At 43.0% G+C, this 140,404-nt stretch overlaps 2 protein-coding genes across 3 annotated transcripts; one reads left to right on the top strand and one right to left on the bottom strand.

The window, feature by feature from the left end:
• Positions 1 to 34,228: 34,228 nt before the first annotated feature.
• Positions 34,229 to 85,068, bottom strand: CTH (cystathionine gamma-lyase). The gene is made up of 13 exons (XM_045026868.1): positions 84,959 to 85,068; positions 74,228 to 74,443; positions 69,991 to 70,072; positions 69,422 to 69,517; positions 59,935 to 60,044; positions 59,082 to 59,213; positions 56,799 to 56,856; positions 54,474 to 54,551; positions 51,770 to 51,922; positions 51,385 to 51,506; positions 49,473 to 49,525; positions 40,537 to 40,675; positions 34,229 to 35,248 (listed from the first exon to the last, which is right to left on the bottom strand). Exons 2-13 carry the CDS (start codon positions 74,393 to 74,395, stop codon positions 35,222 to 35,224), a joined length of 1,218 nt encoding a protein of 405 aa, XP_044882803.1. The 5' UTR covers positions 74,396 to 74,443; positions 84,959 to 85,068; the 3' UTR covers positions 34,229 to 35,221.
• Positions 85,069 to 85,090: 22 nt separating this feature from the next.
• On the top strand, positions 85,091 to 140,032 carry ANKRD13C (ankyrin repeat domain 13C). 2 transcript variants are annotated; one of them, XM_045026866.1, is made up of 13 exons: positions 85,091 to 85,640; positions 103,870 to 103,911; positions 107,353 to 107,457; positions 112,331 to 112,416; positions 115,550 to 115,595; positions 116,903 to 116,969; positions 119,176 to 119,320; positions 122,685 to 122,816; positions 125,213 to 125,374; positions 131,578 to 131,657; positions 133,289 to 133,387; positions 134,309 to 134,409; positions 135,914 to 140,032. In XM_045026866.1, exons 1-13 carry the CDS (start codon positions 85,277 to 85,279, stop codon positions 136,042 to 136,044), a joined length of 1,560 nt encoding a protein of 519 aa, XP_044882801.1. In that variant the 5' UTR covers positions 85,091 to 85,276; the 3' UTR covers positions 136,045 to 140,032. The 2 variants fall into 2 exon arrangements, with proteins under 2 accessions (XP_044882801.1, XP_044882802.1); XM_045026867.1 differs by lacking the exons at positions 85,091 to 85,640; positions 103,870 to 103,911 and adding an exon at positions 106,798 to 107,056.
• The last annotated feature ends 372 nt before the right edge of the window (positions 140,033 to 140,404 follow it).

Here is a 140,404-nt window from a genome sequence, read left to right as displayed (position 1 = left end):
TGGAAGATGTTAGCTAATACATGCTAACGGTCTCATGTAGACAAAACATTGTGCCTTTAACACATGATGTAGGATTGAGATATGGGGAGTTAAAGCTTGAATCTGACCAGTTTAATATGCGCTACAGGCAAACTGCTAACATCTTCCAAAATCTAGTCTAGACAAGGCCATGAAGATTCAATACATAGAAGACTGGCTTAATTAGATAGGTACATACACCACATTACCGCAGGAAAAACAATCCAGTTGTTACTAACCAGCTTTTAATTCACAGAACCAGTTATTCAGTGTACAGTGATAAATGAGTATTTGGGCACTACCTGGAAACAATGGATTAAAAGTAAAGATGAGTTTGGAGCTAGGTCCAAATCTGAACATCCACAAACTCTCAAGTTCTTTGGATTCAGATATTAGAGTCCAAACAACTTGGAATGATACACACAGGGCTGGATTAACTCTCCTGTGAGCCCAGGGCTATTAGGTTTTGTGGGGCCCCTGTATACAAGTCTTTCCTGGGAGGGAGTTTGGTGCAGGAGGGGGCTGGGGCAGGGGATTGGAGTGCAGGCTCTGGGAGGGAGTTTGGGTGCAGGAGGGGATTCTGACCTGGGGCAGGGGTGCAAGGTGCAGGCTCTGGCCTGGAGGCGCTTATCACAGCAGCAGGGCTCAGGCAGGCTGCCTGCCTGCCTGCCAGCCATAGCCCCATGTTGCTCCCGGAAGTGGCTGGCTGCTAGCACATCAATGCAGCCCCTGAGGGGAGGGGAACAGCATGTCTCCATGTGCTGCTCACGCACGCTGCTGGGGAAGCGTGTGGAGCCACCTCCCTCCCCCCCTCCCGCCGGGGCCGCAGAGTCATGCCAGCCACGTCCAGGAGTGGGGTGTGGCCATGGCATGCCAGCCAGCCTGAGACCTGCTGTGCCATGGGACTTTTAGTGGCCTGGAGTTGAAGATAGCTGCCTGTGATTTATTTTTGTGGGGGCAGGGCCTTGAGCTGGGGCCCTGGGCTGCAGCCCCTCAAGCCCTGCCTTAATCCAGCCCTGGATACACACACATTCTTGGTCCATTTTTTCTAGTTATTGTGGGAAAGTCAATCATTTGTTCCAAATGTATTTAAAAAACAACCCTAACAATACACTTTGGAAACTGTCCAAATTTGCTTACGCTAGCAGTAAGCACAGCATTAAGTCTGGCTGCTAGTCTGCATTTTTATACATACCGAGGCTCAGCCATAATGATCCATCAGAAGACATGACAACTTCTGGTTAGTTTAACAGGGAGTTCTGTACAGATGAAAGAGAGGGGCCAATGGCACTGCCTTAAACCAGACATGATACTGTAGATATGAGTCATGCAAATGTACCAGCAGAGCTCAGCACCAATATTTTATCCTGACCTGTGGTTTCAGCACCTCTGCTGTTCTAATCCTGGGCAGAAGCTCAAGACACCATTTGTACTGAATTGAATGGTGGGTTTATAATGTACATAAATGAAAGACTGGTACCCAATATTGCAAGGTCCCAAGCATCCTCAACACCCACTGAATTCAGTCCAGCTCAACATAGAACTGAAGTGAGATCAATGGAAGTTTTACCTGAGTGAAGACTAAAGGCCTGAATCCTGCAAAATGAGGAGTGCCTGCAACTCCTGCTGAAATCACTGAGAGCCGGTAGGGGTAAGTACCTCCACGGTTATGTCTATACTGAAGCTGGGAGCATGCCTCTCAATACCCATAGACTCGCACTAGTTTAGCTCAAGCTAGAATGCCAAGAACAGCAATGTAAATGTTGCCACACCGGCAGCTCGGGGTAGCCACCCAAGGTCAGACCTGGGGGTTGGGTGGGATCTGAGCGCAGGTAGCTAGACTGAGCCACTGGTGGTGCCACAACATCCACGTTGCTATTTTTAGCACACTTGCTCAAGCTGACCTAGCAGGAGTTTGTCTCCCCGGGCCGGGAGGTTCACTCCCTGCTGCAGTGCAGATATACCTAGCAGGGCTCTGAGCCTTGGCTGCACCCAGACAGAGCCAGATGGCCTTAGAATATCAGCAGTCCACTGCCAAGCCTCTATTGGCGCTTTGTAAAGCGCTGCATGTGTTCAGAGATGTTTATAAACTATCAGTAAATGTAGTTGGTGGAGACAAAATTACAATTTGAGGGGAAAGGACCCATTGTGCTCTACAGAGCAACCTGAAAATCCTCCCCAAGCATGAACTACGAAAGTGAGAAATAACCTTTTTCATGATAATTAGCATTGCTGAACTTCTGATCTCGCTGATGACAACCCTCCATACTGGTCATGTCACATGAGTTTGTAAAAACAGTTTCCTTTCTGCTGGATGAGTGATTTAACAGCAGAGAACAGCTGCCAGTGTGAATGTTCAGACACACAGTTTAGAAGGTGTGTGTTGTATTTATTTGCTCTTCAAGGGCACATTTTTCAAAGTGACCTGTCTTTATATGCAGGCCAGCCGATGGGGAAGCAAAGAAGAGGGCAATTGCCAGGGGTCCAGGTGATTTAAAAGGGCCCAGGGCTCTCAGCTGGGGACCCCCCGGCCCTTTAAAATCACCTGGGCAGGCCACAGGGCTCCTAGGCACGTGCAGGGTGGTACTAGTGGTGGCGAAGACAGATGGGCAGGTATGTGGAAGCCCTGGCCATGCCAGAAGAGTGGGCACCTCTCATTAGCTTTCAAGGGTGGGGGTACTGCTCAGGAGGGGGGTAGCTCTTTTTCATTAGTGCTATGCCATTTCTTTAGCCATTATACTTTGCTGCTGGTTCCCTGTGTATAATGATTGTGCTATTAAATCAGTTGTCAGGAGCACCTGCAGGGTGAATCAGACTGCTCTTGTGGTCTTATAAATTTAAACAAACAAGTCAGTCACCAGCTAGCCCATCAGATTATGTCAGCAGCTTTCAAGAGCTCTCACACCCTGGCTGAAGCCCTGGGTCTGGGGGTCACCCCACGCTCTTGTAGACTTTCTTCAGACATAGCAACTTGGCAGCCTCCATTCCTCCTACAGCTAAGGTTGATGGTTGCTGTTATTGGGTCTTAAATACTTCTAGACCCATTGAGTCTCCAGTCTTCTGGGTGTTTCTGCACCTCAGGAGAGGTCAAGATAGTCCAGCCCTCCCCACGTGACCCCAAGGGATAGAGAACCAGTGTGGGAAGATCTCCTAGGAGGACATATTCAGCAACACTTTGCAAATGCAGACTTTGAACTATCAAGTCGTGCTAGCTAAAATACGGCTTCAGGGCTCTGGTATTAGACCAACTGCCTGGACAGGATATGAATGTGGTTAAAGCTGTGATCTCTGAAGATCAAGAGGGAACATGCCTGCAAAGGTGCCCTGTCAACCCATCTCTACCATCTGCTGTGCTGGCGACAATACTTCAGGATTAGACTAGATCACCAAGGTCAGGTCACAATCCAATGCCTCTGGACCCAGATGACCAAACTTCACCTAATAGCCTGGAACTGAGAACAGTCTATCGAGGCTGACAGTCATCCCTGCCTTGCCTGAAGGGCATCTGTTTCCAGCAGCTAGTGGACAATATAATACTACTGCCTTGTGCTATAGCAGCCAGCACTGTGGGGCCTATCTGTGACCTCAGAGAGCTACCACATTTTGGTGCTGGTGTGTTGATCACATTGCACCCACAGCTCTCCCTCCTCCAGAGAGGGAGAGCAGCCCTAGCAGGAAGCTGCCCATCATGAGTGGTCCCTGGAGGAGTCAGCAGCCAGCATTGTTCCCGAGGCAGAGAGCCAGCCACAAAATACCATACCAAACACCAGGCCCATTCTGCTCCAAGAGCCCAGGGTCTGCAATTCATTCATTGCTTCAGGACTGGAGCCTGTCGCTTCTCTAAGGCTTTCCTCTAATTCCTTTCATTCCCAGGGTCCTGGCAAGGGCCAGGCAGGACAGAGCCAAAGTGCTGCTCTTTGCCCCAGCTTTATAATCCCCACTGCCTAATCTGCTGGATTTCCTGTCCCAGAGGTGAAGCTGGACTCTGCACCCAATCCCAGATCCCTGAGTCTGAGCCTTGCTCCTGGCCAGTTGACCAGCCTGGGCTGAGGTTGCCCACCAGAAGTCTCTGCGCTATGAGTTGAGAGGTTTTCCATCAGATCCTGTATTCCCTTCATTCAGGACTATCTGGCCTCTTGCTCAAGGTAGGATTTCAGCCTTCTGCCATGTCCTCTCAATTACAGAGACTGTTCCGATTTCATGTGTTTCCTCCTGCTCTGAAACCACCTCCATCCCAGGACATAAATGTGACTCTTCCCAAATTAATGGAGCCTCCCTCTACCTCCGAGCCATTGTCAGGAAATTCAAAGCTGTTATTCTTATTACTATTTGCTCGGTCCCCATTGTGCTGGGTCCTGCACAAACGCATAGGAGAACACCAACCCTTCTCCAAAGAGCTTCCAATCCAGATGGGAGGCTCACTCCCTGCGGCAGATGAGTGATAGCTACAGACAGAGGCAGGAGAACAGGGCCAGGAAGATGTTGGTGCATACAACTTTGTACGATTGTTTATGTGCATGTCTTTGGAACCCCCCTTCAGGAAGTTGAAGGCTGCTATCAAATCCCCCTTCATTCTTCCCTTCTGAAGACTAAATAAGCCCAGTTCCCTCAGCCTCTCCTCATAAGTCATGTGCCCCAGTCTCCTAATCATTTTCATTGCCCTCCACTGGACTCTCTCCAATTTAATTCCATAATGTATTTAATTTATATATATTTAAATATAGAATTCAAAATAAATTCTACATCTTCTATTTAGGCTCACAATTTGTTTAATACTGGTGCTGTAACTGGTAGAAAAACATTAACTACATCAAGCAATGTCACAATTTATATACAGTGGGTTCTAATGTGTTATCAATAGGATAAAAAGCAGGATCATAAACCTCAGCCATCCCTTTCTAGGGGCTCCATTGACTGTTCTGCCCTAGGGCCTGGAATTGCTGTCGCTGGGCTGGTTTATATGCCTTGAGCTTGATTATCAGAGGCTGAGTACCCTTAGCTCCAACAGAAGTCAATATGAGAGAGAGAGAGAGAGAGAGAGAGAGAGAGAGAGACAGAGCACTGCAAATGCTCAACATCTCTGAAAACTCAGGCCCAAGGGGTCATAAGCTGGGCACCAAGGACTGAGGCACCTACCCAAACTCAGAGGCCACTTGAAATCTGGGCCCTAGCATTCAGAGTGAATGCTTATGCTTAGTTAGCTTAGAAAGATAAAGAGTATCCTCCTTGGGAAATACAGTGTTATCACAAATTGAACTGCTTTGTATTGGCATATCAGCTTTATATTTTGTGCTGTATTTGTTGGTGTATTACATGCACAGCTTGTTAACACTTCATTTTATTCCCCAAAAGCTTCTATCTCACAACAAAAGCATTTATACATACTGTGGTGTTAGGATACTAACAAAAGTCTACTTATAGTATTTTTCTCTATATTAGAAAGAGGACGGTAGATTTCTCTCTCCTATCATTCCTATCTCTCCTACCTCCCTTTCCCTTTGGGAGGGGAATATTCTATGGTATTTACATACATTTTCAGTGTATTCTGTAAGTGCCAAAAATAATCCCGGTCCCCCTTGCAGCACAGAAATGGCACTTGGCAAGACAATGTTGCCCCAGACAGGATATACCAGTCCCACCCATGTTATGGAAATTCACACAGATGTACCAGTGCGAACTCCTATGCAGACAATTATACCAAGCAGATCTTACTTCAGAATGTTACATTACAGCAGGGTTCGCATATCCGTGTCAGTTCCAGGGATCCCATTTCTGGAGTAGCAATAGACCGACAACAGAATAGGAACCTTTTAAAATCCACAAGTTTAGAACAGGATGCAACTCTCTTTACAGGCTTTTTTTTCCAGACCTCCAAAAGATCCAGGTCAAGTTCATAAGAACATAAGAACATAAGAAAGGCCGTACCGGGTCAGACCAAAGGTCCATCTAGCCCAGTATCTGTCTACCGACAGTGGCCGATGCCAGGTGCCCCTGAGGGAGTGAACCTAACAGGCAATGATCAAGTGATCTCTCTCCTGCCATCCATCTCCATCCTCTGACGAACAGAGGCTAGGGACACCATTCTTACCCATCCTGGCTAATAGCCATTTATGGACTTAGCCACCATGAATTTATCCAGTCCCCTTTTAAACATTGTTATAGTCCTAGCCTTCACAACCTCCTCAGGTAAGGAGTTCCACAAGTTGACTGTGCGCTGCGTGAAGAAGAACTTCCTTTTATTTGTTTTAAACCTGCTGCCTATTAATTTCATTTGGTGACCCCTAGTTCTTGTATTATGGGAATAAGTAAATAACTTTTCCTTATCCACTTTCTCAACATCACTCATGATTTTATATACCTCTATCATGTCCCCCCTTAGTCTTCTCTTTTCCAAACTGAAGAGTCCTAGCCTCTTTAATCTTTCCTCATATGGGACCCTCTCTAAACCCCTAATCATTTTAGTTGCTCTTTTCTGAACCTTTTCTAGTGCTAGAATATCTTTTTTGAGGTGAGGAGACCACATCTGTACACAGTATTCGAGATGTGGGCGTACCATAGATTTATATAAGGGCAATAATATATTCTCAGTCTTATTCTCTACCCCCTTTTTAATGATTCCTAACATCCTGTTTGCTTTTTTGACCGCCTCTGCACACTGCGTGGACATCTTCAGAGAACTATCCACGATAACTCCAAGATCTTTTTCCTGACTCGTTGTAGCTAAATTAGCCCCCATCATGTTGTATGTATAGTTGGGGTTATTTTTTCCAATGTGCATTACTTTACATTTATCCACATTAAATTTCATTTGCCATTTTGTTGCCCAATCACTTAGTTTTGTGAGATCTTTTTTAAGTTCTTCACAATCTGCTCTGGTCTTAACTATCTTGAGTAGTTTAGTATCATCTGCAAACTTGGCCACCTCACTGTTTACCCCTTTCTCCAGATCATTTATGAATAAATTGAATAGGATTGGTCCTAGGACTGACCCTTGGGGAACACCACTAGTTACCCCTCTCCATTCTGAGAATTTACCATTAATTCCTACCCTTTGTTCCCTGTCCTTTAACCAGTTCTCAGTCCATGAAAGGACCTTCCCTTTTATCCCATGACAGCTTAATTTACGTAAGAGCCTTTGGTGAGGGACCTTGTCAAAGGCTTTCTGGAAATCTAAGTACACTATGTCCACCGGATCCCCCTTGTCCACATGTTTGTTGATCCCTTCAAAGAACTCTAATAGATTAGTAAGACACGATTTCCCTTTACAGAAACCATGTTGACTATTGCTCAAGAGTTTATGTTTTTCTATGTGTCTGACAATTTTATTCTTTACTATTGTTTCAACTAATTTGCCCGGTACCAACGTTAGACTTACCGGTCTGTAATTGCCGGGATCACCCCTAGAGCCCTTTTTAAATATTGGCGTTACATTAGCTAACTTCCAGTCATTGGGTACCGAAGCCGATTTAAAGGACAGGTTACAAACCTTAGTTAATAGTTCCGCAACTTCACATTTGAGTTATTTCAGAACTCTTGGGTGAATGCCATCTGGTCCCGGTGACTTGTTAATGTTGAGTTTATCAATTAATTCCAAAACCTCCTCTAGTGATACTTCAATCTGTGACAGTTCCTCAGATTTGTCACCTACAAAAGCCAGCTCAGGTTTGGGAATCTCCCTAACATCCTCAGCCGTGAAGACTGAAGCAAAGAATCCATTTAGTTTCTCCGCAATGACTTTATCATCTTTAAGCGCTCCTTTTGTATTTTCATCGTCAAGGGGCCCCACTGGTTGTTTAGCAGGCTTCCTGCTTCTGATGTACTTAAAAAACATTTTGTTATTACCTTTGGAGTTTTTGGCTAGCCGTTCTTCAAACTCCTCTTTGGCTTTTCTTATTACACTCTTGCACTTAAGTTGGCAGTGTTTGTGCTCCTTTCTATTTGCCTCACTAGGATTTGACTTCCACTTTTTAAAGGAAGTCTTTTTATCTCTCACTGCTTCTTTTACATGGTTGTTAAGCCACGGTGGCTCTTTTTTAGTTCTTTTACTGTTTTTCTTAATTTGGGGTATACATTGAAGTTGGGCCTCTATTATGGTGTCTTTAAAAAGGGCCCATGCGACTTGCAGGGATTTCACTTTAGTCACTGTACCTTTTAACTTTTGTCTAACTAACCCCCTCATTTTTGTATAGTTCCCCCTTTTGAAATTAAAGGCCACAGTGTTGGGCAGTTGAGATGTTCTTCCCACCACAGGGATGTTGAATGCTATTGTATTATGGTCACTATTTCCAAGCGGTCCTGCTATAGTTACCTCATGGACCAGCTCCTGCGCTCCACTCAGGATTAAATCTAGAGTCGCCTCTCCCCTTGTGGGTTCCCGTACCAGCTGCTCCATGAAGCAGTCATTTAAAGTATCGAGAAATTTTATCTCTGCATTTCTTCCTGAAGTGAAATGTTCCCAGTCAATATGGGGATAATTGAAATCCCCCACTATTATTGGGTTCTTAATTTTGATAGCCTCTCTAATTTCCCTTAGCATTTCATCATCACTATTACTGTCCTGGTCAGGTGGTCGATAATAGATCCCTACTGTTATATTTTTACTAGAGCATGAAATTTCTATCCATAGAGACTCTATGGAACCTGTGGATTCGCTTAAGATTTTAACTTCATTTGAATCTACACTTTCTTTAACATATAGTGCCACTCCTCCCCCTGCACGGCCTGTTCTGTCCTTCCGATATATTTTGTACCCCGGAATGATTGTGTCCCATTGATTGCTCTCAGTCCACCAGGTTTCTGTGATGCCTATTATATCTATATCCTCCTTAATCACAAGGCACTCTAGTTCACCCATCTTATTATTTAGACTTCTGGCATTTGTATACAAGCACTTTAAAAACTTGTCCCCGTTTATTAGCCTGCCTTTTTCTGATGTGCCAGATTCTTTTTTATGTGACTGATCCGGCCCTTACATTATACTTCTCATTCCTCTGCTCCTGACTATAACCTGGAGATTCTCTATCATCAGACTCTCCCCTAAGAGAAGTCTGTGTCCGATCCACACGCTCCTCTGCAGCAGTCGGCTTTCCCCCATCTCCTAGTTTAAAAACTGCTCTACAACCTTTTTAATGTTTAGTGCCAGCAGTCTGGTTCCACTTTGGTTTAGGTGGAGCCCATCTCTCCTGTATAGGCTCCTCCCATCCCAGAAGTTTCCCCAGTTCCTAATGAACGTGAACCCCTCCTCTCTACACCATCGTCTCATCCACGCATTGAGACTCTGAAGCTCTGCCTGCCTACCTGGCCCTGCGCGTGGAACTGGGAGCATTTCTGAAAATGCCACCATAAAGGTCCTGGATTTCAGTCTCTTCCCTAGCAGCCTAAATTTGGCTTCCAGGACATTTCTCCTACCCTTCCCTATGTCATTGGTACCTACATGTACCACGACCACCGGCTCCTCCCCAGCACTACACATAAGTCTATCTAGATGCCTCGACAGATCCGCAACCTTCGCACCAGGCAGGCAAGTCACCATACAGTTCTCCCGGTCATCACAGACCCAGCTATCTATATTTCTAATAATCGAATCTCCCATTACTAACACCTGCCTTTTCCTAGAAACTGGAGTTCCCTCCCCCGGAGAGGTAACCTCAGTGCGAGAGGCAACCCCAGCACCATCTGGAAGGAGGGTCCCAACTACGGGAAGGTTTCCCTCTGCTCCCATTGACTGCTCTAATTCCCTGGGCCCTTCTTCCTTCTCAACAGCAGAGGAGCTGTCTAAGCGGAGGTGGGACAATTCTACAGTGTCCCGGAAAGCCTCATCAACATACCTCTCTGCCTCTCTCAGCTCTTCCAGTTCCGCCACCCTGGCCTCCAAAGTCCGTACATGGTCTCTGAGGGCCAGGAGCTCCTTGCACCGACCGCACACATACGCCACCCGCCCACAGGGCAGGTAATCATACATGCGACAGTCAGCGCAATAAACTGGATAGCCCCCACTCTGCTGCTGGGCTTCTGCCTGCATTGTCTCCTAGTTAGTGAAAGGGTGGTTTACGGAAAGTAGTTTTGGAATGTGGTTCGGTTTATAGGTTTTAGGGGGGGGCCACGGGGAAGGGGTTAGGGCCGGCAAGGGGCTCCCACTCCCTTCCCACTCCCCTGCGAAACTCCCTGTCCGCAAAGCTCCCTGGTCGCTTGTGCGCGGCTTTATAAAGCCCTGGCCTGAGTGAATGCCCCGCCCACTGATTAAGGCTCAGCCAATTACCAGAGGCTTCGAGCTTTCAAACCTGCCTCCAACTGCCAGCCAGAGCACACGGTCCCTCAAACAACCAAACAGACTGACAGACACAAGCTCAGCACACAGCAAGTAACCCCCAAACACAAACAAACACACACTACAGACAGTCACTTACCCCACAGATGCTGTATTAGCTCCTCCTTCACCTGGAGAACTCCCTTGCGAAACTCCCTGTTAGCAGCCCCTGTTCAGTACAGATCTTATGGCATATGACAGTTCTAATTCAGTCCAGCGTTATCCCAGTCACTGTAGAAGCCACAGGAGTGCTCTCCTGCAGCTACAAAATCAGCATTTCTAGTGGTCAAAGCAGGGCACAGGGAGTCTGAGTCCTGCTGCCAACCTAGCCACTGACTGAGACCTTGAACCACGTAGTTCTGTGCCTCAGTTTCTCCATCTCATACATCTCCATTGAGACCTTTGCAGGAAAGGTGCTATGCCAATGCCAATATTACTTTACTTATTCCCTTGTTGGACAGAAGCCAAGAAAGGAAACCCTCACTGTACATTTTACTTTCGTCTTGTCATTAATTGTGGACACTAATGGAGATTTATGTTCTACATTAGACTTCTAAAAGGAGCTTGTTCAGCATGCCATGTACAAGAAATTTACTGTAAATTCCTGTTGACCACTCCAATTAAATAATGGCAGGAAATGGTCTTGGATCATGTGTAATTGCTGGAAGATACAGACATCTATATTCATTAAATCAGCTTCTCTCTCTGAAGTGCCTACTCTTCTAGCAGAAAATTAAGTTTTGATTGATCTGTAGATCAGTTTCTCTTGATTTAAAAACAAACAATTAGCAGCTTTTATTACAATAATAAATTGGATTTATACAGCACCTTTAATTCTGCAGGATCCAAATGCTGTTTGCAAATGAGATCAGATTTTGCTACTCATGTATGAATGAAGAAGTTTGTCATCCACGAACATCTCAGCAGAGAGAATATAATCCTACCAAAAAGAGGCCAAGACACACTTGCTAATAATACTGAGGTTTATTAAACTGTCTCCTACAGAACCCTTGAGAAGAAAACAATTATTTCACACAAAGGAGCCTGGTTCTTGGGTTTAAAAAGCCTGTAATGCACCACCAGTCTTCCTGTACAGGACTATCACAGTGCACACATAGACAGGGAGCAGCCAGAAACTTGGGGGACTCCCAAGTTTAAGAAAGATGAATTTAAACTGAAACAGGTGCAGAGAAGGACTACTAGGATGATATGAGCAACGGAAAACCTACCTTGTGAGAGGAGGAGACTCAAAGCTTGGCTGGTTTAGCCTAGCCAAAAGAAGGCTGAGGGGAGACATGATTATCCCTTTGATGTATTTAGAGAGCAAGTATCATGGAGGGAGAGTAGTTAAGCTAAACATCAACGTGCGCACAAGGAAAAATGGATATAAACTGGTCATCAACAAGTTTAGGCTCAAAATTAGGGGAAGATTTCTGACCATCCGAGGAGTGAAGTCCTACCTTTCAAGGGGAACAGTGAGGGCAAAAAACCTAACTGGCTCCAAGACTGAGCTAGGTACGTTTATGGAGGGGATGGTATGATGGGACTGCCTACAATGGCGACTGCCAGGAGAAAAAAATTCCCCAACAGCCAGAGAGGGACACTCAATGAGAACAGCCCTGAGTTACTACAGAGAATTCTTTCCCAAGTATCTGCCTGGCAAGTCTTGCCCACATGCTCAAGGTCTAACTGATGGCCGTACTTGGGGTCAAGAAGGAATTTCCCCCAGGTCAGATTGGCAGAGACACTGGGTTTTTTGTTGTTTTTTTTTTTTTTGCTTTCCTCTGCAGCATGGAATACAGGTCACTTGAGGTTTAAACTAGCATAAATGTCAGATTCTCTGTAATGATGTCTTTAAACCAGAAGTAGGCAAACTAAGGCCCGCGGGCCAGATATGGCCCCCGGGACCCTCCTGCCCGACCCCTGAGCTCCTGGCCTGGGAGGCTAGCCCCCGGACCCTACAATAAATCTAAGCATGCAGATACAAGGTGGACTATAAATGGGATGGAACTGGAAAGCAGGCAACAAAAGAGTAAATGTGGCTGTCTTCCACCATGCCCTTCACAGTAGTAGCATGGCCCTGCTCTATTTGGAAAAGGGAAGTGTGGCTTGACTGAGGAGGGCTGGGCGGGGGGGCGGGGCGGGGAAACGAGCGGCCACCATTGTCTCTCTCAGACCCCAGTGCCAAATCTCGTCCATACACACCTCTGAACTCCCACCAGAACTACATTATAGCACCACCAGTGTTATTGCAAAGGTGGTCTGGGCAGGGTGAAGGCATGGTCATTGCTTAGCCCTGCTCCACTCTGGCTAGGGTTCTGCAGAAGGTGCTATGAAAGTTCAGCATGCATTGCTTCTCCTGCAGGTCCTCCCCATCGGCTCTGGTAGGGTTCTGCTGGTCTCCCTCCTCCAGTGGCAAAATGTCTCTTACCATGGCTACTGGTACTGTCCCCCCCTTCATCCTGCAGTGAGACAATGGCTGGGAAAGCCACAGTCTACCCTACATGGTATATTAATTCATTCATGTTTGTAAGGTTCTCTACAAGTACCTAGACAGACAAATAGACACTCCCCTCTGGAATACAGACAGGCTCCTCATCCCATGTTAATAAAACACTTGTACAGCTGAACTGTGTTTTACATTTTAAAGAGAAATTAAAGTGTGTTGCTTAATAGAGCAAGAGACTAAAATTCAGGACTGTGGGACTGAGATCCTCAGGCCAAGTAAAATGTACAGAGTAGCATAAAGGTGCTCTACAAGCCCCCTTTCCATCTGGGGAAGAAGTCGTCTGGAGCTGGCACTGCCAAAAGACTGTCACAAAGCTGCCTTCCGAGGACCACTCGAGTCCTGGAGTAGGAAGTGGACTGCAGGCTTGGCTGGAGCCACACCGCACACAGCACTTCGGAGACTCCACTAGGTACATGGGGCTGTGGAGAGGCCACCATAGGCATAACCCTAGGGGCCGGTCGAAATTAAGCCAGGAGCCTATCCGCTCCTGGAGCAGCCCAGGATCAGGAGGATACAATGGTGGCTTAAAGCTACCTTAGCCTCTCCTCTCCCTGGGCTGCAAATTCTGTGCTGTGTCTGAGAGGTCTCACTCCTGGACTCTTTTCTAATTGACTTATGGTTCTGTCACTTAACTGCTCGATGCCTCAGTTTACCTATCTGTACACTCATACTTACCTCATGATTGTGGTGAGACACACTATTGCACTGAGATTCTTGAATGAAAACAGTGGTGGCCCTTAAAAGCTTGACAACTGCCTTAAATAGATTTTGCAGCTGAATAATTTCACTATTTGCAGTGTTCAGTACATTTCCTATAGTACTCTATGGATAGAAGGGAACATTGGTGATACTGAGCTAAGCTTAAAGTGACAAATTAGGAGGCATAGCTGAATTATTAGTATTGTATTATGTAGGCTTGTGCTTTCAAGAGTCATGATGGTGATGATTTTTCTAATAGAAGAGGATACAAGGAAGGAATGAAAATTGCATGTTAAACAGGATATTGCAGACAATGAGAAAGTTAGAGCACAGATTAATTCAAGTTTGTGAAACAGATTTCACAAAGTCGTAACTTTGCACGGCAATGAACTAGCATCTGCTCAACCAGAGCTAAATATCTTTATGTTAAGACATTTAAATCATAAATATTCTAGATACTTGAATGGCCATTTCCAAAACTGTGCCCTGGTGAAGACTTAGATTAGTAGAGAAAAGAAAGTATCTTCATATTTCTACTTTAACAGCCTAATGGTGACAGTCAGTCAATGGCCAGCCTGCAAATCCTAGGAGGCATTGAAATGGAAAATCTGTACTGTAGCATTTGACAGCAACTATATAAATAAGTTCTGCTTAATTATGACAAATAGTCTTTGTATTTCTATTATAGAAACTTTCCTATGAGTAAAGCTGGAAGCTTCTAAGAACCGTATCTGACTAATGTGGTAGAACACTTGGCTGCTTTAAGGCTTAAAAACAAAACCCACTTTTAAAAAAGGTTACTATTGTGACACCAGCTGATAAAAGCCAAAAATCCTCAGGCTATCTGAGGATGAGGTGGGAAGGGGATGAGGGAGGGTGCTCACTTGCTGCCAGTAGCATAGTCGACAATAAACTAGTTTACCCACTTCTCATTTGGGGAACCTGGAGCTTTTTTTAAAAAAAAAAAAGTGGGTAACCTAAACTAAGCCAATACATCCCTGCTTTCTGCCATACAACACTGCAGGCTGAGAGACAGGTTGTGACTAGTCCTTGCGTAGCCTCACCCTCCTCTGCCATGCACCCTGCAAAAGGGACAGTCTCTGCCTTTAGGCAAGGAGAGGAACTGGAGGACACACATCACCCCAAAGGGCTATGGACCTACACTTTCCACAGAGGGAAAGTCTAAAAGACACCTCCCTTCTCAAGATCCCCGCTGGGATGCTGCTGTCCTGAACTATCCCTTGCTCAGGGATGTGTCTTAAAAGCACACTGTGTTGTCACATTATAGGGTATTTCCAATGAAGAGCCTTGAGATATCTTGGGATATTAATGGCACCAATAAGCTGTCATCCATCCTCCAGGCAAGCTTGTAAAAGGGCCAGCAGAACTATCTAAGTGAAACCAGCATTTTTGGGTGGGGAGGTTCTTCCCTCCTTCAAAGACCAAGAAGGACTAGTAGATGCTTCTTTCTGAAGTCCGTCAGACCTTCGGCCTAAAGCAGTCAGCTTGAGAGCAACAGGGGGTGCTGCTTCTTCTACATGGTGAACAAGGGGAAGCAGTTTGAAAGTGACTTGCTTAGGTATTACTCGGCTATGATTTTAAGTGTCTATAATATTACTTGACTACAAGTCACACAGATGGCAGTCCATTTACTGTGCAGTCTACTCACTTTTATAGTTCAATTATGTCTCTGCATTTTCTGTTCTGCGCTGTACCCTGCTACCACTGCTGTTAGCTCTGTTTGTCTGTCCCAAGAAGCAAGAAACCAACCCTTTATAGGCCATCAACCTTAACTTGAACTTTCAGGAGCCTGATGCTTTCTACTTTGGGCATTACAGTTCTGGCTCAAGCTTTTTGCAAAGGGATACCAAATGTTTGCCAAAATTTAGGCAACAGCTTTTTCCCCCCCACCAGCATACCCCATCTCACAGCCAGCATGGAGGTCAATCACGGAGAAGGGAGGCAAGGGCATCAGGACACTCCACATTTTGTAGGGTTTGAGGCAGAATGCACCAATGTTGTCCGAATAACTAATAAACATTAACACCAACATGTTCAAGAGTATTTACTGATTTTGGTTGTTTGATTAGAGACACCTTGGGTCTGATTGCTAGAAGAGTTAGGCACCCATAGCTCCCTCCTTGATCTCAGCTGGAGAAGGCTCAGCACTTCTGAAAAATCAAGACCGATTTGTCTTAAGTTTAGTACCAAAGAACTGTGAAACCCCAAATTAGGAGCTAATCCACATTTTGAGAAGTGTTTACACAGGCAAGCAGACAGGTGGATGGAAGGGCATTGTAGGTCACTTACCAACCACCAGGCCTTTACGCCCACCCACATAGCATATTTAGATGTTTGTTTCTCATACACTTTACTTCGCTGGACAACACTGTGTGCTTGGAAACTGAGCTGAATGCATTTATGAAACAAAATGCAACTTTTTGAGGAACAAAGCTGGAAAACCAAGTCCTATCAGCTGCACCAGGGCAGGCTCATTAATACCAGTGGAGACCTACAGGTATAATTAAGAGTATGTGCCCCCCTCCTTTAAAAAAAAAAAAACAACCACCACCACCTCAGTGCATTTCTCAGAAAGACTTCAGAATGCATCAGCTAATACATATTTCAGCCATACATATTCAGATGCTGAATAACTAGCTAAGCCCTTCTGCAGGAATTGTCAAACCTTGTAAATTTCACTTCTTCTCCAGTGTCATTAGGATAGCTATTAATGTCTGTTTCCTTAAAGCAGAGTCATTTTATTTGCATTTACTTCTAAGTTCAGCCATATGCGACTATTTTCATGGGAACAAATGTAATCTTTATTTAATTCAGTCATGATCTGGGACTCCAGGTACAAGAGAACTGCTCCATTGAGTATTGTACAATCTGTGATTCCAGATGTGCAAGATGCTACTAGAGAAATAAAGTTCTAAAGTTGAAGCAAATGTGAAATAAGTTAATTCACAGTTTATCTACTGAACTCCCTCTAGAAAGACTTCAGCACAGAATATCTTTAATTAGCCTTTATTTTTTAAAATATTTTGTCCCTCCTTTGAAGTCTTCCTTATGCTTCCTGGTTCACTGTAGATATCTCAGAATACATCAGTAACATCACACATATAACACAAAACTCATTGCAAGCAATGTAATTTGCGATGTTACACATATTTTGGGATATGTTCAGCAAACCAGGAAGTACCAAAAGGGTTTTCTAGAGATGGGGGAGAGGGAGGAAGGGTGGTTTGTTTTTTAAATGTAGAATTCAAACTAAGTTCTGTGCTTAATGTCCCCAGCAGGCTGAGTGTCATTTTAGTGTTAGAGTTCACATTTAAGGGAAAGTTTCCATTTCACGTACCTTAGGCCATTGAAGACTGACAGATTGTCAGGGGATAATGATTATTTCTTACGGATTCAGTTGAAATATTGCACTTTAAAGATTCTGCTGCCAAGTGGGAGATCATGGCATTTGCAACAGCTAGATCTGGACATGGTACTGATGATATTTATGGACTGTAACAAATGGAAAAATATCAGTGAGCTGTCCCAGAGCAGATTTCTTTTTAAACTATACAGAGTTTAAAGAAAATGTGATGAGAGAAGTTTTGTTACCATTTATCCTATGTTAGTTGGCTGGAAAATTATTAGGACATTAAGAATCTGTTTAAATTCTACTATAAAAATCAACTCTTTCAATGGCTCTGTACCTTAGATGGCATCTGAAAACATCTCCATGTTTATTAAAGTTGACAATTCCCCATCTTTTTCCATAGAGACCAGTCCTGGTCCCACTGAAGCCAATGGGAGTATTATCTTTGACTGCAATGGGAACAGGCTTGGGCCCAACAGTAGACCAGTATTTCATGTGTTAAAAATAACTATTGACCAATTCATTGGGAACGTAGATGCTGGAAGCTACCTTTTCCAAATAGAAGCAGTGTTTAAAGAAAGCCACATTTAGAAAAGATAGCTGCCAAAGTCTTAAGAAACATCCATTTCACAATAGAGATCTTGTTGGTAAAAATGGAAATCCATACCAAATGGAGCCAGTTTTCCTGTCTCATTATCTGTGGGTGCAGAGGAGGAAGTTGCAATAATCTTTGCTGTTTCATAATAAAAGAACATCACCTACTTGTAGAGCAACAGAATGTTGATTCCAGATTAGAGCTATAACTCCCACAAAACTCAGTTAAGAGTTTCCACAGGTCCTTGTTTTGCTGGCAGGGAGCTAGGAAACTGTTCGTGGTTTCTAAGTGAATGATAGTGACCACTAATGAAGTTTAGAACTTCGCTGCTGTACAAGTATTGGATTATCTGCAAGAATGACTTTCTAGAGATCAGTCTTATTAGCAGCAGGGCTTGTGTAGCCAAGATATCGAGAGAACAGAAAAAATAGGACAGTGTAGTAAAATAGTATGTGTATACTAGCATGCATGATGCACGGGAATTATGATGGAAAGGCAGGGCAGAGCTGCAACGTACTGAGGAAGTGTGTCCTACCAGTACTCTGGGTATAGTTGCTATGAGCTGAAAGACCAGAGTGGAAAGATTTGTTTCTGGAATTCACCACTCACTTCTACAAGAACACTGTTCCAGAGCTCTTTTGATATTATGTTTTTGACTGCTAGTCTAGAGACAAAACTGCAGTGGTTAAGAACCCTAAATTCTGCAAGTACATTTTTTCCCCAAAAAGAAAAACTTTGATTTCCCTCATCTTCACCTCAACAAAACAAGCATTCTCTGCTTGGTACAGAATGAGTTTTAAATGGCCAGATTAAAATCCTGCTGCCATGAAATTAACAGGACATCTGGTGCTAAACAATTACTATAAAAAAATCAAAACAAAAAGACCAAGAAGAATTTCTCTTTATAAGTTATTTAGGTTACATCTGGCAGTCAGATATCAAGGCAGAGCACTAGCTGTAATGAGCCTGTGATGCCACAGCCATTATGGAATAATTCTGTAGAGCAGACATAGGTTTAAATAAATGTCCAATTAAACAGGGATCTTTTGAGCTTTAAACAGTGCCACATAATTATGAATAGCAGTTCTAGTAAAGATACAACAATAATGATTTAATGACAGGAGCAGGAAAGAAGTTTACCACTTAAATGGTTTCCACTTTTGCCTAGGGAAATTCCATGGTTCATTTCTCAGGTGCTAGCAAGTTTTATCATGATTTCCTGTCACATTGGCTAATGATTGAGAGTCAGATGATTTTTGGCCATTGCCTAGATGTGCAACAGTGGTAGCAGGATGGGTTGGAGAAGCCACACCCCTTCAGAGAAGACAGGCCCAGTCACAGGCTAAGGGAGCTTCCTGCCCTGAAAAGTTTATGATCAGATCCCCCAATCCTGTAAGTTACTCTGCTCCTAGATCACCTTGCAGGATCAGAGCCTAGATAGATGAGAGCTGAGAAAGTCCCAGGCTTGCTTTACCTTTCAATAGCAATCTTCAAAGCAAAGTACTTTGTGTATTCCTTTTGCCACCTTTACAGACTTGATTTATAGTTCAATTTCATTACCTAACTTTACCAGCCTCCTTCCAGTTATTACATGCAACTAATCTATAATACACAACTTCTGAACTTGGTATTGTAATGAAATTTTATTTCAACACTTGTGTGTTGAATTCGGAAATGTTGACCAAGGATATTTCTAGGAATAAAGGATAATGGGGGGGGGGGCTGTGTGTGAAATCAGTATAGTTACTGGTACCTGATCTCCGGGGGGTGGGGGAGGCAGGGAAAACAAGTTTTATTGTCTTAACTGGGAGCTTAGGGTTTTCCAGCTCTTCTGCACCACCTAGAGGTACACATTTTTCTTAGGCTATCCCAGGGGTTTTCAAGCTTTTTTTCATTTGCAGACCCCTAAAAGATTTCCAATGGAGGTGCAGAGTCAGACCCCTTTGGAAATCTTAGTCTGCAGACTCCCAAGGGTCCACAGACCACAAGTTGAAAACCACTGGGCTATCCTGATCTGTGTGCGTCATTTTCATATATAGATGTGTATACAGGTAGTTTTATGGTTTCTTAAAATGCCCATAGCCATGACAACTTACTGTTACATTAAGCCAGGGGTGGCCAACCTGAGCCTGAGAAGGAGCCAGAATTTACCAATGTACATTGCCAAAGAGCCAAAGTAATACATCAGCAGCCCACCCCCACCACCCCATCAGCTCCCAGCACCTCCCCCTCCCTCCCCACACCTCCCAGTCAGCTGGATCATGGTGTGCAGGAGGCTCTGAGGGGGAGGAGGAGGAGCAAGGTCATGGCAGGCTCAGGGGAGGGGGCAGAGCCTGTGGCAGAGCCAGGGGTTGAGCAGTGAGCACCCCCAGCACATTGGAAAGTTGGCACCTGTAGCTCCAGCCCCGGAATTGGTGCCCATATAAGGAGCCGCATATTAACTTCTGAAGCGCCACATGTGGCTCCAGAGCCACAGGTTGGCCACCCCTGCATTAAGCTGCGCTGTCCATATTAGCTATGGCACTGTAGAGACTTAAAAAGACTTTATTTTCTATCTCATTCCATATTTCCAAAACAAATTCAGAAGGACAGCATTACAAATGTATTTGGGACTCCGAAACAGAGTCATGAAGATTAAACGTAAACCAAAAAAAGAGTCACTGATCAGTATAAACGTAGAAAGTTGTTTTCATTAGCGTGGGACCATTTAACAGCTCATATCATGGAATCATGACAGACTGTTCACCACCATATATATATTTTTGCCTTTTAAAAGAAAAAGAAACACTTCGGTCCTGATTCCGGTCTCACCTGGTAGATGGCCTCACCAGGTAGTGAGCAAGCTCAGCTATAGTACATGCATTTTTTCCAAGTTACCATTAATGCATGTACACACAAGTAGCCAAGATGATTATTAGACTCAGTTTAGTTTTTCCAGGACAGTTCCTCCCTAATAATCGTAGATAATCAGAATTCTAGATAGAAGTGTAGTAGAGTGCTCAGGAACAGAGTTATGTGGAGATAAGAACCATAGTGCCTAGATATGGGTATCTTTTGTATTCTGTTTTCACCTTTATAACACAGCATGGAACCAGTGCAACAAAACACATGTTTAATTGCAATCTATAAAACTACTCATTTGCCCATATGCACATCTATTTGACAATCTTCAAGTACAAATAAAATGAAGACATCTTTGTGATCTGTATATGGTTTGTGCTCCTTGACTTTGTATTCTACAGATTTTTTTTCTGCTGCCACCACACCAGGTTTCTTCCACCACCTCACTGACTTGCCATCTCTTTATAAAAGATGGCTTGAAATCTAAATCTTAGCTCCCATATACAACTAATGCAAGCACTCACTCATTGCCAGACCAGTGAGCCTGCTACCCACCCCTCTAACATCCCTCCATGGCTACAGGCCTTGTCTGCTCTGACTTCTCATAATATTTTGCAGCATTATCAGTCACTGTAACTGCTGTGTGTTGTGGGACATTTGTATGAATACAATATTTTTTTTACAATACAAGTTAAAAGAGATTGATGAGCTTCACCTGTGATCACATCAGAGTTCAGTAGGCGAGCCAAGGGCTGCTCACTGATGGAAGTGAGGGATGACAGCAATAGAGGAACATCTGAGTTTCCTTTACAGCAATGATAGTCAAGGCTTCAGATCAATGCAGAGAAATCAAATTGGCAAGATTCATTTTCATCAAAAAGTGAATATTAACTAGCTTTAATAGTTACAAAGAGAAAATAAGTAAATAAGTAAAAACACCCCAAAATAAAAGGAACACTAAAGCATAGAGCTGTACAGACGGAATCTATAATCTGCATTCACTGGGTTCATTATACACTTAGGTTGGGCTGTCACAGGCACCTAAGGTGCCCAAAACCCTTTGACACTCCCTGGCTCCTTAGGAAATCCCAGGCTTACAGACCCTCCAAAAAGAGCATCCCTAGAGATAGACCATAGTGCCATATAAGTGGTATTTAGGATTAACTCCTACAATGTCCCATGATGCTAGTGCTCCAGCTAGTATCATGGTTTGTCTTGTGCACCAGGCTTGCCTCACCCCTGTGATAATAGCAATGAGCACTGGCATCACATGTTGAGTCTGCATCACTGGAGAGATGGTTCTAGCTTGGGGCAGCAACCATTCCAACCCTGAGCTAGAGATTCCAACCCACAGTCTGGAGTAGCTGCACAGGTTTTTAACCCCCTGATACAATTAGTTTGCCCCAATGCTAGTGCATGGGAAGATTTTTTCCAGAAGTCAGCAGAATAGGCAAGGCATTGAGGGCTAGACAGCAGGGTGTACAGCAAGTGAACAGACACACATGATACAATGCAGTAGTTATTGAGAATGGGTTGTAGTTCTGTAGTGTGCCCTGCTAGGCTGAGATCACTTTGCTGGCACCCTGCCTCAGTTTTCCTTCTTCCTGAGCTCCCCAATAAACTCCATACACAGGCATCTTGCTGTACAAACACCCCTGATTAGGGCCTGGGTTTAGTCAAAACTGCAAACAAAATTCCAAATCCCAAAACAGATTCCACAAAGGTCCAACCCAATTCTCTGCTTTTAGCAGGTCATTTCTAGCCCTACCTGGCTCAAGTCTTGTTCCCCTGGTGTCTCAAAGTCTTCTACAGCCATCAAAACTCTGCAGCTTTACTCTGTCCCTTTATAGGCTCAGGTGCCTTCCCTTAAGTCCAATTAGGCAGCAGGTAATTAGTCACAGGTACACTGCTTCTTAAAGGAGCCACTCACCCTTCTGATAGCTAAACAGCAGTTTATAGTTACCAACTCAGGAGCACACTTCAGCTTGTGCTTAAATGGCCCCTTGAGCGAAGTTAAACACATGCTTAAGTACTTTCCTGAATAGGGATAACTTACTGAACTAGGTCAAGAGTTTCCTGTAGCCCCTTTGAGTATGTCAACACTGCAATTAAATCCCTATGGCTGGCCTGTATCAGCTGACTGGGACTCACAGGGCTCCGGCTGTGGGGCTATAAAACTTCAGTATAAATGTCTAGGCTTGGGCTGGAACCCAGACTCTGGGATCCCACAACAGGGGATGGTCCCAAAGCCCAGGCCTGGACATATACACTGAAGTTTACAGCCCCACATCCCAAGTCAGCTGACACAGGCCAGCAACAGGTGTTTAATTGCAGTGTAGACACTTCTGAGAATGTGTTTGGACTTCCAGTCTCTCATCCTGCCTTGATGCTCCATCCTCATCCCTGTGAGAAGCCTCAACAAGGAGCTAACAACTAGAAAGCAAAGCAGGAGCCGCTTGATATTGTCACTGTGACACTGCCCCTTCTTTTCTGCACCCTTTTCTCTTCGCCACTTCTGCCTCCACTGCTGTGGTGGAGGCTGTGCACCTTGACAGTGCACACCACCAGCACTGACATTTCTCTCTTCTATCCTCCTTTGGCCCATTTCACCACCACAGCAGTGTGTTTATAGTAGTTTTGTTTGCTTTGGCTCTGTCCCTATAACACAGAGATTAAACTGGGTCTTTCTTCACATCCAGGAAGATATATAGCCAACAAGACTGGTGATTATGAAATAACCCTGAGCAGTTCCTGATAGGTAAATGCTTTACAGTATATATTTTAATCCAGTAAATATTATTTCATTGTAGCATATCACTCCAGATATGTCTACTCACTCCAGACACACCATTATGGCTGGACATGGTATAGTGACTCTCCTCTGCCTTTGGTACCTCCTGCCAACAGCCAATTTGGTTCTGCAGCAGTCTGCCTCTTCCTGTGATTTGGCCCTCTGGCCAGTCCACTTTTAGTCCAACCCCTTTCAGAGAAAGCTCAGTCCACCACATCAGATGTTCAGGCCAACTTCAAGCTTTTGGGGAGTGCCAGGGTCCTTTGGCTCCAGGGTCTTCACAACTTGCACCTTAGGTAGGAGAACAGAGGCCTGACCTCCATTCTGGGAGCCAAACCAGGGGACCATGTATGAAGCAGAAGAGGTCTGTTTATTGAGACCCTCTGATGTATCCCTAGGCTGCTCCTTACCATGGCCTACAACTAGGCCTTCCTCATAGTCTCTTCCCCAGCTGACATATTTGCAAGTCCCAAAACAAAAGGGAAAGAAACTAACTATGAAGACCAAAAAATAAAAAGTCCTACACCAGATACTTCAGAGGCTCTAGCACTAACTGGTCTACCCAGGCAACTTCAAGGCAGTGTCTGGCACTAGCCAACTAGCTCAAGAGGGCAAATTTAATACCTATCTATAAAAAGGGGAATGAGGACAACCCAAGGAATTCTACACATCAACTTAACTTCGGTACCCAGGAAAATAATAGAGCAAATAATCAATCTATCGATTTGCAGATCCCTAGAAGAAAATAAAGGTGATAAGTAACAGTCAACATGGATTTGTCAAGAACAAATAATGTCATACCAATCTAATATCCTTCTTTGGCAGGGTAAAAAGTCTTTTGGATGGGGGGAAGCAATAAATGTGATATATCTCAAGTTTAGTAAGGCTCTCTCACATGACCTTCTCTGATACTCTCACATGACCATCTCATAAACAAACTAGAGAAATATAGCCTAGATGAACTTACTATAAGGTGGTTGCACAAGTGGTTGGAAAACTGTCATCAGAGAGTATTCTCACAATCGAGCTGGAAGGACATATCAAGTGGTGTCCTACAGGGATCTGTCCTTGTCTGGATCTATTCAATATCTTCATAAATGATTTAGATAATGGCATAGAGAGTATACTTATAAAGTTTTCAGAAGATACCAAGCTGGGAGGGGTGGCAAGTGCTTTGGAGGACAGGATTAGAATTCAAAATGATCTTGACAAACTGGAGAAATGGTCTGAAACAAATATGATGAAATTCAATAAGGACAAATACAAAGTACTACACTTAAGAAGGAATAATCAGGTACACAATTACACAATGGGAAATGACTGCCTAGGATGGAATACTGCAGAAAGGGATCTGGAAGTTACAATGGATCACAAATTAAATATGAGTCAACAACATAATACTGTTGCAAAAGAAGCAAACATTATTCTGGGGAGTATTAGCAGGAGTGTTGTGCAAGACACAAGAAGTAATTCTTCCACTCTACTCAGAACTGATAAGATCACATCTGGAGTATTATGTCCAGTTTTGGGCACCACACCTTGGGAAAGTTGTGGACAAATTGGAGAAAGTCCAGAGGACAGCAACAAAAATTATTAAAGGTCTACAAAACATGACCTACAAAGAAAGATTGAAAAAATTAGGTTTGTTTAGTCTGGAGAAGAGAAGACTGAGGCAGGATATGATAACAGTCTTCAAGTACACATTAGGTTGTTATATAAAGAAGGGTGATAAATTGTTCTCCATCACCAAGGACAAGACAATAAGTAATGGACTTAAATTGCAGCAAGGGAGATTTAGGTTAGATATTAGGAAAAACTTCTTAACTGTAAGGGTAGTTAAACACTGAAACAAATTATCTAGGAAGGTTGTGGAATCTCTGTCACTGGAGGTTTTTAAGAACAAGTTATCAAAACCTGTCAGGGATGGATTAGATAATACTTAGTCCTGCACTGAGGCAGGACTAAGATGACATATTGAGGTCCCTTCCAGTCCTACATTTCTATGATTCTATGCTATATGCATGTCTAGATAGATTTTGATATACACAGAATGGGGTGCCATTCAAAAACCAAATCAGCATTTACTGCACCAATTGACATGACTGCAATATTTATATTCCATATTCTTACAGCAGCATGGTAAAATACTGTTAATACTTCCATAAATGTAAGCTATGGGGGCAGTCAATGGTGTCTTTTAATAATGCCCACTCAATTACTCCATTGAATATATTCGTGTGTTTACCACACATGTGAGCATGCACGCAGACACACCAACATTATAGAAAGATAAATAGTGGAGAAAATGTGCGCCAAATGTTTCAGGAATGTTTGCTGCTGCTATGGAAACCTTTTCCCTCCTTGCTGCTCTGCTGTATGGGATCTATCAGAGTTAACAGCAAGTCCCATTTCCTCTCCATTGAGAAACAAGAGCAATTATAAAATCAGGACATTTATCTAGCATTCTTTCCATGTATTGGTAAACACGATGTTATGGTACTAGATAGGAAACACAAATATAACAGTTGCTTTGATAAGCTGCTAAATGCCTTGGAAAGTGTGAAATCAATTGAACCATTTATGCATACACGTGGGCAGAGTTTAGGGGAAAAAGCTGCCTTTTCTGTTAAAGCTTCATTACCCCTTATATGCCTCACCAAACAATTAAAAAATAAAGCTATTTGTGTTGCTCAGGACCAGCAAATATAACACATCACTAAGAAAAGACAGAAAATGGCTTAAGTGCCGGTTAATCCCCTCCCCTCCTTACTCTGCACCAGCTAGTTATGTGAATTGCATATTATAATCAACTTACTCCTACAGTGATGAGATGCTTATTGATATCCTCCAGCATCCCAAATTCCATTGGCTCTGCTGATAGCCAGTTCATTTTCTGGATGTCACTGGAGCACTCTATGTAGCAGCTGACCTGCTGAAAAACCCAGGCTATGTACTTGCTGAGAAATATGTTTCATTAGAATGAAAGAGAGATGGGTAGTCCACCTCAATCAGGCCAGAAGCACAATGATTAACACTTATGGTTTCCATTATTAAAGAAGCTGAACACACCAGCCCCAAGCCAGTAAATCACATTTGGGCTAAACTTAAGCATATGAACAGTCCCACTGAAGTCAAAGCTAAGCATGTGATTAAGTGCTTTTCTGGACCAAAGCTGGAGTTCTCAGCACCTTGCAGGACTGAACTCTGTCCTCACAAACTCACTATCCAGAACCATTACTCAAACTCCAGGTGATTTCTTTTGAATTATCACAGAAATTAGAGATTAGAAGCACCCTGCCAGTGCCAGCTTCTTCCCTCTGCACATTTGCTAGTGTTTTGTCCTGTCTACTTTTAAATATGGGGCTTCCACTAGTTCTTAGAAGTAACTATTTCACAACCTCATACAGCTCAGCAAGTGGATGATTTTCCCTACTTAGCCTTAATGACCCCACGTCATCCCTTGCTCCTGTAATTACATGTCCATCTTCTAATTTGAAGATTACACCTTCTAAATAACTAGATTCCTCCATTCTCTCCTGAGTTATTTTACTCTTCTAGGGCCTGCTCCTGCTTCTAATGAAGTTAATAAGAATTTCCCCATCTGCTTCTAAGTGGGGGTTGGAGGAACTGAATTCTTAATCTTTCCTTATGAACCATTTCCTCTAGCCATCTTGTTTCTCTTCTCTGATCTGCATGTAGTCTGTGTATCTTGCAAGTAAACAAGGCAAGCAAGGTTCAGCACATTACCGCACTGCCCCAGGAATAGAGCAGGGCCCAGGCTGTAATTCTGAGAGTATGCTTCCCAGAACAATGAAGGGGCAGAAGGGAGTGTTTTGTAGGTGGCTGGCTGAGTGCCTATTTGAATTATTATTTTTGCTGCTGAGGTTTTTATTGTTATTAATTATGTGTCTAGAGCCTTGTATAGTCATCTTTATTCATTATTATTTAAATTTACATGCATAAATTAATTAAATAGCTCTATTCGGAGTCACAATTCAGTCCCAACAAGAGGGAAGTAATCTGTGCCAATCCCTTTTCCTGGCACAGTTTATTTCCCTTGCCATGCCATGCCATGCCTGGCACAGTTTATTTCCCTTATTGTGTATTGAAGGGTTGAGCTATGGCTCTGCCAACTCCCCACCCACCTACCTAGGAGGCAGAGTAGCAGCCTAGCAGCAGCTGATTACCCCCATCCAGAGTCTGGTGATGTGGGTAGCCAATGGAGAGGAGCCAAGAGGCTTCTTATGCCCCTGCATAGGCACATTGCAAGGCTCACCAGCAAGCCCTAGGGTTTAGCAGTACAGTTGTGTGCTTTGAATCATGAAGCACCTCACCTTAATGCTCCTTTGGCAAGGGAAATGTTTGTTACTATACCACTTCTCTCTTCTAAAAAGTACTTCAACTTGCAGTGGGATATTTCTATTAGCTGCTTTGACCAGCACTAACTTCATCTAATTACTTTAAGAGTACATAATATATATATGTAATAAGCTCTTTTAGGAAAGGCCATTCTATCTCAACACATATATCAACCATTCTTTATACCTGCTTAGAAAATAGAAATTAGGACCAACACAACTTTAGTTGCATCTGAATTAACAGAAGTCCATTTTTGGTACCATATGTTAGCAGCAGCCATTTCCTAAGCTTAGGAACAAGCAGCCCTTTGTTCTGTCAGTTGTTAAACTCCACTTGCTGAGACAGTAGCTTTTGAGAAGTTAATTTACTGCTTGGATGATAACTTGGCAAAGTTTAACAGCATGGAATGACTTCCTGAAAAGAAATAAAACAACAGCAGCTCAAATGAAGGAGAAAATTAAATGAGCACTCCTTGTAACACGAGTAGTAAATTCAATTGTTCTGTCCTTTTATTCTTTTCCCTTTCTTATTACTTTCCCTACTTCTTCATCTGTTCTTTCACTCTACTGTTCTCATTTTGAAAGGGTATACAAAAACATAAGATATGTAAATTTTCAGACTAGATGTTCATGATGGTCCATTTTTGCCTTGGAATCTATGGTATGCTGATCTTAAAATGTTATTTGAAAATGTGGAAGCCCGGAGGCTTTTTATGCATATTTACCGTATATTTGTTTTGTATGGTTTAGATGATAACATTCCTTTAAAGCCTATTAATAGCCTCCAATGCTAAATGCCCTTTTTAATTTTTCAGTATATTTTGTGCTATATTCGAGCAACTTGTGTGTGTGTTGTATATATAGCATATCCATGTTTGGAGGAAAAACTAAATAACTATTAATATAAAAGTAATCAAATCTACTAGTAGATTACAGGAAGCAGTAAAGCGTGGTTTAACTTGGAAAAGTAACTAAAAATTAATTGAAACAAAATTTCTGAGGACTTTATTGACAAATGGACTTTTTACTCGTATTAGCCTTCAAAAGTTATCATGGGCATGAAAGTGAGCTGGACTCTATTCCTTGGGGTTCATCATCAACAGAATTGTTTATTATGTTCCAGTCCATTACCCTTGTTGAAGGAAATGAGACCGTACAGGTGTTGTTGCAGGCACAATTTGAAGACAATAGGGTTGCACGGCTGTAACTAGAATCAAATTTGCCCTGCAGAGCTTTGTTACTAGTGATGAGTGTTTTCTTCTCACACCACTTGACTTTCCAATCCCAGAGGGATTTTGCTGGACTGGCTGTTATAAAAATGTGTCTTTACTTCTAAGCATTTCATCTGCTAATAATTGAGACACAATAAAATGGTGCCATGTTTTGAAACACCTTTCAAAGTTGAACCATACTTTAAATTGTTTCATAAAAGACTACAGTAAATACCAAAAACAATTTACAGCACTCAAAAGCAAAGTGTAGATATGCAGCACTCAAGAGACTGGTATTCCCAATACAGGTCTGTAGCGAGGAGGCATCGCCTCCCCCAGAGAGTGACAGCGAGGGACCACAACATGCCCCCTGGTGGGCCGAACCAGAAGAGCCATGTCTGCACAAAGGGCGGGACAGGAAGGGGAAGTATAAAAGGTGGGCCCTACTGCTCACTTGTGGTGGAGTTACCATAGGAAATAGATGTATTCTATTTGTAGAGGAGCTACTGCCTGAGGACTGACTAGAGCTCCCAGGACTGCTGGCTGACCAAGATGCTGAGGAGTTGCTGCCTGAGGACTGGCTGGGTCTCCCCAGGTTGCTGCCTGTGGACTGGCCAGGGCTCCCTGAGATGACAGATGCTGATATACCTGAAGGAGGGTGTAGGAAGCAGCTTAGGGAAACCAGGAACAGTCCGGCTAGGAGCTGACCTGACATAAGGCCAGCATGTTGTGGGTGGATCCCTGCTGACCCAGTGGCAGACCACTCTGTCACTGTTTGCTCCCTGTGCTGGGGCATAGTGGAGTTGGTATTTACTGGGCCCATATCTCCCCCCTCCCTGTCACTCCACCCCTAGGATGGTAATATCCCCCTCCTTAGGCCAGGAGGCCTGTGCTTCTTTGTGACTCTACCTGAGCCCCATAGATTGCTTAGCTACTCTGCCTTGATTGTGGGCCAGAGCCCATTCATTGTTTTGCTGCCCTGCCTGGACCTCATAGACTGCCATACTGTTCTGCCTGGCTGGAGGATTGGAGCACTAGGTGAAGCTAATTCTCCCTTTTGAGCTCACCTTTACAGGTATGTGATAGTGAGGCTGCATGGCTTCTCTCAGAGAGTGACTGGCAGAGACAGCCATGCAGCATACAAGGTCAATTTGTTTTAATATACCCTGAAGTAATTTAATAATGTCCATGGTGTTGTATAAAATGCAGATCAGATTGAGTACAATTTCCATACAGTGGACTAGTTTGACCCACAGTTGTTGGATGGTATTTTAGGTTTCTAATGTTGTGGTTGTTTTGTTTTGTTTTTTCTTTTAATACACTTCTAGGGTCAAGAGTGAGGATGTTGGCCCTAGTTGTGCCTTCTTCAAGTTGCCATTTAAATGGTGAATCCTTTTCTAAACAGATTCTTTTTGGAGACACCATACTGAGGCTGAAAATTAAATCCATAAATGATCTATTGTCCGGACAAATCAACCGTTTACTGTTGTGATAAAAGATTAATGAGTTGTATTTGTATGCTAGCAGCAGAAAAGCACTCAGTCTCAGCCATATGGTTTGGAGGATCTTTAGAGAATTTACTAGATACTTTGCTACAAAACACCTGGCATAAATTCTCACTGTTTGTACACATTCCCCATACTTCAATTCTGTATGTTCTAGAAACAAGTATTTTATTATATTATGAAGACTTGTTAAACACAGAACTGCTTTACTGCAGCACTAGAAGTTTATAAATCAAGTCATTAATTTTAAAGGTTCCCACACTAATTGCTAAACAAACAAACAGCAAGATGTTTAAGCCTTTGCATCCCAGTGTGCTGCAAACCATTTCACACACACACTTTGCTACAGCCCTTATTTCAAAGTTGACCATCTTTGTGCACCCCCTCCCTCCATGCATCTTAGAATGGGGCTCAGGTGTGCTCTAGGTACACTGATAACTTAACACCACCTCAGGCACCTCCTTATACAAGCTGGATTTCAACAACCACTTCTCTGAAGAATAGAGGTCTCCAGAATTTCTAGGCACACTTCAGCTGAAAACATGTTAAGTGTTTTCTTCCAGACTCTGTTTTAAATGTAGTAATTTAGTGGAGGAAAATGAGATGCTTTGTAGTCTTATATAGACATACTTAGGCTCCAATCCTACAAACATTTGTGCACATACTTAACTACTGTGAGTAGTTGCATTGATTTCAATGCAACAACTCAGGGTAAAACTAAGCATGTGTGTAAGAGTTTGTAGTACTGTGGTACTAGATTGCAAGCTCCTTGGAGCAAGAGGTGCTTTTTTTTTTTTGTTCTATTTGTATATTGCCTAGCACAATGGGGGCATGCTCCATGATTGGATAGACACTTAGATAATGCAATAATTTGTGTTACAGGTGCTCATGGAGTCATTACCTAAACCCAGTCACTTAACAGAAAGCAGGAAACCACTGTGCTATATGCTTATTAAGAATGTAAATGCATTCTCTAGAGATTCATAGAACTTAAGGTCAGGAGGAACCATTAAATCACCTAGACTGACCTCCTGTATGCAGCCCAATAATTTGATTGATTAAAACATTTCTTCTGGAAAGGCATCCAGTCTTGATCTGAAGAAATCAAAAAATGGAGAATCCATCACTTCCCTTGGTAGTTTCTTCCATTGGTTCATCATCTTCACTGGTGGACACTCTTGCCTCATTTCCAATTTGAATTTCTCTGGCTTCAGCTTCCAGCCATTAGTTCTTATGCCTTTCTCCACTAGATTAAAGAGCCTGTTCATACCCAGCAAGTTCTTCCTATGAAGGTATAATCAAGACACCTTTCAATATTTTTTCATAAAGTAAACTGATTGAACTCTAAGTATCTCACTGTAAGGCATCTTCTCTGGCCCTTGAATCATTTTTGTGGCTCAACGTGGAGCAGGTGAAGACCAAATCAGGCTTTATGCTGTAATGGCTTCACTCTTGTACTCTACCAGTGCAAGGGAATAAATGGCATGTGAGGAGGTTTAGAAGCATATTACCCAGCCCTTGCAAATTCGTTCTGTATGGATGGACCCTGCACAGAACCCGACTGAATTTCAAGGTGCCATGTGTAGGGCCTATGATAGCAATTGTATTCATTTATGTATCCTGTGCTTAGATGCCATACTGCTGATATGAAAACCTATGAAATTATGGACATGTACAGGAAGTAAAACTTCTGGCTAGAGAGAGGGGCAGCTGTGGATTGTTTTAAAACACAAAAAATTGAGTAAGGGGTGTTGAGGCGTTGCTTGTATGTTAAATCCCTTCTCCCTAATTTTTGTATCTGTCTTTAAAGATTGTGAGCTCTTGTGGAAAGGACTGATTTCTCTTGGTGTGACTTACTCCTGGGGGAATTCTGCACCTCTGTGCATGCTCAAAATTTATGTTCCCTGCAGAAAAATGATTGACAAGGCAGCCACAAAACTGGTCATGCAACTCTCCCAGCAGTATGTTTTGGGTGCCCCGGGCAGCCGACAGAGAGGTAAATCACTGTGGGGTGCAGGCAGAACTGGGGAAGACATAGCTGGTGGCTCCTACCCTGTGCCAGGCTCAGGTGCTAGTCCCAGTGGGGCTGGGGAGGATGGGACTTCCTCTTCCCCTGCATGGCATCTGGGCTGGGTCCGACCCACCCAGATTTCTCCCTGAGTTGTAGGAAACTCTGCAAACCTCTTCCCCTTCTCTCCCCTCCCCCCCCCCACGCTTCCTGCACCCATTGCTCCTCAGCTGCAGGGGGGGGAGATTCCCTGTACAAGGAACTGCTCCTGCATCCAGACCCTCTCATACCCAGACCCTCCTGCACCCTGATTCTTCCCCCCTGCCCCAAGATGAGCCCCACTCCTCCTGGACCACCCCCACAAGCTACCTGCACCTGGATCCCAACCCCATTAAGCCCCATTCCCCCAGTATCTGGGCCCCCCACACTTAGACTCCCCCCATCAACCACTTTCCTGGACCCCCCTGCTGAGTCCATTACATTTGCACCCAGAACCTGCCAAGCCCCTGTCCCCTGAGCTGCCTGCACCCAGACTGCACCACACAGAACCCTCTCAGCTCACACGTGGATTCTCCTACCTCACTAAGACCCTCCAAACTTGGCTCCTGCTTGGCAGACAGGCACCTAGTGCAGAGGGGCAGGCCCAGTCATTGTGCTGTGTCAGGCTTGCATACAGCCTCACCACTAAGTCTATTCCCTGGGATAGGGGAGCTACACAGTGATCTCGCACATCTGTGCAGCCAGTGGCCTGGGCTTCTCCAGTGCCATGCTGGAGCCTCCTTTTGTTTTGTTTTTTTTAATAAAATTTGCAGAATTAAACTTTTTGGCGCGGAATGCCCTCCAGAGTAAAATTAGCAGAACAATAATTTTACTGGCAAGGACCTACTAGGTTCCTTATGCAAGTCCAGAGGAGAATTATACAGGAAGGACATAATTTGTCACCTAAATGCTACAGTAATAGGCACCCTCAAAATACTTCAGTAGTGAAAGGTGAGTAAACAGAAAGGAGATGGCTTGTACTATTTCTAGCATATCTGCTGAACGGCATGATGGCCAAAGGATGAGTGTGCTCTCTGAGGAAAAGACCGCAACAATGAGAACTCTTAGTAAGACCAAAGCTTCCTGCCTTTCTATATGAAATGTAGAAAGCCTGGTGTGTCAGGGGCTGTGGTATCTCTGAAAGTAATGGTTTTTACTTGTGATGTGCCCGTTTCCTTAATGAATGTGTGATCCAGCTTGCAATGTATTTGAGATTCAGAGATGGTTTAAAACAGATTCCCTGCATTTGCTATACCTTTTAGAGTGCCAGTACCTGAAGGGAAACTGGCTTTTTCCTTGGCAATGGCAGCTATGCTGCCAAAGTGTGCAATTATCATCTGTTGATGTTGATGTCAACCAAAAACAAATACAAGTATTACTTAACCATCTTCATCTCTACACTCCACAACCGTTACCTTATGGAAGTGAAGCAACTTTTTTGTACAAACTGGCTACAGTTCTTCTCATTAGGCGTGTGTGTGAAGTATTCCCCCTCACCCACCCACCCTTTCATCACTCCCCAAGCACCAGAGAACACTTTCTTCCCCACCCCACCTGCAAAAGCACTTCCAAGGGAATTCTGTAATAACCCACCCATGTTTGTATTTTCTTGACCTTTTGAGATACTATAGGCCACTTCAGTGGATTATTTAGCAGGATACTGCATAAGAAAGGATGCCAGTAAACAGACTTGACAATTTCAAAACCTTTTTCTTAAACTAGTTTTGCTGCTTTCTGCTAACTGTAAGCATTTATCTGAAAAGTTTCTAGCTACCTTCTAAAAGGTTAATGTCAATGAAATCTACCCACAATGTGGGAATGCATCAGAATAAACCCTTCTCCATCTTAACTTCCAACATCTTGTCACACCATAGTGAGGACTCAGGTGTGAGATTTCAATAATATTAAAAATGACACCATAGTAAAATATTAAGACCTTGCCTCTATAAAGAGGCTGCACCGAGCAAAGAATGCCAGCTTTGTCCCATTCATTTTATTCACTAATGTTCCACTTACAATTCATACAGAACATTCTAAACAATTTAATGTTAGATTAAAAAATAGTGGGTTTTAAAAGGCCAGAGAACTAGTATGTGGTGTAATATTAGACTTAGTTTTTTAAAGAAAAACCAACTCTAGATTTTATTTGCTTTGTGAAAACTTTAATGTTTTCAAAACTATCATTGTAGTCTGTCTGACAAATGCCCCATTTAATTTCCCCTTTCATTAAATTATCCACTTTAGAAATTCAAACATACAGAAACAAATTCTATCTTGGTAAGACAGAAGTTAAGACTGAAATTGTTCTCATGTATAACACATTACATTTAAAAAATTCAGACTAAATCCTGCTTATTTTACTGTCAAATCTTCAGAAAATTACAGTACAGTATCAGTTGACTTAAATTTTCAGTGTTGCACAAAATCAAACCAGATTTGATATTCTCATTCAAAAAGTCTGAATTTGATCCTACACCATTCAAAATATATCTTCAGTTAGAAATAAAATGTGACTTAAAAAAAAAATTCTGCAGTATGATGAAAGAAACAGCCTGTACCAACATAACTGCGGTATGCACTCACCACTGGACAGCATAAAACCCCCCAATTTTTAATATTTGAGATCCGGATATAATACTGTTGCATGTACATCACAGCTGATCTCAGATCAACAAGCTTTTCTCAGAAAGGAGAGTGACATTTCAAGTCATAAGAGCAGGAGGAACAAGAGGATGACACATCTGAAAGCACAAGTTTTGTGCATAAGTTTGACCCACGTTGAGTCACTGGAGAGCAAAGCTTTAAAAAAAAAAAAAGACTGCTTGGGTAGCTAAACTTTGAATATAAGTTTAGGTTCCCCCCTTTCACTTTTAAAGGAAAATCTGAAGAAACTTATCATTGGTTTGGCTTTTAATTTAATCTTCTCTGGGTGCCTTCACTGTGTAGGCTTCCGATTTCAGGTCTTGGATTCCTAGTTGCGAACCATATGCTCTGGGACCTGCAGTAACAGAAGACAAGCATGATATAATTATATTGTGGTGTTCTCTAGTATTGTATGGCCAGTTTCTTGCTAAAATAAACAGCTCTACATTAGCAATAGATATAGTCTTGCTCCTAGAAGGCCTCTGTAGATAAGTTTGACTACTTGACTGTTGCAAAAGTGCTCAGAACTTCAATTTTTGGCTAATTTCTCAAATCCCCAAACATTTTATAGAGAATAGTTTCAGTTGCATAGTGCAGTAATTCAAGCTATGTTATATCTGTCTTACTAGCAAACCTTATGTTGCACACATGGAAAAGTGATCCTCTCTCTACCCCAAGTTTCTTGTATTTTTTTATGCTCCTTTTTACTACGCCAATAGCCTGGTGCTGTGGCGCAGGGATGTACGACAGTACATGGGTCTAGTCCTTGTTTTGCCAGTGACTTGTATTAGGTGAGGCAAGTAACTTAAACTTCTCCATTGGCCTGCTCCAAAGACCAGGCTCAAGGTCTTCCACAAGTACCTCCCTGTGGCTCTACATCCTAGATTGACTACACTCAGCCTTTTTACAAGTCCCAGTTGTCCATTAAACTATCACCTGATTCCCCACAGTTACTCCCTCAGGCTGAGAAGCAGCTAATTAATTATGGTGCAGTGGGACTGGCCCATCTCCCCTTAAAGGGGCCAGCCACCCTGTGACAGGTTTCAATGATTTGCTGAATGTGGGTCTGAGTTAATTAAGAGCACTTCTGTCACCCTCCATTCCTTTGCCCACAACAGACAGGAGGAGACAGGCATCCTCCAGAATATATCTCTACCTCAATATAACGCTGTCCTTGGGAGCCAAAAAATCTTAGCACGTTATAGGTGAAACCACGTTATATTGAACTTGCTTTGATCCACTGGAGCCCCTCGGAGCACTGTTTTACCACGTTGTATCTGAATTTGTGTTATATTGGGTCATGTTATATCTGGGTAGAGGTGTATATGAATGTTCTGAGGTTCAGAAGGAGGTAAGAGGCAGACCAGTTGAAAGCCTCTGCGTAAAGATAAAGGGAGGGGTAGGCGTGGAAGGACAATATCATGGTAGGGGGTCTACTATGGACCACCAAATCAGGAAGAGGAGGTGAAGGAGGCATTTCTACATTTAAAAAAACAAAACACAAGAACTGGTTCTAACACAGGACCAGACATCTTTTGGAAAAGTAGTACAGTAAAATGCAAAATTCCAATATGTTCTTGGAGTGTGTTGGGGACAACTTCTTATTTCAGACAGTGGAGGAAGTAATGAGTGGTAGTCAGATAAGACTGGCTTCTGACTAACAGAGCAATTGGTTGTGAAACTGAAGATGGAATGGAATTTGGGTGAAAGTGATCATGAAATCATAGATTTCATGATTCCTAAGGAAAGGAAGGGGTGAGAGCAGCAGAATCAAGTAAAATTGCTTTTTGAAAAGCAGACAAACTGAGAATTCGTAGGGAAGTTCCGGGGGCGGGGGGGTCTAAGGGAAAAAGGAGTTCAGGAGAACTGGCAGTTTCTCAAGGAGACCAACTTAAATTCACCGCAAACTATCCCAAGACAAAGGAAAGATCGGAAGAATAGCAAGAGACCAATGTGGCTGCATCAGGAGCACTTCAATTATCTGAAAATCAAAAACTATGTTGCTAAAGATGAATACAAAGAATAGCAGAAGCATGTAGGGACAAAATCCAGAAGTATAAAGCACAAAATGAACTGCACCTAATGAGACATAAAAGCCAATAAGAGGTTCCTAATGTATTATTAAAACAAGAGACAAAAGGAAAAGTCTATGGGGAAGGGGAGATAATAATGGATGACACAAAGAAGGCAAAGGTGTATAATGCCTATTTGCTTCAGTCTTCACTAAAAAGATGCTTAACAAAAATTAGCAATGCAGGGGAAGGAACACAAACCAAAATAAGGCAAGAACTGGTTATCTAAATATTCTATATGTATTCAGATAGTCAGAGCCTGATGAAATTCACTCTAGGATACTGAAGCAATCTCAGAATCATTAGCAATTATCTTTGAGAACTCATGGATGATGGGTGAGGTCCCAGAGGAGGGCTGTGATGGAGTGTACTAGCCCCACACTGGAGAGGAAGGGGTTAAAACAGTGTTCTTAGCAGCAAAAGCCACACCTCCCTGACCCTACTGGGCATTCTCCAACTGCTGCTGCTACAGTATAAAAGGGGCAGCCTAGCTCAGTCTTGGCTGGCTACCAAGGAGGAAGGATGCATCTTGCTGGCATCAGCCAAGGAGCAGCCAGAATTCCAGATCGCAGGAGATGCTGAGTTCCAGGCAGGGACCCAGGTACTTGCTGATGCCCCAGGGAGATTGCAGTTGCCACTTGAGGAGCCCAGAGACTCCCGAGACACCGTGACCTCAACTTCAAAAGTCATGGTAGGAAGCAGCCCAGGGAGGGACTAGCCAGTGTCCCAGCAGCAGTCAGCATGTTGCGGGAGGATTCCCTGCTGACTTAGTGGTGAACCCATTGACCACTACCAGGGCCCTGAGCTGGGACCAGGTGGAGCAGGGAGGGCTTGGGTCCCCCTATCTAGCTGCCCCCTTTGGGGGGTGGCCCATCAAAGCACCTCCCACTGACTGGCCATTAGGCTGCGCTTCCCCACAGCCAAGGAGAACCCTACTGACTTTGGCCATTAGGCCATGCATCCCTGCAGCCTAAGGGAGTCTTACTGACTCTGGCCATTGGGCCAAGCTTCCCAGCAATCCAGGGAGTCCTATTAGCTCTAACCCTGGGCCTACCCTGCCCCTGCCCCACCTCCAGGGGAATGGGGTGTACTGGCCCTGTGAAAAGGGCAAATATTGTACTTATCTTTTTAAAAAGAACAAAGATGATCAATGCAATTAGAGAACACTCACCATAATTTTGAAATCTGGAAAGATGTTTGAACAAATTAATCAATCAATTTGTAAGCATCTAGAGGATAACAGGGTTTAAGTAATAGCCAGCATAACCTGTCAAAAACAAAACATGCCAAACCAACCTCATTGACAGGGTTGCTGGCCTAATGGATAGGAGGGAAGCAGTAGGTGTGACATCTTGATATTTAGTAAGGTTTTTGACAGAGTCCCACATAAAGAAACTAGGGAATGTGGTTTAGATTAAATTACTATTAACTGGTTGGAAGACCATACTCAAAGAGTAGCTACCAATGGTTCTCTGGGGTACTGCAGGGGTCAGTTCTGGGTCCGGTACTAGTCAACATTTTCATTTAATGACTTGGATAATAGAGTGGAGAGCATTCTTACAATTTCCCAGGTGACACCAAGCTGGGAAGGATTGCAACCACTTTGGTGGACAGGATTAGAATTCAAGACCAGCTTGACAAATTGTTCATTTCATACTAGTTGTCCAAGAAGAAATTCAATAAAGGCAAGTGCAAATCACTATGCTTAGGAAGGAAAAATCAAATGCATAACTACAAAATAGGGAATAACTGTCTAGGCAGTAGTAGTAGTGCAGAAAAAGATCTGGGAGCTATGTGATTCAGCAATGTGATTCAGTTGCAAAAACAAAAAAACTAATGTCATTCTGAGGTGTATTAACAGGAAGTACTGTATGTAAGACACAAGATGGAACTGTCCCCCTCTATTCTACACCGGAGAGGTCTCAGCCAGAGTAGCATGTAGTTTTGGATGCTATACATTAAGAAAGAGATGTGGACAAACTAAGAGTCCAGAGGACAGCAACAAAAAACCATTACAAGGTTTAGAAAACCTGACCTATGAGGAAAGGTTAAGCTGGAGCTGTTTAGTCTTGAGAAGATTGAGGGAGACCTGATAAGACATTAAATATAAGGGATCTTAAAGAGGATGGTGGTAAATTGTTTTCCATGTTTACTGAAAGTAGGACAAATAGTAATTTGTTTAATCTGCATCAAGGGAGATTTAAGTTACCTATTAGGGGAAAAACTAAGTACAGGATAATCAAGCACTGGAACAGGCTTCCAAGGGAGGTTGTGGTACCCTGATCAGTGGAGGTTTTTATGAATAGATTACCACAGAGGTTCTCAAACTGTGGTTCGTGACTGTTTTGATGGGGTCACCAGGGCTGAAGCCTAGAGCCCCAAGCAGGGCTGAAGGTAGGGGGTCACAATTTTTTCTAGTAAGGGGGGGGTCATGATTTTTCTAGTCTAAATGGGGTCACCAGCACAAAGTTTGATAAACACTGGACTAGACAAACATACTTCATCTCACCTCAGCACAGGGAGCTGGACTAGGAGACCTTCTGAGGTCCCTTCCAGCCCCTCATTTCTATGATTTGCTACTTCATAAGATAGGATGGCATGCCCTGACACCTTTACTCTCCTAACATAGCTGTGCATTTCTTGTGTTGTAGCAATGTGTAACAAAACAGACCAGCTGAGTTCCACCTCAGTACCATGATGAGAACACTAAAATGTAATATTAGGACTTCATGCTGCAATTTTTTTAATTATGCACGTCCAGATTGGTGCTCCAACTAAAGATAAGTATCTCTGCTTTAGATTAGGCAGTTATGCCTGGTCCATTCTATTGGGAGAGCTTGCAGAGAACACTATATTTGTTGAGAGCAGGTGTCATTCACCATGCCAACCATGCAATGGAGAGTACAATGTCATGCAAATTCATAGAAGAAGCAAATAATTATCAATTGCTGTTGCCTTTTTTTCCTTCTATGTGTTTTAGGGGACCTATGCTGAAGGAATGCAAATAGCATGATATCACAAAACAATTTTAATTTCTTTAAGAGACCTCTGGGGGAATGTAAGGTTTGAACTTTTCATAGATTTTAATTTTCAAAAGTTAAGAATAAATTCACTAGCTTAAACAAAAAGTTACCAGCCAATTCTTTCCTGCATTTGAATACTTTGCAGGGAGCAGCCATTGTCCTTATTAGAAGTGCATAAACTTGTTAATCACTTCTATGCCTAAGCATTACCAATCAAGTCATTACTATTACTGCCAGCTTCTAAGAATCATGCACATTAGAAATCTATATCTATCCCTTTTTTTGAACAGAATGTTGTAATATGTAAACAGGATACTAATCATGGAAATTCAAAAACCCAAAATGCAGTCAGATTAAAAATATTAAATAAGAAAGATGATAGGTTTGTAATAATGAACTTTTGTATTAGTTATCTGATAAAGTAAATCTATTCCACTGATTTAAGATAAATGGTGAACAATGCCATACACCGTTAGTTTGAAAAAAGTAAAATGCAAAAGGAAAATCATTTTTATAAACAAGAGGCACTAAAGTATTAGATGACTTACTGCTGCTTTCAAAGCTTGCTCCAGATCTTCCAGTATATCTTGTGCATCCTCCAAACCAATTGACAGGCGAATCAAAGTATCATTGATCCCAAGAACCTCTCTCTCCTCTTCAGGAACTGAGGCGTGAGTCATAATAGCCCTGAACAAAAAGAAAAATGGTCTCTGTGCAGACCCATTAGGAGTTTTATTAAATAACTAATTTAGCTGGCCTTTACAATTATCTGCCAGCTCTGTAGGAGTGGTGACAGTCTACTTAATCTACACATCAAAAGCCCAGATCCAAAAAAAACTAGCATAGCTCCAATTAAGTCAATGGGGTATCAACTAGAATAAATCTATATAGCTCTACTGACTTCACTCGTTTGTACTAGCTGAGAATCTGGTACAATATTGCCTCACTATAACTGCTAAAGGAAAAACAGTGGGTACTTTGGACACTCTAGCTCCAAGTTTTCATCTGGAAAAGGAAGCAATATCTATCCTACTTTCCTTCAATCTTTTTATTGTGTTTGTCTAAACATGGGATATCTAAAAGTCTTCCTGCTGGAACTGGATATCTGTGTTTTAAAGACCATGGTTTGAAGGTAAATTCAAAGAAACTGAGGTTATGCAAGTAAGGAAGGTAAAAGAAGAACTGAGTCAAGTTTCAAGTGAGAAGCTGAATCAGAGAGAGAATTTGTGTACTTGGAAACATAGGTGGTGAGTTATATGGGACCATGTGCCCATGCGCCACCAAGGTTTGGGCTTGTATCTTCAGAGCCATCCTGTCCATAGGGTCCAGGGTGGCCTGGGTGGCTTGCAGGGGGCCTGGTGCTGGCAGCAGTGAGAGTCCTTCCCCCAAGTCCCCACCCTTGCCCCACCTCTTCCTATCCCTGCTCTGCCCGGCCTCTTCCTACCCCTTTTCCCCAAGCCTCCACCCCACCTCTTTCTGGCTTCCGCCCCCTCCCCGCGAGTGACACCAGGAGCCAGAGGGGCAGGGCAGGCTGGGGCCGGGGTCACTTGCTGCTGCTGGCACCAGGCCCCCTGCTAACCTCCCCGGTCACCCTGAAGCCCACATTCCCCTGAAGCATGGGGCACCCCAAAGGGTGGGGCCCAGGGCGACTGCCTTGGTCCATCCTATGGATGGGATGGCTCTGCTTGGACTCGTTCTGGGCACCACCAAAAATAAGACAAACCTGAAGCCCGTGCTTGGAAAGTATACTTAGTGCCACTGGAGAGAGATTTGGAGAACTGAAAATAAGAAACCAGTGTTCATGGGTGGCAGTGAAAAACATGGTAGGAGTATTGAGACCAGCAATTAAGTTACAAACTGAAAGAAAGTATATGCTGCATGTGTCAGTCCCTGCCCGATCTATGATTTGGAAATTGTGGGCCTTACAGAGAAGAAAAGGTACAAGTAGTAGAAAATGAGATACTGGGGAGACTGGAATGCTAGAGGAGGGTAGAGAGAGTGAGCATGGAAGAAATTGGGAGGAAGATGAACTTGTACTCTCCAGCCTGTCATTGAGAGGCCCATGTTTGAGGTGGGCTGGACATATGGATAAGAATGGGAGAAGAATGACCAGCAAAGAAAGAATGGCAGGAACAAGACAACAAGTAAGGAGGTGGAAAATCAAGGATGGAAAGACTGTTGTGACACGTTGCTATATAGGATTCTTAATCCTGCAGGATAATGACCCAAATTCAACCTTTAGGGCCATATTGGTAGATAATGTTTGTATTTTTGTGGGTTTTTTTATTTATTTTGTTAGAGGTTAATGTACCCAAATAGTTCCTGTCTATGCTGGAATCTATTTATTCAGAGATCAAAAGGAGAGCCTAACAGTTACATGAACTGTAAATATAGTGAGATCACTTTATTGATCTTTGAAATATATAGCAAATCACCACCCAAATGGTGGAAAATGGGCAATTGTCTTATGTTAATCCATGTAGCTAATTACTGGTGATGCTTAGGAAATAGGTCTACTTCAGAGTCTCAATTACCTATTGTTCGCCTAAGGATTCTGAACTGTCAAGAGAAGGCCTGGAACTGTAGTTAAAAACAAACCCTTGGGTCCTGATCCTTTTTATCTCCGATCCACTTGATGCATTATGCAGGGGAAGCTTGAGTTGTAAGGCTGAGATCTCCAGTCCCTCCTGGATATGAATATTGGACTATAACCTATGAACTAATTCTAATAGAACTCTTTGCAACTACAGTGCTCCCTATCTCTACTAATGTCTGTATGTCTACTGATCTTTTAACCAATTCAGGTCTGTCGCATCTTACGCTGGGGTTGTGTTCTGCAGTCAGCACGTAAAGCGAAAATCGAATATAGTCAGTTACATTGAGTGTAATGGCGGGCAGAATCACCCGCACTACAGGTACAGTATTAAAATTGTTCCTTTTTTGTTTTTGCTGACTGTGTAAAGCTGAAATCGTGCATGTTAAATGCACGTAAGATGCAACAGACCTGTACACTTTTTTTAAAAAAAAACCCACTAAAAATTGGCTGTAAGCATGTATGTGGGTAAGAACTGAAATATTCATTAACCTGGGAGGTAATGCTTCTGATCCTTGAGATTGGTAGAACTTTCTTATGATTAAGATTTTCAATAATCCTCATCATATTTGACTTGGGTGTCTGGGTAGAAGCCCAAGGCTGGGTTGCTATAAGGGAACTGTGTTTTAGCTTCCAGGTAACCAGTACGGTATTACAGAAGTTGTTTTGTGCAGGCTTGGTAAATCTAGGTAGTGGAATATCCACCAGTTTTGAGGATTATCTGCTCTAATTGAATAACCTCAATGGGCTCCCTGGGGATCCTGGTCACAACTGTCAAGAGGTTTAAAGAGGAAACAGGATTGGAACTCCAAGGCCTACAAACTTGTGCCATGGACCAAGAGGAGTGATAAAGAATTGTGAGCAACTCTGATCCCATGTAAACCAGAAAAGGACTTGAGAAGGGAAGTGAATTAAACAAACATTCCTAGACATTTAAAAGTGGGCCACATAGGAAAGGTAAGAGCTGATAAGAGCTTTACAGGTATTAGACTCAATACCACCCTTATTTACAGACTTATCTCCCATTCATTTCAGTGGGAACTCAGCCCATATGCAAGGGCAGAAGCTGACAATGGTATACACATCATGCAGAGAATGGCCAATTTTTCCTTTGTATTCTCCTCACCCCAAGCTGACAGACAATATTAAATTCATTTTCACTACTAGCTGCAGTGGCTACAGCATTAGCAGAGAAGCACAGGTCTTGAAAGATTCAACCATTTTATCTTCAAAGTCTTCAGATAAGCCCAGAATGATCTAGTGTCATATAATGAAATAATGTTACAAACCCTGTGTTTGAAACCAGTAAACTTTATTTTAGAGTGGTAGCCGAGTGAGTCTGTGTGGCATAACACATTTATTTGGGCATAAGCGCTGTGTGGGGGGAGGAGAGGGGGAAGATATACAGTGCTTACTATATTTTTCACTCCATGTATCTGATGAAGTGGGTTTTAGCCCACGGAAGCTTATGCCCAAATAAATGTTAGTCTCTAAGATGCCACAATGACTCCTCTTTGTATGGAAAAACATGTGCATGTAGTTTTGTGTGCCAAGTATGCCCTCTTGTGTACAGAGTTAAAATAGACTTTTTTACACTAGCAAAACTGAATAAGTACAGTAGAACCTTAAAGATAAGAACACCAGAGTTGTGCACTGACCAGTCAACTGGACACCATGTGAAACTGGAAGTAGCCAATCAGGCAGCAGCAGAGGCCTGTCCCCAAAAAACCCAACCAAGTACTGTGCTTGTATTGCATCTTAAAGGTAGGCACATCTAGGCTGTCTGTCCCCACACATGGGGCAGCCACTTACAGTTAGGAAGTGAAGATACTGGCGCTGCCAGCCCAAGACCACAGAGCAGGAGCAGTGTGAGGGTCTGTGCTTTCACCCCCTCTCCTCTCCCCAGAAGGTGGGGGATGTGCTGTTTTTAAACCACCCCCCTCTCCACCGCCTCCCCCCGACAGAATAGGGACAAGCTTGCCAATTCAGTCTGACCCAGAGATAGAATCTGCTTGCAAGGAAGCTGCTAGCACAGAGGAGGGAGCTCAGATCCTACTGGAGCCCAGCCTGGAGTGTCAGCTGCTAGAGCCCAAACTACACTTTGTAATTCTGAACAAACATTTCAGAGTTACGGACAACTTCCATTCCCAATGTCTGTAACCCTGAGGCTTTACTGTACATCATGTGGATTTAGTGAATCCATTGTCCATACTTTCATTCGTGGCTGAGACTCCCACTTTGAAGAAGGTAGGCCAAAGAACAATACTGTGCTGCAAAAAAGCCAATGATATACTGTGGAAAAAACTGAAGGATATTCCTTGATTTACAGTGACTGAGGGGGTAGTTTTTCAGTTGATCTAAATGCTACTAACATAACCTCACCTTAAGCCAATGACACAATAAAATATAATATTTTTGAGGGAGGAATTTTCTGCTTTTGCTTCACTCACATTTTACTAATCCTGCTAGTTTGTATAGTTAAGGATAAGAGAGGCAAAGATTAAATAGGCCCTGAGTGAGATTCTAAGAGGCACAGCACAGAACTTGCAGCCCAGTTCCCCTAGAAGAGACACCGGGGATTCTTTGTGCCCTCCGAAGCCCTTGAGGCCTGTGTAAGTTACACCAGCTTTCCAGGGCTGCTTTGGGGGGGGTCACAGCGCCACCCAGAATCTCCTCGCTGCTGTGCACTGCAGCTCATTAAGCCTTGTGGTGGATTTAGAGCTGCCTGTAATAGTTCATGAATGTGGTATTTTGAACTAATTGTGTTATCTGCTGTATGCAGATATTGTGAATCATGGTTTTGTCAGGAAATGTATCCAGAAAGGGGAGGTGTGGTTATCTGCAGAAAGATGTAACTATCAAGACAATGCAGAGCAATTTGCTTTAAAGTCCTGGCTCAGCCCCTGCTTGCTGGGCCTGCCAGACCAGCTCCACCCAGGAGGGACTCAGCCCCTTGGAGAGGGAAGGGATCAAGCAATCTCAAAAGGGTTTACACGCATAGATACTCCTTTGAGGGGATCTGACACTGTTGGTGAGCTAACTGACCCCTGGCCTCCAGAGGCCAGGGTAAGACAGGGCTATCTAAACCTTTAGGTAAGACAGATATGAACATAGACAATTTTTCAAACAAACAGTCTCTCATATCCTATGCTGCATTCCTACTGTTAAGATTAAATAATACTTTGTTTTAGGAAGGCTGTGTGGGGTCATTATATTCACCACTGATCCCATCTCATGAAGGGAAGAACAGCAGGTAGCCAAAACCCAGTTGGATATACTGATCAGTCATGTTTGGTATCCAGGGCACTGTAGCCTAGCACACAGGCTGAATGTGGAAGAATCAGGGAATTCTACCATAAGGAGGCTAAAGACTTGAGACCTAAGATACGGAGGGGGTGCGCTAAAGAGTCCGGAAAAGGGGACAGACATAAAGCTTGCTCTGAACTGTGCCACTCCCCTGCTGCTCCGTGCCGCACCCCACCACCTACACCAGGACTTAGGAGGAGATGCTTAGAAGCAGGAGTGCAAGTAGGGCGGTACCCTGTACCTGCAAGAGATTTCTAGTAGGTTGCGGTGGCAGGGTGCACGGCTGCACTCTGCTCCTTTTCAGGCTAGGGAGGGTATTCATTCCTAGGGCTTTAACAGCACAATCCATGTGCTAACAAACTTAAACAAAGCCTTTGTAGCATAAGTCGTGCTGTTTTATGTTGGTCAGGAGTCCTCAGGAGGGGGGATGGAAGGTATTTAAATAAGTGGTTTTGGTTCTTTTTCTCTCCATTAGTCTGAATTATCTATGACATTCATACTGTATCATATTAAGTCCAAATCATTAGAGGAATGCCTCTGCATGCACTGACCAGAGGATGTTTGGATTCTGATGTCAGCCCAGTTCTGCAGCCTGACAGGAATCAGTGGTGGTGTCCCAGTATAATTGAACATACAATTCTTTTTTGCAGACAAATTAGTCTAACATGCATTTTGTTAACTGGAACAACAAAATTTAAAAAAACCCACAAGGGCCTCATGTTCAGGCTTTGTGGGTGAGAGAACTATAAGTGAAGATTATAATACTGGACATTGACAGCTTTAAACCAGCTACCTCAGGAATCTACTAAGAACTTTGCTGAAACTATGTTCTTCATCTTAGCAATAGTGCTAAGACTTATCACACATCTGCCCACCTTTATTTGAAGGAAGCACCTTCTGATCTGACAGCTCTGGCACTGTCACTTTCATTCGGAACAATTTACAAAACTTGGAACCTAATCCTGTAAACCCTTAATCATTTGATCAGTCCCATTGAAGACAATGGGATTACTTGCATAACTATGGACCATTTTTGTGGCAAGAGTTTCAGGAGTCCGTTCCTATGAATGAAGTTGAATCACCCCAATTTGAAATACATTTGGGTACAAGAGCCTAATGCAGTTTAGGATACATTCTATTTAAAATTTGTTTTTTATTAAATCATACATATGGTGAAATGGTTCCTCACCCAAATCCCCTATAAACAGACCGAATACTACATATCTGGGGGGAAGTGAAGAGTTAAGCATGTTGATGTTCGTACATACAAAACACCCATTTCAGCACTGCACTGGAAAATATAGTTGAACTTAAACTTTCTTCAAATTCCATAGAAAATTAACAGCCCCAATTGTTTTGTTAATCAGCATGTACCTAACAAAAAGTTACATGCCTTCTAAGAAAAAAGAATCAGTCCACACTTACTGGGAAAAAAAAATCCTTCCAACTGGTGTTCAGAAGAGTGCTATAAGACACATACATAACCTCATGAGCAAAGGGTGGCAAGGATAATGTGGGAGGATATGACCAGCAATAAATAAATAAAGTCCCAAAGAGGCAGAGGTTCACAGATTTGCAAACCTAAAAACCTGTGTTATGCTTTAAACCACCTCATCACATAACTTTTTAATGTCCATAAATCTGGTAACTGCAAAGGAACACTGAAGCCCATTAACCTGAATGTGTGGCAGTATGCTGTCACTGACTAGGCTCAAAGGCTCATTCACAGCTGAACAGCTGAAAATTAACCTTGCCTTTTTAGGCTAAACGGTCATATTACTGGCTCCATCTCTGTTGTTACATAACAGAACAAAACTCCAGTGGGGCATGGTGCTGGCACAGAGGGTCTTCAGAATTTCTTGTAGTCATGTACATGAAATAGCTGGTACTTACGATTAGGCTATTTCTATGCATGTATATTCATCTTGGTATCTGAAGTTATGAAGATTAGCTCTGGTTACTACATGTTTGCTCTTGTGGTAATGCCCACAAGTTATTTAGCCAGCACATGAAGGGACAAGTCAAGTTGAACGGCTCATTAAGGAAGACTTAGCTCACAATAGACCCTGGAAAATGCCCGTCTACACTTAGAATGTTCACAGGAAACGTCCATTAACTACAATATGGGTGGGGGTGATGGACATGTAACTTGCCCATGTGACTCCAAATACCATCTTTCACCGTGAGAATAGATTTCCCTTCACTTGGCAGAAGCTAAAAGGCCCTGGAAACATCTCCATTTTGCTGCTTTCCTGCTCCAGCCTCTGGACAATGAACATATACTAATGGGAGCGTTCTAACCAAGGGACTGAGGACTTCAAGGTAATCTGGAGCCTTCATATTCCTTGATCCTTTGCAGATGGACTTATGAGTTGGATATGGTACAGAGACTGTTCTAGCCTCTGATTGCTGATTTCTCTCTTGCCTTGCAATGGACAAAGATCAGCTGTCTGCTGACTTTCTCACATGAGTCAGCAGCCTTTGATACCTGTGGTATAAGCAACATAGCTCTTGCTTGAGTGGTTTTGTTCCTTCCTCTCCAGATGTCAAAGCTTGTTCCCCTTGAAGTCAATAGCAAAACTCCTTTTGATTTCAGTGGAACAGGATTTGGCCCCAAGAGATCAGAGAATGTGATTTTGATCAACTGCTTATCTGTCCAGAGAGATTTCTCATGCATATTCTGCCAGGCTGATTTTGATTGCCCCTCCTGTATGTCATGCTGAGGAAAATAATAAAACAAACAATGTGGGCTGTAGGTCTATCAAGATGCACATAGCATAGACTATTCTATGCCTCTTTTCCATCAAACCCAGATGGTGGAGCATCTTTGCTTTCTTAGTGCCTGGCGGAGAGCAATACTTAGATAAAGGCAAGCTGGCAGAAGCTTAGTTTGGACATAAGGGAGGCACTTATGTGTTAAAGGAAAATGGGGTGATTATCCTTCCTATCCTCCTTTCATTTAAAAAGTTTTCAATTCGGGGTGCTGCTGGATCCTCAATGACACCTGGAAGTACCTGGGGGCCTAAAGTATCATTTTACAACTGTATTTGTGTAACACATGGAGGGCCATGTGGGGAGGTCACGTTCCCCCCGCTTGCATCCCTCTTATGAGTGCAGTACCGGCAAGAAATGATTTCTACTTGCACCACTGCTTAGAAAGCAGCCTTATGGCCATCTTCCACAATGCCTAAAATAAGGGAATTCTCCATCAGCCAGAACCATGGCTTTTAGGGCTACTTTCTGCTATTGTGATCCTTTTACCTGGCATTTTATGGGACTGGAGAGGAGGTAAAGAAGTCATGGGAAGGTCTTGGTGACACCATACTGTACCATTGAAAGCAAGAGTCTTCCATTGTTTAAATTTCTAAAATATGATCACATCACTGCTCATTTCTTGACCAGCCATAAAATGCTCACATGATATAAAAATTAGCTCTACGGTGGTTGGCCCCAAAGTGAAACATTCAAATTTTAAACACTACACAGTTTCAAGATGACCACAAAATCCAACGGAAGCTTTTCTTCCACAGAAAGTGCAATTTAAGGATTGTTTCATCTTAAATCTCTACTGGAAGACTGACTTACGGATGTTCTGCTAGGCTTTCATATCCTCCCAGACTCTCAGCCAGTGCGAAAAGCTATAGCAGGAAATACAAAAGTTCACTTTGGAAAAACTGCTTGTTTGTTTATTTGAAACAAGGCAAGAGGATTTAAAACAGCTACGTTGTAGAGGAAAAAGCAATTACGTTTTATAATTTACTTAATTTGAAGTGGAATTTGCTGAACTAGAAAACCACAAAAAACTTTCATACCATGGAAAAAATATTGGATGCAGTAAGAAAAAACAATTGGTATGTAGGTTACTAGCAAAATGTTACTGGGTCTGAAAACATCAGGCTTAACTTGCCTAAAGAGGAGAAGAAAGAGAAAGTAAGCAAATCAAGGGAGAAATTTTTGTCAGGGCTAACAAGGCTGCACCTCTGAGCTTTGAGTATAGTCAGAGTGGGGATGGGGTGAATCTCTTTGAAAAATAAATAAAGAAAGAACAGAACTTAAAAAAAAAACTTTAAATTGAAATTCCTCCCTCCTCTCTCTTTACCACATCCCTCTCCTGTCCTAACTATTAATTCTTCAGGTTTCACGCCCCACTACACTTTCTGGGTCCAATCCAGGGCAGAACTGATGGAACACTGTTTCAGAGGTATTTTACTTGTGTTTGCAGCCTTACTAGAAGCAGAAAGGTCATGAGATTCTTTTCTCTCAAGATGACTCATGATTTTGCAAACCCAGAAATTTGGAAGAGAAGCCAAACTGCTGGATACTTAACAGAATTCAATTGCTGATCCTTTGAGGAATGCCCACCACCCATTAAAGGTCTTCGCTAATCACTGATCTTTAATCATAGATATGTTCTTGCACTAGATGACAAAATGCTCTCTACACACTCTGTTGCATTCAGAAATATACACTAGATGTGTGTCTGCTGAGGATGCAGCAGCTGCTGTCAGGATCAGTATGCCTGCTATTGTTCCTCTTGCCTCTTCTGCATTCAGGAGTAATCCACTCCTTGTATACCCAGACAATCTATTTTAGAAAACACTTCTTTGCTTAAGCATCAGCCCAACAACTGATTAGCCAGGACACTGAGGGGCTGGAGGTGAAAACACTTAGAGGGAGGTGAATCCTGGATTCTGGAATTTGCTTCTCCCTATTAAACAAACAGAAGCAGAGATGGCTGACCTTCCAGAACAGGATGAAAGACTCATTTTTGTACTCAAACTTTTGTTTGTGGGATGTTATTTGATTATGTGAAATTTCAGTTGTGATTTTATTTGGGGAGTGAGGGCTAGTGGTGGTGGGACGGTATGGGAGGAAGAGAAATCCTTAATTTGACTGTCAATATAGATACTAATTGGTTCTGTTTTAAAAAATTTACCAAAATGTGTCCAGAGAACAATAGCCATGAACAAGTTAAATGATGATGTTTAAGAAAAAGGGAGCTAAACAATGCTTTAAAGCTCATGTTACGAGAACACCTGTCAGGTGATCTGCCAGAAAGAGGCAGCACTTCCTTTTGGAACATGGATCATGAAGAAGTCTCAAAAGGCATTTTCTATTGTCAAGTATTTTAAAATGTTCTAGCAGTGTTACATCAGAAACAGTTCTGCTTTCAAATTGCATTAACAGTTGTCGGAAGATATGCAAATACTTTTAGTAGGAACACATGGTTTAAACTAGCTATATAAGCCCCAGCTATGATTGTAAACACTTCACATGGGCTGATACTTCCTTTTCTTCCTTCTCATTACTGTCCCATCTCATAATTATCCATTATTTAGATTGTGGTACTACTCAAATAGATTAGAAGCTTCCCAAACACATAGAAAGACAGTCCTTGCTTTGAAGATAATCACTTCCTCTTTCACTCAGAACCTAACTGAGTCACAATCAGGTTCTCTTACAGAATTAGTTTTACATTCATTTGAAGGGAAATTACCTTTAAATTCTTGAGAAAGATTTCAGCATGTTCAAGATTTCCTTTAATATAAAAGGTGACCATCCCAGGACAGCCAGTGGACTGACGCTTCATTAGCTCATGCTGCGGATGCGAGGTCAGTCCTGAAATTAGTCACATTTTGAATAAAACAGCTTATACAGTCTGTTAAAAATGCGTCAGAGAAGAGCAAGCCACACTAAGGCACATAAAAAGCAATCTTCAAGTGTTAAGCAGCATAGAATCAACTGCAAGATAAATGCCTATGCCGGAGTAAAATTTACAAATCAAATTCAATGGATGTATCAGCAACACCTAGGAATGCAGCATCCTATACCAAACAGAGCCAGAACCAAAATATCTTCTCTTCAGAAATCCTGCAACTTACCAGGATAAATGACTTTTTCTACCCGGGGATTTGATTCAAGGTACTGAGCAGCAGCCAGTGCATTGTAGAAATGCTGCTTCATCCGGATCTGCAGCGTCTTTAAACCCCGATTGCAAAGGTAACAGTCAAAAGGAGATGGAACTGCTCCAAGGGCTATAAAATAGCACAAATATTACAAATATATAAAAAACCTCTTCTGCCTTATTGAATAAAGGTCTTAACATCAGGTGTCAGTTTGTAAAGTAACAGATGCAATTCCCATTGATTTCTATGGGAACTTTGCCTGTTTATACCAGGGTGTAATTTGGCCCTATATCTGGAAACTCAAACATAGTACTTTGATACCACACTAAAAATATTCTAACTTTAAAACAAGATAAAGGAGAGAGAAAAATATACACGTTTGTATTTCCTCCTCCCCTCCCCCCAAAGTATAAGAGAGTCAGGCAGGAGCTAAAACACTGAAGACTCAGGGATGAATCTTATCAGACATAAGGCACTCCCTCAGATGACTTTGTTTAGACTTACTTTGTATTTGCCCTGCCTCATGTGTTCTTTATTCAATGGATAAAAATGAATTCGTAAAAATACAGACAGAAAAAATGCAGCTGCCAAAACACAAAAGATTCCCAATTTATCATACAAAAATCACGTGTGCGCGCTGAGTGCTATGGTCATGGGTCTAAAGGAAAACAAATAAAAAAATGGACACCAGCTACATAAAATAGTTTATTAATTATATGCCTCCTTATACACATGTAAGGAGATATTTTGTAGGGTATCAGGGGGGAGAAAATGAATATTTAAATAAGTTTAGAAAGGTACTGTCCTGACAGCCCTGCTGCCAAAAGTCCTCTGTTTATCCCCAGAACAGATACTGCTTCAATCCTGATCTGAAAGGACTACCTCCAACAGATGAGGGCAGTTATTAATGGCTTGTAGCACAGTGGGGTTAGAGGCTCAATTCTGTTGGCACTGTACAAACATACAGTAAGAGAGAGTTCCTGCCAGGCAAAGCTTGCTATCTAGGACTCTGATCCTGCAAAGGACATACAATGTCTATTTTTCTATGCGGAGGACTCCCACTGACGTCCATACGACTACTCACAGAGCCTAAAAACTAAGCATGTATGCAAGTCTTTCCAGGATCTGAGTCTCATTTAAGGCGTTTCTATATTCCATTGTATTAAATATGTAATTTTGTGTGCGTTGTTATAGACCTGTATGTACCTTTTCTAGTCAGAGGGGGTTGGCTAATGTAATTCCTCCACTATCAGCCCTTTGAGGCCACTCCCCTGGCAAGGTGCACATATACTAGTTCAAACTGATTCTCCAGAGACCAACAGATAAAGAAAGGATTTTTGGATAAATAGCCTACTTTCAAATTGGCTCAAGGCCTTCTTTCTGATCCAACAAATGGACAGGGCCCTAATCCTTAGGGAAGAACTGGAAGGACTTGGCCTACTAAGGCACCATTAAACTGGGTGTCTGTTCTGAGCTGAAGCTGTGATTAACTTGAAACCACAAGAAACCCCTTGGGTGGAGTACTGAAGATCATGTATTAGGGTTGGGATGATCACTGATAAGCTTAGTAGCATGCGTTTTTATTGGTTTTAATATGTTTTGTCTGTAGTGCTTTTATCTTAAGAATAAAATAGGCTACGCAGAAAGAGCTACGTGATAACTTATGACTCTTATCAGTCTCTGTAGAAAAAGCAAGCAAGTGGGCAAGGCCAGCCTCTGCTAGGGAGAACACAGTCAAGGCAGGAAACAGTGCAGCCTGGAAATACCCCAGTAAGAAGTGGGTGAGACATGGGTGTCTACACAAGAAAGGCAATGGCTAGGGAGCTGGAAGCCTCAGAGTAGGTGCCCTTGCTGAATCACAGAGGGAGAATACAGGTACAATTGCCCTGAGCTATGACACCTGGCAATAAACTGACGCTATCAACTCATTTCACATAGGCCAATAGATGACTTGGGATGAATTTAAACACATGAGGTGAAGTCTTGGCCCCATTGAACTCAATGGAAATTTTGTCATTGGATTTCAGTGGAGGATCTCACCCATGGTCTAAGGAACAGAGGCTTGTATAGAAGCCTTTACTTATCCCCTGGGCAATTAATTAATTTAATTATGAATTAAAAGGACAATTAACCACTTTGTTTCCCGTTTTTCTGTTCTGACACTTGAAAATAATAATAAGAATCTTCCCATGTATAAGCAGTGCAAATAGTGATAAACATATTAAACAGTGCTTTTCATCAGCAGATCTGAAAGCACTTTTCAAAAGGTCAGTATTATTTATCCCCATTTTACTGCTTGGGAAACTGAGGCACAGAGAAGCAACATGACTTGTTCAAGTCTACCTAGGAGGCTGATGGCAGTAGGGTGACCAGATGTCCCGATTTTGGGGTTTTTTCCTTATATAGGCTCCTATACCCCCACCCCCGTCCCAATTTTTCACACTTGCTCTCTGGTCACCCTTGGTGGCAGAGACAGGAATAGAACCCAGATCTCCCGACTACCAATACAGTGCTATGGGCACTAGGCCACAGTCCATCCCACTTAAACTCTTGGGTCACATTTGTAGCCTAGATACATGGATTTCATATATGTAAATACACCACATGCAAAAATTTCTGTTGTGTACAAGCATACCTGGATCCAGTAAGTTTTAAAGAATTTCCTGTGTTGGCTACTTACCATTTTGTAAGAATTTGAGCCTTTCATAGAGATCATCACAATTTACTGAAACCAATCCCATTACAACGTCACTGTGCCCTGAAGATAAAAGAAGAGCATTACATTGTTAACTTGTTTGTAGTCAGGAAGCTTTCAATATATAAAGGGCTGGGGGTTGTTTTCTTGGTCCTGCTACTACATATTTCCTTTTCTGTTTTTGCAGTTCAAGACATCAGATATTTCTCCTCACTGCTGCCATCATCTATGCACTGACATTCAGGCCAAGATCCAGATTAGCCTGTTAGTGCTATGCTCTGTAGCCGCTGGCAGAGCCTGCTTGTACAGTGAACAGTTGGCATCTGCCCTCTTCTCAGAATACCTGACATTTGAGACACCCCGGCTCTCTACTTGCCAGAAAACAGGTAAAATACCAGCACCTAACACTTCCATCTAGCAGCTCATTTGTTGCTATGTAGCAGACACAACTGTAGATACTGCTCTTAGCCAGTTTTAGTGATAGTGGCCACTATACATTAGTGGCTTCTGTTCACTTTAACAAAGTTTGATTTTTTTCATAACCAGTGTTTATAACAGAGGTGGGCAAACTACAGCCCGCGGGCCACATCCAGCCCACAGGACCGTCCTGCCTGGCCAGGGAGGCTAGCCCCCAGCCCCAACTCTGCTGTCCCCTCGCCACTGCAGCCTCAGCTCGCTGTGCCACCAGCGCTCTGGGGGGCAGGGCTGGCTCCGGCCGGGCGACGCGGCTGCCAGTTCTGCTGCTCTGAGCGGCATGGTAAGAGGGCAGGGAGTGGGGGGTTGGATAAGAGGCAGGGAGTCCTGGGGGGCAGCCAGGGGACAGGGAGTGGTTGGATGGGGCAGAAGTTTGGGGGGGAAGTGCACTCAGGGGACAGGGTTGGATAAGCGTGGGAGTCCGGGGGGCATGTCAGGGGACAGGGATGTGGATGGGGGTTGGGTCAGTCCAGGGACAGGGAGGGTCAGCTAGAGGGTGGAGTCACAGGGGGGCAGTTAGGGGCAGGGGGTCCCGGGAGGGGGTGGTCAGAGGACAAGGAGCAGGGGGGTTGGATGGGTTGAGGGTTTCAAGGGGGGCAGTCAGGGGGTGGGAAGTGGGAGGGGGCGGATAGGGGGCCAGGCTGTTTGGGGAGGGAGGCACAACCTTCCCTACCTGGTCCTCCATACAGTTTTGGAACCCCAATGTGGCCCTCAGGCCAAAAAGTTTGCCCACCCTTGGTTTATAGAGTGTTGTAACCCTGTATGTACTTGAGTGACAGGCTGTCCGGTCTTGTAAGGAAGTACAGAGCTATTCTTCTGACTCATCCTGGAAATCAGATCATTAGCTCCATTCAGGAATATAAAGGACTCTTTGCTGTGCTACTGATTGATCTCTCTATCTCAGAGAAGCCCTTGAAATTGTCAGAGTACACTCTCCTCATTGAAACAAACAAACAATCCCCCACCTCCAGTAATGGCCCCTGCTGGGTGAGGGGTTGTCTACCAGCTTTGTACCAGCTACTGCAGCCCCAGCCAACAATCCATCTCACTGACTGATGCACTCGCTTTACTGAGCTGCCTGCAGTTGCTGGCTGGGGCGTGGCCAGCCAGACTGGGGGTAGCGGGACTCTGTTGGGGGACATAGTGGGTTTGTGGATCAGTGATGCATAGCTGGAGATCCAGATGAGGACCTGGGTTTGTAAATGAGGGGTGGGGATTTAGAAGGGGATATCCATGATCTAAAGGGATACACTGGCTGAGGGAGCTGTCAGAGCTAAGAGCTATCAAGAAAGACAGCAGTCAGAGTCTGAAACCTGTTATTGTGAAAGTGTTTTCCACCCAAAGTAGCACCCAGTTTATTAAGCTTCCACTGACTATTTACCCCAACACATTTCAGGAGGTAACGCCAGTCACTTGTGGCCTTCCACTCAGCATTTTTGCACATGGTGCTTTTCAAACAGTTGAGGGTCATTACAACCAATGTCTGTGTTGCCAAGAGAGAAAGGCAAAGAAGGTCCTTGGAGGGAGAAATCCTAGTCAACTGGCTCAGGAAAGAGCTTAGGTTTGAAAGTACAGTCCTGTTTCAGGGTTGTGTTATTTTAATTAAATGAAGGCAAAATCAGTCGGGCAATATCTGTTGTGTATGCGCTGTGGTCAGGAACTGGGTAGAAATACCACCCATTTATAGGTTTCCTCATACCAAGGATTCCTGAGGGTTCTTTAGACAGATATGGAGAACAAAGAGCATGAAGCAGCAATAGAAATTTTATGACACTTATTATTGGTTTTAGACAAAACCAAGAGAATATTTGAGCTATGTAATATTCAGACGCTTACCATTCATGTATTTGGTTGCAGAATACATACAAATATCTGCCCCAAGAGACAAAGGACGCTAAAATGGAACAAACACAGAAGATCTGATTTAACATTCTTTCACCATTTTCAAATCACAAACTACTCTCACCTCATCCCACAGAAAGCAGAAATTTGGTGATCAAAAAACAGAAGACTCAAGTAACAGACACACAGGCTGGGAGTTTCAAAAGCGCTGTCTATCTCCTATTGACTTCAGTGGGAGAAGAGTTAAGGCAATGCAAAAGCACTTCTCAAAATCCTACACTCAAGTTTTTAAAATTATTTTGTTTCCATTTACAGACTGCACCTCCCAGACGGCTTATAGGCACATAAAGAATAGTAACCACTTCAACATGCTTACAACCTAATCAATGTTAACTGCACATACAAAATAACTTGCCCTACCAATCAAAACCCTGAGCCTCTTCAAAGAAAGGCCCAGGTAACCAGGCCAATTTGTTCATTGCATTTTTTTGTACATTTGTGTCTGGATTGGTCTTTCACCTTAATGACACTGCCTCAGGAAAATTGAAAAGTTTAGAGCAGGAGCAACTGACAAACAGAATTCTTCACATTTGCTGAAGTTTTCAAATTGCTCTTCCAAGGAAAGAGTAATTGGAAATGACAAGACAAACAGCTGCTTTCTCTAAAAATGATCTGATTTTACATCAGTCACTAAATTACAGACTGCAAATTACTACTCTTTAAACACTTATACTATGTTTGTTCAGTGTGTTCAAAGGCTAATGTAGTTAATAGATTCAGAACAAAAAGGTAGAAAAATCTTGCTGTCAGACTATGTACAGAAGTTTGTATGGTCTTGCTGTCATCTCTCAATAGTGGAACAGTAATTAAAGCACTAGTGCTTTCTTCTATATGCAACATATTGAAGTAGTAATAAATTCCTGAGGATAATTATCCTGTTAGCAGTGTGTCCCAATAGCAACCTTCAAGTGTTTAATACATTACCTTTTAATACTTGTCAGACAATCCTACAGAGTTAATCACTGAAATAGATTTTCTCTCTTGTGATCAAGTTAACAGACATACTAACTAGACAAGTTATTGCATATATTGCTCCTTCAACACATTTCCATATTGAGTCTTGCAGAAGCAACTCAGAGCCAAATTAGAAAAAAAGATCACTGAACTTTTTTCAAACTAGGGCCCCGATTCAGCAAAGCAAAGCACACACAAACTTTAAGTTCTTGCTTATATGAACCAATGCCTTAAAAAGGAAGAATATAAGGTACTACCTGGACAATGCCAAATCTTACAACTTTGTATTTGTGCAGATCTACTTTAATCACATACAAACCCTTTATTTTGTAGCACCTCCTAAATTTATGAAGAAATTAAAAAGCAAATCAAACACGACAATTCCTGTTCCCAAAATGTAGTAAATTAAATCTAATTTTCATTAAATCAGATAAGTGTATGTGTGTGTCTTGGCATGAACTGGAAACTCTATTTTGTCTGAATCTTATTCACTATACTTCAGGATTTTTTAACTTGAAAAGTATTACCTACTGCACAAATGGAAAAAAATAGGGGAGCTTTCTGTGGCCAAAATAATAAACTCCAAATTACCAGAACTAAAGACTGTGTAGCTGAGAGGTTAAAGGGTTTTTTCTATATTTCAAAGATGCTGCATTCAAATACATTGAGGTTGTAGTGTTAAAATATTTTGTTCCCTTGTTCTCCAAATCAAATGAGATTACAGATTTATATTTTTAAAAGAAAACAATTAAAAACACAGTATAAGGCCCAGAAAGGTGTCCTAGAGTAAAACAAACAAGACAGGAGAAGAATTCAGCCATTTAAAGAGGAGTTAACTATAAAAGAAACCAAATCAGAAAATCCATTTAAAAGGTCACGTTAAGACACAGTTAGAGAAGGCAGAAAATTAGCTTCACCAATTATCTAAGGCACTAGCACAGTGTTTTGATTTAGTGCAACCATTAACTAATTGGCCTCTTTGTTTTAATAGATCTCACATCTTTATATGGTTAGCTGGTTCTTTTTCCAATTCATTCTTTAAATGGTGTAAAGTGTTTTGGATCAGATCTGTATTAGTTAACAAGCCAATTGTGCATCACACTTTCAGTATGAAAGTTTTAAATCAAACCAGAGGCCAAAAGCACACAGTTCTTCATTGATCGTCCTTTGTGCCATTAGAAATCATTTAAAAAAAAAAAAAAGAAGATAAATAAATCCCTGTGTATCAACCTTCACATTATTTCAGACACCCAGTCAGCTTACCTGGAAATATGCTGACATAAAGGTGTTGTCTACTACTAAAATAATGTCTTTATGTTTATGGATGACATCTGCACAGCCTTGAATATCAATGACCTTCAGGGTGGGATTTGTGGGAGTTTCAAGCCAAACAAGCTGTAATTTTTTAAACAGAAATCATTAGTTTTAGATATCTGTAAATTACACAATGTACCATCACCTATAACTTTTTAAAAGGACACTTTTTCCTTTCCTTCTTTTGCATATATTCTGAAGAGAGCACCAGACTGACAGCCTCACATACTTACATCTGGGCCTGATGCTATGGATCTCACTCACACATGCACCCTCCTTTCTTAGAATTCCTTTAGCAACAGCTTTACCAATACAATAATTGTGAATTTTTCTTCATGATTTTTAAGAGCTTTTCTTAGAAATCATTAGCTGTATTTAATATTAGTTTGCCAAATGCCATGTTCCCATCCAGCTGTGAAAAGTGTAATTACTTAAAAAGAACACCATGAAAAAGCAGCCTTTAACCATTAACAGAGTCAACAGCAAAACCTTTCCTCCTCAACCCAGAAACCCCTTTACAACGTTCACCTCTGAACAAATCTTTATTACTAGCCCAATAAAAAAAAAAATGTCCCTCTCTCTGCATGGCCCCTGAAGTGTTCTGAATTTGCCACCCAAAAGCAGAGCGTTCCCAAGAAGAGACTTCAGAACTTTTAAGATCTGTGTTTGTGCTTTCCGCCATAAATAAAAACCTGTCCTAAGAACTACTACACTACTATAGTAAAAACAGCATTTGTAAAGGAACAAAACAAAATCATTCAAAACATACCACAAATGGAATTCAGGAATATTCTTCCATTACCTTTGTATCTGGTGTGATTGCAGCCTCCAGGCATTCCAATTTGCTACAGTCAACAAAAGTAATCTTCAAACCCATTCTGGAGGCTACCTTCCTGAAATATCTGTTTGTACCTAAGACAGGAGAAACACTGTATTATGAAAGATATGCTTCTGCTTTACACTTATTTTACAAGAGGGAAGAAATTTTCCATGAACACTAGAACACACTGATTTTCATTTTATGGGTAAGAAAGGCTCAGAAGGGCGGGTGGAAGACAAAGGCAGGATGCTTTATGCAAAAATTAGACTAGTAATTCTGTATTTTTTAAAATACGTTTTAATGACTGGATGGGCTATTCCCTTCCTGTATGCAATTCAAGCTGCCACTTTATCCTTTTCTCTGGACTTGCCACCAGATGATTTGTGACAAAGCAGTGTAATTAACTTGTAGAAAACACATTTAACAACAATAATTCCAATGCCAGCCAAGTAACTATGTACAGAAGACCTTGATTATATGGTAACTTATCCAAAGCGTGTGTTGACCCTCAACTGACAAGCCATCCAGGGTGGGCAGAATTGTGGGAGATGGTGCTAGCAGAAAGGAAATTATTGGGCAAGAAATTTTCTGTTCTGCAGCCCACTGTCTCCCACATTTCTGCTACACATGCAAAGCAGCGAACAGGACGAGAGAGGGATAATAGAACAAACACAAAGGAAACAAAAAGGACCTCTTCCTTTTACAAGATTGCTCAAACAACATGGTTATTACTGGACCACCACCTTTAAGGCCTTCCTGCCAAAGAAGCGCTCCGCAAAAGACAGAAAGTCCACTCTATGGCATCTGATAAAGATTTTAGTTTATGACCATATTACTGCTTTGCAGATTTCTGTGGTGCAAGCACATGCTCTTTTGGCCCATGAGGTCACCATAGATATTGTGGAGAGCTCCTTGATTCCTTCTGGTACAGGAACACTGACTGCATTGTATGCCTCAACAATACATAACCTGATCCATCTAGCAAGGGGGAGCATCAAGATTCTGAGTCCTAGAGTTCAGTTGGAAGGAGACAAACAGGGTGCCTGCCCTCCTCACTGACTCCATATGCTTGATGTAAATCTTGTGTGTTCTTCTAACATCCAAAGTGTGCCACAGCTTCACAGCTGGGTGCTGTGGCTTTGGACAGAATGAAGGGAAGGCAATCTCCTGTGAGGCATGGAAAGGAAAGTTCACCTTTGGCAAGAAAATTTCTGGCATTCTTAGCACCACCTTGTCCTCATGGAATATGCAGTAAGGTTTCTGCACAGATAAGGCTGTCAGTTCTGAAAGTCACAGGGCAGATGTGACGGCCACCAGAAAACAGGTTTTGATGGAGAGGTAGTATGACGACGCAGAAGTCAGGGGTTCAAAAGGATGAGTGGTTAGGGCTTTCAACACCAGTGGTGGATCTCATTTAGCGAAGGTTAGTCCGACCGCCAGTCTGACTGCTCTGAGAAGCCTGGAAACCTGAAGGTTCTTGGTCAGGGAGCGTAAAGATTATATGAACAGTATGCTACAGAGGGCTGATACCTGAAGTCCCTTATCCACCCCTTGAAGGAAGTCTACAATAACTGCAATCCCAGGATCTTTTGGGTTTGCTCTGTGCTCGATTGACACCAAAGGCTGAATTTAGTCCAAACGGATGAGTAGGCTTTTAGAGTGCAAGCTCTCCTAGAGGAGAGCTAAGTCCTCTATCTCTTCTGAAGATAGGCCTAGCACAGCTAACACTTCCCTTTCAATAGCCAGGCTGCTAGATGAAGGCGTCTACCAAATCCACTGAGGTTTGGAAGTCCCCTTGAGACAGACATCATTATCAAAGTGAGGATCTCCATCTGAAACTTTGTTTTCTTCATCCATTTGTTGAGCCTTTTGAAGTCAAGGATGGCTCTGATTCGAATAGTGAAGAACACAGAGTAAAACCCTGAAAAGCATTCGTTTGGGGAAAATCCTATCACACACGTTTCAGAATGAGATCTTCCACCTCTGGACAACTTGTACTTGGCAGGATCCAAGGTGACTGGAAACTGGAGGCAGGGGTGTGGTGGTGCCTTCATCTCAAGAGAGTAACTCTGGCATGCTCTCTCTCAAATCCATTTGTTTGTGGTTGAACTAAACCATTTGTCTTAAATAGTACATCCTGTCTCCAAAGCTCTGGTCTGGGAGAAGGTACGTTTGCTCACTGTGATACCGAAGATGGAGGTTTTCCCCTCACTCCTCAGTTCCAAGGTTTGTCTTTTCTCTTGAACCTCCATAAAGAAAAATGGATGAAAGAAGCGTCTCTGTCTGCATGTGGGTTTGTAGTCCCTTCTTAGAGCACTAAGTGGAGACAGGAGGATTGATTGGTTTAAACTGCATTTTCAACCACTCTCTTATCCAACTTTTCTCCAATGAGGAGAGATCCTGTGAATTTAGAGAAGCAAAGGGCTTGTTTGAAGAGAGTAATCACTTTACAGGGAAGAAGCCATGCCTCGTGGCCGCAGAGCTCGATGCCATGGCCCCGGCACAAAACTGCATAGCATCAATTGACACATTGCCACAAATGCTGTATCCTCGTGATTTTGACTTACCCCCTGGGCTGGCAGAATGAAGTCCTCCTGGTCCTTAGTGCCTCTCCCAGTTCTGTTTTAGGTCTCCTCATAAGGATTTTCTGTGGTAGAGTCATGACTTCCTGGGGAGATCAGGTCCCAACATGTGTGTCTGGCTAAATGCTCCATGCCCTAAGCTGGATGACCCTTGCACTGCTAGATTAGATAGGGTGTAATTCACCCTCCATGGAGCCCGTTAAAGTTGCCTCCCAGATGGAGCAACATCTGGGCTTAGTTCTGTATTTGCATGGCTACTCTGCCATCCCTGAAAGGGGGGCAGAAGATCTCAGCAGGGAGGCACTGAAGCTGAGACTCCGTGCAGTCTCACCGCTGAATACCTGGTCCAAGAGAAGGAGAAGAAAAACAAAGAAGGCTGTTCACTGCTACCTGAAAATGAAGAAAGTCAAAAGGCAAAGGAAAGGTCAAGAAAAAAAGAGAACCACAACTGACTACTGTCAAGGAAGCAGAAAATCTGGTGACAACCAGAGAAAGGGGGTTGGGGAAGTGCTGCAGCTTTGAACTGCCTCCGGAACTGCACACAGGAGGCAACTTGCTCATACATAGCAGAATTATGGGAGATGCTGGGCTGCAGAGTGTTGTATTTTCAAACAGTGCTGTGGATGTTAAGTAATGGGAGACCATTAAGGCTATTGTTTCAGATAGATTTCTTAAGTACTTTTTATTTTGTAATATTATATTGGTCTCTCCTGTAGGAAGATGAAAGTCAGGATTGAAAAAAATAATCTTTTTACTGGTCCCAAGTGCACACCCATAGTGGTTTTCAACTTGAGAGCTGAAAAGAAGAAGAAAAACAAACACACACACGAACGAATACCAATGTATCCGTTGTACTACATGCTCTCCTTACTCTGATTTGGGGCATTCACCACAAAATACTAATGGGTTTCGAATATCACTTGGAAAGTATTATGCTTAGGACTATTTGAATGTTTCTCCTTCATTCATGAAACTAGCTATTATTAATAAAATAAAAGAATGGACTTACTTTTGTTACATGGCTGAATTACAACACGTTAATTACATTAACTTTCCTTTTTTCAGACAGTCCATCTGAGTTTGCCTTCTTCCTCCCCTCCCTCCAGCCCCTTGCACTCTCCACATCATCTTTCCACACCCCCACCTCCCTTAATTTTCCTCACGGTCATATGTTTCCACCATGCAGACTCAGAGTGGCCACCTGTTTCAGAGTCTATTTAGTAGGCTTTAAGAATTTATGAGGGAAGGGAAGAAGCAGGAAGAGAAATTACAATTATTTTGTTTCTTGTCACTACCGACTGTAATGGAATGACAACAGCAAGGAGACTGATATTCCCTTAAACCAAGGTGGATAAAAATCATACTTTTTTTAATAAAATGTTTTTTGAGGAAAAACCTATCTAAAGAGAGTATTAATTAAGATCTCTTTGAGCTATAACGTATCATCATGGAATAGACATTATAAATTCTAATTCTATAGTATGAGACAATATATTCATGTAGTGTTTAAGAAAAGTTTTGTAAATGAGTTCCAACCGTTCATGGATTAGGACTCAATTTTATGGAGTTCCAGAGGCTTCTGTATAGATTATTTAGGTTAATCTTTCTATCTACCCAATGGGACTCAGTGCTCAGTCTAGAAGATACCATCAGAGATGTTTAGTTTTGCAGTTCTGAAACTGTGGATTTGTGTCTCCAGAGAGAACATGCTTGTTAACAGCAAAAATGTTTTTTTAAATAAATAAATAAATAGAGGTGAGAAATAACAGACCTCAACTCTATTGTCCCTCTGCAAATTTGTGTACACAGAGTCAATCACTTACCTCTCTCTAAAAGTGCAAAGTTTCAAAAAGTTCAATGAATAGAAGATTGTTGGGGCGGAATAGATCTGGACAAGGAGAAATCTGGAGATAAATGTGAGAAAAGAGGGACAGGCAGTAGAAACAAAAGTGAAACTGTTTTACCAGCATATTCCAAAAGTCTTGAAATCTTTGTGAGTGTAGCTTTCATTGATTTGAGATCTACCATACCATTCTCTCACTAGGATGGAAAACCTATAATGGCAGCAGGCCGTAAAAGAGACCCAGTTTGGGAATATGTTAATGAAGTTCCTCTACCTGTGGGTAAGACAGGCATGCGTGCAAAATGCAAACAGTGCAACAAAGAAATGCAAGGCCTGGTTGCCCAAATGAAACATCATGAGAAGTGGTCCTTCTTGAGAGGAAGCTGTGTTGAAGATGATGAAAGGAACATGTCTGAACATGCAGGACCTTCAAGTCTGTAAATTTTTTTATTTCATTCTTCTTTCTTAAAGACTGCCTGTCTTCCTTCTGGACTACTCTTGAATTCTCATGTTTGAGCAAAAAAAAAATATATAAGTCTTACTTTATGGTACTATCATTTTAGATGCAGTTGTGATAAAAAATAAATAGTTCAAATAGGAAGATCTTCCTTTTACAATTTCACCTTTAAAGTAGTACTGAGTGTCAGTGAATGCAATGAGTAATACTAAATGAGCAGTATGGTAATAATTAAATAACTGCATTGACTTATTTTGTTTAGGACAATCCATCCTCAATATACAGGATTCTGAAGATTATCCACCTTCAAGATCACCATCATTTTGTATAGTGGCACATAACTCTGAAAATGATAGCGTTTCAGTCACATCATGTATGTCACATAGCCACAGTATATCACCTGTAGCAAAAAGAAAAACAAATCATCATCCAGAAACAACCATAGATAATTTTGTGATAAGAACCAGCAGATTACAAGAGGTAATTGATGAAAAAATTGCCTGGTTTGTTTATGCAACAAACTCTCCTTTCCATATGATTGAGAACCCACACTTCATTAACATGGTTCAGTCATTAAGACCAGGATACAGGTCCACCCAACAGAGCAGATGTCGCAAGCAAATTGCTGGATAAAGTGTATGAAAGACATTGAGCAGGGTGCAAAAGTTCTAGAGGGTAAAATTGTTAACTTGATTCTTGATGGATGGAACAATGTCCACAATGATCCTGTTGTATGTGCTTCTGTGACAACAGAAGGAAATGTCTTCCTTACAGAAACAATCAATACATCAGGAAATGTACACATAGCAGAATACTTACAGTAGCAGCAGTAAAAGCTATAACAAACTGTGAAAAAAATGTCAAATGTCTAGTACACAGCTTGGTCACAGACAATGCTGCAAATGTATCCAAGATGAGAAGAAATTATTTAGAAGAGAGTCCCAAGCTAATAACATATGGTTGCATTGCTCATTTGATGCACCTCCTAGCCAAAGACTTCAGTGTTCCAGAAATAAAGGCCAATGTTGTTGAAACTGCAAAATACTTCTGTAACAACCACTTTGCAGCAGCAGCTGCTCTGAAAAAAGTGGGAGGAACCAAGCTAACTCTCCCACAAGACATGCGATGGAACTCAGTAGTGGACTATTTTGAGCACTATATCAAAATCTGGCCTAATCTGATGATGGGTTGTGAACAAAATCGTGAAAAACTAGATGGCACTGTCACAGCCAAAGTTCTCGACATTGAGCTTAAGAGAAATGTTGAACACATGCTGAGTACCCTGAAGCCTATTTCTGTAGCCTTGAACAAAATGCAGGGAAATAGCTATTTTATTGCCGAGGCTGTTGAAATCTGGAAGGAACTGAGTGAGATCTTAAAGAGAAATATGCAATGACAGAGTTAAATTACAAAACAAACAATAGTAGCTTCTTCTGCCAGTGTAGAAAGAATATTTTCTTCCTTTGGACTAATTCATTCCAAATTTAGAAATCGTTTGGGACCTGAAAAAAAGTAGGAAAGTACTTTTCCAGATAATGAACAAACAGGAAAATGAAGGTGAAGACGACAGAGTTAGTTGCAGAAGCCAATATTTTAAATTTCTCGTGTTGACCTGGCTGACATAGTCGATTTAATTTTTTTTTAAATATTTCATTTAACTATTTTAGTTAAAAACATTTAACAAAAACAAACCTGATTTTAAAAAACTTGAATGTTTAACTAAATTCAAAAATTCATAGTCTTGTTTTGTTAAAGTATTATATGTTTGCTGTTGAAGAAAAAATCCAGAATACATAATGTTGTTGTTTTAGTTAAATAAAACAATTTAAATGTCTGTCTGGTAATGTTCTCCTCCTAATACAGCATGGCAAGAAAATTCTCCAAATATTAATGATTAACCTGCTGAATTGGAGATATTTATGAAGTCATTGAGAGGTGAACTATCTGCTTCAATTACCTTTGGTAAAATAACCAAACAATCATTTATTTTCTGATATAGCTGTAAAACTAACCTGAAAAGTTTTCAGAATAAATCACTTTAAAAAATGTATAGTGTGTACCGTCTAAAAAAATGAAACCTACATCTCTGATTTGTGAAGAATATGTATTAAGGTTATAACCACCAACAAGAAGGCATGCTTATGTAGAAATCCATAATTAAATTGAGGCTTCCTGACTAATGATTTAAATCAAATCCACCCTGATAAGCTCTAACTCAGAAGTTTAGCCACAAAGCCTACAGCGATGAACAAGGGCTGTAGGCATATCCAATGTAATTTTTTATTTAATTTTTTTAAACACTGGAAATAACCTATTTAAAGGAATGTCAGTCTCACCAAGACAATTCTGTCTGGGCAACTTCAATGCCCATGCAGAGAATGGGTTTTCTGAGTCAACTTGGGTTTGTATAAGCGTATGACATTTAACTTTGGATTCCTTTTGGCTCCATACACATAAATAGACTCTTTAGACCATATTGCTGGGTTGGAAATATGAAGAGCACACCCTTGTCACGCTAATGTTATCTTTTTCAGGTGGAGTTAAAGGCTCATTTTTGCTCTCATCTGTAAAGGATTCTTTTCCCCCATTTATTCTGTCTGGGAAAGTAATGGACCAGGTTGGACTGCATACTTCTGCAGAGAAATACTTTACAGCCAGCAGCCTACTTTACTTAATGCCTTGTAGGACATTTTAGGGCCACCCAGGGGATTCAGGGGGTCTGGGGTCTTCGGCGGCAGGGGGCCCTCGCTTCAGCGGTAATTCAGCGGCGGGGGGTCCTTCCGCTCTGGGACCCGCTGCCAAAGTGCCCCAAAGCCTGCCGTCTAATTGCTGCCAAAGACCTGGCACTTTGGCAGCGGGTCCCGCTTCGGCGGTAATTCGGCTGCGGGGGGTCCTTCCGCCCTGGAGTGGAAGGACCCCCCCACCGCCAAATTGCCGCCGAAGACCCGGAGCGGAAGAAGCTCCAGGGGCCTGGGCCCCGTGAGAATTTTCCGGGCCCTCCGGAGTGAGTAAAGGACCTCGCTCCACGGCCCCCAAAAAACTCTCATGGGGGCCCCTGCAGGGCCTGGGGCAAATTGCCCCACTTGCCCCCCCCCCCGGGCCGCCCTGGGACATTTTGATGATTTATCATCTTCTGACACAATGGTTCCTTAGTAACCCCCCTTTTTAAAGCTATCCCCACAAGTTATCCTGGTATATGGATGACCTGCAAGTGAAGAAGTATGAGGGGAGGTGGTTTGTAACAGCAGCCAATAGAGGCTAGATGGCAGGGGTCAGTATCCCATCTCCAGTGGTCACTATTGAAAGGCTGAAGCCTGAAAGATTGTAGTGTGGAGCATTTAAGTCTCAGGCTATGCTGGTTTTGACAGTGGAGAAGTAAATTCCACCATTTCCTCTGTAAATTTAAGTCAACAGCACTGCTTCATGTACTGGACAGCCAGGTAAATCTAAGTGGCTTGGAAAATATATTAAAAAAATATTAACTTGAGAAACTGCTTTGTGGCTAATGGAGGGCAAGGTGCTGAATTCCTTCAAACATAGGGTCCAGCTGTTGCTCAAGAAATCATCCTTCAACAAATATTGCCAATGGTTGGCCTTTCCCTAACCTTTCCTTTATGAAGAGGCAGCTAATCAACTTGTAGCATCTGGACTCTGTCTTTTTCAATTTGGTTCAAGACCTGGGTATGATATGGAAGCTATACTAGCTATATTGGTTGATTATCTCCATGTAGTGATGAACAAAGGTCAGCTTTTGACCATGCTGATTATTCTAGCTCTCTCTGCAGACCATGAAACAGGAACCTTGAGGTGGTATTTACTTTCTCAAAGACTCTGGCAGAAGTGGACAAGGTCACATTTCCATTAATATATTCTTTCCTCTGAAAGTTCCCAGAGTAATATGAACAATTCCTTCTCTACCATATGGAGGCTCCATAAATATATGTCACCCCTCCTGTTCACATTTGTGAGGCCACTAAAGAAGATCACAAGATAACATGGGCTGCAATATTATCAATATATGGAAAACTCACACCTCAAAACAGACTCAGACAAGGCTTTCACCGTGCCTGGTAAAGATAATAGTTTGGAATGAGTTGTCTGAAACTCAATCCAGAAGGATTGAGGTGATGCTAGTGAGTAGAACAGGTAATCTAGAGGAAGCGACAGATTATATGGTTTTTGTTTTGTTTTGTTTTCTGGAACACTGGCAATCTGGGGCCATTTTGGATCTTTACCAGCTACTGGATTCCTAAGTAGAATCAACATTTATCTGTGCACAGCTAGGAGGTTAGGACTTTTCCTCTCACCAGTTAGCCATACCTTTTGAGTTCTCCAGCTAAAACAAGTGCAACCATTCTACAAACATTCATGTCTCCACCTTTGGCCAATGAAGTCATGAAGGAATGGTCTGTTATTAAAGACTTTTCATTGCATGAATTATTCTTTCCAATTAAAAATATTCCCATCATAAATATGCAATTCAAACAATAACTGGTTGAACATCTTAAGTGCTTAGTTATCTATGATCAATTTAATATATTAACAGCTAACACAGTTAAGACCCAACATATATTTGTGCTTACTTACCTCCATAAACATCATCCATACAGATAACAGTGTCTCCCATCTTTAACAAATGTGCAATATTCATAGTAGCTGCTAAGCCTGAAGCATAAGCTAAACCTAGAACAGAAAAAAGAATCACCGTGGCAGAGAATAGACACATTTATATTTTAATAGAGAGATGTCTTTACATCATGTTATGAACATAAAATTTCTGTTTCCCCTCCCTCCCCCGTTTTCCTATTTAGTGTCAATGTTTTAAAAAGGACCAGGTTCTGCCACTCTTACTTATACTGAATAGTATGTAACTGCATGAGTAGTTCCACTGAACTGCAGAGTGGAGTTGATATTTATATACTAACCATTGTTAGCATTTTTGGTTAAAGAATATTAATTCAGGTATATTTTAAGAAAAAGAGATCAGACCAGTGAAGAAGCTGATGAAGTAAATGCTGACAGCAAAAGCTGAGTTAAATGATTTACTGTTAGTGGTCAAACTCTGGTGCTCCAACCCTCTTAGGATACTTTTACTGTGTATCTTCAGAATGGACTACATGCTGACATATTTCTTAATGAAAATGCTGAGAGCTTACAGTACTTGGCTCCATCCAGTGCGGCTACAGCCTTTTCCAGGCAATTCCGAGTAGGATTTCCACTACGGCTATATTCAAAACCCTGTGGTGAAAAGAAGATACAAAAACAACAGTAAGTGTTGGGGATTTTGGAGGAGGTGCTGTACAATAATATAGTTAAACTTGTACTGACAATTACCTGTCTTAAAATTTGGTAAAATCCTAGCCCATTCAAGAAATCCATATTCCTAACACTAAAGTTAGGCATCCAAAAAATACCCATCTGCTATCACAAGCTGTTGTACACCACCCCACAGAGATCCAACACCCGTTGCTTGTCAGAACAGAAAACAACCTATTTGCAGTCAATCTAAGCACTCTCAGAAGCTCTAGTAAGTCATTTCTCTGAGACATAAGCTAATTTGGCTGTCAAGGTTTTAATATGTCCTGTTATATTTTGTTGATAATTAGTCTCACACTGAAAGACTACTTTTACTAAAAAGGGCTTCTATAGTTCAATTCCAAGCATTAACATTTATCCCCCCATTTTGGGAACTGAGGCTAGAGCTTCAGCTGCGTAAATCTGCACAGCTCCACAGATTTCATGTAGCTATGCTAATTTACATCAACTAAGAATCTAGCCTGTATATCTAAATCACATGCATCTTTTAAAATTTAGGGGTTAGTATGGGAAATCTGGATGCAGTGTGTGGTCATTAAAGTACAGGCTGTATTATAATGAAGATAAAACTACAATAAATTAATTTTTAAAATGGTAGCAAATTAACTCAGTTTTTGGCACCAGCTGATTTTAATCATCTTATTTTAGCAATAATCTTATGAGACTCCCTCGTGGACGTTCAAATAGGACATCATAATCTCTCCGGTACTTTGCAAAGGGTCCAAGCACCTTTAACTCCAGTTGACCTCAATGGGAGGCAATGAGTATTTCAGGATCAGGCTCAAATATAGTGTAATTAGGGCTTGAGCCTGCATCCATTGAAGTTTATGGTAAAGCTCCTACTGGCTTCAAATGGTAAAAGACCAGGTCCTGTTCCACAATTCTGGAATGCAGTGCTGTCTCAAGTCTTCAGCAATGCATGACTGAAACACAGTGATGTCAAAATATATAATTGTTAGTCACATGAGCTGCCTCAGAACAAATGTTTACGTATCTGCAATAATAAACTGAACTGAATCCAAAACCTCCATGGCCCTGATCAAAGAGAAAGATGAGCGTCCCTTTTAACACACACAACACTCCTGCCAGTTGCAAGGCAGGTGCTGCAGAAGGCCTGTCAGTAGATTTTGAAAGCCACCAAGTTAGTCTGAAAAATTATGATCCTCAAAAGGACAAGTATTTTCTTGGCACAAGTCGTCCTAAATTCCAACTGGCATGCTGGGAAGACCTTCACTGGTGCAATGAGCCCAAAGGCCCTCAGAGGGACACTGGAGCTTGTCTAAAGAAACTCAACAGGGAAAACAAAAAAAGAAGGGGAGGAGGGATGTATTCTGATGTCTTTCTAGTTTCAGAATCCCAGCGTAAAGAGATTCTTCATCCTGTTCTGGATTCTGATACAAGTTCACACAAGGTAAGGAAGTTGTCTTTGAACTTGCAGTAAGAACGTGGCTGAGAAAGTTGGATAAAAAGTATATTCCATTAACTCTCCTGTATTTCTGTTCTCCAATTGACTGTAAACAGCTTGTGATTATTTGCTATTTTAACTCAAATTTGGCAAATAATTATTGGTCTGTTGCTCACTCACAAGTATTTGATATTTAAATTCAAATTCTGTCAGGAGGACAGTGAGAGGACATACTGATCACATGGTATGTTTCCATTCCTTAGTTAAATAAGGGTAATGCTTAGAATGGGGGGAAGGGGAGGGGGAAATCACATTTATTAATTCAAAAGTTTATTTTTCACAATTATTGCCCAAAGTCTGCTTAAAAATCTTAGTTTCCACAAAAATTTCCTTCAGTATTCTCTATTATATTTATGGAAAGCGAGCAGCAAATGTTTGCTAACATTGTCAGAAGACAAGTTACTGGGCTAGACGGACCCTTGGTCTGACCCAGTAGGGCCATGCTTATATTCTAATTGAAGCAAATTCATTTAACAATACGGAGGAGGTTTTTTTGTGGTTGTTGTTTATTACAGTATGGGTCCAGATTACATTCTGCTATCAAATTTCAGATGAAGTAGTATTCTGCTTGCCCCTATACCATGTGATAAAGGACAGAACAGAACATTCATCTAGCTATCAGTTTCCTGATGTCGAAAGCACTGCCAGGAATCTACATCAACACATCTACAGAGAGACAAAGGCACAAAGAGGAGTAAGGTACTCAACTCCAACTGACTTTTAGTTTGTGACTTTGAAAATTTCCCTCAGAGACTGTATGTTTTTTCAGATCACAGGGAAACCTATATGTCTACCTGGGGGGAAAAGATTGATGTTGCTGGCTTCATTTGTTTACTTAAGTTAATATGAGGGAGGGATAGTAACATTTGGACCTGCATACATGGGTCTTTTTTTTTTTTAAATGACTACTGATTTAGGGTGTTTAATTTGAGACAGCTTAGAGGGCTCTGATTTTGGGGGGGCAGATACTCAGCACTTCTTAAAAATCAGGCCCCTTTAATATATCTCAAGCTTGGCACCCAAAACATCACTAATCAGGTGAAGATCTTGGCTCTGAATCAATGGCATTTCAGTCTCTTTGATCTTTGCCAGCAGGTATTGTTTCCTTCAGCCTACAATACAACCGCTTCTGTGCTACTCAACCCCTTCTCTAGCAGAATTTGTAGTTTATGGAGTATTGCATTGCTTTTTGCTCTGGTCTGCAATATGACCACTTTTTAGTAGTATTACAGTTAAGAGAAACTGTGAGGACCATATATCCATGCCTACAAACTATCAAGGAACTTTTTCTATTACTCTTCCTCCATACTAATACTACCGGGAAATCAAGACTGAAAGAAGAAATACAGTCTAATGACCTGATTTTGAGCCACATTCAGCTAATTGTGGGAGATATTAAGTTCCAAGCTGATTAGTCTCAGAGGAAAACAAGTTTGCCTTCTCCAGACTCCTGCTACAATTCTGCAGTAAAGGGGCAGAAACAAGGGAGGGAATTATGTTTTTCTTCCAGCCTATTTTGCATGTTTACTTAGGGTTTCTCTACACAGGGGGAAAAGTCCAAAATAGCTGCTGTGCACTAGCTATTCTGCATTAACCACCACAACCACCCCCCTATGGATACCCTTACTGAGCACTAAAAGTGCTGGTGCCCTTTAACATACTTCCAATCTGAATTAAGTTAAGCTAACTACCTAAGGGTACAGTTAATGCACAGTAAAGGTGTCCACACAGAGACAGGGTAAGAATTTAAAGTGCACTATCTACTCTACACGGCAGGAGGGCAGCCAAGCCCCTTCTTTCATCATTCTGACATTGCTAGGTTGTCAAGCATTACATGGTTAAAGAGTCAAAAACTTTATTAAGCATTATAAATGTTGATTTTTAAATGCATAATGTGTCTCTGCACTGAGTATTTAACGATAGATATGCTGCTTTGGACATGTACCTATTTGGGCAGCTGCCACCTGGTTTATGAAACTTCCAAGCTGTGATGTAACATTTAAAGTGCAGTGGCAAAGGATTTCTGTTCTATAGTATGCACTGGAATCTCTAGAGTTAAAAATGAGTCTGCATTTCCACTCTGGACCTTTTTGTGATACAGAGGAGGATTATTTACAATGATACAGAATTTTTGCTTTTGGCTGAAACTTGGCATACTCGAAAGAGCCTGCTCCAGGGAAAATAAGTTTGTTTTGCAATTTTGAAAAACAAAATTGCTGAGACTTCTTTTTAAACTCTTCAGCTGTAAATAGTTTGCTGCTTTACATCCATTTTTGTGCCCCCAAACTGGATTTTAAAAAACAAACCACTATGTCCAGCCTGAATGGACAGGAAACAAATTAGTTTCTCTTACAAATTTGCGCCTGTTTACATGTGGATAATTTGTGTAAGGGTCAGAGCTGCACCTACAGGGAGGCACGTTTCTGCTTTAGAGGGGAGTAAACCTTTTACCCCACCTCATTTCCTGACAGGTTGAGAGAGCCTTTGAAACCGACATCTGTTCCATTCCTGTGATCTAAAACAGAGCATCCGTGACCCTCTCGCTTTCTCTCGCTCACTCCCCACGTTTCCCTTCGCCCCGCATCACCCCCGCCACTAGAGTCCCCACTCACGCAGTGCTGGCCGGGCGCCTGCTGCTTGAAGGTGGTGGAGAGAGAGATGGGCGGCACGACGGCCATGGAGGTCCATTGCTCCGGCTCCTGCCCGACGTGGATGGCCTGAGTGGCGAAGTGCTCGAAGGGCGGCAGGAAGCCCTGGGGCCCGTCCTCAGCCTTCTCCATGGGGCGCTGCGGCGGTAGGGGGCCGAGGAAGGCGGCTGGTGCTGGCGGCTGCCGGGACAGGAAGCGAGGCAGGCTCAGGCTATAAGTGCAGCCGGCTGCTGTAATACACCGTGTTCCAGGCGCCGGCGAGTGCCTGCAAACCAGCAGCTCCGCCTTGTATTGCACAAAGCGGCTGGGGGAGGCGACCAGGCCAGGCCAGGCGTCGCCGCCTGGGCCTGCCCCTGATTGGCGCAGGGTGCTGGGCGTTGCGGCGTGCCCCCCGCCCCGGGTGCTGACCCTGGGAGACCCAGGCGGGAGCCGCCGAGTGTGCCCAGCTGCCCGGGGAAGCACTGCTGCGCCACTGGCATGCGCGGCCCATGAACAGGCGTTTGGATGCATAAACTGAGAATCTGCCAGGGAGACAACGGTGCTGGGTCCGTGCCAGCCCAGGCCGCAGATATTCCCCTGGGCTAACACAGTAATAGTTGCTCTCGGGTCCACTGCACCGTCTTACTGTTCCGTACCACCTGAACGATCCCAAAGCACCTCACCCAGTGATGAGCTGCCAAAATCTTAACAACGGGTTCCCTATAAAAAGTTCTGATTTAAGGGATGTGCGACAGCATGTATTTTTTGTACCAATAGGGTTACCATACGTCCATATTTTCCCAGGAGGTGATTAAGAACCGAAAAGCCTGACATGTCCAGGAAAATACAGATGTATTTTAATCCTACCTAAAGTTCTTTTTTAAAAAGATGGGGCTGAACTAGAAATGAGCTCCGTTTCACATGTGTGGGTAGTGATCAGGGACAGTCTCAATTTTTGGGTCTTTTTCTTATATAGGCTCCTATTACCCCTCACCCCCGTCCCGATTTTTCACACTTGCTGTCTGGTCACTCTAGGGTGTGCACATGTGTGGGTCCCAGCTGCTCCCTGCCCCCCCCTCATTAAAGCAGGTGTGCAGGGTTACTGCCCTGGGAACTGCAGGGCACCAGTGGATGTGGGGCTGGCTGCAATAGGGGCGTGGGGCAGGGCTAGCTGGAGGCAGGGAGTGACACGGGCTGGCTATGGGCAGGTGATGCAGACGGGTGGGCTGCGGGTGGCTGTGGGCAGGGGGTGGCTGCGGGCAGAGGCTGGCTGCAGGCAGGGGGTGGCTGTGGCAGGGGCTGCAGGCAGAGGCTGGCTGCGGGCAGAGGGTGGCTGTGGCAAGGGCTGGCTGGGGGCAGAGGGCAGCTGGGGGCAGGGGCTGGCTGCGGGTGGCTGTGGGCAGGGGGTGGGGCAGAGGGCGGCTGTGGGCAGGGGCTGGCTGCGGGTGGCTGTGGGCAGGGGGTGGGGCAGAGGGCGGCTGTGGGCAGGGGCTGGCTGCGGGTGGCTGTGGGCAGGGGCTGGCTGGGGGCAGGGGCTGGCTGCGGACAGGGGCTGGCTGGGGGCAGGGGCGGGCTGCGGGTGGCTGTGGGTGGCTGTGGGCAGGGGCTGGCTGGGGGCAGGGGCTGGCTGCGGGCGGCTGCGGGCAGGGGGTGGGGCAGGGGGTGGCTGGGGGAAGGGGCTGGCTGCGGGTGGCTGTGGGCAGGGGCTGGCTGTGGGCAGGGGGTGGAGCAGGGGGCGGCAGGGGCTGGCTGGGGGTGGCTGGGGGCAGGGGGCGGCAGGGGCTGGCTGGGGGCAGGGGGTGGCAGGGGCTGGCTGGGGGCAGGGGGTGGCTGCGGGCAGGGAAGGCGGGGGAGGGGCACAGATACTCACACGGGGGGGGGGGGGCTGGGAGCAGCAGGACGCAGCCGGGGACTCATGGGGCAGCAGCAGGAGCCCCAGAGCCAGAGGTCCAAAGAGCAGGAGCAGCAACAGGGCCAGGAGGCAGCTCACATGGCTCTCGCAGCACAGCGCAGCGCCCCCCGGCGGCCGGGAGGAGGAATTACAGGCTTCCCAGGCAGAGCCCATCAAAGCTTCCCTCCCAGGGAAGCTAGTTAACAAGCGGTTCTAAAACCGCTTCTAAATTTAACAACGGGTTCGCGCGAACCGGTGCGAACCGGCTCCAGCTCACCCCTGACCTCACCCACACTATAACCGGGTAGAAAGGGGAGTGGAGCGCAGAGCTCCCCTGGCTCTGCTAAAGCCCAAGGTCTGGTTGGTGAAGCAGAGCGCTCCCTCCTCTTTCCGTTTATTTTAACTGCTCTTGAAGTGCAGCTGGCTGTGGGGAGAACTGGTGGCCATCCAGCTGACCATAGCAATCTACAACGCACTTCTTTCTGCATAACATCTCTAATATACAGTCTTTCCTATCCATAGCTAAAATTCTTAGCCAGGTTCTCATCATCTTATGTGGTGATTGCTACATCAACCTTTTCTCTAGCCTTGACAAATGCAATGTTGCCCCACTTGTATGCAGTCAGCATGCTGCTGAAAAGGTCATTCTGCAGGCTTGTTGCTTCACATGTATCACCCCTCTCTTTGCATCTGTCCACTAGCTCCCCCTCCTCTGTGTATCAAACATAACCTACTATTCTTCTCTTTCAGTGCCCTTCACAGCCTATCGCCTCACTACCCATCATCTCTCCTTCGCTACTGAGATACCAACTTCTTGCTTCCAATTGGCCAATGATGCCAGCCTTTGTCACCCACCTGTTACATTTTCACACAAGCACCTTTGTGCTTATTCCCATGCTACCACACTTAAGAGAACTTCCCCATGAATACCCATAAAGCTACCTCATTGTCCTCCTTTAAATTCCTCCTTAAAATGCTCCTTTTCCATGATGCCTACAAAAAAACTTGACAGCAGTTAGGCTGTTGGCATGCTCACCCAATTGCCAGTCATGCTGACTAACACTGTTTTATTGTTTTCTTGTACTTTCCCATCTGTTTTTATCCAGCAGTTATCTCATCTTATATTTAGATTGTAAGCTTTTTGGGGTAGGGACTCTGCTTCTGTTCCATGTTTGTATAGTGCCTAGCACATTGGGATCTTGGTCCCTGAGTAGGGGTCATGGGCACAATGGTAATATAAATAATAATAATTTGGGGGGATTGTGGACAAAGACACCAGGGTAAAATACTGTGCTTAGGAAAAAGCATGTGATCTTTTTGGTGACTATGCAGAACAGACCCTATTTATTCATACAGTCATCTTAAAAAAAAATCCCTGATCTCTTGTAAGAAATCTAACCCCACCCTTTGCAGTCACACAGCATGCAACTCAATGTAATTATTGCAGGAGGAGGAAGGGATGAATCAGTCCTACTGGAATTTGAACCTATGGTAGTTGTTTCACATTGAGCATTGACAATATACTTTGTACAGTTCCAGTGTTTCTCCTGGGATCTGAAAATCTTCCTTTCTCCTCATTTAGCCTCCCCTTTGTTTTTTCCTGCTTTTTAGGTTTCCTTTCTTTAGCAAGTAGACAGCTTTTAATTTCTATTTATTACTTCCACAGCATCAAAGATATATGCAGTGTTTTATATAACATGTAATTTACATAGGTCATTGACTTAAGGAGTTTACAGTTTAAACTGGGTGCCTGCAATATAAACAATAAAAGAAAGAGACATGGCAATGATGACATAGAATCATAGTCAGGAAAAAGGCAAAAGTTGAGAATGGGGGATGGGACAAATGGAATATTAATATCCCTTTGTATCATTTAATTCACACACATACACACACAGAGTGCAAAAGGTAATTTTACCACTAAGAATATGTTACTGCTTGTTTTCATTGTATCCATTTCCCTAAATATCTTTTTTATCCTTGATGGGGTTTGTCACCAAACCTTTAACCTAATTACAAAACATGGCTATGGGCCAATCTACAATGCAAATGAAGACCATTGTCTTGATTCTCCTCTCACTTACACTGGAGTAAATCCATGGTGTAGAACAAATGTGAAAGAAACTGGCTTGTGTTTTTAACAAGGTCGGGGGAAATGAGTGGACTTTTCTCTAACATTAATAGTCATGACCTTATTTCTGTGAATAGGGCTTCTTATAGAAAAAAATAACTCACCTAGTTTGTACAGTAATGTGCAGGATGGTTTTGCTGCAGAACTGTAAAAAAAGATGCAGTAGAGCTCTTTATTGGTAGAGTTACTGTTTATTGTGTCATGGTTGACAATTCTGAGTAGCATTACCCTTTTAAATATTGGGCCCTATCCAGCTAAAATGAGGTTGCATGACTACTGGCTCTAGGAAGAATGTGTACCTTTCTAGCCCCACTCACATCCCCAGGTTCACCTATTACACCCTTTAATCCTACCATTGTATATGGCAATCTGGCCCCTAGGATGACACTGATGTCTTCACCAAACATGTTCAGTGAGCCCCCTAATGTCCTACTATGAGACTATGCTTTCTTTCACTGACTGACTATCAGTTATTTGAGGAAGAAATTTAAAGAAGCCATGACCAAACTTATTGGACTCTTCCTGTTTGAAAGCTGGCAGATCAGTTTCACAGGTTAGCAAGGGAGAGGAAGAAAGATGCTTAGGTGGTCCAAAGTGTCTCTCTCTGCTCCACTCCAAAGGTAAGCAGGGTGCCCAATGTATTGTCTGTTGGGGATGGGAAGTCATCTTCCACATAGCATGGTACAATATAGAAGATAAACTATACAAGTGGACTGGGAGTATGCCTCATTAATGGGGGGAGAATATGAGATCCTACCAAACACACAGTTCCTAGGAAGTGGTTTCATATTATTTTAATATTCTAGGTCCATAAACCAACATAGGCCAGTACATACACATATGCTCTACAACTACAGAAGAATGAGCTTATGAGCCAAGTAAAATATTGGTTTGCATGAGCTCTCTCTCCCAGGCTGCTGTGCAACTCACTTCCAGAGCTTAGAAGGAGGCTGTTTTTGTTTTAGGGCATTAGCAGCTGGCTCACCTTTCTAATGAATGCCTCGGCTTGCTACAGAGTTAGTCTTCTTCTCTTTGTGTGACTCAGAAGATTGAGGCTATTTTATGGTGCTCCTGATCTATTATTATGGGTGGATCACATCACAACATTTATATTCAAGGTTAAACAAGGGTTTCTATTCCAAGACCCTTTTCAAGTGCAGTAACTCCTCACTTAAAGTCATCCCGGTTAACCTTGTTTCCTTGCTGATCAATTAGAGAACATGCTCATTTAAAGTTGTGCAATGCTCCCTTATAACATTGTTTGGCAGCCACCTGCTTTGTCCACTGCTTGCAGAAAGAGCAGCCCTTTGGAGCTAGCTGGTGGGGGCTTGGAACCAGGCAGCCCTCCATCAGCTCCCCGCTCCCCTAAGTTCCCTGTGCGGCAGCCGTCCAGCAGGCTATCAATTGTCTGGCAGTTCAGCTGTCCCTCCCCCAACTGCTGTGTGCTGCCCCTGCCCTCTGCCTTGGAGCTGCTCCTGGGAGTCTCCTGCTTGCTTTGCAGGGGAGCTAATGTCAGGGTGTCCCCTGCTCCTGCATCTTATCTACACAGAGCAAGAGAGGGACATGACAGGGCTCAGGACTGAGGGAGCTTGCTGGCAGCAGCTGCTGTTGTCTCAACTTGCTGATCTACTTTAAAAGGTACAGTGGGGCCAGCATACTTAAAGGGGCAACACTTGTCTCTCTCTCACACACACTGTTTGTATCTCTGTCTCCCTCTGCCATGCTGTCTCCCCTTCCTCCATTCATGCTGCCTTGTAGAGCATGAGGCTGCATTAACAACGTTTTAACCCTTGAGGGCTCAGCTGAGTGCTAGTTCATCATTTAGCAGTAAGACATTCCCTGGGAAATATTCCACCCTCTGATTTCATCACCTCAACCAAGCTTCACAATTAGGGTGACCAGAGAGCAAATGTGAAAAATCGGGATGGGGGTGAGGGGTAATAGGAGCCTATATAAGAAAAAGACCCAAAAATCGGGACCGTCCCTATAAAATCAGGACATCTGGTCACCCTATTCAAAATCATCATTGCTATGTATAGTATTAAATTGTTTAAAACTTATTTTGTGCATGTGTGTGTGTGTGTGTGTATATATATATATATATATATATATATATATATATATATATATATATATATAATCTTTTGTCTGGTGAAAAACATTTCCTTGGAACCTAACCCCCACATTTACATTAATTCTTATGAGGAAAGTGGATTCACTTAACATTGTTTCACTTAAAGTAGCATTTTTCAGGAACATAACTACAATGTTAAGCAAGGAGTTACTGTGCTTACAACTTTCTCCAGTTTTTATTTTTCAAGATGAATTTTCAATCTTTGGTCTCAGTATTTCTTAGCGAAGTTTGAACAAAAATGGTTGACCATTTTTGAGTTTGAAAAGAGTGGGAGACACCCCCCACCCTACGTTTGTCATTATAACCACTTTTTTTTCCAACCTCAACAGCAGGTGGTAGGAACTTGAAATGTAGGAAAGACTTAGGTAGTACCTAGGTCACAAATATGCTTTGCAGTGGTCGGGGAAAAATCTTTTTACATTTTGTCAAAATATAAGAGTTAAAAAAACATGCTTTGCCTATGCAGCACTGGTTACTCTTATGAATAGGAAACCAGAAGAAGGGATCAATCCTACATTCCTTGAACATGCAAAACTCCTACTAATTTAATTAGATCATAGGCAGACCTTTGATTTGTTCCTTTACAGTCATTCTTATATTGTGAGAGGCCTGGGTGGGTAGACTGAGGTCAAGGAGAAAATAAAATTATATTGCTTCCATGTAGAATCTTCCTACCTCCAGTCTGACACATCACTATATCACATTATTTTGTTTCTGTTCTTAGAGGAATTCCGTAGGGCCTTCTCAAAATATACAGGATCACCCAGGATAACTCCTTTCACAGACTCCCAATAACCTAATATTTGGTTCTCAAAAATTTTCATTCTATGGTAAACCAGAAAAAGCTCTGTCCTGGTTCCATGGACTACAGTTTGAGAAACCTCCGAACAAGAACAATTCTTAGCAAATACAAGTATATTTATAAACAGCTTCAGAAACAGTGACAGCCCCAAAGGAAAGGAGAGAGTTATGTAACACTTATAATTAAGAAGGATCCTGGAGTTTTGTCAGTTCTAATTTCTTTATTACCTGATTTTGCTCAAGCTTAATTTTCTCCTGCTGTTACTCTTTCTCCCCTTGGGAAATAAGTCTCATCTGTATCAGGTCAACCATTGTGAACATTAAGGCAAAATATAATTTAATTTTTTAGATTTGGCTGGTCTAGCTAGTTCCATTTACTATCCTCAGGGGTTTAGTTTTGTGTTTTTCTGTGCTGGCGAAGAAGCAGGTGGGAGGGTAGCATATCTCTTTACATACTTTCATACTTACATACAGGTAAGGAGGCTTCCAATATTTCAGTAGGAAGGATTTATTTTTGAGCTTAAATATTATTAATAATTGGATTGGTAATAAAAAGAAATCCAGATACACTAAAGAAATAATTCAGTTGGTCTTCTTTAATTGCGTTGGGTTTTGTGCAATTTTTCTTTTACCTCTTTATTCTTGCCTGCCTTTTGCTCCCTACCTTGTTTTGGATTATTTCCCCAGATCTCTTCTCCAATTATTTTCACATTTCCCTACTGGCTCTTTGTTTCAATCTCTTCCACCATCTCCCCCACCCAGCATCCAGCTCTTTGGTCAGAGAGACGGGATGGGGGAGAGGTTATCTTCCAAAATTCCATATCCTCTTACTTTCTTCCTCCATCTCATGGGCCTTGCATCATAGCTACATCCTACCAGTCAAAAAGAGCTGGATGCTGCTCCTTGAGTCAGCTACAGGAGCTGCTTAAGAAATCTATGAGGTACTCTCTCCCTTAGGGCTTGGTATACTGTCCCTTCAGAACTTGGTCCCAAATGAATATGCAAAAATGCTGATGACCAATGCAGCTCCCTGTCCTTTTGTCAGTCTTCTCTCTAGTAAATAAATAAATAATAGGAGAGATACCAATCTCCTAGAACTGGAAGGGACCTTAAAAGGTTATTGAGTCCAGCCCCCTGCCTTTACTAGTAGGACCATTTTTTGCCCCAGATCCCTAAGTGGCCCCCTCAAGGATTGAACTCACAACCTTAGGTTTAGCAGGCCAATGCTCAAGCCACACAGCTGTTTGTGATGTTGCACTCCCTAATGTTTTACGGAAATATGTTTATGAGTGTGAATATGATGTAACTGGAATATGCTTCATGCAAAAAGTCTCTTGTAAGGTATCATTACAAAGCTTATGATCTACTCAGTGTGTTCATCCTATTTGTTTGCATGTATTATTTCTATGTATGGAGTTAGGAGAAGCCATTAAGGGTGCTTCAGAATCAATGACCTGTAAATGGCTCTGTTTACTTGCAAACCTTCCTGGGTATGTGCGGGCCAGCCCTGGAAAAATGGAGGCTGGGGTCTCACAGGACAAGTGAACATGTCACCTGATACTGGATCCATCTTAAACCTGGTGCTTTTCCATTTAGAAGGAGGTGTAGGGACCCAGAGGGACAAAAGATTCCCGCCTTGTGCCAAACTATAACAGGGGGTGGAACAGGACAAAGGGGGCTGCCAGTCATGAGAAAACCCCTAGTTTCCACCTAAGATGTCTGCTGAAACTAACAAGGACTCTACCGGGGAAAGGATTGGGTCCAGACTAGGCAGGAGTCTAGTCTGTGAAAGAAGCTTACTGGAGCATCTCTGAGAGTGAGCTATTATCTGTAATCAGTTTCTTAATGTATTAGATTTAGACTTGCATGTTTTTGCTTTATTTTACTTGGTAACTAACTTTGTTCTCTCTGTTATTACTTGACACCACTTAAAATCCTACTTTTTATACTTAATAAAATCACTTTGATTAGTATACCCAGAGTAAGTGATTAATACCTGTGGGAGAAAACAGCTGTGCATCTCTCTCCATCAGTGCTATACAGGGCAGACAATTTATGAGTTTACCCTGTATAAGTTTTATATAGAATAAAATGGATTTATTTGGGGCTTGGATCCCATGGGGAACTGGGTGTTGGAAATAGGTGACCTGATCTGCAGCTCTGGGGGCATGGACCAGACCTGGGTCTGTATTGCAGCAGGCTAGTGTGTCTGGCTCAACAAGACAGGGTTCTGGAGTCCCAAGCTGGCAGGGAAAACGGGCTCAGAGGTAATGCCAACACGTCAGGTGACAGTCCCAAAGGGGTCACAATGCTATTTTGCTTACAAGTTAACTTTAATTGATTAAGCAGCAAAGAGTCCTGTGGCACCTTATAGACTAACAGACTAACACTAATTTAATTGATTAGTGTAACTTTACTGTTGTACAGTTCAGTTACACCTGTACCATGAAACAATATTTGGCACTTATGTAAAGCTATCTATCCTAACGTCTTGAATAACTGAACCTCAGAATATCAAAGGCAGTAATGTATATTATCTTAATTTTATAGATGGAGGAACTTGGTCACCATTCGTGTCAGAGGCAGGATTAGAACATGGGAATTCCCAGCTCTTACAGACATGTTCTGTTTACTGACTCATGCTGCTTCTCTACAAATGAGTGAAAAAGGCTTCCGGTAGCTTCTGGCACAGCACATTCTACCGTGAACTGAAAACAATGCTGTGTCCTTACTTATCCACACGTGACAGGTTTGATGGTTCTCTCAATCACCCCCCAAACTGGTGGTGTGGTTGCTGTAGCAGGAAGTGGAACACACTGTGCCCCTCTCTCTGTGCTGAGGGGAATGTGGACAGTTATGTTCTGCAAATGTAGCAAGAAAAAGGGAGCCAAACCGAGGTTTTTCAGAACAGGTTAGACAAACACCTGTCAGGAGGGACTATGTATAAGTAGACCATGCCTTGAGTGCAGGGGACTGGACTGGATGACCTAATGAGGTCCTTTCCAGTCCTACACTTCTGTTTCTCTGCTAGGGTGATCAGATGTCCTGATAAAATTGGGACCGTCCTGATATTTGGGTGGTTGTCCCGCATCCCGACCAAAAAGACGCAATTTGTCCTGATATTTTGCTCTGCCGGCAGCACTGTTTGTTTGTGTTTTTTCTCCACCGGTGGACCCCCCATCATATTTTCTTCACCTCATCTGGTCACCCTATTCTCTCCCCAGAAGTCATGCTTACAGGAAGGGGAAGGTATATTTAACACGTTAGATAAGCCGTACTAAGACGTGTGTTAAACTCCTACTGTGGACAAAGCAGGTTACCAGGCCAAGCTAGGCGGTAGGACCTTTTTCTCATAGTGTAAGTGTGACCCGTTAGCAGGCTGGTTACTACAGCACGGACTGAACTGGGAGCACCCTGGACTAAGAGCATCAGCTGCTTTATCTAAGGAGCCGGTGGCCGCGTGGAGCTGTCTCGTGTCTGAGCCCCGCAGCGACCCCCGAGGCCGACGGAGTCCCACGCGCAACGCAACGCAGGGCAGAGCTGCCGGTGGGGCCTTGAAGCCGGGACAAGGCTGGAGCTGTAACAACGCCCCCGGGTTACAGGGCAACGGCCGCTCGGCTGAGCTGTGACGAGCGTAGCCCTGACGAGGGCCACCGCCGGCAGCCGGTCTCCGCTGGAAGGGGGCGCGGCACCTCGCAGCCCATAGCCCGCCGGGCCCTCGTACCGCCCCTCGCCCCTCCCCGCGCGGCGCCGACTCACCCGCCCCCCGGCCGGCTCCGCGCCCAGCCGGCCCGCTGTGCTCTCGCGATGTGCCCGGCGCGCTCGCGCCTCCTCCTGCCGCGTCCCTCTCGCGAGATCGCTTCGACAAGATGGCGGCGGGGCCGAGCCGCTGAGCGGAGCGGCCGGAGGGAGGGAGGCTGGCTGTCGGCTCCGGGCTGTTTCCAGTGGGGATGCTGACGGGACGGGACTCGCCGCCGCGGCTCTGAGTGCCTCGTCCCCCCGCAGCGGCTCCGGCTCCCCCCGGCTGCGGCGAGTCCCCCCGGCGGGGCCCCCCCGTCCCCGGGGCCGCCGCTGGCGATGACCGGAGAGAAGCTGCGCTCGCTGCGCAGGGACCACAAGCCCAGCAAGGAGGACGGGGACCTGCTGGAGCCTGGCGAGGAGGAGGCGGCGCCCGCGCCCGGAGGCGTCTTCACGGGGGGCCGTGGGGGCAGCGGCAAGGGCGGCCGCGCCGGGGGCCACCGCATCTTCAGCAACCACCACCACCGGCTGCAGCTGAAGGGGGCCCCGGCGGCCCCCGCCACCCCGGGGGGAGTCAGCCCCGCCGCGGAGGCCGACAAGTGCCCAGGGCACTTCCCGGTGCACGAGTGTGTCTTCAAGGGGGACGTGAGGCGGCTCTCGGCACTGATCCGCACGCAGGGCATCGGCCAGAAGGACAGTCACGGTGAGTGTTGCCCCGACCCGCGCCTGCGGACAGCAGCCAGAGCCTCGGAGAGACCCTCCTCGCCCCCGCTCCCAGGAGAGAGCTGCCCCATCCCGTTCAGAGAGCGCCCACCGCCGTCCCTGTGCTCCGCCCTCGAGCTGCCAGAAGGACAGAATTCCCCCATATTCCAGTGGGTGCACCCTCCCTAACCCACGCACCCATCTCTCTGTCATCTACAGCCAGGGCATCTCCCAGAAAGATGGGCATGATCAGTGTGTCATAGGTACCTTCCCAAGTTACTTTCAGGAACCCCCTCATCCAGACCCAGCACACTTGGCCAGTAGGACAGCCACGTCTCCCATTTCTTGGGATTGCACCTCAGAAAAGCAGTCGTAGTGGGTTCTTCTTATTTGATGCACCCCCAAACAGTGGTCCACAACTGGGACATAGTGCAGATGGATTAGTGGGGAGATATTTCTACCCTACTCTGCTTGTAGAGAGGATCCCCAATTCCTTCCCATTTACCTATGTGATACATTATCCTGGATTCCATTCCCCTCCCTTGTGGAAAAACCTTTCCATATGTGGAACTACAGGATCAGTCAGAAAGATGACAGTGACTTTAATTCCCCCCCCCCCCCCCATATACTCTAGGAGGGAGATTCTTTATTCAGACACCTTGTGACATTACATAGGGTACAATCTGGACTGATAAACAGTTGTCCCCTCTCAGTTCTCAAACTTGGGGTGCCTTTTACATTGCTTTGCTGTAAGAGCTACCGCTCCTGGTCTGGTCACACTAAGGCTTTGTCTACACTGCGCACCTTTTAGCGACAGGGCTGTGTCACTATACCTGTGCTGCTAAAAGGCATGCAGTGTAGCCACTATTTGTTGGCAGGAGAACTCTCCCGCCGACAAAAAACTTCCACTCCCAACAAGCGACAGTAGCTTTGTTAGCAGGAGCACTCTCCTGCCAGCAAACCGCTGTTCACACTACTGTTCACAGCTTTTCATCAGCAAAACTTTTGTCGTTTGGGGGGGGGGTATTTTTATTTCACACCCCCTGAACAATACAAGTCTTTGTTGTTCAGTTTCCAGTGTTGACAAAGCCACAGCCTCCCTCATGTAAATTATACTGCAAGACTGCTACAGCCAGTAACCCTTGAATCACACTGCAGAGCAACACCAGCAAATTTCTAGGCCCAGATTTTCCCCCAGAAATGTACCCCTTGTACTGGCCAGCACTGTCCTGGATAATATAAGCTCATATATCAGAGGGGAAGCTGTGTTATTCTGGATCTGTAAAAGCAGCAAAGAGTCCTGTGGCACCTTATAGACTAACAGACATATTGGAGCATGAGCTTTTCGTGGGTGAATTTCGTGTTGCATCTGACGAAGTGGGTATTCACGCACGAAAGCTCATGCTCCCATACGTCTGTTAGTCTATAAGGTGCCACAGGACACTCTGCTGCTTTCATAAGCTCATACAGTCCACAATTTTATTAATAGAAAATGATATGCACAAATCCTGTTATCCCAAATTGAGCTTCCCAAACACACTTGTCTAGATAAAACAATAAAACAAGTTAATTAATTAGAGAGAGAGAGATTTTAAGTGATTATAAGTAATGAAGCATAACAGTCAGAATTGGTTAAAAGAAGATAAAAAGTAAATCTCAACTAATGCCAGACTTAACAAGATAGAGTGAATTCAAAACAAAGGCCTCTCTCACCACATGTTTTAGCATTCATACTGGCTGAATCTTTCAGTCAGGATCCTTCCCCAAGTCCAAAGCTGTTTCCTTTGTTCTTCAGGTATTGTGAATGCCATGGGTAGAGAGAAAGGAGGAATAATTTGAGGCATCTCCTCTCTCTAGCTCTTTCTCTTCTTTGAGAATCATCTCCTGCTGTGGTTCAGGAGACAAAAAGCCTATGTGGATGGGAAACCCCAGCTGTTCCTTTGTCAGGATGTAGATTTTCACCCACATCCTCTTTCCTGCCGAAGAATGGCCACTTAACCAGGTGGTGGTCCATTTGGTTTTGCTGACACCTGTCTGAGGAATTGGATAGCCTTTTGTCTCTGGAGAACTGGTTTGTGGTTGCCCCCACCAGACTTGGAACAGGTCGAGTAATAGCATACAGATGAATCCTGTAACTTTACATGCAATGTTGCCACACATGCTTTACCTGGACAATAATGATCAGCAGGTTATGAGTTTTCAAATGATACCTCACAAGGCATACTTTGCACCAAATTTATTGTAATCCTGTAAAAGAAGGGAACATGGGAGTACAGCTATCACATGCCCACTTTAAGGATCAGTGGGATTGGGACAGTTCAGAATTTGGAGGAGAATCCTGGGGATATTGCTTCCCTAGGAGGCCTTTTTCTCACCCAAAACCACTGGATTCGCCACAAGCCATGGAATTGAGTAGAAGAATAATCACTCCCAGTTCTTCTTACTGGACCACTCTCTCTTCCCCTGTGGTGACGCCCTCATCATCTTGCCTACCCCATTTATAGTGAATTCCTTTCAAGATTTCCTATTCCAGTTTGGCAGGGTAGATCCTTTGGAGCAGATTCTTTCTTACTTATAATCCAAGTGGATTCCCTGACACTATTCTTCTTCTATCTCTGTTTGTGGTAGTCTTGTGTGGGACCTGGCAGTTAGCGATAGACTCACTTACTATGATTTTTCTATCTCTTTGCAAAAGTAGGATTCATTGTCACCCTCCCCCTCCCTCTGCCCCACAACAGAAGAGAGTGAAGCCTTTCATCCTGAAACTATTGATGTAAGCGCAGTTTAGCAAGCTGCATTGTAGTGTAAGGCTGAAAAAGCTTCCAATATGTAACATCTTTGCACATGCTCATAACTTACTGATGTTCTGTGTTTGTGCAAATTCACCTCTGGACATAGGTCAGTTTGGGCTGGGGAAAAACTTTAAAATAGTCATAAGTGATTGAAAAATCACTTCCACACATGCTCTAAGACTTGAGTGGAAGGATTTGGGCAGAGTTTTTCCCCAGCTGAAGGACACTCTGGATGAGTGATCGTAACGTAAACTCTTGCACACAACAGTCCTTAAAAATATTCTTTAAAGTTATGGGTAGGAAAAAAGAGGATATGTGGGGGAAAATACAGTATGAGGATTTCTCTTTTAATGCAAGTGTAGGGCCTGTAACTTGTGTTGTATGCTTTGCAAATTCTAAATTTTGTTTTTAAATAAAAAAATCTTTCCTTTGCTGTGATACAGCTATCATAATGAAACAAATGTGCTACTTCCCTACTGATATAGCCTAATAGAATATGGTTTTTAGCTGTATAATAGCAATGGCAAAGGTGAAGACTTGCCTCCTTCCCTAATTCATAAGGTTTGAACGTTCAAAGCCTGAGCACGCTCCTTTAAATACCAGTATTATCTTAAACCTGAAGGGTTCCGATTAAACAGAGGATAAAACTGGAAAAATGTGAGGGGCAGGGGAGAAGGGGAAGGGATCTGCCTGCACTTCCAAGATCTGCAGGTATCTACAGGGAGGGTGACTCTACATATACACATTTTAAGATACCACTATATTCAGCCTTACAGACTCTAGGTAACTTTCTTTCTGGTTCCTTGGACGGTTGTGTAAGATAGGTTTTACTATTCCAAAAGAGCTTCGCTTGTTGTCCACACTTGCTTTATGGCTGTTTTTATATGCATTGTGGCATCATGTTAAGGGAAAAGATGGATTTTTATGCTGAACTGCTCCATGAAAACCATTAATTTGGTTTTTAGACTCCAGCATCTTCATCAAAAGTGTACAAACACTTGCAGCTAAAGCCTTTGACTCTCTACTTGTACAGGTGCTGGATTTTGCATATGAGCTTATAAAAATGTTTTGTGCATGCAAACTCTGGAACCTAAAACATATTAAAACATGCATGTGCACTAGTGTTAGCTTGGATGAGCCCCCAATGAAAGTCTGATCCTACATGTGCAAAGAACCAATATCTAGTGAACTTCAGTCTCTTAATTTGGTCTGTCATCTGTTGTTTTATGATGACAGGTCGCAAACTAATTTGATTTTTCTCTTTCCAAACTCTTATACTAATACACACAACAGCCACTTGAAGTTTACAGAATCATTTAAGTAGCTGTTAGTACAAATTAACTTTTAATATAAGTTTATGCATGTCAGACCTGTAATAGTTGCAAAACTATAAATGATCCAGTAGTTTATTCTCCAAAGCTGGCAGTGTTAATTAGAATTTGTGGCATTAGATGCATGATATACATGACAATTTTTAGGACACAGTAAGGTGGTGGCTGGAAAAATAAAGTGTGGAATGAGAATGAACCTGATTGATAATCTGTATTTTCCATATGTATCTGAGCCTGAAGAGGAGCTCTGTAAACTCAAAAGCTCACCCACCTTGTCTCTCTAATATCCTGGTATCAATACAGTTACAACAATACTTTGTCACATGTTTGGTATTTCATTCTCTTCCAAACATACCTCCTACCTCTTCTAAATTGCATCAAGTCCCAGGATGTTGCATGAGGTGCCTCGTTCCTTATTTATATATACTACATCAGGGATGAGCAAAGTATGGCCCACAGGCTGGATCCGGCCCCTCAGGGCTTTGGATCCGGCCTGGGGGATTGCCCCCGTGGTGCTGTGGGCCCCGCACCGCTCTCAGAAGTGTCTGGCACTGTGTCCTTGCAGTCCCCAGGTGGGCGAGCAGAGGGCTCTGTGTGTTCCTCTTGCCTCCAGGCACTGCCCCCCGTAACTCCCATTGGCTGGGAATGGGGAACCGTGGCCAATGGGAGCGTCGGGGGAGGTACCTGGAGGTGCGGCAAGGGCAGCGTACGTGGAGCCCTCTGTGTCCCCACCTCCCCCCAGGGGCCGCAGTGCTTTCTGGAACGGCGGGGGGCCGGGGACAGGGCAGGCATGCAGGGAGCTTACCTTGGCCCCAATGCACGCCGCTACCACCGCGGAGCTGCTTTACGTAAGCAGTGCTGGAGCCCAAATCCCGCCCTCCCAAATCCCTGCCCTAAGCCCCCTGCCTGCACCTCACACCTCTCTTGCACCCCAACCCCCTGCCCTGAGCCCCCTTTGCAGTCTGCCCCCCTCCTGCACCCCAACTCTTCCCTGAGCCCCCTCATACATCCCACACCCCTCTTCTGCCCCAATCCCTTGCCCTGAGCCCCTTCCTGCACACCGCACCCCCCTCCTGACCCCCAGCTCCCTGCCCTGCATACAATTTCCCCACCCAGATGTGGCCCTCGGCCCAAAAAGTTTGCCCAACCCTGTACTACATTGTACTACTTTCATTTCCTCTTTTTGTATTACTCCAGTAATAGTCTGCTTAGTCTCTGTCCCTTTTGTGTATGTAGTCTCAATCACTGTAAAAAGCAAGGTCTTACAGCCTTTTACAGTAACTTCCTATTTCGTAAGTGACTTGCTTGGTGTTTCTATTATAGAATGGATTCTGTTATAAACTGGGTTCTCTTACAATATAGATTTTACAATAGTGATGCATATGTTAGTGCTCTAATAGTATTAAATCAAAATTCCTTACAGTAAAGTATCAAAAAGCTGATTATAGTTTTGTCATAATTTACAGTGTACATAATATAGTCTCTGTCTGAGTAAGAAAAGTTAATCTTACTACATGGCTCTTACAGATGGTTTCCGATTGCTACTAATTTTGCATTAGAATTTCTAAAAACAGGTAAAATTTTAGACTTTTAGTTATCGACTGTAGTTGTAATTTAATTTAGTTGTAATTAGATTGTAGCAATCCTAACACTATTTTTAAAAAACCTATATTATAGCTTCCCTAAACATAGTACACACTGATACTTGATAATACTCTTGAAGCCTTATTTTCAATGCCATAATTAATAAGCCTAAGGTGACTGGCACATTTAATATGGAGTTCAATAAGACTTCAAGACTGTTGTATGTTAGGATTGCCTGCTTCCATTTATCTGGAATTCTGTTGATTTTTTTTTTAATCCAAATTCCATAGATACTAATTAAATTGTAAGGCCAAGACTTTGTGCAATTTACTGGTACAGTTGAACCCATTTATCTCGACCTCGGTTAACTTGCCAACCCTATTAAGTCGACATTTTACAAGTGGAACCGCCAAACTCCCTCTTTGTCTTATGGGTTTCTCATCCCTTATGTCGATTCCCCGAACCCTAATATCTCGAGCCCGGCTCCCCGCGTCCCTGACCCACCGTGTCCCCAGCCGCCCGCTCCCCGGCTCTCCAGCTGCGCGGTTCCCCAGCCGCCCGCTCCCCGCGTCCCCAGCCGCCCGCTCCCCGCGTCCCCAGCCGCCCGCTCCCCGCGTCCCCAGCCGCCCGCTCCCCGCGTCCCCAGCCGCCCGCTCCCCGCGTCCCCAGCCGCCCGCTCCCCGCGTCCCCGACCCACCGTGTCCCCAGCCGCCCGGCCCCGCATACCCGGTCCCCGCCCGGCCCCGCATACCTGGTCCCCGCTTCGCCTGCCGCCCGCCCACCCGGCTCCGCTTCGCCGCCGCCCGCCCCGGCATACCCGGTCCCTGCCCGTCCCCGCCCGCCTGGCCCCGCATACCTGGTCCCCGCTTCGCCTGCCGCCCGCCCGCCCGGCTCCGCTTCGCCGGTCCCCGCTTCGCCGCCCGCCCGCCCGGCCCCGCATACCCGGTCCCTGCCCGTCCCCGCCTGCCCGGCCCCGCATACCCGGTCCCTGCCCGTCCCCGCCGCCCGCCCGGCCCCGCATACCCGGTCCCTGCCCGTCCCCGCCGCCCGCCCGGCCCCGCATACCCGGTCCCTGCCCGTCCCCGCCGCCCGCCGGCCCCGCATACCCGGTCCCTGCCCGGCCCCGCCGCCCGCCCGGCCCCGCATACCCGGTCCCTGCCCGGCCCCGCCGCCCGCCCGGCCCCGCATACCCGGTCCCTGCCCGTCCCCGCCGCCCGCCCGGCCCCGCATACCCGGTCCCTGCCCGTCCCCGCCGCCCGCCCGGCCCCGCATACCCGGTCCCTGCCCGTCCCCGCCGCCCGCCCGGCCCCGCATACCCGGTCCCTGCCCGGCCCCTCCGCCCGCCCGGCCCCGCATACCCGGTCCCTGCCCGGCCCCGCCGCCCGCCCGGCCCCGCATACCCGGTCCCTGCCCGGCCCCGCGCCCCGCCGGCCCCGCATACCCGGTCCCTGCCCGGCCCCGCCGCCCGCCCGGCCCCGCATACCCGGTCCCAGCCCGGCCCCGCCGCCCGCCGGCCCCGCATACCCGGTCCCTGCCCGGCCCCGCCGCCCGCCCGGCCCCGCATACCCGGTCCCTGCCCGGCCCCGCCGCCCGCCCGGCCCCGCATACCCGGTCCCTGCCCGTCCCCGCCAGCCCGTCCCCGCATACCCGGTCCCCGCCCGGCCCCGCATACTTGGTCCCCGCTTCGCCTGCCGCCCGCCTGCCCGGCTCCGCTTCGCCGGTCCCCGCTTCGCCGCCCGCCCCATCCGCCCGGCTCCGCTTCGCCCGCCCGGCCCCGCATACCCGGTCCCTGCCCGTCCCCTCCCGCCCGCACGGCCCCGCCCGCCCGGCCCCGCATACCCGGTCCCTGCCCGCCCGGCCCCGCATACCCGGTCCCTGCCCGCCCGCCCGGCCCCGCATACCCGGTCCCTGCCCGTCCCCGCCCGCCCGGCCCCGCATACCCGGTCCCTGCCCGTCCCCGCCCGCCCGGCCCCGCATACCCGGTCCCTGCCCGTCCCCGCCCGCCTGGCCCCGCTTACCCGGTCCCCGCTTCGCCTGCCGCCCGCCCGCCCCGCTTACCCGGTCCCCGCTTCGCCTGCCGCCCGGCCCGCTTACCAGGTCCCGCTTCTTTGGCTGCCCGGCTCCGGGTCCCCGTCCCGCTTTGCCGGATCCAGCCACGTGCAGGCACCGCGGTAAGGGGGCAGGGAGGGGGTGTTGGAGAGAGGGCAGGGGAGTTCAGGGGTGGGGGGGTGGATAGGGGTTTATCTCGATCATCGGTTATCTGGACTATTTTTGGCAAACCCCTAGGCCGGCGACATAACAGGGTTCAACTGTACTAGGAGACTCGTAGGAGAATTTTGTGTGCTGTAAAACAATTTTGGCATTTTATCAGCTTGAGACTTAAATTTGCCCCTTAAATTCCATCCCAACAAACCAAAGTCAGGCCCTGGAGGTTTCTTAGATTAGGCTAATGAACTGGCTAGTGGAGGTGCTCTGCAAAAAGTTGCGCCTGGTTGGTTTTCAGTGATAATCTGTTACAAACTAGTCACTCATAGTTCGTACTGAAATAGTTATTCTCTCACCCCTAAAAAAGAAGAATATTTGTTAGACACCTTTCCATTAAAACATTGTTGTAAGTGTGACTGGGTGCAATTTCCATCTTAACCTTTACTTTCTTTAGTTCTTCTATGGGCTGTAGATACAAAAGTCCTTATAAAATATTCTTGCTATCTTTTCAAGCTGTCTCAGCCTCTGTGCCCCTACTGGTATAGTCTGGCCCAGGGCCAGCCATGTCTTTTGACATCACATTCTTGAAATACTACTCTACTCCACTGCCTCTTCCCTTGTGCCCTCTTCAAACCAATTCATCACCACATGCCCATTTTAGAGTATCTTATCCTGTGATAATTAAGTAGAAGATGCTTTAGTATTTGTAACATGAAAAAAAAGGACTTTTGTCTGATTTTGTTCATTTACTAGTGCTGTGTGCACAATATAGTATGATGAATGCTTAATTCCAAACTAAAACATTTTTCAAGTAAATATTCCTCACACTTTTAAGCAGTATGTTCACATTCTTAAATAAGTTTAGGAAACTAGCAATCTAACCTAATGGGCTTGATTTAAAAAAAAAAAAGGGAGGGTGAGTTAAGGCCCTCAAAATTTGGCCATATATCAGCATACTTTTGAATGATAAGATGTTAATACCATGGTTTTTTAAAAACAAATTCTCAACTGTTGTTCAGTGTGGAAGATTCCTATGCCAGCAGGCTCCTATCATCTTCAAGCAACCCCTTTTCAATTTATAGTAGTAAAATAATGTCCTGTTTGTGCACTTCATCTAATGTTCTACATTGTGAAAAAAATTATATAGATACTCACCTTACAATGTAACTTGCATTTCTTGCTTTTATACTACCTTTCCATTTGCTTTCACTCTTCTCATAATAGACCATAATGTTTCTTCATTACCTTCTATGTCTTCTTCCTATGTTGTGCTTTGTACTGTTTCCTCATTTTCCCCTTCATGACTCTCCCCCTCTACCAGACTTTTTCTAACTTATCCCATCAGTGTTCCCTCTCCCTCCATGCTCCCCTACTCACAGAAACATAGGCCAGGCATCTAACAGACAGAAGACTAAGGACCAATATGAAAGAATGGTGGCCTTATTGTTCCGAGGCAGTGCCCAGGTGAGAAGCCAAGATATTTTTCTGAACAAATTGCTGTCAAAGGTGAGGGTACTGGGATTCCTGTGAGTACTGTTCCTGGGTTTTGCTTAAGGAGCTTCAGCCTCTGTCTGATAAATTGGCTGCTGGGGAAAAAGGAGAACTCTCTCTTTTCTTACCCCAGACTTTCCTCACACTAGAAGCTCCTGACTTTTGTAATGACAGTTGAGAATCTGTTACTTTTCCTCTCCTCTAGCTTCTTGGCTAACGTAATGTGTATATCTCATTTTTTCCTTGTCGTCCCTCATCTGTCATATCAACCTGTTGTATTGTCTTAGAGTTAGTCAGCAAGAGCTTTGGGGCAGGGACCCCACTTGTTATGTTCCTGTACAGTGCCTAGCACAATCCTGGTCCCGACTGAGGCTCCTTGGCACTAGCACAATTCAAATAATAAATAAGAGCAATACTCTACTCTTCCATGATCTTTTAATTTATTTTTTTAAGTCCCTTTTCCTGCTGACTATCTCCAGTGACTGCATCTGTTGCTGAGAGCTTTCCCAGTCACCGGTAGAATGAAATTGGTCAGAGTTCTGAATAGCACTTATGAAGAGTAGTAAGGCTCTGGTTAGTTTTCATTTTGTTAAAGCTTCGCAAAGTGCTATGACCTATCCCAGGTATTGGAACTCTGCCTGTGTGCAGACTGGGAAGTCAATTTTCTGAGAGTATATGCCTGGTTGACATTTGAAAGAATTTTTGGGATCATAAGGCTTAATATTCTAAATGAAAAATTTAGATTCTACAGAAGCTGATGGCATTTGTACGGAAAAGATTCCTACTCACCACAGGTGCATAGGTGAGTGGACTTTAAAATCCCTGCTTACTCCCGACTCACATTTTTTAGATTACTTGTGTGGGATTGTGATGTTAAACTTATTCTATTGTAGAATGACTACTTCCTTGTGTGAGGTCACATAATTAAGTGGCCATTTCCTGCTTTCTGCAGAGAGCATAGTTTGGTGCAAAAATATTCTTATAATAAGTGAATGTTAGCTTGGCTGTTGTGAGTTGATATTGCATAAGGAACTAGGACATAGCAGTCTGAGATGCTGTTAGTGACCTAGAGAGGAGAATGGTTTTCACAGCACATCTTTTTGACTGATTCATGAAGTTGCATTTATGACCTCTCTGTTGGTGACTGTTCACCTGTCTGGGCCAGAGATTTTATGATGTCTGCTTTAAAGCCATAGGTATGAAGCTATTGACTTAGTGCCTAGAGAGAACCTATGAATTTTTGGGGTTATTTCTCACAAAAGTATACAAAGAAATATCACTTCCTTGCATGTGGTGTTAGCACTTCTTACTGTTTTCTGCAGTGCTGCTTTAAAGTAACAAGTGCATCCAGACTTACACATAGTTACAAGAAATGCAAGTTTAGTGTTTGTTAGTTTTTAGTTTCAATAAACATTTTTGCTAAAAATCAATAGAATAGTTAAATATATGCAGTTAAATGGAAAAATATAGCAACATTAGGTTGCACAAATAAAATCAGTCAGGGAATTTAAAAGGTAAGGTTCCAATACATTAACCTAGAAGAACAGTGTTCTGTATAATTCATGGTACATACTTCATGACAGAGCTACAAAATATGCTACTTGTTGTGATCCAGGGGCCTCTTGATGCCATTTGGCAAAGGGGACGGGATGCATAGAGTTTTACAGGGATCCTATTAGATCAGGAATATGCATAATAATCCACCGAAGGGTGTTATGTGAAGTTTCTACTGTGAGCCAGTAGCCCGCTGGTTGTCATAATAATTTCAAAATGTATGTATAGATAATATTTAAAAATTGTGTATCTGTACTGGAAATTATGTTCTCTAAACCTGTGAGTTGAGGCAGGTAAACAGAAGGTGACATGCATAAGACTACCCCCTACCTGGAAGGAGCCAATAGACACTTACACAATATCCACATAGGGAGGTATTTGCATTCAGATTCAAAATGCTAATCGAGAGGAAGTTTACAGGAGGAAATAAAACAATGGGATGGTATCTTGTTTATGAGTAAAGGCAATGGATTATTGGCGTATATGTCGGGTGCAGAGGTACTCCCTGGATCTTTTCCACTGAGAAGGCAAGATGACAGTGTTGCTTTTTTCATGAACAGGAGATCCTAGCCAAGCCTGCCTGTAACATGCTGGAAGGATTTTAGGTGAGCTTTTGCTCTATAAGACATGACAGTAACTAGTTAAACCTAGGTTCTAGAATGCAATGTGTTTATTTTATATGTAATCATTTGTTTCCAATATTTATACTTGCTGTTTACTTTAAGTAAAGAGTCTTTACTTAAATAAACTTTTGCTCATTTCCACTATAAACATACCTAATGTGCTGTGTTAAGTGGAGCTGTAATCTGAGGAGTAACTGGTAAACTGGGCATACTGTTCCTTTGGGAGCAGTGAATCTGTGAATTCTGTGATTGTTCAGTGGACCAGGGGCTGGACACTCCTGGGAGGTGCTTGGAGGACTTGATAGTTGGAGTAAGCCTGTTGCTAACCAGTGTAGAGGGAAAGCGGAACCTGCGAAAGGCTAAGAAGTGAGAGTGCTTGTGTTGCCTGTGGCCCATTGAGTCAGAGAGTTGACGTGGTTCTTCACGCTAAGGGTAGGTGATAGCAAGGTGCCTCACAATCCTGGGTGCTCCTAGAGAGTGTGTCACTCATGTAGGCAAAAAATTAGGAATGGAAAATGCAACATGTCTGCAATATGGGTGAGTTGATATTTCTGTTGGTAACTGGGCATTTCTTGCTTTTTTGTGTGCAGAGTTGATGTTGCATTAGCATAGCTACATTGATTATTTGTATTTCGTTTTTTATAAGAGGGTGAGAAGTTCCTGTTGGACATTGATCCAATTAGACTCAATTTCATGCTAAACACCAGAACTTCAAATGAATTAAGGAATTTTGCTTATGCTCTCCCCCAAGGCTGGATTGAAGAATTTTGAGACACTGTACACTATGGAAATTGGGGGGCTCCTTACCTTCATTAAGGGACCTGAGAAACTGGACACCTCCCAGAAGCCCCACATGTCTGATTGCCATGACCGTCCAGGAGAGCATCAACTATCTAGGGTGCAAAACCTGAGCAGTGCTGCAACCTTGTGTGCAAGGTCCAGGGCCGGTTCCAGCGTTTTTGCCGCCCCAGGCGGCAGGGAAGGGGGGGGGGGCGAAAAACGTGATCGGTGGCACTTCGGCGGCAGCTCCACCGCCGCCACTTTGTTCTTTGGTGGCAGGTCCTTCCCTCCGAGAGGGACTGAGGGACTCGCCGCAGAAAAGCTGTACGTGCCGCCCCTTTCCGTTGGCTGCCCAAGCACCTGCTTGCTTTGCTGGTGCCTGGAGCCGGCCCTGGCAAGGTCACAATGCTACTTATTGATGTTTGACCTGCCTCCCTCCGGTCCTTCCCTGCCGTTCCCCAAATCCTGACTCATGATGGGAGGAGACTGGGTGGGGCAAACCTGGTCCAAATGGCATCACCTCTACGAGGCAGAAAAGAGGGTCAGTTCCCCTCCTCTCCCCCTTAGCCCAAACCTTCCTTTTCCCTTTATGGTGCTTGGGGGCCCCCCATCAACCTTACTACTCTGGCCTATGACCCCTACCCACCATCCCCCCCAGTTGAAGGCACCCATGTGAACAGGGAGCCTCAGCTGCCACATCAGCATATTGAGAGGCCAGCCTGTGGAGTGAGACCTGGGGTTTGTGCTGGCAGCACTCCCATCGACCATGTGACTTGCAAACAGTAATGGAAGCTCTCTGCTGAGTCAGTATGGCTATTCTCAAAGAACTTCATAGCTGCATTGTCTGTCTTATACACTATCATTGTTCCAACTAATAATAAAAGAGAACCTGTCAGGATTAAAACTGCATTACAAATAGTTTGTGTTAAAAGTAAAGCCTTTGGCCAAGATTTCTAAAAAATGTATATCTAAAAGTAAGCGCCTAAATAAATTTGACCTGATTTTCAAGTGTGGACTTATTTAGAAGCATAGTCTTATTCATTCAGATTTGAAATTTTTTGCCTGAAGGAGCCTTATTTATGACACTTTACTACTAATTTCATTCAACTTGGAGCAGATAGTATAATTCTAGTGGATGTGTGTAGCAATAAGAAAAATAGGGAATTATTGGTCTCTCTTTCTAGTTCTTATGCACTAACAGAGTTGCAGTATTTGGGTAGCAAACACTGTTGGAGGACATTAAATTTCAATGGAAAAAAGTGACACTTGAGGCCTGAACTACCGTGGTGTCCCTTTTGTAATAGACATTTTGCTGGCACTTGTGTAATCATCTTGATCATTCTGCAGAGCAGAAGCTGGTGGTTTTATAGATTCCATTCAGCTACAGTAACTCCTCGCTTAACGTTGTAGTTATGTTCCTGAAAAATATGACTTTAAGCAAAACGATTTTAAGCGAATCCAATTTCCCCATAAAAATTAATATAAATAGGGGGAGTTAAGTTCCAGGGAAATTTTTTTCACTGGACAAAAGACATATATGCGCGCGCGCACACACGCTCTACACCTCTACCTCAATATAACGCGACCCAATATAACACAAATTTGGATATAACGCGGTAAAGCAGTGCTCCGGGGGGCGGGGCTGCGCACTCCGGTGGATCAAAGCAAGTTTGATATAACATGGTTTCACCTATAACGCAGTAAGATTTTTTTGGTTCCAGAGAACAGTGTTATATCGAGGTAGAGGTGTATAAGTTTTAAACAAACAATTTAATACTGTACACTGCAATGATGATTGTGAAGCTTGGTTGAGGTGGTGAAGTCAGAGGGTGAAAGAGGGTGGGATATTTCCCAGGGAATGCCTTACTGCTTGGGGGAGGGATAGCTCAGTGGTTTGAGCATTGGCCTGCTAAACCCAGGGTTGAGAGTTCAATCCTTGAGGGGGCCACTTAGGGATCTGGGGCAAAAATTGGTCCTGCTAGTGAAGGCAGGGGGCTGGACTTGATGACCTTTCGAGGTCCCTTCCAGTTCTAGGAGATTGGTATATCTCCAATTATATTAGAACAGCTGAGCCCTCAAGGGTTAACACATTGTTGTTAATGTAGCCTCACACTCTGCAAGGCAGCACAAATGGAGGGAGGGGAGACAGCATGGCAGACAGAGACACACTGTGTGTGTGTGTGTGTGTGTGTGAGAGAGAGATGCATGTTGCCCCTTTAAGTATGCTGACCCCACTCTAGGTACATTGTCTTTTTAAGTAGATCAGCAAGTTGAGAACAGCAGCTGGTGCCAGCATGCTCCCTCAGTTCTCAGCCCTGTCATGTTCCCTCCCAGCTCTATGGAGATGGGGCTAAGCGGTGGGCAGGGGCAGGGGGGAGGGGGACACCCTGACATTAGCCCTCCCTCCCGCCCCCGCACAGCAGGCAGGAGGCTCCCGGGAGCAGCTCCAAGGCAGAGGGCAGGAGCAGCACATAGCAGTGGGGAGAGGGACAGCTGAACTGCTGGCAATTGGTAGCCTGCTGGGTGGCTGCCACACAGGGAACTTAGGGGAGTTGAGAGCTGATGGGGGGCTGCCGGTCCACCCTGGTTCCAAGCCTCCATCAGCCAGCTCTAAAGGCCTGCTCTTTCTACAAGCAGTGGACAAAGCAGGCGGCTGCCAAGCAATGTTATAAGGGAGCATTGCGCAATTAGCATGTTCTCTAATTGATCATCAATGAAACAATGTTAACCGGGACGACTTTAAGTGAGGAGTTACTATATTTGAGACTCCAGGAGTCTGTTAGATCAGCACAGTCTTATTTAGTGTATTACTTATACAGCTTAATAGGTGAGCATGATGCTCAACAGGCCAAAAAGAAAAGGTGGGGTGGCACCTACCCAGAGGACACTACAATCCTAATTAGCTATAATAGAGCTAGGTGGATGGAGTATTGGAGGTTAGGGTGTGACGGGATCGCTGGGGTGCAGCCTAGGACTGCTGTGCCCGCTTAACTCTCCAGCCTGGGCTGTCTCTCTCAGTGCTTTGCTAGGAACAAGCAGCAAACCCCTCCAGGTGCTGTTACCATTCCGTACAACCGCATGCGGAGCCCCACACCCAGCTACATTGCATGAATGCTCCCAGAGCCACTCATGAATCTCAAAGAAAGGCACCAGCCAAATCCTCCCAGCCTTGTACCCTAGGAATATACCGTCTTGCACTGCTCAAGACCCTTTCTTGAGCATTGCAAGTTTATTAATTGGTTCACCACTTCATCAATGGAAAGTATACACCAGCCTTCAAAAACCTGAGCAGATTTACCAAGCACTTTAGGCAAACTCACTGTTTATCTTTAACAGTAAAACAAATTTATTGATTACAAAAGATATTTTGTAACCACTTAAAATCTAAAATATAAGCACGTAGTCTAAATTCTCAACCCTATTAGACTGGGCAACATCAAGATTAAACAATTTTAACTGTATATTGCAAGTATCAGAGGGGTAGCCGTGTTAGTCTGGTTCTGTAAAAGCAGCAAAGAATCCTGTGGCACCTTATAGACTAACAGACGTTTTGCAGCATGAGCTTTCGTGGGTGAATACCCACTTCTTCGGATGCAAGAAGTGGGTATTCACCCACGAAAGCTCATGCTGCAAAACGTCTGTTAGTCTATAAGGTGCCACAGGATTCTTTGCTGTATATTGCAGTTCATAGTACACAGGTTTCACCCTTGAAACCTGGGCCAGTCTCCTCTGTTGGAGTCTTCAGTCTTCTGAGAGTCTTTGTTGCTTGCAGCATAGGTGAGGGGAGGAAAAAAGGCGAAGCACGAGACCACTGTGTTCTGCCTTTAGCAATACTGTCTCCCCTTCCCTCCCCTTCCTTCATCCCAAAGTAGGAAGTTATGCAGATTGGATACTTATCAAGTGTTGTTGATGGCCTTACTATGTTTGTTTGACCACTGAGACTTTTTTTTACATTTTAAGGAGGATTAACATATATCATTTAAAAATAATCAAGATGTTGTTCTAACCCAGTGGTCCCCAAACTTTTTACCTCGTGCCTCCCCTCCCCCCCCACCAAAGCTAAGGGTGGGGGGACGGGGACAGAGATAAGGGGGTGAAGGCAGCTGGGGCCCCGTGCGCAGATTAGGAGTGGATCTGGGTGGTGCTCCCTCTCTGCCACCCCATTGGGCTGATTCAGGCCCCAGCCACGGTCTCCTGAACCTTTCTCTGTGCCCCCTGGGGGGGGGAGTGCCCCACAGTTTGGGGACCTCTGCTCTAACCAGTCACACTGTCTTTATATTGAAGGGTGGAGTATTACGTTCCACTAGCTATCTAATTCCATACTAGTAAAACTGGTTTAGTATTGCTGAATGTCTGGGAAAAAAATTAATAAAACATACTGTCAGACTCTAACGTTGCTCACAAGTGTAAGTACCAATCTCAGGACAGACTGAAGAAGCAGTGCACAAACCCCAAACTGACTGAGTTCTATACTTGGATTTCACCAATCAAGTGTGAACTCCTCAAGCGCTATAATAGCCTTAACATGGAGTCACAGATAGTTGTTTTGGGTACTCTGCTCTATTTTGCCATCCAAGCTTTCCTTTGTGATAGATGGTCCCTTACCCCAAAAATCACAATAATATTCAGGTTACTTACTGTCGCTTACTCCAGGTCAGTTGTATCTTAGATTCTATACAAAAAAACACTCTTCTAGCCAATCCTATAACAACTTTTTTTCTTAGTTAATAACTCTTTTAGTTAATTTATTTACAGGTTAAAGCATTGAAAATACACACACACATGAGTTAGTCTTCATTCCAAAAGGGTAATAGAAGTTGCTGTAATATGCAAGCCCTATATGTCCTTTAGGGCTAACCCAGCTGGGGATCCCTGGCTTGTGCTTAGAAATCTTCTTCCCTCAGAGTTCAAGCACCATAGAGATACAATTCCTTCTTGTCAGGGATTTTTATTGCCTTCACCCAGAGTTCAAGTTAATGGGACTAGTCCACCTGCAGTCTCCTCTTCATGGATATGTGGGGGAGCAATTAACTAAGTCTTTGTTCTTTAATGTTTCACAATATTTCATTTGGTTTCAGTGGGCCTTCTTCCTGGGCAGGACCTAACACCTTTTGTATGAAGCCAGCATTCCTATATTAATTAATGCTCCTTTCCGGTTAGATGATTGACACAATTACAGAGGATTACAATGCAAACACTTAATGTAACCTTATAACATGGGGTACCGAATTTATACATGCAGCCTCCTACAAGCATTTCATAAAGGCTAAACACATTCTTATAAAATTAACATCTATTTTAACAGTACCAACACACAGGTGAATCAGACTGGTTTCCAGCTATGCATTTGTCAGTGTTCATGGAGGCCTAGGGGCTTTGGCATGAGCTGGCACGTTGTTTGCCAGCATCACACATGCTCTTTAAAATTTTATCGGAATAACTTCCTTATGTGTAGTTGTTGTCCTAGATCTGCTATTCTTGATCAAATGTGAGACTTTTCAACACATAAGGTAGTTTGGGCTATAGTTCTCTTACTTTCCTAAAAATAGAATCCGACTTTTTTTTTGTTTGTTTGAATTGCTAGAAGCAAATTTCAAGATGTAACTGACACTGAAAACTCTCTTCTTGAAACACTGTAATGTCAATGTATATTAACGCGTTACAGTTTTTGTTTCAAAGGAATCATTCATTAAAAAAGAATAACCTTGTAACTTTTATATATTTATGGTATCATTGATAGGTTACATTCTCACATTGTTAAATTGAGTTACATATGAGCCTTTCTTGAGACACAAGAGCCAACTCCTGAAGAAAGTCTCATGGATTCTCCCACCATGAATCTAATTATCTGCTTTTTCTTTCCACTGCAGGAAACACTCCGTTACATCTTGCTGTGATGTTGGGACATAAAGGTTGGTCAAACTACTTTAAGTATTACATGTTCTCATATTTCTCTCAAGACTTTAGGGAAGAGAAATGATTGGAAAAGTTGAAGACTTTAAAAAAAAAAGACTTTAATTGAACGTGTTCAGTTACAAGTGCGGAGGCTTTCAGGAAACAAGAGGATACATGAGAATGGGGGTAAAGATGTCAAAATCAAGGTGGCAGGAGGGAGCTGAGGGATGAATGGGAGCAGGTTGGAGGTCTTTGGAGACAGGAAAATGAGCTATAATAGGTGGGCATTCACTGGGCACTCCTCTGAGAGTCTAATAAGAGAATAGGTGGAGAAGGCTTTCCTCTTCTTATAGAGCTATCAGGAAACAGTGAGATCTGGAGGGCCATAGAGTTAGAAGGGTGAGAGAAAAGAGGCATGACCAGAGGTGCTTTTCCATCTTCATCCTGAATGAAGACAGGAAGTAGTCCTCCTGGCAGGTGGGAAAAGGTGCTGCCATTTCTTCTCCCATAGCTAAACCCCTCCATGGGAACAGAAAGAGGAGGGGCTGTTGAAACAGGTGGCCTGCTTCACGTGAGTTGGCTAAGCAACAGAAGCTAGGGTGTTTTTCCATGCTAGCTGCTTGTATACCAGAAAGCAGGAAAGAGGGATAACTCTAATTTAAAAAACCAAAACAATACTAGGGAAACAAAATCAAGGACCAGCTGAGATTAATGCTTTTGATCATTTTCAGGTAGGTTGGGTGAAATTAACCTTTTAGTTGTTGTTGCTTAAAATCCCATTATACATGTGTACCGAGTGTTGATACTAACAACAAGATGTTAGTATGTGACAGGTAGCTCCAAATTTCTAAGAGAAGCTTTTTATCAAAGTTTTCCAATAAATAGCATACACTGTATATTAAGATATTCTCAGTGGGATAAATGGGTGTTCACCCCGCCTGTTTCTAGATAATGTCCTCTACCATTATTTGAGTAAATATCAATGCAGTTCGGCAATTTTAAAATTAAATACATTTTTAGAGTCTGATCTAGTTATGTCTTTTAAGAATTTTTTTTTTGGTAGCTGAACACTTTTTTCAATTAAGCTTCATATAGAAATCTTATTGGTACTAATAGTACTTGATATTTCCAGATTTCAGCTATATTAAGTAAAGTTGGGTTGCATTATTAATAATCAATACTCCATGAATGTTGACTCATCCTCACAAGACCCGTGGGTGGGTAGGTAGGTAGGTATTGTCACTGTTTTGAAGATTGTGACTTGCCCAAGGCCACATAGCAAATCATAGCATGAATTAGACTCAAGAATGCATTGCTTGTAGCCTTGTGCTCTGTCCATTAGATCATGATTTCCAGGATCTCGTATACCAGGTGACTGCATAACTTTACTCTTCTTTGGTTGGTGTTTGTATAGCACATCGTAATTGTGGTATTTAATAATTTAAGTTCATGGAATGCTAATGGGAGAGAAGCCTCAGAAACTTAGGTCTCAGTAAATAATGAAAGCAAAATTAAGGGTAGAAAGTAGAAGGAGGCTGTATGAACTGTGAGACCCATGCTATTGAAGTGTGACTGCTTTTAAAAATATTTTTTCAACTTCTGAAAACTAAGGGCAAAATTATAGTTTCTCAATTTCATTTTTATATATGTGCTAGATGTGTCTAGTAGCTCTTCTCAATACATATAGTGCCTGTAAATGACTCCAAAGTGTCTGATGTAAATAATGAGACATTGCAAATGTAACACATTTAGCTGCTGTCCATTTTAAAGTATATATTGCATGATGGCTATCATAGTTCCAACCACAGTGGAACCAAACCCATTTTAAGAGCATTTTTGCTTCCCTTTTATTTTGGACGGTAGGAGCATTGTAGTAGAACTGGAAAGAATTCCTTTCCAGGATGCTCCCTTTTGGAGCATAAGACCAAGAATATGATTCAAATGACTTTAGCATTGTGCTGTCACTGAGGCCCCCTGGAACTTTTCCATTGAAACATTTATCATAGTTATTTTAACTGGTACACCAGCAGAAGCATGCCAAACTCTTATATGTAAGAAGTGGGTACGTGTGATTCTTATCACCTAAGACTGCTTTTGAGGCAAGCGGATGTGCTCAACAAATCAGCTAAGCGAACTCAGAGAAATCTCTTTATCATCCAGAAGTGACAGATGTCTTTAGAAGTATAAACATCAAGAACGTGATAGTATGCCTATTGGGAATCTGGCTTTTAGATCAATAGACATTAGAGGCACAATGCAATTAATCTTTCTATTTGTGTACAGTCTCTGCATCTTGAGTAAATGTAAAATCATGTTTGAACAACATCTGTTTGAAGAAACTAGCTGTTTTGGTTTTAAATTAAATTGGATATGCTCTCAATCATGAGATGTGATTTCAAATCTCAATAGCTAAGCAGGAATGAGCCTGGTGACTGGGAATGTCCAAGAAAAACCTCAGGGTTTTAGAGAAAGTGGTCTCGATAATTCAGTAGATTGCACAGTTCTTTATTAACCAATGTCCCATTATAGGTTTTGTGGAGAGAGAAAGCTATAGTCTTGACAATTTCTGGTCATCAAGGGTGACTCTATTTTTGTGAAACTGGTGCAGTGGAAACTAGGCCTGATTTGTGAACAAAATGAGGGATGGGCTGTTCCGCCTATCACTCCTACTTGGGGAGGGAAGGAAGGGGAGAGGAGGTTGAATTGAAAGGAGTGATCTGTACCATTATGGCTTCCACTCTCACCATCTTCTGGAACCCCAGGATGCACTATGACACCATTAGATCTCCATCAGCCTAATTCTGAGATGACCCAATCAGATCTGGCCAGAGAGAGAGACTTAGATGATGTTCGCCTCCAGTGGCTCTGCCTGCATTCTGAACACCACCTGCAATATGAGACTTCGGTTCCTGCTATCACCCCCCAACCTCATGTCATTTTTCTTTCCCACCTTTTCTCTTCTAGTCTATTTTGTGCATTCTCTTTAATAAAAGTGTTAGCTTGCCAAGTCTGTCTGTCTCACAGCACTGCAGTGAGCCTATGACTAAAGGGCAGCTAACGGCAATGTTTTAAACAGCCAGCCTGACACTGGTACAAGTTTGCCAAATCTCAGAGTAGCTGATAAGACCGGTGCTGTGCCAATGTTTCTCTATCAGATTGCAAGTAAGTCAGTACCAGAGACAGAAGCTGCATTTTCTGTCCTTGCTGTTATTTTGTGTTAGGGGAGGAGGGAGAGAATCTGTATCAGACTTTAACAGCAACAGTTCCAGCCCATCTCAACTGCTTTTCTCCAGAAAGGACAGTTATTACCATCTAAAAGACTGTCACGAGGTTTTTTTCCCTATAAAAAACCTGACAGCTGAAGGGAATAAGGGTTATTTTTAATGACCTCTCACAGAATAGTTAAAGGAAACTATAGTGTTTGCTGTAAATAAATATTACTACTTGTTCTGTTACAGAATGTGCACACTTGCTTTTGGCCCACAATGCTCCAGTAAAGGTGAAAAATGCTCAGGGATGGAGTCCTCTTGCAGAAGCCATCAGCTATGGAGACAGACAAATGAGTAAGAAATCTTAGCTGATTACTTGGTTGTTGTAAACAGAGGTCTGTCTTAGCCTAGGAAATGAAGTCTGTTTAGCTGACTTGAAGAGTATTACGTGGCACCTCATGTAGACAAAGACAGTGATAGCTGGTTGTTAAGACCTCCTCTAAGGTTGACTGCAACTAGTTAACATTTATGTAAAATGCTACTGCATTTGTCTAGCCTGGATACTATGGTGTTTAAAAATGTTAGTTAACTGTTAATTAATATCTCTGCTAAACACAGTTTCCCTAGCCCTGATAGCACCGGAGTGGTGGTAAGTTAAACTGTATTAAAGTGAAGACAGAAATTAAGTATGTTCAAGATCTTGTTTTTCAGTGGATGTGAAAACAAACTGACCTTTCCTAAATAAGAGTAAAATCATAAGCCCAAGGTAGCAATGTGATTCACTCACATTCTGCTATTTCTTACTGTAGACCATTGGGACATTTTAATGCCTTTTAAAAGTTAATCAACCAGCTATGTCAAGTTAAATACATCAAGTGCAGTTTCTAGTTGTGATTAATGGGAGGGAGTGTGTGTGTAGATAATATGTAACCACTGGCAGTGGGATGCTACTTTTGTCTTTGGTTCCCTGCTGACCAAGGGGACTAAGGGCTTGGCTACACTTGCGAGTTAGTGTGCAATAAAGGAGCCTCGTGCGCACTAGCTCACTCCCTGTTCACAGTGGCAAGGCACGTAGAGCGCTCTGACTCCGTGGCTAGAGTGCTCCTGGTACTCCACCTCAGCGAGTGGAATAGCACTTGCTGCGCCCCTGCAGGAGCGCCTCGGCGCTAGTGTGGACGACCTGTCCTGTTAATGAGCTCTGATCAGCCCCCAGAAGTGTCCCACAATGCCTGTTCTAGCCACTCTGGTCATCACTTTGAACTCTACCGCCCTGCCCTCAGATGACCAACCGTCAGACCCGCCCTTTAAATTCTCGGGAATTTTGAAAATCCTCTTCCTGTTTGCTCAGTCAGACGTGGAGTGCACTCAGCGAATCTTTCCAGGTGACCATGCCTCTATGTGCCAGGCGATCCCCAGTATGGAGCAATGGCGAGGTGCTGGATCTCATCAATGTTTGGGGCGAGGAAGCTGTCCAGTCCCAGCTGCGCTCCAGCCATAGCAATTACAATACCTTCGGGCAGATATCAAGGGACATGATGGAAAGGGGCCATGACCGGGATGCACTGCAGTTCAGGGTTAAAGTGAAGGAGCTGTGGAATGCCTACTGCAAAGCCCACGAAGCAAATAACCGCTCCGGTGCTGCCCCCGCGACCTGCTGTTTCTACAAAGAGCTGGATGCGACACTTGGGGGTGACCCCACCTCCGTTCTGAGTACCACCATGGACGCTTCCGAGCCCAGTTCAACAAGGCAGGAGGAGGAGCAAAAGAGGGAAGGTAGCCAGTCGTGGCGGCCGGTGCTTGGGGAAGGACAAACACCAGAGGAGGTTCCCGGTAAGCAGCTTTTATTTTGGGAAGGAAGTTATTCGGTGCGGGCTCTTGGGGTGAGGAGGATTAGGGCTGCATGCATGCCTAGATGCGGAATAGGGCATTGATGTGCTCTCTCTCATCATGGTAATCGGCCTCAGTGATCTCTTCAAAGGTCTCATCCAGAACATGGGCAAAGCGCTTGCGCAGGTTTCTCTGGAGAGCCTTGTCCCAGTAAGGCTAATTTGTCAGTGCCACTGTGCCGTCGGGGTGGGGGGGACGGGACCATTGCTGCACACAGGCAAGCTGCTTATGGGCCAGGGCGGAAGCTGCATTACAATAGAAGACCCTCCCTTGCTTCCCAGGTCACCCTCAGCAGCGAGATATCTTCCAGGACGAACTCCTGTAGAAAATGTGGGGACAGTGTTCAATATAGGGGCCCCCTGCTGCTGTTGGCTCTCTCCATGGCATAGAAACCCAGAAGACAGTACATCTGTGAAACAATCAGTCACGCTTGACCCTATGCTTACTCACCATTTTGGGGCTTCCGTGGGTTGTGTGTGCTAGCTTTGGGACGGGCAAATTATGCTATTGTGTAGACTGTGCTTGCCCTTAAGTATGGGGGAATCATTGCTCTGTCTGGTGTGAACAGTGCTGCCTCTGTTAAGTGTTGCATTTTGCCTTTACAGATGCAGCCTTGAGATCTCGGCCATCTGTGTTATCACTGGCCGAAAGACTCCAGAGAATCAGAAAGAGACCACGTACAAGCAAGGAAGACATGTTGCATGAAGTAATGCAGCATTCAAGTAATGAAAATCAAAAAGTGCAGGAGTGCCGGGAGAGTGAAAGGAGGATCTGCCAACAGAACGAGGAGCGCCGCACAAAAGCGCGGTGCTCTGGCAGCAAAGTACAGATCAGCTGATAAGCATAATGGAGCACCAAGCAGACTCTATCCAGGCGCTTGTAGCCATGCAGGCAGAGCACTACCATGTCCCCCTTCTCCCCCACCCCACTGCACTCAACCCCCATCACCATGCAGTATAGGCATCCTGAAGTGCAGCATTCCAGACAGGACATATGCAGATCTGTGATTGTACTGTTCCCCACCCCACCCCCTTGCCCTTTCTGTTTCCCAAGGTGTTGTATTTCTGTTCAATAAATGGATTTTTTTGGGTTGAAAACATTCTTTATTATTGCATAAAGTAAAAGATACCTTAGCCCAGGAAAGCAACAGGCACTGCAAGTCAGCGTAGCAAACACAGATTCCTACTAACATTGGAACCACTGCACTTCACTCCTGTGCAGGGCACCAGACATTACTGGTGGCTTTCAGCCTCAAATTGCTCCCTCAAGGCATCCCTAATCCTTGCAGCCCCGCACTGGGCTCCTCTAATAGCCCTGCTCTCTGGCAGTTCAAATTCAGCCTACAGGTGTTGAACCTCCAAGTTCCATGCCTGAGTGAATCTTTCACCTTTCCCTTCACAAATGTTATGGAGGGTACAGCACGCAGATATAACCGTGGGGATGCTGTCATCGGCCAGGTCCAGCTTCCCGTACAGAGAGCACCAGCGGCCCTTTAGACAGCCAAAAGCATACTCCATAGTCATTCTACACCGGCTCAGCCTGTTGTTGAACCGCTCCTAGCTTCTGTCAAGGCTCCCTGTGTAGGGTTTCATGAGCCACAGCATTAAAGGGTAAGCAGGGTCTCCAAGGTTCACAATGGGCATTTTGACGTCCCTTACTGTGATCTTCTGGTCTGTGAAAAAAGTCCCGGCTTGCAGCTTCCTGAACAGGCCAGTGTTCCGAAAGATGCGTGCGTCATGCACCTTTCCGGGCCATCTTGCATTAATGTCAATGAAACACCCACGGTGATCCACAAGCACTTGGAGAACCATAGAGAAATACCACTTTCTATTAACATACTCGGAGGCTAGGTGGACTGGTGCCAGAATTGGAATATGCATCCCATCTATCGCCCCTCCACAGTTAGGGAAACCCATTTGTGCAGAGCCAGCCACAATATCCTGCACGTTACCCAGAGTCACGGTTGTTCTGAGCAGGATGCGATTAATGGCCCTGCAAACTTGCATCAACATGATTCCAGTGGTCGACTTTCCCACTCCAAACTGATTAGCGACCGATTGCTAGTTGTCTGGGGTTGCCAGCTTCCAGAATGCAATAGCCACCCACTTCTCCACTGGCAGGGCAGCTCTCAATCTCATGTCCTTGTGCTGCAGGGTGGGGGCGAGCTCCTCACACAGTCCCATGAAAGTGGCTTTTCTCATCCAAAAGTTCTGCAGCCACTGCTCATCATCCCAGACTTGCAGGACGATGTGATCCCACCACTCTGCTTGTTTCCTGAGTCCAAAAGTGGCATCCCACAAGCAAACTTGTGTCGTATGCGTTACTCGAGTCAATATCGTTAGAGCTCTCACTGTCACTTTGGATCCTAAGGAATAACTTGACTGCCAAACGTGATGTGCTGACAAGACTAATCAGCATACTCCTCAGCAGTTCAGGCTCCATTCCTGCAGACTGAAAGGGAAGACAGAGCATGCAGTACAAAAACCGTTGAAAGATGGCGCCAAATGTGGACGGAAACACAGGGAATGCTGGGATGCAAACTGATGCATCATGGGGCATTGGGACAGGACCCAGAATGCCCCGCACTCACTGCCCCCTTCCCACAAGGCACAGCGCCAGAATGGTAAGAGGTGCTCTGTGGGATAGCTGCCCATAATGCACCACTCCCAATGCCACTGCAAGTGCTGCAAATGTGGCCCCACCAGTGCGCAAGCAGCTGTCAGTGTGGACAGACTGCAGCGCTTTCCCTACTGCGCTCTCCGAAGGCAGGTTTAACTCTCAGCACTCTACATCTGCAAGGGTAGCCATGCCCTAAGTCACAAGCTGTGTTGAGTGAACTTATCCATTCTGCTCTCAAGTGAAGCAGTAAGGGTCAAAATTAGCCCACTGCCACCTGTTAGTAGATAGCAGTTAAGTATTTAATTATTTGTTGTTTTTACTGCTTCTCATAGCACACAACTTAATGTTTTGCTGCTCGTTTAAAATGCTGGTAGTATTTACAAACACAGAGCATTCCACTGTGCTGAGGGTTTCTCCCCACAGAAGTAAATGTTAATGTCTTCCACTGACGCATGTCCAGTAGTGTGCAAGCAAAAATGGGATGCAGCTAGAAGGGTTGCCATGAACTTGCATATACTGATTATGTTGCAAAGGAGGATTACTGAGGCTCTCTTGCTGCTGTGATTCAAATATAGTTATATATAATTACATATTTAAAATGTCTGATGAAACCAACTTGCTTACATTTTTCAGTATTTGAAAAGCTCTGGAAAATGAGTCACTGTCCTGAGGGGTTCACAATCTGAGCAAAGTATTTGATTTACAGTACACTTCTATTTAGTTACAGCACTCCTAAGGAAGCTGAAGCAGCAGTCCAGGGAAAGTGTTGAAGAAAAGCGACCTCGATTATTAAAAGCCCTGAAAGAGGTAAGCTTAAGGAAACTGTTGATAAATGACAATTATTCTTTTATAATGTTGACACTGAGCCTGTCAAGGTTCCCTCCCCACTCTGAACTTTAGGGTACAGATGTGGAGACCCGCATGAAAGACCCCCTAAGCTTATTTCTACCAGCTTAAGTTAAATTTTAATACTCTGCAACCACCAAGTGCTTTAACAAGAAACAGGGAAAGGACGACTTGGAGTTCCTCTTCCCCCAAAATATCCCCCCAAGCCCTTACACCCCTTTTCCTGGGAAGGCTTGGTAATCCCGTCACCAATTAGTCCTGGTGAACACAGATCCAAACCCTTGGATCTTAAAACAATGAAAAATCAATCAGGTTCTTAAAAGAATAATTTTATTAAAAGAAAAGGTAAAATTCATCTCTGTAAAATTAGGATGGAAAATAACTTTACAGGGTAATCAGATTTAAAGAGCCCAGAGAGACCCCCCTCTAGTCTTAGGTTCAAAGTTACAGCAAACAGAGGTAAGCCCTCTAGCAAAAGGAACATTTACAAGTTAAGAAAACAACTTGCAACTATTTGTGGTTGCAAATAGGTGGGGAGACAGTACACGCCTGCCTGGCTGTTACTTACAAGTTTGAAATATGAGAGACTTGTGCAGAAAGATTTGGAGAACATGGATTGATGTCCAGTCCCTCTTAGTTCCAAGAGCGAACACACCCCAAACAAAGAGCACACAAAAAAGTATTTGAAAGTATCTTGTCCCCTTATTGGTCCCTTGGGTTAGGTGTTAGCCAGGTTACCTGAGCTTCTTAACCCTTTATAGGTAAAAGGATTTTGGTGCCTCTGGCCAGGAGGGATTTTATAGTATTGTATACAGGAGGGTTGTTACCCTTCCCTTTATAGTTATGACAGAGCCCTATCATGTGCCCTGCTACTCTGCAACAGAGCCCATTTCAAACCAGGTAACCCTTTGAGGAAGCATGTTTTCTTTGCCTTGAAAGAGATCATGATCACCACATGGTAGTGCAGATGATCTCTTAGTGGGGACCTGTGGAGGCAATACATTTCTAGAGCAAAAAGTACTGTGGTAAGATAACTTCTCTCAATATTGAATTTTCAGAGATTCTTTAGTTAATCCAAATGTGCTAAATGCTGGAGTTATACTTTAGGAAATCAAATGCTTAATTTTAAAGTTACTTGCAGGAATTGACATTACTTTACATTGGGCAGGTTCAGAGCCCTAATGAATCACTGGAGTGTCGTAGTTGACACACACAAGTTATTCTCAGATTTTCAGTGTCTGGCATTTTCATTGTTCATTTTGACTGTTACTAGTGCACTGGCTCCCAAATTGTTGATTACCACTCATAGTGAAGTGGCTGGTCACATATGTTGATTATTTCCAACTGTTCCATAGTATTGCAGTACTGAGATATAGCCAGTGCTTCCTAATACTTTTCTATGTAAGCAAACTGATGTGATTTCCCCAGCAAAGTTGTGGTTGCAAATAGGTGGGCAGACAGTACATGCATCCTGAATGGGAGAGTGGATGGTGCATGTGGTGCAAAAGGTTGTCCCTCCTCTTGTTTATTGGCTCAGTTTCATAGCTTCATGTTTTGGAGCACACATCTCTAGGGATAAGAAGAGAGCTTAAGCTCTATGCCTGGTTAATCCTAGGTGCTCTGCAGAAACCACCTAAGAAGAGTGCCAACGAGGCTGTGGGACACACGAGTTCCTCCTCCACTGTTAGAAATTGTTATAAAAGCTCAGTTTATGTAAGGAGGAATTATCCATCTACTGTGGTTTGCAGTAATAAAGCCAGGGCTTTACTTATTTTGTATTGGATTAGGTCTTTAAGCTTCTCTCTTTTGGAATAACCCTATCCCTTACACCAGAATGCGAAGATTTTGTTTCTGATATGCTCGCCTCTCAGCCGTCAGTTTTACTACATGTAACATTGAACCTTTTTTCTCTTCCTTCCCCCTTTCCGTCAGTGCACTCATAGCAGTGAGTTTTTAGCCTAGTCTTTCACTTAAATAAATGTGCCTGTATGTGTAGCCACCTAACTTTGCCTGTGCACAGCAATGCTTTCCCCAAAGCAGTAATATGAAACTAGGATTAGAAGATTCTGTCTAGTTTCAAATTGCTGCTGCCTGTGCTCTTGTTAGAACACTATCTGCTATAAAACATCACAGGTGCTTTCAACTTCCCTTGGGTCAGTGGTGAAATGTGGAACGGCTTGTGGAAAATAGGGGGTTGAGTCCACATCCATTTAAAATCTGTATCTGTAAAACAGATCTATGCACTAGTGGATTCTCACCAGCCAGTCACTAAGGTTACTTGGCCTTCCAGCTAAACCCTAAATCCCACACGTCTAAATGTCACCAAGCCATTGTCTGGTGATCCAGGATGATCTGACCACCACAGAAAGGAAAGGGTCAGTGGGAGGGAGGGAAAAGGAGCCAGAGAAAATGTCCGAGTACTTATATATCAGTATTTAGTTTATCATCCACAGCCAAAATCTTTAGTCCTATTTCCTCATCCATTCTCTTACCTCTCAAGCTAGTCCAAAGATTCCTAGGGAGACAGGCCCCATCCTGTACCCAGTTTTCCCCAAACTTCATACATTTGTGCCTCTCCTCCTGCCTGTCCCTTTCTGGAACTGGTCGTCCTCCTCCTCCTCCTCCCATTGGCTGTTTTTCAGCTGCCCAGTCTTCTTGGCTGCTGCCTCATCTTCTGTCTATGGAATGAGCTGGCTCTGGTTTATATAGACTCGAGACCCCTCCACTCCCAGCAATCTTGGAGAGGATTAGCTAATTAGAGTCATGTACTTGGTGTTTTTTTTTCTCCCCCTCCTCGAATGATTGCAAATAAAAGAAATTCAGAAATATAAGCTACTAATGGGCAGTTCAGCCTCTCAATTTGTAACTTCATCATATTCACTCCGCTCTAGTTGGAATCAAGAAATGTTAATTTAGTTGGTTTTCAGATGATAACATTGGAGGAATGAAGGCTAGATTTTTTTTTTAATTCAGTTATACCCGATCTTCATTTTATCTAGCCTTTCCCAAGATGACATTTGCATTTTGCATGTCTTCCCAGAAATGTTAAACAGCTGTTAATATGGCTAATGATACATTCATATTTTTTTCACAGCTAGGTGACTTCTATCTAGAACTTCACTGGGATTTTCAAAGTTGGGGTAAGAACTATAATACCTATCTTTATGTACTGATTGGTGCGAAGAAATGGAATCTATAGTATCCGCCTAAAATTAGACTCCAGCATTGCTTAAAGAAAAAAATTAAACCCCACAGAGACCTCCCTTCCTTATAGATGTTGTGTACAGAATTTCAAAGCCAATTTGCATGGAAAAATAAGCATCTGCTGAGCTATGAAAATTTGTTGAGCAGATGTGCATATAGCAACAACTTGGTATGTTGCAAAGTAAATTGTGCTCTGCCTGCTGAGCTGACATCTGCACCTTTCTGTATAGGTGTGCAGTATCTGAAAGGGCCAGACAGGGCGGGAACCAGGCCTTCCTAGAGTGGTGATGCTGAGGCCTGATTCACAATGCCTTGATATGGCAGTCAGCCTTTACCTAGGAAAATAGGAACCGGGAGTATAGCCAGAACTGCATTGTGGTTCCATCACCAATCTCCCACAATGGTGAGCAGCACAGCCTTGAGTGGAGTGCATTCTCTAATGGCTTTCCCTAAACCACCCCATACTGCTAATCTAGGGTCGAGCCCCTCTTTGTGTAAATCCAGTTTCATAAGAATAAGACATCCTGGACAGTGTATTTCAGAGCAATTATTCCTCTTCTCAGTAGGTTCAATTGACTACAATTTGTCCTGTGCCTTTATAATGCCACTCAGAACATTGTGGGGCATTTTTAACCATTAACCGTTTTACTGCAGTAAAAGAAATGATGGTTTTTAAAAATGCAGTAAGCTATGTTATATCTGTCTTCTCATATATTAATATGATAAGACTGTCCTGGTGCCCAGTTTCACTGCTGGTTTAATGTTCACTTGAAGTTTTAGATATGCTACACTATACACTTTCCATTTCAGTGGTTTCAATACAGTCTAACTGTAACTAATCTTTTTAGCCAATGTGATAGAGACAAAGGAAATTCTGAGATCATGACTAAAATATGAGTAGCTAGAGGAGGGAAATAGTTGGGAACCTGTATCTGGTTCAGTTGGCTTGAGAGCATTTTAAGCTGTTGTGTGATGCTGAAGGCAATCTGTTTCACTACAGTGGTATTTGTTCATTTTTCAGTTATTGATTGCAACACTATAATTTTTCCATATTTTAGGTACAATTTCAATAAAAGTGTAATGGGCATAGTTCTATACTTAAAATACAGCCATATCTGAAGATGGCGAAATTTGCAGTGTTTTATTAAATGTATATTTCTGAAATATGGTCTGTTGCGCAGAAGTACTTAGTTGTATTTCTTATGTCTTGTTCAGTATTAATACTTTTCTTTTACACATATAGTGCCTTTACTTTCCCGAATTCTGCCTTCCGATGCGTGTAAAATATACAAACAAGGTATAAATATCAGGTAAGCACTGGTTTGTACTACTGTAAACTTAAGTTAAAACCAAGTGTTTATTACTGAACTACAACAATGCAACTGAAATATCACTTCCAATAGTGGTTTGAAGGCTATAAATCAGGGGAGGGCAAACTTTTTGGCCGAGGGCCACATCTGGGTGGGAAAATTGCATTTGATTCAATTCTGTAAATGCTTGCAAAGGCAGCCTAGTGTGTTTTTAATATCTTTGGAATAAGTGTTTTCTGATATTCTTGTGCATTGGAATGCAGCTTTCTGCTCTTCTAGGTATTAAAGTTGGTTTTCTTAGAAGCCAGCTCAGATGATGCTCTTGATTAACAAGTGTTGTAATTACTGAAGTGCTTCTGAAACTTAACTAGACAGTGATAACTATAACTTAAATTCAAATGGTTGGAGAATGAATTTTGGTTAGTTTCTTACTGAGTCAGTTCCGGGAACAAATAGTTCAGTTGTACCTGACTATCTGTCATGTAACACATTCATGTCTTGGTGAGTTAATTATATTTATAAACATTATTTCAATTAAAGCAGATTTCAGATATTTTGTTCAGAAATGTGGCTGCCCTATAAAACATCAGCGGCAAATGTTACTATAACTTCAGAGAACAAATGTTCAAATTCTGAGAATCAAGAGTTAGAAACCATTTTGTTTCTACAACTTTTCCAGCTTGGCTTTTTAATTAGCTGTAATATTCTTTGTTTGTTTGGATTCAAGTGTCTCTTCCCTTTAAGATCCAAAATCAAAAAAATCAGAATAATAAATTATTCAGAGAAACTGCTGCTCTCTCTAAAGCTTTTAACACAGAAATATGTTCTGACTTTTTAGGTCAGCTCTCGCTGAGACCAGTCTGAGTCTCTTTTCTGCGCACATGCTACTTGCATTAATAGTAATGGGAGTTGAGAGTGAATCTACACGAGAATACCCTATATTGTCTTGAATTAAAAAGATGAATAAACGGCATAACTGATTTTAAAAATATTGCTTAAGAACTAGTGGCTGTTAGACTAAACAAATCTGGTGGCTTTAGCTGTCTGTAAAAAAAACCACGTATTTTGGAGGCAGCCCACAGGAATTATATCGGGGAAAACTTCATGCTCCACTCAACTCTTAATTTGACAGGTAGAAGTATTCCCTATGCCAGGGATCGGCAACCTTTCAGAGTCTTCATTTATTCACTCTAATTTAAGGTTTCATGTGCCAGTAATACATTTTAATGTTTTTAGAAGATCTTTCTATAAGTCTATAATATATAACTAAACTGTTGTTGTATGTAAAGTAAATAAGATTTTCAAAATGGTTAAGAAGCTTCATTCAAAATTAAATTAAAATGCAGAGCCCCCCGGACCAGTGGCCAGGATCTGGGCAGTGTGAGTGCCACTGAAAATCAGCCTTCGGCACGCGTGCCATAGGTTGCCCACTCCTGCTCTATGCCGCTGAAAGTACAAGAAAATAAGTAAATAAATAAAAGGACTGGAAATAGTCTAGCTAAATGTGACAAAAACAAGGCAATGCAAAGTTCACTCTGTTACTGGTCCTCTTCTCAATTTAGGCCAGATCCTGATACCATTACTCGCAACCTTGCTGAAATCAGTGAAACTGTTCAATAATCCTTGTTCACATTGAGTAACACATATCAGAATGTGGCCACTTATGTTTAGGGAAATTCCTCTCAGTGTATTTGTGTGCCAGGTAAAATCAGTCAGTATCCTGATACCATGCAGTTTTGAGGGCAAAAGGATGCAGTGGCAGCTTTTCTTAAAATGTTTTCCATCTGTAATTCTGCTATATTGATACAATCTGAAAGGAAAGCATTATCTTTTGCCATGAAAGTAACATAAAGATCCCCTGAACTATATTTGTAATGTAGGACTAAGTCGCATTGAATTCTGTACATTTCGCCACATTCATATAATTGAATCCCTATGCATCTGAGCCACAGCCTCTTAGTTCGCATTTATACAGATATCTTTAAAACATTTGGAATTTCCTGTATAAGCAAAAAGTAGTAATTTGTCTATTTATATAAGTGAAATTTGCAATAATAATTATATTAAAACACAATGAAAATGTAGACTTTACCATTTTGGGGGAAAAAGCAATGCTGTTGGATGCTAATAGAACTCACTTGTGTATTTGAACATTTCTGGATAATTCCTTTTGCAAAGGTGCTTTACCGTGGGTATATTTCCACAGGCTTGACACAACTCTCATAGACTTTACTGACATGAAGTGCCAACGAGGGGATTTAAGCTTCATTTTCAATGGTGATGCAGCACCCTCTGAATCTTTTGTAGTTTTAGACAACGAACAAAAAGTTTACCAGCGAATACATCATGAGGTGAGCAGCTGCATATATACACAATGTTAAACATATTACCTTATACCGATATGTTTTCAATACTAATGAAATACTTACATTAAATGTGTATTCTGCTAAAAAGTCAGGTTCTGTACCCAACTAGGGCTCAAGTAATACTTAGCAATGAGGTAAGAAGTCTACAAAGAAATCTTGCAGATGACACAGTGGTTGGGGGGATGGTAAATAGTAAAGAGGACAGGTCACTGATAGAGTGAGTTGGATTGCTTGGGAAGCTGGGCCCAAGCAAACAATATGTTTTTAATATGGCCAAATGTAAGGTCATACATCCAGGAACAAAGAATATAGGCCATGCTTACAGGATGGGGACGTGCTATCTTGGGAAGCCTTGACTCTGAAAGATGTGAGGATTGTGGTGAATAATTAGCCAGACATGAGCTCCCAATGTGACATTGTGGTCAAAAGAGTGAATGGGATCCTTGGGGGACTCTCAAGTGGGAATAAAGGTTCTACTCAGTGGTGAGCTGGAGCCGGTTTGCACCGCAAGAACCGGCTGTTAAATGTAGAAGCTGGTGTAGAACCGGCTATTAAAGGGGCCGGCGGGTGGGCAAACTCCGGTCTGCGGGCCACATCTGGCCCACGGGACCGTCCTGTCTGGCTCGCCTGAGCTCCCAGCTGGGGAGGCTCCCCCTCCCCCCCGCCAGCGCCAGCGGTCTGGGCAGCCCTGCAGCTCCTGCCGTTTTGAGCAGCATGGTAAGGGGGCTGGGCCGGGGCTAGGAGGAGGGGTTGGATAAGGGGCAGGGAGCGGTTGGAGGGGGCCGCGGTTCTGGGGGGAGCGGTCAGGGGATGGGGAACGGGGGGTTGGGTAGGCGTGGGGGTTCTGGGGGTCTTTTGGGGTGGTGGTGGATGGGGTCGGGGCAGTCAGGGGACAGAGAGTGGGACGAGTTGGGTAGGGGGTGGGCTCCGGCGGCTATTTAAAGGGCTGGGGCGGTAGAAGCACCAGAGCCCCAGGCCCTTTAAATATCCCCCGGAGCCCAGGGGTAGTGGGGTGCTCCAGGGGCTATTTAAAGGGCCTGGGGCTCCAGCTGCCTCTGCCACTCTGGTCCTTTAAATAGCCGCGGGAGCCCCGCTGCTTCCCCAGGGCTCCCGCAGCTATTTACAGGGCTGGAGCGGTAGAAGCAGGGGAGCCCCGGACCCTTTAAATAGCCCCCGGAGCCCTCCAGGGGTTATTTAAAGGACCCGGGGCTCCAGCTGCCTCTGCCACCCCAGTCCTTTAAATAGCTGCAGGAGCCCATCCCCTACCCAACTTGCCCCGCGCCCAGGGGACAAGGAGTCAGGGGATTGATGGGTTGCGGGTTCTGAGGGAGGCAGTATGTGGGTTGGCGTTGGATGGGGAGGAGACAGGCATATGGGGCTTGTACTCACCGCATGGTTCTCTACCGGGTCGCGGGGGGAGCGGATTCACTTGTTCTGGGTGGAGGACCTGCCACCGAAAACCAGGAGCGAGTGAAGACCACCACCACCCTGCCGCTGAGGACCCAGTAGGGAACTGGTTATTAGGATTTTGGGAGCTCATCACTGGTTATATTGCCTCTGTATTTGGCACAAGTGCAACTGCTGCAGGAATACTGTGTCCAGTTCTGGTGTTCCCAGTTCAAGAAGGATGTTGATAGAGTGGAGAGGGTTTGGAGAAGGGCCATGAGAATGATTAAAGAATTAGAAAACATGCCTTATAGTTATTATCTTTTTAGTTAAGAAAATAGAAGGTTAAAGGGTGACTTGATCAGTCTATAAGTATCTACATGGCGAACCAAGATATGATAATGGGTCTCTAAAGTCTAGCAGACAAACAATATACAATGGCTGGAAGTTGAAACTAGAAAAATTCGAACTAGAAATAAGATGCAGATTTTTAACAGTGAATGTAATTTAACTGTTGGAACAATTTACCAAGATGGTGGATTCTCCATCATTGCAGTGTCATTGTTAAATGAAGACTGGATGTTTTTCTAAAATATATGGTTTTATTTAAATTGGAATTAATTCAGGAAGTCCTATGGCTTGTGTTATGCAAGCGGTCAGATTAGATGATCACAATGGTACCTTCTGGCCTTTATAATCTGTGAACCTGTTTAGGCACTGCGTGTAGCAAACAATCAGCATCAGCACAAAGTGTGTGAATTACTGGATACTTTTAAGCCTCTTGAAGCAAAATGCATTCAATCATAGCCTCATCCAGCAAAACACTTAAGCATGTGTTTAAGTGTTTTGCTGTATTAGGGCCTATGCAAGGAATGTGGTTATACAGTATAACTACACTTCTGGAAATTTACTGATTTTAAAATACTGAATTAAAAAAAGAAACTAGAAATGTGTTAGTACTTCCATGTAAGCAAATGGGTCAGTCTTAAATTAAAATGGTGCTCTTGAAATGGCTTTGGTAGTTCTCAGCCACTGAAAGTCGCTGAAGGCTTTAAGCTGTTGTTTACATGGATGGTGATGCAAAATCAACAACATGGGGCAAGGTGCTTTCAGATAATAACTTCAAAGCTTCTTAACTGATTTTAGACAGCTATCTGTCCCTTTCCAGGGAAACAGAGAAAAATTGGAGCAGAGTTGTAAACATATCGCCACTCAACCACTGAAGTTAGGGACTGGTGATGCTGCTGGGTTTTTTTTTTTCTTTTCTTTTTCCGCCTTCTTCCCCCAGCACCAGACACAGTGTTTGAATCTATTTTTCAATTGGTGGTATAGTAATGTTAAACTAATTGAGACTGTACCCATATTACTGAATTATTAGTACATTTGGCTGGCACAGTTTTAGACCATGTGCCTCCTTCCATAATACCAATTGAATAAGGTACTACGATGCCAATGTTATAGGACATTTTTTGAATAATTCCAATAAAATAGCAGCTACTTGAAGCATCCATAATTTTCTTGGGGAGAAAAATTGTCCAATTAAAGGATAAGGCTTATTTATGTACAGCAGGGGTCGGCAACCTTTCAGAAGTGGTGTGCCGAGTCTTCATTTATTCACTCTAATTTACGGTTTCACGTGCCAGTAATACACTTTAACATTTTTAGAAGGTCTCTTTCTATAAGTCTATAACATATAACTAAACTATTGCTGTATGTAAAGTAAATAAGGTTTTTAAAATGTTTAAGAAGCTTCATTTAAAATTAAATTAAAATGCAGAGCCCCCCTGGACCGGTGGCCAGGACTCTGGCAGTGTGAGTGCCACTGAAAATCAGCTCACGTGCCGCCTTCGGCACACATGCCATAGGTTGCCTACCCCGATGTACAGTCTGCTTGTAAAAAAATGAGAGCGCTTAAAATAATCAGTAAGTACTGTTCAGTATTTTAGGATTTCTTTTGCTCCAGGAATCTGAGATGGAAACGGAGGAGGAAGTTGACATTTTAATGAGCAGTGATATTTATTCAGCAACATTATCAACCAAATCAATTACCTTCACGCGTGCCCAAACAGGATGGCTTTTCAGAGAAGACAAAACAGTAAGTCTGAACAGACCCTCTCTGTCTTATCCAGCCCTTTCTTTGTTACTGTGTTCAAAATAGCACTGGCAGATGATGTTAATGCAAAAGAGGAGAGTAAGGAGTGTGTGTTTGTCTTCAACATTTTTATCATGTTAAATCTCATCTCTCTTTGGATTGCAAGCCACGGAGGAAGAGGGTGTTTTAAGTTCATGGTTGAAGCAGAGTCTGTGCCAGATAGTGAAGGCAGTGTAAGAAGTGTAGTAAAAGGATCTATGGCCCATTGTGAAGAGACAGGAAAGGGGACAGAAAAGTGCAGTATTCCACAGTAGAAGTAGGGAATGAACAAGAGATTATGAAGACCTGATGTCGGAAGTAGGGGAATAGGCAAATTCAAGATCTTGTAATGAAGACTTGAGAATGAAGATGTTTAAACATCTTCAATAGCTTGGACAGAATCAGTGTTTTAGATGCCACAGTAATAGTTGATATATTAAAACATTAGATAGAAACCAAAACAATGGCAGAAAGCATATTAATTCCTTTTCTGAGGATGGGATGAAGAGAAGTCATTGCGGTTATTGTTCAGGCACTTGTTTTATCATCTCTGGCTAATGAAGACACTTCAACTTAAAAACTCCCAAGGGCTATTTCTGATAGCTGACAGCATTTGCTAGGTCCCCTGTCAAACCACACCCCTCTTGCCAGCATGCAGTTTTCAGCCAGTCTTTGCTTCATCTAGTAGTTCTCCTACCAGCTCCCCATTCAGGGCAGGCAAGATAGCAGGTGAGGCAATAATCAGGTGACCTAAGTGCTCTGCCCATTCCCCTGACATTCCAGATCCCAGACAGCAAAGGCAGATACAAAGATTATGCAAAAATACGACTTTATTAAAAAAATTTTAAAGCATACAGTGTAGAAATCCCATGGGGATTCACCTGAAAAATGCACGTTAAAAGTAAGCTTAGTCAGCAGGCACTTCAGACACCCAGTGCACTTTGGTGTACCAACTTTAACTGTGTTCTGGCTGATCATTTTTGAAGAGACACCAGCTAATTTGGAACTCTGTAGAAATTGAGCTCCATACACTTTATGCCTCTGTCGTCCAATTCCACCGAAATCTACACTAGTCTGCATCATTGTCAGGTACAGACAGAAAATACAGCTCACTGTATTTGCACTTTGCCAAGATACATTTAGAGCTTGCAGAAATCTACATTAAGTTGAATTAACCAGGGAGAAAACCCCCAAACTCTACAATTGTTACTGCTCTTACAGCTGTAGACACTGTGAACATACAGAATGCCAGTACCTTACACCCGTTCAGGTTTGGTCATCTCAAAGAGGATGAAGCAGAGATATCAACAGTGGTCAGAGGCATGGGGTTGGGGATTTACCTGTGATGTTGGAGATGACCTACTCTAGGATTATTTAGCGTAGAAAGGCAGATTGGGAGGGATGAGACTAAAATATGGGAAATAGGACCTGATCCTACAAACTTCTCTATGTTCCATTGAACACAGGAGGTGGTGCTCAGCATTTCATAAGATCAGGCCCTGAGATATTAGAAACAATTAAAGGTGTTAACAAAAATTGAGTGGGGCTACTATTTCTTATCTCATTCTACAGGAATAGAGGCATTAAAAGCTGTAAAGTAGATATACCATTTATAATTTTAAATTACTAAACTGTATACAGTAATACCAAGAGTAATGGCAAATAATTTATCAGTGAGTTTATTTAATCCTTTAAAAAACAACACTTCCTGCTATGCAACCTAGACACATGGAAAATCCAACCTGTCTGAGAGGTACTAGCGTCACTCATAAGGCAATGAAAAGAATGTTTTTCCTCCTTAGGTATAGCTATACTGCCAGTTGTCCTCCTGTATGGGGGAAGATTTTTGCCGCCTTTTGAAGCAGTAGTTGATGTCACTCAAAAGTTGGCTCATATCTGACCATGTTTTTATAATTTTTACTTTTTCCATTTTATGAAATGTAAACTCTAGGTGCAAAAAATAAGTCATATGTATAAAATATCAGTTGATATAGTCAGCTGTTCTAGAATGTACCAGCCACAGAAGAAAAAACATGTTTCCCCTTGCCATCTTCAGATTAGCTCTTTGGGAAATGCTGACATAAATAGATGTTTTGTGCTAATGTAAGTTTTTATCCCCAAAGAAATCCTTGCAACGGCAGCCAGTGTTTCCGCTGCACTTTCATTTACATTGTTGGAGGTATTCAGTGTTAATGCAAGTGCTCTGTCAGTACAGGTGACTTAAAGTATAACATTCATTCTTATGTACTTAAATTTATTTCTTTTCATGTAACAGTGTCATTTTAGTCTTTGAATATTCCTGATTTAAGTTACCTTACCGTAGCTTTTGAGTTCATGAATGTCAAATATCTGTCTTACAGGAAAGAGTAGGAAACTTCTTGGCAGACTTCTACTTGGTCAATGGACTTGTTTTAGAATCTAGGAAAAGAAGAGAACATCTCAGTGAGGAAGATATTCTTCGAAATAAGGCCATCATGGAAAGCCTGAGTAAAGGCGGTAACTTGATGGAACAAAATTTTGAGGTATTGTTAGCTTGTTATCTACACCAGTTTTATTCCAGGGAATATTAATTTTCACACTTGATACCTAATAAGCTTTATCGAAAAAAATGTTTTTCCCCCTCTTTTCTGTATAAATCTTAGTTTAAAACATCTGAACTGGTTTATAACTCTAATCAATGTGGTCTTTTCCCTGTTAAATTCCTTCTGATTGTACTGAATATTTCAGTGAGTGATTCCTAGATCTTTCATGATGGCTTTTACTATAAGGTGGAGTTCTTTCTGGCTGACTGAATCAGAATATTTTAGTTTTCTTTTTGGCAGGATTTTTTGGTTCTAGTTTAGAATGTTGCTTTGAAGGTAATCTTTTTGTTAGTGCTCTTCCCTGCTAGGACACTTTATAGAGGCAGCCAGCTGATTTTACCCAAGACCTGGCTTCTGAATGGTCCCCATTTTAAGTACCTTATCAGGCCAATTGGTTAGAGCTTTGGGCAGGATTAGCCTTAAAATGTAGTTTCCCTCTTTCCTTCATGAACTGGGAAATTATTCCCCAAATCGTTAGAACTGCCGACTTATAGTCTTTGCACTATCCTAAATGTACTTTTGTGGTTTTAGTCTTTGTCTGATAATTTTCAGGTAAACTTTATGCATTCCAACTTTTGTGGCCTACACGCTTTGGTAAAATGTGGTAACATAAGGAAGGCATGGATATCACTTTACTATCTTGAGTTAATTATAGTTACTTTCAGTAGATAGCAAATATTTCACTGATCATAATGTAAAGAGAGCAAACTGCTACATGCAGTCAAAGCATGAGGAGTTCAGCTGTGTGGTGAATTGATTTAATATTTTCTATTTGAGTTTTTTTGTGTGTTAAAATCATCCAGCATAAAATGACTGAAGTGATGTTATGCTTGGGGGGAGGGAGCAGAGGTGGGGGAGCACTGGAATTACTTGGTGTTTCTAATATGTAACTTGTTGTCACAGTGGACTTGCTGCTTGGGGGACAAGCAACTTACTATTTTTACATGGATAGTGAGTTCAGTGTTAGTAAGGAATGACTATGCAGTTGTGCCATGTGGTGCAAATTACAGGGGTGTCCTTCTGGACCACAGTGCTTCAGAGAATAGGATTCTAATACATTTTTATTTGTGTGCTAAGAATATAGAGCAAGATTTTTTTAAAAAAATATTTTATGTCAGACGCCTGTTCCTGAAATCTTACTAGTAGATATATAAATACTGGGTTTTGAGAATTTACTACCAATTTTAAAACCTTTGCCTAACTTAAAAATTATACATTAATTTCCTGAATACATATGGTAATGGAGAGTAGCATCCCTCCACCACCACCCTGGAACAGGACTAGAGATCCACAAGCAATGTTTTAGCAAGCTTCAGGCATGTCCAGTTTCCATTGGAAGAGATTAACCTCAGTAGATAGACCTCTCAAATCCTACAATAAATGTGGTAATTTATTTATTTGGAATGAATGACACTTTTACATTTAATTTGCACTAGTTTTCTATTGCTTGACCAGGCACTTAGATTGGTGAGAATAGGTGATTTTTTTTTTTTAAGAAAGTATAAACACGGTAGAACTGATCTAGGAACAGATTTACCTTCTAAAATCAGCGTGACAGTAATCCATCTAACCTGACACTTGAGTGCTAACATAAAATATCGGGCAAGCATTCTGGATTCCTAATTTAAGTCTAGTGTGGTGTGTGCAATGATGTTCTGTTTCATGTTATTAAATACAGGGCTTTGGAGCAGGTTTTTGCCTGGAGCTGGAGCACAGCTCCAAAGCCCTGATTAAATAGACACTTTCTTTTTGCTAATGGAAATGACCTAGTTTGGTAATGTTATCTTCTTCTGTCTACCAAGTGACTCTTGCAAGTCAAGTTTGAAGTTCATTTGCAGGACAGTGTTGAATGCTGATCTTGAAATATGCTTGGATGAGTAGAGAAAACGGTTACTCACCTTCTCATAACTGTTGGTTTTTGAGATGTGGTGTTCACGTCCACTCCAATCAGGTGTGTGCGCACCGTGTGCATGGTTGTTGGAAAGCTTTCCCTTAGCAGCTCCTGTCGTGTCGGCTGTGGAGCCCCCTGGAGTGGCAACTTTATGGTGCTCAATATATGACCGTGCCGACCCCAACCCCCCTTCAGTTCCTTCTTGTTGGCTACTCCGAGAGAGGAGAGGAGGATGGGTATTGGAATGGACATGAACAACACATCTTGAAGAACAACAGTTACGAGAAGATGAGTAACTGTTTTTTCTTCTTTGAGTGCTTGTTCACGTCAATTCCAATCAGGTGTCTCCCAAGCTCTACCCCGGAGGTGGAGTTGGAGTTAAGGAATCATTGATTGGAGCACTGCCCTGCCAAATGCTGCATCATCTCTGTCGTGTTGGGTGATAGCATAATGAGAAGTAAACGTAAGCACCGATGACTAAGTTGCTGCCCTGCAGATCTCTTGTATCGGGACCTGGGCCAGGAATGCAGCTGATGAAGCTTGTGCCCTTGTGGAACGTGCCGTAAGAGTTGGGACTGGGACCTTGGCTAACTTGTAACGTGTGGATGCAGGATGTGATTCAGAAGATATTCTTTGAGATGAGACCAGGAGTCCTTTCATCCGGTCTGCTACCACCCAGTTGGTTCGACTTCCTGAATGGTTTTGTGCGCTCGATGTAGAATGCTAGCGCTCTCCAAACATCCAGTGAGTGCAGTCTCTGCTCTTGGGTACTGGTGTGAGGCTTAGGATAGAAGACAGGTAGAAAACTATCTTGACCAATGTGGAATTGTGATACTACTTTGGGGAGGAAGGCTGGGTGAGGCCTGAGCTGCATTTTGTCCTTGTGAAAGACCATATAGGGTGGGCCAGAGGTCAGAGCCTTTAATTTGAACACCTGCCTTGCTGATGTGATGGCTACCAGGAAGGACACCTTCTATGACAAATAGAACAGGGAGCAAGTCACCAGTGGTTCAAAAGGGGGCCCCATGAGCCTGGTGAGGACCAGGTTAAGGTCCCATGCGGGAACCGGTTGCCTAATCTGTAATATAGGCATTCCAAACCCTCGAGGAAACGTCCTATCATGGGGTTAGTGAACACGGAGCGTCCAGATGTTCCTGGGTGGAAGGCTAAGATAGCAGCAAGGTGCACCTTGATAGATGACGCTGCTAGGCCCTGCTGTTTGAGATGCAGAGGGTACTCCAGGATGAGTGGTATAGACTGGAGTGGAGGTGTGTGTTGCTGGGCACACCAGCAAGTGAATCTTTTCCACTTGGCTAGATAAATAGCCCTGTGGAAGGTTTCCTGCTGCCGAGAAGAACTTCCCTTACCAGTTCCGAACATAGGCGCTCCATGGGGTTTAACCATGGAGCTTCCAGGCTGTGAGATGGAGGGACTGGAGGTCTGGGTGGTATAGGCGACCATGGTCCTGAGCGATCAGATCAGAGCAGACTGATAGCATGATCAGAGTGTCCACTGACAGCTCCAGAAGTGTGGTGTACCAGTGTTGACGGGGCCAGGCTGAGGCAAGCAGAATCACCTCCGCTTTGTCCCTGCAGATCTTGAGCAGCACCTAGTGTATGAGTGGGACTGGTGGGAAGGCATACATGAGGTGGTCTCCTGAAAGTAGCAGAAACGCATCCATGATTGAACCTGGGCTATGTTTCTGGAAGGAACAGAACATTGTTGCTCCGGGTGGCGAATAGGTCGACCTGGGGAAATCCCGACCTTTGGAATGTGGGATGAAGAACATCTGGATGGATGGACGGACCATTTGTGGTTGCAGAACGATCTGCTGAGGTGATCCACTAGCTCGTTCTGCACTCCTGGGAGAGGAGACGCCTCCAGGTGAATGGAGTGGGCTATGCAGAGCTCCCATAGTTGGAGGGCTTCTTGACATAGGTGGGGAGAACTGGCTCCACTCTGTTGGTTGATGTAGAACATAGCAGTGGTGTTGTCCATCATCATTGCCACGCTTTGGCCTTGTAGCTAAGACTGGGAAGTTTGACATGCCAGCCGCACTGCTCTGAGCTCCCTGATATTGATATGAAGGGAGAGCTCATCCTGCGACCACAGGCCCTGTGGTCGGAGATCTCCCAGGTTTCCCCCCAACCCAGATCTGACGCATCTGTTATTAGGGACAAGGAGGGCGGTGCACTGTTGAAGGGGACAACTTTGCAAACCATCTGAGGGTTGATCCACTATGGCAGGAACTCGAGTATGTGTCCTGGCACTGTCACTACCGAGTCCAACCTGTCGCGCCCCGGTCAGTATATCTGGGCGAGCCACGCTTGAAGGGGTCTGAGCCTCATTCTGGCATGTTTGAATTAATTTGATTAAAGTTTACAAATCTTTGTAGCATATAAACTAAGCATTCTAATTCAGATTCAAGTTGCTTGCCTGTATATTAGCTATAGGAAGAAATATTCCAATTGCCATCCTTAAATGGAACTTAAATATTTATCCTTTCAATAATTTGGACTTTTCTCCTCTCACTGTTTGTTGGGGGTTGACTCTAACTTCAAAATTCTCTTCACAGTTGAAATGCACCTTCTAAACTTAAAATAATGCCACTGGATACAAATTTGCACAATTGAGCTGATATGTAAAATACACAATCTTTTGAAATGTTAGTGAAATACTATACAAGCCATAAAATCCTGTTTTCTTACTGTTCTGTTTATAGACTAATAGAATTGAACAGTCAGTTAGCATATGGCATAATTATTTTGCTAAGGTGAGAATCAGTATGCTGCTTTTTCTGACAAGGAATATTAAATGTGATGTTATAATGGAAGACAGTATCAACTATGAATGTCCATTCACAGCCAGGCAATAAAAACAAGCAGATTTTAAATACTAAACTTGCCCTGAAGATATTAGGATTTCAGATAGGTTCATCAGAAAGGAGCCCTCTCCAAAGTCAGTGTCGTTTTGGATACCATCTTTAAAAATCACAGCTTTTCAAAGCAGACTGCTAGAAGCAGAATATAGCAATTTGGACAAAACTGATTATGAATAAAAAAAACCTGACATAATGGATTTATTGGAGTAATGCATCTAAGATCGTGCTCTTTTGGATTGCAGGCAGTTTGGGGCAGGAACTCTTCTGTGTTTGGAAACCACCTAGCATATTTTGGGAATTACCATAATCCCAAAAAGTCAAGCAAGAATGGGAAACTGGCATCTCAGTATTGGAAATGGGACTGTAATAAATGTATTTGTCTCTATCAAGTGGGAAATTTGCTTTCTTCCATACTTTTTTTCCATAATCATTTTCCTTCCAGTCACCTCCATAATTCAGTCAGCAGAATAAACCGTGTCATTCTTCTGTGTATTGTTGCCTGTGGTGGTCTGAGCAGTAATGAAATGGACCAGTCTCATAAACATCCTGGGTGTTGCCAGCACTTTTCAGGCAAAGTAAATGTGACATCAGAGGGAAGATTTCCAGCATTGGGTGATTTTACTATCTTTGTAAATCCTCAAGAATTGTCCTGTTTCAATTCAAATTCTTTGAAAATGAGCGTACCATCAAACAAGATGGCTTCATCCTTGGTAACACCTTATGTAGGAACTTTGAAGTCCGCTGAAGTGCAAAGAGCAGCAGGATTTTTTTTTCCACGATACATTAGATATTTACTAGCTGCAGTCAACTTTATCTCCTTATTTTACCAGCTCTTGGAATCTCAAACAATTCTTTATGCAGTATATTCTTGAAGTACAGGACTATCTTCTCAATGTCTTTTTTTTTTTAAGTTAAAATCTTTAGATTATTCTTAAGAATATCCTACAATAGCATTGTCCAAACATCTAGTTTAAAGGGAACTCTTTTTATGTTAAAGAAAAGGTGTATTATGAGAACAATCAGCATAAAGATTTTATTTATAGTATATATTAGCCATAATTTCCATCAGTCTCTTCTTTCCTGTTACTTGTCATCCTGATGTTGGTGATTATTGCAGCATTAAAATAGCAGACTTCTGTGTGAATTAATACTTGGAGCCAAATGTCCACATGCAAAGTTAAAACCCTGGGAGGGAAGAGCAGGAGGTAGAGAGATTAGTTGAAACTGTTAAACTTGGCTAGCTTCATATTGGATGGGATGAACTAATGCATTTTATAGACTGAAAAGTGCAGTTTTATCTTTTGAATGATATAGTACCATGCAATAACTTAATATTTTACAGAAAGTGACCACTTGTTTTTTCCTTAACAGCCTGTCAGACGACAGTCCCTTACTCCACCTCCACCCAACACAATTACTTGGGAAGAATACATATCTGCTGAAAATGGAAAGTAAGTGTATCAGTTTCTTTTAAAGACAAGGAGTCTTTAGCTGTAGATACTTTCCTCCTTTAGCTTATGTTTTTACAACTCCATAGTATCTGTATTTTTCTTGCCTTGGCCTGTAAAACACACTTTTCACATGCTGGCATGAGTAAAAACGGGGTTGTGTAGCAGGGAGGATATAAATAATTTGACAATATAATCTTGCACTGCAATTAACTGAAAATACAGCAATATTTTGTAAGCTTGTGGACTACTTGATATCTGAAGCCTAAACTTTAAACACTTAAAAGATTAAGCTCTGTGTTTAACACATTTCAGTAAAGCTTTCTACGTACAACAATCCTATTTATGCTTAAGGTAGTGTCAAATTAATTGCTAGCAATTAAATAGACCTCAGTTTTGACTTCAGGCAAGATGTAATAAATAGCTTATGACCAAACCCATTATTTACATCCAAAAGTGCACATTTTCTGAAACAATGTGTGAAACTGCTCAGTAACAGCCATGTTTTGTGTAAAATGCAATCCTCATCTAACACCATAGTTAACTACTTGTTGCCTCTTATACTTGATTACTGTAGTTTAGATTATGTAAATTCAGCAGCTGGGTAAAATTTTTTTCCTAGGATTAGACTTCCGTAATTTGATGTTTGAGCACCCAAAAGTGTGCTAGTTGCTTCACAAAAACCAGTAAAGATACAGACCTTGTTCCAAAGAGCTCACAATACATATTCAGATGTTACAAGAGGATGAGTCTGGGTGATATACAGAGCAAGGTTTACAATATGTGATTATTCAATAAGACATGAACATCTTGATTTTTTTAATGTATGAACTGATCTACATATAGAGGTGTGGCAGAAGTAAGTATATAAGGAGGGATGTGAATAATTGCACACACACACTCATATATTAATATGGGGAGAGAAAATGATTAAATGTTAGATTTCTTTTTTGCTTATTCCAAACAGAAATCATGTGTTGGACAGTACAAACGTCTAAGAGGATATGAATGTCCAGTCTGTATTTCCAGTGAATATAAATTAAAGATAGAAAAGGCCTGTTATTTTATCTGTCCTGGTCCAGTACAAAATTGTGTCCTATGTTGTGTTCTCCAGTGTTTTGTCCATTCTATTTTTAAATTACTACAGCAAAAGAACTTCTGCTGCTTCTGTTGTGAGTCCATTGTACAGTCTGATGGATCTCATAGCAAGAATTTTATATTCTGTCTAAACTCTTCCAGTCCCAAGTTCATTGTGGCATTTCTTGTTTATACCCCCATGGACAACCCTAAACACTTTCCCATACCGTCTTGGCTGGTTTTCATGTCTTCCCCCATAGTTCTCATTTAGCACAACCTATCCATATTCAGCTCTTTTAATCTGTTTTCCATAAGTCAGCTCCTTAATCATTTTTGTTGCTTTCCTGTGAATTCCCCAGAACTAATGGTAAGCTAAATTAAGATGCCTTCCAATTCCTTTTCTCTCCTAGGTGCAGCTATTATTTCATAATAATACTCTTAAATATAAATAATGTTTTTCACATCTTAACTCTTTTTTTTAGGTCTGACTTATTTATCTCATAAAAGCAAACGTCCCATTGAAGAGTGTGTTTAACTATTTGTTTGTTTGTTTAAAGAGCTCCTCACCTGGGTAGAGAGCTGGTCTGCAAAGAAAGCAAGAAAACATTTAAAGCCACAATAGCCATGAGCCAGGAATTTCCCTTGGGAATTGAATCGTAAGTCAGAGTTGTCTGTAAACGTTCATATGTGGGGAAATTAAACAGTTACCTTACCTGTACTGTAACTGCTCTTTGAGATGTGGATACAGACATGTATTCCACTCAGGTGTATGCACATTTATTTTTCTGATTCTTCCCCCTTAATGTCACTGACTTCTTGTACTGCCTCTTGGACAAGGAAATAGGAATGGTTTATGCTGTCAACAGCAGTTTGATTCATTCTCTCAAACTTTCACTCAGAAATCTACAGTGGAGTGACTTAGCTCTTCTAAAACGACAGACATTTGTACAAAGCAATGATCAGTGAATATGGAAAAATGATATTAATGGGATGAAACCCAATCTGTAAACTGCCTTTACCTTTGCCAGATTGATCTATACTGCCCACATGCCACACCTCTCTTCTCCCCACTCTCTGTAGCTTCAGGTTTTTTTATCAGCCGATATTGAATACAGGTAGTGAGACAATAATGCGTGAAAGCTAAGGCTTTAAGCTTTGTGATAGTTTAAAGCTTGGGTTCCTAGTTCTAGGTCTCCATATAAATGAATTCTAACATTAATCTGGAGTCAAGTTTTGAGGTGTTGGGAGAAGGGAAGAATAGTAATTGGCAGCATGATTTTAACATCCAATTTCTCACGATTCACCAAGGCTAGAAACAAAAGCTTTTCATGCCCGCTTTATTACATGCCATATGTTAAGATGTGGATTACTAGAAATTGGACTTTAAAACTGTCACTAAGACTAAGTCAAAGCAGCGATGCTCTGTCATCACAGGTCTAGGGGTGTGTGGGTGTGGTAGAACTTAGAGCACTAATTTATTAGTTACTTATCCATTGCATCGGTTTAAATTTTCTTGGAACAAAAATTAAAGTGGCAAAAGTGAAGAGCTTCTAATAAAACTGCACTTTCCTTTTCAGATTATTGAATGTTTTAGAAGTAATTGCACCCTTCAAGCACTTTAACAAACTTAGAGAATTTGTTCAGATGAAGCTTCCACCAGGCTTTCCCGTAAAGCTAGGTAAGGTGACTCTTTCAGCTTCTATTAAGAAGTGGAGATGTTTAATTGAAATGACTAAACTTGTGTAATAAACTGATTTTTTGGTTATATAAAGGGAACTTAATTCTCTGTTACAATGGGCTGCCACAGCCTTTAGAGGAACATAGTCCAGACCTTGGTGAATGGAAGAAACACAATCCCATTAGGTTAGTGAAAGATTGAGGAATATTTATAGCTGGGATTAGAAGAGTCAGCAACCAAGAAATCACTTGCTTTACTAGTCACTAAAGGGCCTGACTGAACAGTGGAAGCTCCAGATTATAAAAAATTACCCTTTCCTAGTGCTGGTGCTCATTCTGAAGTGAAGACTGCATGGTGTGGTGCTTCCAGGGAAACTGCAGATTACTCGAATTAAGGGATGACCTTGGCCTTGAGTAAAGGAATACACTTTTGTTAATGTTAGTCCTGTGAAAATTCTGATTCTAATCAGGATTGTTGCCAGGACCCCTAACCCTACATCCTCCTATGGCTGAGGATTGTTCAGAATATTTTCTACATTTACTATTTATTGCACCTTGTGATTGCTGTAAATCAACTATGAGAAACTACATGCAGGTTTCCAGTTTCTGTTAACAGATGGATAAAACATATTTGCTAATTTGCGTGGACAGATAACCACAGCAAAACCTTGGGCCATAAAGAAGCAAACCCAACCTGTTCACAAATAGCAGCAGAGATCCAAGAATAAACTCTCTTTGGTCTAGGGTTATTTGTTATAAACCACGGTGGTGGTGGTATATTTGAACTTTTTTTTTTTTAAATACACCAAATCCTACCTTCTGTTACACATACACAACCCCACAGTATTCAGTGGGAACTGCTTGTGTGATCGGAAAGCTGAATTTGTCCATAGTTTTTAAATACTATTTTGGATTAAAACAAAAACAAACCTAACTGATTTACCCACCTCTAAGACTTTGCCCAAAATTTAAACTGAGACATCTTGATGTTTGAAATTTTATTTAAGCATTCTGGCACCTGTGCACTCATTTTGTTCACCTGAGACCAGAACCTGAATATTGCAAGAGCCTCTTACTGAGATTTTCAGCACAATTTTGCTCATCTACTAAATTCAGATGTTTGTTCAAAGCAAAGGGAATTTGGTTGTCATCCGTTTGGTTTGCAAGTCATTCAGGGCTTTTCTACACAGGGAGTAGCTATTCCTGATTGACTCCATGTGTGGGATGTTCTTATTCTGCAGTAAGAGTGCAATATTTCAAATTTAGTTTAATCCACTCTGTTTTATCAGGAATAGTTAATCTGCTTTCAGTTCACACTCTACCTTATTCTGGATTAATTTTCATGTGTAGACAAGCCAATAATGTGTCTGAAATATTGAGTAAGTTCAGAAACATAACTAGAGTCCCTAATCACAAGCGTATGATAGTTTATTAAGATTGTTAATGTAATAATTGTGTAACCCTTTGTCTCTTTGCTCTTCACTGTGCCACTCTGCTCTCTCCAGACATACCTGTGTTTCCCACCATCACGGCCACTGTGACGTTTCAGGAGTTTCGCTATGATGAGTTTGACGAATCCATCTTCACTGTTCCTGATGACTACAAGGAGGACCCCAGCCGTTTTCCTGATCTCTAATTTAACTGGAAAGTTAATAACAATACCAGCATACCACAGTGAAAGCAAGTGGATGCAAATAGCCCACAGATATAGTTATAGAAGTGGGTCAAAATGGAAGGGATAAACTTTTTTTAAATGATCCAGAAGAAAAGGGAACACATGTATGACTGATGTACTGAAATTCACTATAATGGGCATCTAATCAGTATCTGAATTACAGCAAGTCTGATGTGTCATTTACACTTTTATACATACAGTGCTGCGAGATAGTTTGACACCTCAGTTGCTCTAAGGATACTTTAACAGCTGTGAGGACTGTCATTTGTTTATAAATTTTTTACATTTGTTCTTGGTGATACAAAAAGCACTCTTGGACCATTAGCGCAAAAACTGAAATGTCTTAGCTGGATATTAGCCCTTTAAACATCTCACCTTACACAAGGTGACCTTATAATATTCTTTCAAGCTGTTTTCATAAATTGTAAACTATGTAACATTATGTATAGTTCAGTAATTTGAATGTTAGTTGAACGTATATTAGAAGGAATGCATTTTCTGTAGATGAATGAACCAAATGGTAACCATTACACAATTGCATTTACACATTGCAATACACTTCAGAAATAGCATTCACTCTGCAGGGAATAAGGTACCTCCTTTAGCACCTTAGTGCAATCCATTGTGGTGCTATTCATGTTTTTATCTGAACTGTTAATTTTTTCACTGCAAGTTGTTTACTAATTTTCCTTTCAAATAATTTGCAAATACTCTGTCTCCCCACCCCCTCACCTCTCTGCTAGTTTAAAAATCCTTGCTGTGTTCATGATATGGTGTTGATTAGCATGCTTGGAGATTCTTTATCTACCTAGAAATTGCATCACTTGCATTATTTTACTTTTGGTTAGGAGACTTGCTCCATACTAGCTGAACATCAATCAGGCTATGATGTGGAGCAGCACACTGGAACATATTGGATGCATCAAGACACAATCTCAGACATTAGAGAGGTTAAGTGAAATAAAACTTATATCTTGAAAACCTAGTGTAATTGTAGGGCACATTTAATAGGATTCACAATGGAAAAATTAAAAATGTGCACTTTTCCGATACTTAATGTGTAACTTCAGTTTCTTCCTTTTGCCATATAATAGAGTATGTTTATTTTTTAAAATAGGCTTTAAAATCAGGAATTGTTTTGGCTTCTTTAACTTATTCATTCCACTGTCCTAAATTTGAGGGTAATCTAGCTTTGTTTTGCAAGAATGTGTGCAGCTGGCTGTTAGTGCTAATTGTTCGTATGAGATTTAGCTGTGGTGCGAGTGTCCAGAAATGTCAGTGTTCAAAATTTTGAGCACCCCAGCTAAACTACTTTTTCTAGAAACCAATACAGTAAATGTTAAACTTGAATATCTATAATGAACCATCAATGCTTAGTAAAGGTAACCAATCTTACTCATCAGGTGGAAGATGAAATCAGACAGGTAAATCATGATACAGTAAAAGCAGACTTGTCAGCCACATTGATTTTATTGGGAAATGGTTAAAGTAGAATTCTTTCAAAGGGCGTTGGCCCTGTCTGTATAAAATCCAAAGAGGCTGCCCGAGAGAGTTACAATATCCGCAGTTTAAGGAGTCCTATCCCCTCACCCTCAATAGCAGTTGACTAAATGGACTGACAGGAGGAAATAAGGATGGTTGCTCCATTCCAGTAGCATTTTAAATCTGTAAAAGGTTAACACTTGCATATCTACATTGCAGTTTGGTTACTGATATGCTAGAGAGAAACTGATCAGTTCTGAATGAATATAAAAAGCACTAGTGAATTGTAAAATTGTTGTAGTTATTCCCAAAGTACCTAACCAATCACAGATGTTGAACATTTAGTAGGAGTGATGAGTTGTTCTTCCAGCTAATTATGAGTCCCTCAGGTTTGACATTGATTACATGAATTGGTACCTACCTTGCATCCTCCCTTGGCATCAGCTGAAATCCTTAGCAATAAGTGAGAGAGAATTATCTTGTCTGCTCTGTAGGTCAAGGTTAAGCTTCTGTAGGGCCCATTGTAGGAACTTACAATGCCACCCTAGCTATAACTGTTCTAAGGATAAATGGTGAGAGGCCTTCAGTATCCAGTGCTGTCAGTCCAGCATGGGTGACAAACCCTAAACCTATTCCTACAATATTTGTATTTCTGAAACTAATGGATACACCTCCCAACTTCAGTACTTAACTGTGTGGCAATTTCAGCAAAGACAAATTGGGATGTTTCTCAATGACAGAAATCAAGAGTTGATTAAATCTTCCTTAGTATTACAAGAAAGGAACTAGTACTTTGATGTAAAAAAACAAACCAATGCACAAGCCTGTATCATAAAAGCTGCACCCATAGGAAGAGATTCTGGAAGCTGAGTTTTATATTAAAGGCAATATAACTGGATTGGGGGGTGGGAATGGATTTTTTTTTTAAATAAGCCTTGAGACAAAGTAGAGGGTACAATCCACCTGTGGTATGAGAGATCAGTAGTGGGCCTGAAGAGAGGACTACCTTTTCCTCTAATGACCTGTTTGATTTAAAACTCATTGCAGTCTATGGAAACATATCATCAATGGGCTTTGGACTAAACCTTACGATATACAATTAGGAATCATTTGACTGTAACCAGCTTTTGTTTCAGAACAGTTGCTATTAGATTCCAGTGACAGCCTCAATCAAATTTTAAGTAAGAATTAGCACAGTTGCTTGCATCTCAAATCCTTTGGGGATACTATAATCTGGCTTGACATTTCCAGTGATGAATTTAAAAACACAGCTAATGAAATGTGCGCTTTAAGAGCAGCTTCCTAAATAATACACAGAAGGCATAAGTCTTAGCAAATGAGGGATGATGTGTGAGTACAGGAGATCAGTGTTGTAGACCAACATCTATGGTGTAGCAGGAGTGAGCTGGCAGAGCTCTCTTTTGGTTCCCTCCTGCCATGTAAAGGATAATTTTGTCCCCTCTAGAGAGAGTATGCAGCCACAGTACTTTTACAGAATGCATATACCACAGCTTGCTTCAGCAGCATAACAATGAACATGTCGTGTAATAGTTTGAAAACTTTACATATGCATGTAAAGGGATTTGCTACAAAAAGATACCCTGGAATGTGAAAGGCAGTTATCTGATTGTTTTAAAATGCATGAAATTTCTGGAAGTAAGCTATTTGTATAATATCAATCATTGCTTAGTACTGCTGGGAAAACAACAAAAATGTTAATCTTCTGCTATCATGGACATTCTAAATCTAAAATACTCAAGATTTGGCGATGCAAGTTATGAATAATTCCATGTCCATTTGAAAGTCAAGCTCTTGAAATTAAGATTCCTCACTGCGTGGGGAGGAGCAATCTCAGAGCAAGATTGAAGAAAGCCTAAATGTGAGGTACTTTTTAAAAGTTAGCAGTTGGATCTGGCCCTATTTCTTAGTGGTGATTGAAATGTTTGATTCAGTATATTTAAAAAACAGCCATTAAGTCTCAAACTGAAAAAGAATGTTTGTAAAGTCCTAGAACTGTTCCTTAACCAAACTCAGTTTTACTGGTCTTCCAAAACACCTCTTTAATTTGTGGTAAAGGGAATGCATTTTATTTTCAAGTAGCTGCTGTTCCAGTCACTCTATTCACTTTTATAACTGCGGTTCTTGACACATGTACTTATCAAATTGATTGTTACAAAACTGTTGATATATTTTCCTGGAAACCCACCTTAAGTTTGGTAATATATTCAAAGCAACTGTCAATTTTTAAATGTACTTGTTTTTTTAATTCATGTAAGGATAATTACATTATTTAAACTTTAACAAATCTCCTGTAATGCTGCAGAGTCATTTATTTTCTTTAGACATTTGTAATTATCATGGAAACTTAAGGTCACTTTTTTGCATTTTACTATTTGTGTGGTCTGTGTTCTTAACTCACCTTCACTAATAGTAATTTTTAGGTTGTATCATCTGTTAGAATAAAGACCAAAAGATGCTGTTTGATTCTGAAACTGAACATGTGAAAACTTTAACTATAACTCTGTACAGTACTTTACATAATATGTACATTGTTTGAGCAAGGATTGAGTTGAGGAAAGGTTGGAGTGCTTCAGCTCATTCTGTAAGGATGTTCTATTGGTCAGTTTTTAAATAAAATATGAAGTTTTCAATATAACCCTGTTCCTTCCCATCTCTCATGTAGAATTTTGCTACTAACTTTTATTCTGAATAAGGTATATCTTCCCAAGAAGGTTCTGATCCTGAGAACATCTGTATTAGTTTGAGAAGATATAGTTCCACTTGAAGTCAATTTGTTTGTAGGATCTGCATCCACCTAAAATTACCCACTTCCAAACCA

This window comes from Mauremys mutica, chromosome 8 (assembly GCF_020497125.1).
Source record: "Mauremys mutica isolate MM-2020 ecotype Southern chromosome 8, ASM2049712v1, whole genome shotgun sequence".
NCBI classification, from domain to species: Eukaryota; Metazoa; Chordata; order Testudines; family Geoemydidae; genus Mauremys; species Mauremys mutica.
Note: the sequence above shows the minus strand (reverse complement) of the source record. Positions and strands in the feature narration are given on the sequence as shown.

Coding starts and splice junctions, on each gene's coding strand:
- ANKRD13C (XM_045026866.1), top strand. CDS start 85,277: ATGACCGGAGAGAAGCTGCGCTCGCTGCGCAGGGACCACAAGCCCAGC. Junction 119,321..122,684: donor ACCAGCGAATACATCATGAG/GTGAGCAGCTGC, acceptor CTTTTGCTCCAG/GAATCTGAGATGGAAACGGA. Junction 122,817..125,212: donor TTTTCAGAGAAGACAAAACA/GTAAGTCTGAAC, acceptor TCTGTCTTACAG/GAAAGAGTAGGAAACTTCTT.
- CTH (XM_045026868.1), bottom strand. CDS start 74,395: ATGGAGAAGGCTGAGGACGGGCCCCAGGGCTTCCTGCCGCCCTTCGAG. Junction 59,214..59,934: donor CAATCACACCAGATACAAAG/GTAATGGAAGAA, acceptor AAAAAATTACAG/CTTGTTTGGCTTGAAACTCC. Junction 56,857..59,081: donor TTATGTCAGCATATTTCCAG/GTAAGCTGACTG, acceptor GTTCCATTTTAG/CGTCCTTTGTCTCTTGGGGC.